Here is a 144179-nt window from a genome sequence, read left to right on the forward strand (position 1 = left end):
CGAATACTTGTCGCTGGCATTTGATTATTGGTCAGACCCTAATCTTGAGGTTTCTATTTTCGTTAAAGCTGCCAAAGTTGATGGGATCGTAACCGATTTTCCAGCTACTGCATACAGATATATGAGTAAGTAAATTCCAATATGTTTAGCCTTCTTAATCAATCCAAGCAACTATTTTTCGAAAGCAAAAGTTGAAACCCTATGTACCGTCTTAAAATTTTGCAGGAAGCCCGTGTAGCGATCTTCAGACGCGTATCCCCATAGAACCAAAGATTGGTGATCTGGTGAATACAGTTCCAGAAGATCTGAAACCAGTAGCAGAACCTCCAGCACCTCTACAGGTTGCAAATGTTGTTGATCCACCTCTTCCTGAAGTGGTTAACCTGACAAAACCTGAGCCTGCAGCTGCAACTCCTCCACCTGCTTCAGGCGCAAGTACATTTGTTGTCAACTCTGGTAGCACATTAGTTGCAGTTTTGGTGGTTGCAATGCTTTATGCTGGTTATTGATTTCATTAAATTGGGGCATTGTTACCATCTTGGATAGTACATTTTTCTGTGAATATGTTATTGCATTTGGTTATATATCTCAATTTGTACTATAGAATGCATGTGGCACAAGTTCTACTAACACAACTATTATTCGGAAGAAACAATTAATATAACTGAGATTTGAGAGATAGTGAAATACTCATTAACAACAATTGATATCACCAAATCCAGACAAGGTTTAAGGTTGGGCAAGAATTTCTATTCTATTGTTAGAAGACAAAGAAATCCAGAATCTGAACAAAATACTTGATTGAGATACAATATCCAGTTATTTTGCAGATAAAATAAACATTTTCAATTAATATTAATATTTTATTTATACAATAGATACAATTGTACATGAGAAGAAATAAAAAACCATTGTTCATAAACAATTCAACATTCATCGGCATAATCATATCTTAACAACAATGTATACATTAAATGTAGAAATTTAACTATAAGCCATGCAACAGAACAAATTTTATGATAACATATCCTTGACAACTTGAATCTTCAACCTCACAATAGTTTCCCAAAATCACAATTTCCAAGTTGGGCACGCATGCAACTCCTTCATAGCCAAATGAAACTGAAAGCAGATTTAACAAAACAAAACAAGGTAATCATATCATAATCTGAGTATATTAAATTCTAAGCCAAAAACAAAATTAAGAAAAAAATTTGTATTAGATAAAATCAAACCATGGAGATTAAAATCCCTAATTACTGTTAGTAAAGAATCAAACCATGGTGGTTAAAACCCTAATTTCTGTTAATAAGGAAAATGAATCAAGAAATAACAGTTAACACTAAGTTGGTTAGATGATATATGGAATGAGAGAGTGAAAATTCAATGAACAGAATCAGAACATGAATTCACATCTTTCACTCCATACAACTCTACCTAACTTCACGTTAAGATAAATCTAATTAATCTTAGGGTTTGATCTAATTTGAGGCTCAGTTTTGGTACAAAGATGAGATCGGCCACCGGAGAGAAGCGCCGCCATGTATGGCTGCAATTAATCGGGAAAATGACAAAATAGTCAATTTCACGGAATGCCAAGCCACCGGCAAGCATACTTCTCCGGTAACCGATCCATCGAGAGCCACACTCCAAAACGATCGTCACTGCCTCATGAGGATGTAAGAGGATCTGAGAAACAAGGTTAGGGTGTGTGGAATATGGTAAAGAAAAAGAACATAGCGGTCGAAAGAGAGAGAGAGAGAGAGAGAGAGAGAGAGAGAGAGTAGTAGTAGTATTATGATTATTATTATTTTGGGGACAAATGAGATTGGGAAATCTGCGGAAGCATCAATGAGAAATGAATTTCGTTCTGTAAATGGAGTGTGGCTGCAGAAACCCTAATCTACTCTTCAATTTCTCTTATGTTCAAATTTATACAAACTTTCTTTTTTTTCTTATTTTCCAATTTTACCCTTTGAGCATTTTCATCACAATAGTCACGAGCAGAAGTTTTACTACTTTGAGAATTTTACGATAACCAAACTTTTGTCAAACCAGTGGTAAACGGTCTCTTAGGAACGAATGTTTGGTAATATCAAATAATTTTAAAATATCGAGTAATTTAAATTAAGAGAGATAATGAGTGTAATATTTAATGGGTTTAATGGTGATGCACTGACAGTGTAAAAAAGTTTTACACTGTCATCCAATGAGAATATAACATTCTTCCATGTTATCTCAGTAATTTAAAAATAACAGTATGACTTGGTAGGATACATGGTCGTGATTGGTTGACAGTATAAAACTTTTTTACACTGTCAGTGCATCACCCTTTTTTTATATTTAATTGTCATTTAATTAGTAAATTTTGAAAAATGAACGTCGCATGTCATGTTGTAATAGAAAATAAGAATGAAAAAAAAGTAAACATTAGAAATTGTGTTGAAAGGATAATTTAGGGAATTTATGCAATTGATTTTTATAGATAGATAGTAAATTTATGTTTTTCATACTTTTTTTTAAATAAATGATTGGATATAAAAGAGTACAAAAGATACTCAATCCATATATATACAAAGGCGGAAGAGTAGAGAAAATTACAAAAAATTAACAAGAATCCAAGCAATAGGGTCCCTGAGCCAATTTTGTAAAGTACAACTCAACTCTATTTTAGGCCTAGAACCAAACCATTCCTAAGTAACTATCTTCGAAACTCCCTTGAAAAGAATGTCATTTTTAACAATTGAGACCAAAACAACAACGAGTTTGTTAAATTCAACTAGGGAATTGTTCTTCCTATTCTATGGATTACTCTCTAACCCTATTAAAAAAATCAAAATTATTTCTAAAATCTTCGAAATTGTTCTTCAACGGTGTCATATGATTATGTCCTTTAATCCTCTCTGCATGGCTTTAAATAAGTCAGGGGATATCACATTCGCAATCAACACCTGTCTGACTTATTTTCCCTAAGTTGAGGCAGAACTTCCTTTGTCGATGAAACTTCCGGCATTAGTGTTAATCACGAGGCTTAGATCTTTCTTTTTTTGGCTTAATTGCAACTTTGGTTCCTCCATTTTTTCTTTTTTTCGATTTTGGTCCCTCCATTTTTAAAACCACGATTTCGGTCCCCTTTCTGAATTTTCTGTTGAAAAAGAGACAAAAATAGGAACTAATTTTGCAGAAAAAAATAAAATAGGGGGACGAAAATTGCAAAGAAAATTTAAAAATGAGATTAAAATAGTGGTTTTTAAAATAAAAGGATCAAAATCAAGAAAAAGACAAAATAAGGGAACTAAAGTTGCAATTAAATTTTTTTTTTTTTTTTACCATTTTTAAAAGAAAGTGATGAAAATGGTGGTGATAATGGAATGTGTGATCCATGTCAGTGTTACTTGCTAAAAAATGTACAAGCGCATAACACCCCTATGCTGGAAGGAATGGCTAGAGACGTTTAGAATTTTCGATGGTTTAGGACATGCTCGCGTTAGTGAAAGGCCCTATTTTTGGGTGATTTCAGTGAGGTGAGATCAAGCTCACGTAAAATGAAAAACTTTGTATTTCAGGGATATTTTATGCATTTAAAATATCTTTCTTAATCTAAGAACAAGATATTTATAAAGGCCTATGAGCTTACATTTAAAGTTTTTCGAGAATAACAATTGTCCACCTAGTTATGGTAGCAAATAGTTGAATCCTTATTTTTAGGAAGACATTACTTAGTCTCTTCCCTTGACTCCATTTTCATGATTCTCCTTATTTTTAGGAAGACATTACTTAGTCTCTTCCCTTGACTCCATTTTCATGATTCTCTCTGACCAAGACATGTCATATTTCTATGTTTTCTTATATTGGGCGAATACGCGTCCTAATTAGGCCCTTCACAAGTATCACTACACAAATAAATACTTACTTTTCATAGATTTAATCTCCATTAAATTAGTTGCTACCTGCCAGATATCATACTTACTTTTCATAGATTTAATCTCCTCCATTAAATTTATTTGCTACCTGCCAGTTATCAGCGGGAATCGGATAAATCGACAAATATATAACTTGAGCGGACCCACACTCGTCTTGGATTGGATAGTCCACTTTTCTTCCAATATGTTTTCGCATTTGGTTATATCTCAATTAGAACTAGTAGAATGACTAATGCTTATGTGTTTGGTTTATAATAATAACCGAGATTTGTGAAATAATGAATTATTAACCACACTAATTCCTATCACCAAATCCAGCAAATTAGAATCTCTATTCTATTTAGTCCAGTATAAGAGATAACATAATTTTACAAGACATAAGAAATCCAGAATTTAATTCAAGTGAACCCAACAAAATACTTAATTGTGTAACCTTATCCCGTTATTTTGCAGATTAAACAAACCTTTCCAATTACTATGCCTAATAGTAGAATGTACAGGATAAAAACTAGTACTAAAAAACATTGTGCATAAACAATTCAACACTCAACAGCATAATCTGATATTGACATCAACTTATAGATTAAAAATAGACATTAGACAACAATCCAGGAAACAGAGCAAATTGCCATATCCTTGTTGAAATTGCTCGCAGCATGAAAACTTGAATCTGCACTCATGCAACTCCTTCATAGTCAAATGAACCTGAAAGCACATATAACAACTATACAAAGCACATATAACAACTATACACGGTAATGTCATAACCTGAGTATATAAAATTCTGAGTCAGAAAATAAATTTAAAAAAATTGTATACATACATCAGCATACATAAAATCAAAACATGTGTTTAAAAACCCAAATTATTTCTGTTAATATGCAAATGAATAAAGAAAAAAATAGTTTAACACTAAGTTGGTTAGATGATATATGGAATGAAAGAGTGAAAATTCAAAGAACAAATCAAAACATGAATTCACATCTTTCACTCCATACATCTCTACCTAACTCCACGTTAAGATAAATCCAATAAATCAAATCATGAATTCAGTTCATGTTAGGGAGATTTCATCTAATTTGAGGCTCAGTTTTGGTACGAAATGAGATCGGCCATCGGAGAGAAGCGCCGCCATGCATGGCTGCAATTAGTCGGGAAAAGGACAAAATAGTCAATTTCACCGGATACCACGCCACCGGCGAGCATACTTTCTCCCCGATGATGGATCCATCGAGATCCACACTCCAAAACGATCGTCACCGCCTCATGAGAATGATAGAGAGAGAAAGAGAATCTGTGAAACAAGGAAGGGGTGGAAAGAGAAAAAGCAATTTCATTATTATTATTATTATTATTAATATTTTGGGGACGAATGAGATTGGGAAAACTGCAGAAGCATCAATGAGAAAAGAATCTCATTCGGTAAATAATGGAGTGTGGCTGCAGAAACCCTAATCTACTCTTCAATTTCTCTATCTTCATATTTATACAGACTTTCTTTCTTTCCTATTTTCCAATTCTACCCTTTGCACATTCTCGTTGCACTCTTACATGGGGCTTTTCTTCTTTTGGGTTACGTGAATTCTCTCACGGGTTCCAGTTTTACCACTTTTAGAATTTTATTTATGCTTTTCATACCCCCTTATTTGTTTTTAATATTGGTGAGAAATGAGTTAAATTTGGTGAATTCGACAAAAATAGATGCAAATTCTTTTTATAATTTCTTTTAGGCGAGTTGGGTTCTAGAGACTCACCAAAGTCTAGGCATACTTCAAGGTTCAAAGAGAATTTATAGAGATATTTAACGATTAATCATCCATTAAAAGAATCTTCACATTAACAAAAATTTAACGTAAACAACTTGATTTATTTAAATTATGATAATTTCAATAGCAAACATTAAATATGAAGTTAATAAACATCTTGATTTAAATCACTAACTCAAGTCATGTAATTTCAATTTATTTTATTTATTATTTAAATTTATATTAAGTGACCAACACATAAAGGTCACTTGGTTGCAGCTAGGGGATGGAAACAATTTGTATTTTCATGCCATGGTTAAAGGGAAAAATAAGCAGATTGGGATCCAGCATTTGGAGGATAGTAAGGGGCATCTTCTCACTGAACACAAAGAGATAGAAGCTGAGATTTTGAACTTTTACCAGGGTTTTGTAGGCACTGCTGTCATAAACTTAAAACGTGTAGATATTGTGGCTCTCAAAAATGGGAAACAATTGGATGAGGAGTTTAGACAGGATCTTGTCAAAAAGGTTACTGACAAGGAGATATGGGAAGCTCTGAAAGGAGTGGGTGATAATAAGGCTCCTGGATGTGATGGTTACTCTGCCAAATTCTTCAAGGCAACTTGGGATACCACTAAGTTTGATGTGTGTGTTGCTGTTAGGGGTTTCTTTGAGCATAAGAGTCTGCATCCTGCAATTGTGCCCTGGTAACACTAATTCCCAAATCCCCTGAAGCTAAGAATATGAAGAATTTGAGGCCTATAGCCTGTTGTACCACAGTGTACAATATCATTTCAAAGATCCTTACCAAAAGGCTCAGTCAATGCATTGGAACTGTTATTCATGATAGTCAGTCAGCCTTCATTCCAGGTAAAGTTATTCATGACAACATTATTCTTGCTCATGAGTTACTTAGAGGATATGGTAGGAAATATATCTTCCCTAGGTGCACAATTCAGATGGACATCCAAAAAGCGTACGATACTGTTGAGTGGAATGCTTTAGAGGACATTATGAGAGAATTGAACTTTCCCCCTACTTTTGTTGATTGGATCATGATTTGTATCAGAACTGTTTCCTATAAGTATTTTATTAATGGAGTGCCTAGCCCTAGCTTACAAGCAAAACGAGGTTTGAGACAGGGTGATCCTATCTCACCTTTTTTGTTTGTTTTGGTGATGGAATATTTACATAGGAGCTTACAGAAGTTGCAGCAAATACCAGCCTTCAAGTTTCATCCCAAATGCAAGAAGATGGGAATTACGAATATTTGTTTTGCTGATGACCTTATGTTGTTTACCCGTGGTGATATAACTTTTGTGCAAATTATGATGAATGAGTTTCAACAGTTTTATGAAGCTACAGGATTGCGTGCTAGCCTACCCAAGTGTAAGGTGTATTATGGTGGGATCCCTAAACATATACAACAGCAAATCCTGAGTGTCACTGGTTTCTCTGCTGGTACTATCCCTTTCAAATACTTGGGTGTACCCTTGTCCAGCAGAAAACTAACAACCCATCATTGTAGACCTCTTGTGGATCGGATTCTGAGTAAAATAAGGCATTGGACAACAAAACTTCTAAGCTATGCTGGTAGGAGTCAGTTGATCAAAAGTGTTTAATTTAGTGTCACGTCTTACTGTATGAATGTCTTCCCAATGCCAAAAGCAGTTATGAAACATATTGAAGCCATTTGCAGAGTTTATCTGTGGAAGGGTACAGCTGATGTTAAGTGCCAAAATGTAGTTATTTTGTATATATGTTTTGTTGCACTTATCGATACTTTTTGTTAATACCGTTTGAATAATACCCTGTTTTGTGTATAAATACGTATACTTTGTGAATAGATATATTTTCATATACTTTTATACTTTTTGATAGTTTTCTATTCATTTTGTAGGTATTGAGGTGTATTTGGAGCATGAGCAAGAACGTGTCGAAGACACGGCTTCAAACGCGCTTCTTTGAGCATCGAAACCAACTCGTCAACGAATAAAGCTCAAAACAAAAGAATAATAAATTACCAATTTGGTTGATATGTTGTCATTGTTAGATAGGAAATTGAATAAGCTTTCCAACGCTTCGAACCGGGAGCAAATCGGAGTTACGGTTCTCAAGTTGCGTCATTTTTACTGAAAGTTGTTTTTTCAATTCAGCAGGTTAGGCGCGATGTGCGCTGTACCAGATCCAAAATTGTATAAATAGGCGAAAATCATATTTTTTTAGGTTATGTTTTGGGTATTTTTGAACCCCAACTCATCTTAGGTCATTTTTGGGTAGATTTAGCTTGGAAACACCATTGGAGCTTGCAATCGGATGATCCGGAGTCGAAGCTTCTTTGCTCGTGATTGACACCGCGAAAGATTTGGTTTTCTTCTTCTTCTCTTCTCTTTGTATTTCTCTTTTGGTGAGTTTTTATGTAAATACTCTAAACCCATGGATGTTTGTTACTCTTTCTACTAGTTGTATAAAGTTTGCTTTACAAATCTTAATCGGTGTTTCCTTGATCTTTTTGCTTAAATGTTTTGATTTGTGTTGTTGTAGAAATAGACATCACAAATCTTGATTAGGGGGATATCTGTTAGCTTTTGATTCTAGACATAGGATTGGGGTTAACATCCACTTAATATCTGAGTTTAATGCTTCTGTGTTGTTCGATCGGTTTAGACATCGTCGAAAGAGCAATATAGTTGAACTCTATCGGTGTTGCAGACATGGACATTGATGCGAGGGATATGTGGTGATTCTGACGAGTATTGTAGATTGAGTACGGCGGAGTGATAAATTTAAGTTTGTGAGGAGTAGTTTAGATTCAAATCAGATAAGCTATTCTCTATCAAGAATGAATTTATTTTTTGTTCATATGTTATATTTTTCCTTTTTACTTATAACTCATTTAATCCAAACTCAAGAACTAAGAATCCGTCGAACGGAAATTCAGTAGCACCAATCTCTGTGGACACGATAAATTCCTGGATAAATATTTCCAAAACTTTTGTTGCTTGCCGCTTTACCGCTCCAACAAAATGGCGCTGTTGCCGGGGATTGGTGTTTTTATTGAATTCGCATTGCGATAGTTTCTTTGTTTTTGAGTTTTGTGAATATCGTATATTTGTGAATTTCCTTATACTTGTATACTTTTGTATAGTGGATTGTATAGATACTTGTTCTAAATTTTGTTTGGTGGGCTTATTAAACAAGTTGAACTCAGATAGTTCTTTAATTTCAAATCTTCACTTTTCAACTTGTTTAGTTAATTTCACCAAACTTTTGTAAAAATTGTGTTTTTACTTATCGTTATGTGTTTGTTAATACGTGTTGTTTACGTATTGTTGTATATTCTCTTGTTTCGTAATGTTTGTTCGTGTGTGGTTAGGATACTTTTTTTTAGGTTGCGTTTGAGGCAAAAGCATTGGCTTACCGCGAGGAAGTTACTTACCATTCGCGAAACAATAAAAGGCGTCGAGCTAACGACGTAAAACAAGCGCTTGTTGGGAGGCACCCCAACGGTTTTATTTTTCTATTTTCTGTAAATGAGTTATGTAGGTGATAAGTGGAGGCCGCATTGGAAATTCTGGTCTTTTTAGACTGATTCTGTTTTTCTGGTGTAGCGCGCGCCGCGCGCATTATGGGCGCGTCGCGCGGCCTGGGAGCTGAAGAGCTTGGGTTGGCAGAACTTTGCGCGCGTCGCGCGGTCTTGAGGGCGCGTCGCGCGCCCTGTAACGTTTGGCCAGTGAATTATTTTTAATGATTCACTTGGCTAGCCTTTTTCCCACTTACACCAAGGTTGTATATTATTGTATTTTATAGTTGTAATTGTAATTCTTTTGTTGTTGTTTAGACTCAAATTTTGGCCCGATTACTTGGAGTCACATTTGGTAATTCTCCGATTGTGATAGATTCAACATGCCGGTTGTGCGGTAATGATTGTTCAAATTTGTACGTCGCAAGGTACTCGTTTATCGCTTTCTATAGCATAACATGTTTTTGAGACTTTTCATTTGTACAAATTTCATATTACTCATTCTTTTTGCATAACTTGCTCATGACTTGAATCACAATTAGTTTTCCCTTTTTACCATAAATGTGAGGTGTCTTTCCATTGTATGTATATGCGAGAGACCGACAATTCTTGTTTTAACTGGATATTATTATGTTTAATCTTTCGTTTGTATTGTTTTTGTGAATGCATGAAAGTGATCAAGGCACTTGTTTGATTTTGAGCACAACTACCATAGCCAAATATCAATTCACCTTGTGAGTGTGTGACCATTAGTAACCCCTTTTGAGCCTTTTTGTCAATATCCATATTGTTTTTGCTTAATGCTTGTCTATGAGCATTTGGTTTTCATTTGTGTATGGATGTTTAATTCTTTGTTTTCTTGACCTTCACCTATGATGTTTGGTTGGATTTTTACCTTGCCTTAGAAAGTAGGGAGTATTCACTTGATATTGTGGTTAAATTCAAGTTGGGGAGAGGATGTTTGCCTCTTTATGATGTGATTGGTATGAGGTTATGAAAAGAAAAAGAAAAAAAAAGGATGTGAGAAAGAAAGAAAAGAAAAAGAAAGAAAAAAGAGAAAAATTTGAAGAAAAAAAATGTCAAAAAGAGTTTGGAATAAGATTTGTGTTAATAAGTATTGTGTTTGGTGTGAAACATGTGATGAAGAAGAAGTTTGATTGAAATTTCATAGTTTGAAACTTTGTGGAAGTAATTACTCCCTTAGGTTTAGGCAAGTTTTTGTTTCGATTAGCTTTAGGACTTATCACTTGTTTGTTAACCGAGCCACATTACAACCTTGAAAGCCCTTGTGATTCGTGCCGTTGCATTTACAATACTATTTTTGGATGAATGCATAATTTTGTCTATTGTTTGCAAGATTGTTGGAAGAGTGTTCAAAGTCCTCACCTTTCGGTGTTTTTCATCTACCGATGAGTTTTTGCTAGGCGTGATTCGTGATTGAGCTTGTTTTGTTTTAGAATGTTTTGTATGATTTTTGTACTTAGAATTCGTTTCATTTTCATGTTGTCGTTGTAGGATTGTGGTAAGTGTTCACTTTGTTCGCACGTTTTTGTTTGAACCGTACAATTGTTTCGTTTTTATAAATCTTGTTGATTCTTGATTCTTTGGATTTTTCCTTTTGATTCTTTGAGTGTTTGGCCTTGTTTGAGGACAAACAAATTCAAGTTGGGGAGAGTTGTTAAGTGCCAAAATGTAGTTATTTTGTATATATGTTTTGTTGCACTTATCGATACTTTTTGTTAATACCGTTTGAATAATACCCCGTTTTGTGTATAAATACGTATACTTTGTGAATAGATATATTTTCATATACTTTTATACTTTTTGATAGTTTTCTATTCATTTTGTAGGTATTGAGGTGTATTTGGAGCATGAGCAATAACGTGTCGAAGACACAGCTTCAAACGCGCTTCTTTGAGCATCGAAACCAACTCGTCAACGAATAAAGCTCAAAACCGAAGAATAATAAATTACCAATTTGGTGGATATGTTGTCATTGTTAGATAGGAAATTGAATAAGCTTTCCAACGCTTCGAACCGAGCGCAAATCGGAGTTACAGTTCTCAAGTTGCGTCATTTTTACTAAAAGCTATTTTTTCAATTCAGCAGGTTGGGCGCGATGCGCGCTCCTGCGCGCGACGCGCGCTGTACCAGATCAAAAATTGCATAAATAGGCGAAAATCAGATTTTTTAGGTTATGTTTTGGTTATTTTTGAACCCCAACTCATCTTAGGTCATTTTTGGGTAGATTTAGCTTGGAAACACCATTGGAGCTTGCAATCGGATGATCCGGAGTCGAAGCTTCTTTGCTCGTGATTGACACTGCGAAAGATTTGGTTTTCTTCTTCTTCTCTTCTCTTTTTATTTCTCTTTTGGTGAGTTTGTATGTAAATACTCTAAACCCATGGATGTTTGTTACTCTTTCTACTAGTTGTATAAAGTTTGCTTTACAAATCTTAATCGGTGTTTCCTTGATCTTTTTGCTTAAATGTTTTGATTTGTGTTGTTGTAGAAATAGACATCACAAATCTTGATCAGGGGGATATCTGTTCGCTTTTGATTCTAGACATAGGATTGGGGTTAACATCCACTTAATATCTGAGTTTAATGCTTCTATGTTGTTCGATTGGTTGAGACATCGTCGAAAGAGCAATATAGTTGAACTCTATCGGTGTTGCAGACATGGACATTGATGCGAGGGATATGTGGTGATTCTGACGAGTATTGTAGATTGAGTACGGCGGAGTGATAAATTTAAGTTTGTGAGGAGTAGTTTAGATTCAAATCAGATAAGCTATTCTCTATCAAGAATGAATTTATTTTTTGTTCATATGTTATATTTTTCCTTTTTACTTATAACTCATTTAATCCAAACTCAAGAACTAAGAATCCGTCGAACGACAATTCAGTAGCACCAATCTCTGTGGACACGATAAATTCCCGGATAAATATTTCCAAAACTTTTGTTGCTTGCCGCTTTACCGCTCCAACAGCTGACATGAGTAGGAAATCTCTGGTGGCCTGGGATTTTGTATGCAATTCTAAGGAGACTGGAGGTTTAAGTATCACATCCCTGCGAGAGTGGAACACTGCAACCATGGGTAAACTGTTCTGGAACATTCAAGCCAAGGAAGAAAAATTATGGGTTAAGTGGTTGCATATGTACTACCTGAAAAGGCATAGTGCGATGGATTGGCAATATAAGAATTGCTCCTAGATTATTGCTAACATCTTTAAGTGCAGGGACAGAGTGATGAATACAGTAGCATGGACAGATGCAATTCATGCTAGAAGGTACAAGACTGCTGCAATGTACCATGAGTTGCGTGGTGATCGAGCCCAGGTGGAGTGGCATCATATTCTGGCCAGGAACTTTGCATGACCTCGTTCCAAATTTGTTATGTGGCTCAGCTTGTTAGGGAGGCTAAGTACAAAGGATAGGTTGCTTAAGTTTGGTACTGTTATTGATCCAAGGTGTGTTTTTTGTAGTGGAAATGAGGATATGCACCATCTTTTCTTCGAATGCAAGATATCTAACTATATTTGGAGAATGATTTTGCTGAGGATGGGATATGATAGAAAGCTGCGGGAATGGACACTTGAGAAAAGTTGGATTATGGGGGAAACCAAGCGAAAAGGTTGGCGTAGAGAGCTATTAAAAATTGCTGCTGTTGAATGTGTGTATGGCATTTGGAAACATCGGAATGATGTGATCTTCAATCATGCTCCCATTGATCCTCAAATTTGGAATCCGGTTCTTTATGATATTTTGGTTAGGGGTGGTTTAAGTAGGAGAATTAGTATTCACATTGATATAGATACTTTGTATATATCTTCTTAAGGACTGAGGATTCATAGTGCATCACCTGGATCTTCGGATCGGTTGTGTTAACTGTTTTTAGTAATAATAATATCTTTATTCCAAAAAAAATGCACCATTTTCATGAAATCATTCTTCATACTTTCAAAGACGGTTTATTTTTATGTTTGTTTGGATGACTAGTTTTTTTTCTAAACTCTGTAGGTTTTCTTTCTACATATGTCTTTGACTGATTTCGTCTGTATGTTAGTGGTCCTACTAGGTCCCTTTTTGTAATCACTTGAAGAGATTTGGAAAGCTGAGAATGATGAAATATTTCAATCTAATATGAATCATACTTGATTGATGGTTAATTGTATTTCTAACTCTCATAACCATTATTTTGCAGGTTTTGAAGATTTTTCGTAGAATATTCGAAAAGTCACATGACTTCCACCTTTGGATCCTAGTCAAAAGTTAAATATCGATGGTAGCTCTTTTGGGAATCTAACTCGTGCTTGCTTTGGTGGTCTCATTCATAATGATGTTAGTGGTTGGATTTATGGTTTCTCAGGATCGTGTGGTCGTGCCTCTAACCTTATCGCGAAGTTTTATGCTATCCTTAAACGTCTTCAATTAACTTGGGATCTAGGTCATCACATTTTTATTTTAGAATCAAATTCCAATTTCACTATTGATCTTATTCATGAAGGGAACACCACTTATCATCCTTATGTAGTTGTGCTGATCCAAATGCTGTTAAGACACGAAATTAGTCTTTGAATTTTATTCATACTTTCTTTCTTTGTAATTAAAAAAAACAAATTCAATTTTCACTTTAATTTTATATAATCAAATCTCAAATTTCAAATTAAATTTTACAAGGATAAAACGATATATAATAATTGTTTAATATTTTTATAAAATATTTAAAAATATTAAGTAAATAAGAGTTTTTAAAATATGTTAAAAATTTGTCATGTCTGCTTACTAGTTGCAAGTTCTGCCTCTCCCCCAGCAGGCTATGAAGTGCATTGAGTCAGTTTGTCGGAGTTTCCTTTGGAGCGGTTCTAAGGTGGTTAACACGAAAGCTCTGATTGCGTGGGATTAGGTTTGTAAGCCGAAATCTACAGGTGGATTGAATATTATTAACTTGCATCGTTGGAATCAAGCTACTTTAGATAAACTTCTTTGGAACATTCATATGATAGCGGATCGTCTTTGGATCAGATGGCTTGACACATTATATTTCAAGGGCGTGAAATTCTGAGTTGGCAGACACCAAATTCGAGCTTGTGGATTTTGAAGAAAATTATAAAGAACAAAGATTTGATGAGTAGTAACGATTATTGGGGTGAAGTCGTGGCTGCTGGTAGATATAAAACAAGAGCGATGTACAAAGCTATTAGTGGGAACTTTGATCAAGTAAGCTGGAGGAAAATCTTGTTTAATAATCATGCTAGACCCAAAGCTTTCACTCTGTGGATGACTTTGTTGAAACGACTGCCCACGAAAGAAAGATTATTGCGTTTTGGTATCATAGATGATCATCTTTGTTGTTACTGTAGTTGTGAGGAAAATATGCAACATCTCTTCTTTGGCTGCAATCATACCAAGTAAACTTGGCAAGGAATTTTGAGTTGGCTGAAGGAAATCCATAATCCACTTGAATGGGAGCAGGAAGTCATATGGATCACAAACAGGGCAAAAAGTAAAAGTCTCCATCTTGATATTTTGAAGATGGCTCGCTGAAACTATTCATGAAATTTGGCTGGCTAGAAATAATTCCATTTTTAATGGGAAACAAGAGCATGGAAACATTATAGATAGAATAAAGTATACAGTTAAGACTAGACGAATAGCCATAGAAAGTTAAGTAAGCATATCGAAATGTATACTTAAGTGTAGTATGTGTAGTATCCTGGATCTTTGGATCAGATTGTTTTCCTCGATTTTTGGTAATACAAGCAATACTTTATTTCCAAAAAAAAAATGTTAAAATATGTAAGATTCATTTTAATGAAACAATAAAATATTACAATTAAATCAATTTAAAAATTTATTTTCATTTGAGACTAAGGCTCAGTGCAATTTACTCAAATCATATCATTATGTATGTCAAAAGACCTAATAGATGGAGTGACAAATTCATCTAAAAACTTCAAAGTAATTTTTCAAAATGTTGTACTTGATCATGGCCGATACTTTTCATCGGATTAGACAACTACCGTTTGACTTATATGTTGCAATTTCAAAAGTCATTACAAAAGAACGATTAAAAATATTGATAGTTGATGAAAATAGTAAAGATATTAATATGACTTCAAAATTAATTTATAGAGAAATTTTTAAAAATTTATAATAACTAATTTTCATGTATAATTTTTTATAGCCTTCATTTATTAATTTTCTTGTTTCTATTATATTATATTATATGTAATAATAATGATTATGTTGATTTATAATAATTATTTATTTAATTTACAAATATTAAGTCGGATCCCTGTTTACCAAGGTCGAAGATGTATTTGATATACTCTATTAACAAAAAGATCTTTAACAATATTTATTATTGTTTTTTTTATCATGTAATAAAAAAACTCAAATAAAATTACAAATTCTAAAATTTAATAAAAATACAAAAAAGAAATGATAAAGTTAAAAAAAAAAAACAATTCTCAACAGGTTTGATAAAACTTAATGGTGAGCAACCATAATGCAAGAATAAATAACCATTACCATATAAATTATTTTTTTTTAATCAGAAGGTGGACTCGCCACCACAAAATATATTAAAGGAAAAAGAAGGTTACAAAGAAAGAAATAAAGGGGGGACCAAACCAAAACCCTTAGGCTATGTTTGGGAGTTTGGAGGGGAGGGGAAGGCTTCCAAAAACAAAATTTTAAAAAAAATATAGGAAAATATTTGACATTTTTGAAAAATTGATTTTGTTTAGAATGATAAAAGAGTCATTATCATTACTAAATTTTTAATTTTCAAAATACTATAACAACCTAAAAGATATTTGGAAAATTTATGTAAGCCCTTCAAAACCCTCCAAAACCCTCCTTCAATAAAATTTTTGAGTTCCCCCATTTTATGGGGTTTTTGGTGTTATGAATAAACTCAAACCCTCCAAAACCCTCCTACCCAAAATCCTTTTATCCTTTTCACCCAATTCTTCCTATTTTTCAAAGCCCTCCCCTCCCTTCCCCTCCAAACTCTCAAACATAGCCTTAGTGAGTAACTCTATAAAAAGGAAGATCAATAGAGTTTTTAGCAAACTCCATTAGAATGTCTCTATGAACAACTTCCCATCAAGTAAAATCATTAATATGTAATCCTAAGTTAGCGAGTCTATCCGCACAATGATTCCCTTCCCTAAAAATATGAGTTACCAAAAAATTAGTATTTCTAGTATGATGAAGGACATTTTCCCATCTGTTCCAAAGAGCCCAAGGGACAATTAAAGGTTTGGAGAAAGCTAACACCACCAGCTTAGAGTCAGTTTCAAGCCATAAATTGGTCCAATTTTTCTACTTCGCGATCTCAATAGCCAAGATGGCTCCAACAAGCTTAGCCATAAACGCATTCCCAGGCCCAATGCAATTGGAAAAGCTCCCAAGATGCTTACCCATGTGATATCTGAAGATACCACCGCAAGCCGCATTCTGAGGTACCCCTGCCGATGTTCCATCTGTATTACATTTAATCCAGTGAAGAACAGGAGGATGCCACGAGAATTCCTTAACTATAAGAGCTTTGGGAGGATTCAACTTAATGTTAAAACTCTTAAGCAGCTGAAAATCCAAGACTGAGTTCGAACCGGCTTTCGGAGTAGCATTACCCGTGAACGCAACCTCAACCTTGACCAAGTTCTAAACAGATATCCAAGTGATGTTTTTGTCTTCAAACCGTCTCAGGTTACGAGCTTTCCAAATAGTATTTACTATGCTAATACTTACAGCCAGAAGAACCAACTCACTCTGATCAGAATTAAGCTTTCTGTAAGCAGTCCAAACATCCGTAATAGATGAAAAAGTATGCGACATTATCGAGGATAAAAAATTCTAGATTCTGCCTGCAAAAGGGCATGAGAAGAACAAATGTTCCGCTGATTCACAAGTAGTGTTGTAGAGATTGCAAATTGAAGGAAGCTGAATTCCTCGAATAATCAAATTATCGTTCGTTGGAACTTTATTATGCAGAAGCCTCCAGAAAAAGCAAGGATTGCGATGCTGGAATATGTGCATTCCAAATAAGCTTCCCCCAATCGACATCGTTGTAATTGAAAGACTTGAATTCATATGCAGTTTTCAAGGAAAGAATTTCGTCAGCTGTTGGAGTCCAAATATAGAGGTCTTCTTTTTCTAACATAGATAGATGTACATTAGACAGTAAGTTAGCAAGGGTGGGAAACAATACTTGGATTGCATTAGGGAGCTTCCACTGGCGATTTTGAATATAAGTGTCAACTTTGTCTTTTACAAAAGGATGTGAACCGTCAGTTACGTTAAGAGAGTCAAGCATATTTGAACTGTTCCAACTGTCGGACCAGAAATTAAACTTTTTTCCATTACCTATGAGCCAGCCAGAATTGCTTCTAACCTCTGCCCAAGAAGCTCTCATACCGCTCTACAAAGAAGATAAAATATGGTACGAAATCGGTTGATTGTCTCGCAAAACTCTAACACGAAGTAAGCAAGCCCACTGGTCCTGAGAGCTTACTAAATCCCAACACTGTTTCAAATTTGCAGCCTCATTTAAAGTAACCAGTGATCTAATCCCCAGGCCTCCCTCCTCATAAGGTCGACAGCATTTATCCCAGGCCACCGTAACAAGCTTGGGAGTATCACTTTCCCCACTCCAAATGAAATTTCTCGCCCATTTATGAATGTTATTTAAGACCGAAGAAGGCCAAGAGTAAATTAGCATTGTGTGTATTATCATGCTCTGAGTCATCGACTTAACAAGAACCAGTCTTCCTGCCATATATAATAAGCTAGTTTTCCAAGCCGACAATTTATTCCTAGTTCTGTCCGCAATCCCTTGAAAGTGAACAGGTTTAGGCCTTCCCCGGAAAATAGGAGCTCCCAAGTATGTGAACGGTGCCTGCCCCGTGTTGAAGCCAAGGCAAGAGGTAATGTGCATATTCCTTTGATTGGATATCGATCCTGCATAAATGGTAGATTTTGAGGGATTAACCTGTTGACCCGACGCAGTAGCATACCTTCGAAAAAGAGTTGTTAGTGCCTCAATAGTACCCTTGTCGCCTTTACAAAACACCATAATATCGTCCGCGTAAAGAACATGAGAAGGCACAAACGAGTTTCGGGATGCCTTAATCAACCTCACCTGTTTGTTCTCCACCAGCTTAGTCAGCCCTCTACTTAAAACATCTTCTGCCAAGCAAAAAAGAAGAGGCGATAACTGATCGCCTTGACGCACCCCACTCATGCAAGAGAAAAAACTAGCCTGTGTTCCATTTATCGAAACAGAAATTACAGTTGAGTGCAGGATAACATTAATCCAATTGCAGAATTTTTCATCAAAACCAAAAGCTTTGAGGACTTTAATCAAGAATTCCCAGTTAAGCGTATCAAAAGCCTTTGAAATATCAACTTTGATTGCGAGATTCCCTTGCTTGCATTTGCTTGGGAGGAGGTTGATTGCTTCGGAAGTGACACAAACACAGTCCTTGATATTCCGACCTCTGATAAAAGCGCGTTGTTCGGCAGAAATGATGGAAGGCATGAACGAGGCTAACCTATCCGTTAGAATCTTGGTAATTATTTTGTGTTTGAAGTTTGCAAGGGCAATCGGTCTGAACTACTCGATTGACTCCGCATTAGGAACCTTAGGAATCAGGACCAGGGTGTTGCTGTTGTAGTTAGGTGTAATCCAAAGTTCTTTGAAAAACTGTAAAGTAGCATCTAGTACATCTTCTTCTATAATTTTCCAGTATTTTTGATAAAAGAAACCGCTAAAACAGTTCGGGCCCGGGGCACTCTCCTTATCCAAGCTCATGACAGCATTGTAAACCTCCTCCATAGATGGTAGTTTAGTAAGCTCTATGTTGTTCTCATGAGTCATCAATCGAGGGATAACATCATCAGTTAAACTTTCATCCTGCAAAACAGAGAGATTGTTAAAGAGGTTAGTGTAATACAAAACCACATGTTCTGCAATCCGACCCCTTTCAGTAATAAGGTTCCCATCCACTCTCAGGCAAGAGATTTTCTTGGTACTTTGTTTAATTTTAGCGATCCTGTGAAAAAACCGCGTGTTCCTGTCTCCATCAACCTTCCACTTTACATGAGCCTTTTCCTTCCAAAATATTTCTTCTCTTTGAAGGGCAAGATCAAGATGTGACTGGGCTTCTCTTTCAAGATATTCAAGAGAGTCCGAAGGGCCTTTCTCCATGATCCTGACTTGAATCAAAATTAGGCCATCTTCTGCTTTTTTCACATTGTCATGTACATTACCAAAAGTTGATTTATTCCAAACTTTGAGTCTAGACTTTAGAATCTGAAGCTTTCTTTGAAGGATAAACATAGGGCAGCCCACCACTCTAATTTTCTAAGCATCCGAAATAACATCTTCACATTGAGGGTCAGATGCCCAGGTTTGCAGGAATTTAAAGTTGGAGGCAGCTTTGTCTTCCCCCAATAAAAACTCAAACAGAATCGGATAGTGGTCTGACTTATTCCTGGGTAAGGTTTTGCACGAATTGTTAGACCAAAAAGCAAGCCAGCTATGGTTACAAATGGTTCTATCTAAGCGTCTTTCTATGTGAAGATTTCCTTTCCTTCCATTCTTCCAAGTGAAGAAAGCACCAGCCGTAGGAAGGTGCACAAAAGAGTTTTAATCCATCCAATTATTGAAATCATCAATGGGAGGTCTAACTGGAGTCCTAGAACCCCAGTATTCATGAGCTCTATTCATGAGCTCCCATAATACAATTAAAATCTCCAATGACAGCCCAAAGGATTTTGAATTGATTTTGTAGATGAGATAGGTTTTAAGACAAAAAATTATTTTACACATTCACAAAAGAAATCTTTTTACATAGAAAGATTGGACTGAAGAAGGATATAGAAGGTTAAACATAAATAAGAATATATATGAGAGAATTTTATTTGAAATAGCTAGACACGTATTAAAATTAGACAAAATTTTGCAGGTACTTTAGTGTTGGCAACATATAGGAATAGTGAACATCAATTTAATGCATCAAAATTGTTTTATAGTATTATATGAAAATATTGCATTATTTTTCTTGCGGTGACTAAATAAAATCTTTTTAATGAATGGTCTTTTTTCTAGACAAAATTACACGGAATTATTATGAAAACAGGTTACATTTATCGATATATTTTTTTAAATGACAGAACCAATTTTCTTAAAAATTACATTTATTATCTTAAAAAATATAAAATTATTATACAAAAACTTTTATAACTTTCTATATAAAAGATCAACTGTTTTTTATACTAAAAAATCAAAAATATCAAAACCAAAAAATATAAAAACATATTGATTGGCAGAAATCATATTTTTATTATAAATCAAATTATTTTATTTATCTATTTAATATCTATTTTTAAGAGATAAACAAATATCAAATTAGAATAAATAGATGATATATAAATAGAGAAAATTTGAATTCTTCCCATTACACCCTAAATTTTATTTTTGAAGATTTTAATTTTTTTTTTTTGGTAACGAAAGATTTAAAATTAAAAGATATTAATTTTATATAAATAAAAAACACATTAAAATTATGGGAGATATGAAAAGATATATTTGTCCATAAACATAAAAAGGAAGATTTGTTTATTAAGAATCATAATCAATTAGTGGATCCAATATAAGTTGAAAATGGAAAGTTAATATTTGATACACATTTGAATAACCGTAATAATAAATTAATAAAAATAAGGTCGGTGGCTCTAATTTATTATTAAGATAATTTGTAGCTCTAATTATGCTTATATTAGCCAATCTCACTCTTTATATATATCTCATTCTCCCTAAGCAAAAAGTTTATATAATCTACTAAAACAGTAACGATCTTCCTGTAAGTAAGTTTTTCACTTTTTTATTTTGTTTATACATTATTTTCTCATACATTTTTATTCAATTAGAGAAATTTGAAAGTTGATTTTAGATGCATAAAAGGTTGCTCAGAAGATATCACCAACGTGTTGAAACAAATGTTTGGTGTTTTTCTATATAATCTTTTTTCTTAGTAGCTGATTTTATTTTTTTATGGGTTAGAATATAACATTTAATTTCATTGAAGTGTGAATTTTTTGAAATCAGGAGTGAAATCTATTTCCATTGATCCAAATCAAGGGAAGGTGATAGTTGTTGGTACTGTGAATTCTATGAAACTAATTAAACTTCTTCAGAAGCTGGGAAAAAAGGCACAACTTTGGTTTTTTGACAAAGAACCAAAAAATAAGAAAGAATGTTCTCATGCCAAAGATAAGCATCATTCTCGTGGTTGTCATGAGAGCAGTGACACTGAGGATGTTTCTCAAGCTGATCATGGTAATAAACTTAGGACACATCAACATAAAAAAAACAAGAAAATTCATGACAAACATAAGCATCATTCTACTGATTGTCATGAGAGTAGTGACACTGAGAATGTTTCTCAAACTGATCATGGTCATAATAAACATAGGGCACATCAACATCAAAAAAACATGAAGATGCATGGCAAACATAAGCATCATTCTAGTGGCTGTCATGAGAGGAGCGACACTGAGGATGTTTCTCAAACTGATCATGGTCATAAATATAAGACACATCAAAAGAACAAGAAAATGCATGACAAACATAATAACATGGTTGGTTTTGGTAATCAACATAGACCACCGCGGCCGCTGCCACCATCCAACTACCAACCATTCCCAGGATATCACAACTATCCCCCAACAATGCATAGGTACCAACCTCAACATGGAGCATATGCAATGCCGCCGCCGCCTTTGATGTATCCGGGACCAAGGCCTCCGTATCCGGGACCATACCATGCACCGGGTCAGCCATGGGGAACTTATGGACCTTATGGCTCAATGTTTCCAAATTACAATCCCATGGTGCACTACAACAGTTATGAAGACAATTATCGATATCCTATATAGATAATAGCTGAAATGTAACAAATTTGCTTTTTTAAGATTTATATTTTTGGTTACTGTCATTTAATTATTTTGATATTATCCGATTATGTTTCCACCAATTCCATTTACTAGCATGCTTCTGATGTATATGAATTACTACAAAGTACTACAATTAGATATTGACTTACAAGTTATAAAAACCTACAGGATATTTGTCATCTGAAATATTTAACCAACAATGAAATATTGAAAACGGTATTTGCATTTCAGTTTGTCTTTTTTTCAAGTGTAGACAACAATTTTTCATTATTATAGCCATAAAGTGAGAGCCATAAACACATAAGTATACTGCATTATAAATACAGTAGTGTTTGACATATGATGTTTAACATGATCAATCGCAATAGAAAACACAAGCAAAACATAGCATGTTGGTGAACAAATCTACATGTTAAGTGATTATATACATGAACTCAGGTGATCTCAAGTAGAAAATATGTGTGCAGCATAGTATCAAATCCATCACAAGTCCCCGTGCAAAAGGTGGATGAAACAAACACTTCGATTATTTTCATTCAATTCAGCAGATACACATTTATCTTATTCGTAGCAGAATACAATACAAGCATGACCAGTTTATTTTCATTCAATTCAGCAGATACACATTTATCTTTTTCGTAGCAGAATACAATACAAGCATGACCAGTAAGACAGTGCTTCAAAAAGACTGTATTTCAAAGACTGTCTTGATGTAAAATATGAATAAATATTAAAATATGAATAAATATAAGAATTAACTAATATCCAAGCGGCCAAGCATATCTGTATGTGACATCCTCCTTGGAAACCTTGGTGGCAGCCTCAAGACCATGGAATCTTCTATCTCAATGGGTAAATGAGTCGCCACAATCACGATTCCTCCCTGTTTCCTGTGTTCGGCAATAATGTACTCTAGTAACTTTACACCTTCATCATCTAATGCAACTGAAGGCTCGTCTAGCAACCAAATGGGGCGATCAATTGCGAGCAGTCTGGCAAGTTGCAATCTTCTCTGCTGGCCACTTGAAAGCATCTTTGGCTTTTCCTTAGCCAATTTTCCTAGTCCCATCAACTCAAGTGCAGGCATGGCTTTCCCTTGCTTGCCTTCAAGAAGTTCAAACCACTGAATGTTTTCTAGAACGGTGAACTTTTCTTTAATTGCGTTCTTGAGGGAGACCCAGTTAAGCTGAAGCTTATACTGTTGGAAGATCAAAGATTTTTGAATATCATGGCCATTCCAAAGGATTTCGCCTGCAGAAGGACGGGAAAACCCAGCTAGCATGCGCATAAAAGTTGTCTTTCCTGAGCCATTTGCACCTGTTAGGACAAGTGCCCCTCCATCATGAAGAGACACATTCACATGAGACAGAATTTGTTGGGCGTTTCTCATGCAAGAGACATTGTTAAGGAGGAGTCGAGGGAATGGGGGTTTTCTAATAGACATCAAGTTTATCAATTGAAAAAAACACTGCCAATATCAGCAAATTCAGATTAATGCTTTCTGATCCTTAAATTATAGTTGATGATGCAATAAGTGCAAGTCCCAGAGCATCTCCAGCACAAGTTTTACTGTAAAAAAAAATTAAAATTATAAGCAAAAATTTATGATTTCTTGAAAAGTGACTCGACATCACACAACAAATATGACATTGTGCCACAAACTTTTAAACACTACATTAATGTAGAACGTATAAATTACCCCACATGTTCAAGCATTTTCATGAGTCCCAAATAAACGCGGGCTTTGAGTGAAATGGCATGATAAATTTGGGATTTATGGTCACCCCAGAACAAAAGAGCACTCACGTTAACAAACTTGAGTAACAAATACGGTTGCTCTTTGGATTATACGAGCAGAGCCCAAAAATCCGATGTTAAAAGTAATACTTAAAAGAAAAATGGATTAAAACTGACAAAATGAACCCCCCCCCCCCCCCCCCCCCCCCCCCCCCCCCCCCAATCCTTAAAATTTATTCCAGACAAGGATAGCAATTTCAATATACAAACATGAAAATAAGTGTTTAGACCTTAATCTGAAGATACTTAGAAGAGGTACAGTAAGACTTAAAAGATGCCAATGGAAGTGTAAAACTAGGTGGTGGTTTGGCTTCAAAGAGGGTAGGAGCATGCATTTGTTTTCATGAGAGAAGTAATTGGAGGCTTGGTGTGTGATGATGCAGGAAGTAATTTATATTATATGATGTTTCTACAAGGGATCAACTGGAAAATGGGAGGCTGACTAAGGGTGTTCTGTGGACATGATTCTAGGCTTCAATTGAACATTGCTAACCACTAAATATACTGCAAGCATGAATAATATCAAAATCTGAAGCCTTTAAAATATTATAACCAAAAGATAACTAAATAAAAACAAAAAACTACAATTAAGGATCAAAACAAAGAATGAAATATATAATAAATAAAAACAGGAAGAAAAGCTAGAAAGCACAGTCACTTAGATCTTCAATAATGTCTGCAATCATACCCACAAATAATTACTGATCTATAGATTCGTCATAGTTAAAACCAGCAAAACTTCATTTACTCAATTGTCACAAAAATGCAAACTCGTCAATTAAAAAAGAAACCTCAAGAGTAATATATAATTTAGTTGTTCTTGCAAAAACCAAAAAGAGGGTTGAGGGAGCGAATTGAAAGAAAGACACGTTGCTATTGCTTCAAGGGAACGAGTCGAGTGGGAATTGAATTAATGCATCGACCAGATAGAGAAGCCTACTAATTACGCATTGAAAAACCATATAAAAGCTAAGAACAAGATTGTAATAATGACTCACGAGAATTGAATTAATGTACAATTGAAGCCAATTCATTATTGTGAAATTAAAGAAGAGTTTGATCCCTAACCAAAAATAATACTAAATTAGTTTCTAACATTTTCATATGGGGGACAAATTGGTCCCTTTGTTATTATGAGTCAAAATTATAGAGGGACTAATTTGTCCCCGCAGAAAAATGTTAGACACTAATTTGGGGTATTACTTTTCATAAGTGATTGAATTGGACTGCGAGTAAATTGGGTCTTTAGTCATTACAGAATTGATGTTTGAGAATTTAGATCTCAACTTTAAAAAAAACTATAAATTTAGGTATATGCACAAAAGACATTTTAAAAAACGATAGAAGAAAGCCTAAACAGAAGCTCTTTTTGAGTTGAGCCCAAAAATCCAATGTTGCAACAAAGACATCAAAAGAGAAAAAATGGATTAAAACTGAAAAAAAGAACTTCAAACTCTTTTATGTATTTTTTCCCCTTGAAAGATAGAACAGCCTATATCAAAATGTTTTATGCATAAATCAATTTGTGCCCCCCTTTGTTTCCTTAAGAATTCTTCTAGACATCAGTAGCAACTTCTATATAAGAACAAGGAATTGTTTAGCCTTTTAACAGTAAAACCTGAAGATATTTATTGTGTTTGGTAGCACGGTAGCAGACCGCTACCTCGCATTTTGAAGCCTTTTCACCGTAATTTTCCGAAGCTCCAAATGTTAGCTTCAGCATAACGTGCGGCTGTACCGTGGTATTTTAAAATACCAAACACAGCTTAGAACTAGAAGACATATAGTAAGACTTAAAAGATTAAAAGGATATTGAAAAAATACATCCAGCTCAAATTGGTATATCATATTCCCCACATTTAAAGAGCCAAATTCACCATTTAATTTTACTGTTAATGACACTTTTGAGTCTCTTTCAAAAACAGAATGCGTAGTAACTCTAATGATTTTAGGTCATGCAGTTTGACTAAAACTTGGAGCATAACAACTAGACATACTTACACTACGCCCCTCTTTCATTTCACATTCACTCGTTTCTTTTATTACACGAAATCCCATTAGAAAAAAAAATGTTAAAACAGCCATGAACAATACCATTCTGTAAAAAACCATAATCGAGCACTCACACATCTTCAATGATAAACCACAATTGGTACCATTAAAACTGAAGGATTTTTTATTGAAAATTCAATAGCAGCTGAAATTTGAAGAATATTAAAGAGACAACAAGGAAAGCATAACTTACTAAGCGGTAGCAGGCTTGGTCCACGATTTGGAGGCGGTATGATTTTAATTCCAGTGGCACTGTTCTCTGCAAAGGTAAAGGAAGGAGATGAGTGGGAATTCAGGCTGAGAACGGAGATAGGGGACGTGTGATCAGTGCAATCCAATTCTAGGCTTCAATTGAACATTGCCAAACACAATACTAGGGGATTTAATATTATACAATGTTTCTGTAAGAGACCAACTGGAAAATGGGAGGCCGAGTAACAGTTTTTTGTGGACACAATTCTAGGCTTCAATTCAACATTGCATTAAAAAATCATGGATAATATCAAAATTTGAAGCCTTTAAAACATTATAACCAAAAGATAACAAACAAACAAAAAAAAAAAAACTAGTACTAAAAATCCAAGCAAAAAGTGAAATAATAAAATTAAAAAAAACTGGAAGAAGACCTAGGTAACTCGACCTCCTTAGATGTTCAATAATGTCTGCAATCATTCCCACAAACACCAGTTAAAACCAGCAAAACCCTATGTATTCAATTTATTCAATTTCAAAAGGGATATAAGGATTGCTGGCTGGGGAGGAGAGTTAGCGAGTGGAGTGATAAGGAGGTAAAAGACTCGATCCCCACCCTAAGCAAAAATTAACACTACCAACATTTGTAGCTTCAAAAAATAAATCAACTGACAAAAATGCAAACCCATCAATAAAAAATAAACTTTGAGAGGAATCTATAATGTAGTTGTTCTTGCATTTTCCAAAACTAGAAAAGGGATTGATGGAGTGAATTGAAAGAACAACACATTTCTATTGCTTCAAGGGAACGAATCGAGTGGGAATGGACTTAATCCGCATCGACCAGATAGAGAAGCCTGCTACATTAGCAATTGAAAAATTAAACAAGTGCTAAGAATACGATTGGAAGAATGAGTTGAGTGGGAATTGAATTAATGTTCAACTGAAGGCTTGAAGCCAATTCTTTATTGCAACATAAATAATTGATGTTTGAGAATTTAATCTCAACTTATAAATTATTTTCAATAAATTTGGGGATATACACACCAAACAAATATCCCTAAAAAAGAAGCACTCCTGAGTTTAGCCCAAAAATCCAATGTAGCCACCAAAATCATAAAAGGATAAAAAAATGGATTAAACAAAACGAAATTTTTAACACTTACAATGTTTTTCCCCGTGAAACCTATAACAACCTTATATCAAAATATATTATATCAAAATTATCTTCCTTAAGAATACTTCCAGACATCAGTATACATTTCTATATAAAAACATGAAAGGAAGTTTCTAGCCTCCTAAGAAGTATATATAGACTTAAAATATGCAAGTGTAAAAAGGATTTTGAAGAAATTGGTATCTCATATTCCCCCACATTGAAAGAAGTAAATCCGGCACATAAATTAACTGTAAATGAGCCTCCGAGTCTCTTTCAAAGACATAATGTTAAGTAATTCTAATGATTTTAAGTGAAACATTTTGTCAAACACATGGAGCACAACAACTAGATATATTTACACTAAGCTCTTCTTTCATCTCACATTTGCCCATTTTTTACATCAAATCCTATAAGTAAAAAAAAAACTAAGTACTCTTGTAATTACAAGATCAGTCGGTAAATGAACAATAATTGTTTCCAAACCCCTATTGAAATTGAACAATAAAATCACAATACTCAAAATTGAAATTAACCAAGTGAAGTTGAAATTAACTCAATGATAACAGTCCCTAAATTCATACTACACAGTTACTAGAAAATTGAAATCCACGTAAATGAAAGGAAAAAAAAAAACTTACTCAACAACAAAACAATGCCAATGTAATGGAAGAGAGGGGACGATGATCCAGTGCAATGAAAGTGGTCGGTCTGAAGAACAAAGGCAGCCGGCCGTGGGCCTGCAGCGACGGTGGTACTGAGATGAGAGACACTGATGAACACAGAGTTTTCAAAAATGGTGAAAATGGTTATGAAAGTGAAAACAGAGAAGAAAAATTAATATTAATAGTATAATAATAAATTGATTAATTATATTACTATTAATATTAATTTTTTCCCCACTTATTAAAATATGAGAAAAGGGGTGATGCACTGAGAGTGTAAAATATTTTTACACTGTCAACCGATCACCACCCATGTATTCAATTAAATCATTTTTTTATTTAAAAAAAGAGAAAAGGGGTCATGCACTGACAGTGTAAAAAAGTTTTACACTGTCAACCAATCACGACCATGTATCCTACCAAGTCATACTGTTATTTTTAAATTACTGAGATGACATGGCAGAATGATATATTTTCATTGGATGACAGTGTAAAACTTTTTTACACTGTCAGTGCATCACCTTTAAACCCTTAAAAAAAACTTAATGACATGACACATTTATGATTTTCTATTGGATGACGGTGTAAAACTATTTTACACTGTCACTGCACTACCTTTTAACTCTTAAAATATTTATGATTGAAGAATTCCACACAAAATTAAGATATCCTATTGTATTGTATATCTTTTTATTTTATAAATTATTTGATTTGATATTATTAAAGAAAAATATATTTGTTTTTTGTAGCTACCGCTACCATGTTTATTTAATTTATTTATCGGTTTATATATTTAACTTTTTTCATTCCTAATTACATGCCAATTATCTTGACATTACCCACTGACACATTATTTTAATTTTTTTAAATAAAAATTAATATATCCACTTCTTTATATAATAATGAATATGTAATTTTAAGGTTTTGATTTTCATATTTTAAAAAATAAATAAATTAAAATTTATAATTTCTCTCTCAAATTTTGATTCTTAGTTATGAATTGTTTTTCTTTTATTTTAATTTTACAAGTCTAATTATTTTTTATTTCAATTATTAATTTGAATAAATGATTTATTTTATTTATTTATTAATTTAAAAAAATTTATTTATTTATTTTTTATTACAAAGAGGGCCGAAGCCCGAAGCGAGAAAAAAAACTAAACAAAAATAAACCTCAGAAAGATCTCGACAAATCTTGATTAACTAATTGAACAATACTAGGAGGAACAATATCACTGAACTCCAGATCAAACAAACAACCACTTCCATCTCTAGCGAGCGCATTGGCGCATTGATTAGCTTCTCGGTAAATATGAGTTACACGCACTTCATCTTCATCATGAGCATCCATCAGCTTATAAATTTGGAGGAATAGACCATGGCTATCTACTTCCAAGTATTTCCGAGCATTCAAACAATTCGCGATAGAGCTTGAGTCAACATTAAGCTCCACCTTCCGGCATCCTAGTTTCTTCGTAAGATTTAAACCTTCTAGGATCCCCCAAAGTTCTGCACGGGAAGCATTACACCGACCAATATTTTTCGAAAATCCTCCCACAACTCTACTGAGATGATCACGAATAATCCCGCCGCAACCTGCTATACCGTTATTCTTACTAGCCCCGTCCGTATTCAATTTGACCCAGCTTTCCTCCGGCGGAATCCACTTGAGTTGCACCGCTTCCTTCGTCCTTCCATCCACAACTTGATACATAATGACAGCTTTTGCATACTCTTCAACTCTCGCATTAATGTAACTAATAGGAAACAAGGGCCTAGTGTAATCCACTTCATGCATTTCCTTATTCCTCCCTAACCACAAACTATGACAAGCTACTGCCCAATACTTGCTCCACTCCTCACTAAAATTTATATTGATATCTAGCCAATCCTCCATCTCAAGAGAAAAGAAGTCTCTCTTAATCACTGCTGGAACAATATCCTTCCAAGCTGCCATAGCTTTCTTGCAATCCCGCACCATGTGTAAAATTGTTTCATTTGTATTTCCACAAAGATCACAAACTGCTGAACCCAAGCCTCGCCTACTTTTCTGATTGTTCGTCCACAATCTACCATGAGCCATAAGCCATAAAAAAGTCTTCACTCTTTCTTGAACTCTCAACTTCCAAATACGCTTCCAATTCGGATTCTGCTCCTCCTCGTTATAACGCATGAGATCTTCATAAGTGTCTTTCACTGAAAAAGTTGTCTTGCTAGCTCCTGCAGGATAAAACACATCTCCCCCCATGTCGGAACTGGGAGGCAGGATTGCTTTGATTTTAAGTAAAGCTATAAAATATAAAAAAATTACTCACTTGTATTTTAAATTAGAGACACAATTAAAATAAAACTATTCATATCAATATATTTTAAATTATTATAATTGTCAATGATATTTAAATAACACATATTCGTGCATCGCATTAAACCCTTTTAATTTATATTTATAATTTAAAATATATATTTTTAATTTTTGAGATTGTTTTATTTTAATATTTATAATGTAATTTGATTTTATAATACGATGAATATTGGCGAACATTGACGAATTTATGTTGAAATGACTATGAGTGTAGGTGAATGGATTGGATGGTAGAGAGAGAGGAAAGAATTGGAAGAGAGAAATGAAATGCGAAAGAATGAGATAGGATATAAATGAATCAGAGTTTAATTGTGAAAGCGTAAAAGGATAAGATTGAAATCTCAGAAGACCAATGTAGAGGTGACACAATATTTATTGATGATGTTGATGGATGCAGCGATATGAAATAGAAAAAAAGGAACAATGTTGAACACAAAAAGATAAAGAAAAAAAAGGAAGATTTTATACAAAAGAATATGAAGTAATGGTGTATTGTGTCTATGAGATATACCAGAGTTGTTTATGAATATTGGACAAAATGGGTCTAAACTTATGCAATTTATTATTGTTTCTAATACAATTCATCATTATTTTTTTAATATTATTATTTTTGGTACAACATACAATGCCATGGACCGGGTGAGCCAACTTATGAACCTCATGGCTCAATGTTTCCAAGTTACAATGTTGCACTACAACAGTTATGAAGACAATTATCGCTAATACTATATAGATACTAGTATGCTTCTGATGTAAATACTATAATTCTTCTACACACCTTTACTGCATACATCATTTCCTTACAAGTGAGTAACCAAAATATATGAAAAAAACAAAGAAAATGGAATAGAAATGAATAGATAATTTTTGGTATATATTGCGATACCGGTTTCCTGTCTCACCATAATTCAGATTCTTCCCACCAATACTTTCTTAATCTAGTCTGCACTAAGGGTTATGACCCTGGTTCGCACTTCCTGCCCCACCTCCAGCATCTCCACCATCTCTGCTTCGCTCGCTTCCCTGCACAGACGCACCATCAGGTCCAGTCACCCGAACAGCCCTGGGTTTTCCGTCGGAACCAAATTCAACCTGATACTCAACAGATTCACCCGAACAGCCCTGGGTTTTCCGTCGGAACCAAATTCAACCTGATACTCAACAGATTCACCCGGAGCAAGGCTCTGGAAACCATCAGTCACTATGAGATTGGTGAACGAAAATCTCCTCGGTACCATCATCAGGGGTAATGAATCCAAACCCCTTCATATCGTTGAACCACTTCACCTTCCCAGATGACCTACTAGAACTCAATGATAAAAGATGTGGCGATAGATGGGTCGCATTTATTTATGACTTCAACTGGTTGATAGGAATGTGAATCACGTAACATGCAATGTCCCACATCTCTTTCCTTTTTGCCTGTTGCAATCAAAACCACCGACACTTGAACCATACTTTGCAAACATGACTTCTAGAGCACCATTTGTAAGAACGAGTTACACAGGACATAAATCAATTGATTGGAATTTGGACATACTAAAAGTAATTATCAAGGTCCAAAAAATGCGGGATCAGCTTCAAGGTGGGGGGTGGGGTGGGGTGGTCTGCGAGCTGCTGTCAACAATAGCAGTTGTAATTCCGCAAATTCTTTTTCTTAAACTATTGTCTTTCTTATAAGGGTATATATTCCAATCCAAACTCTTTGAAGAGTGATGCTATGTTCTTTTAGTACATTTCTTGTTTATTCTTTCTCTCTCGTTAAGTTTTATTACTCTATACTGTATATTCTTTAACTATTGAGTATGATGATCTCTTTGCAATAGTAGGATATAGCATTTTAGGGGGTCGGTGTTATGCAAATCTTTCTTTCTGAGTTTGGTTACTATCAGATGAGTCAAAATTGTTTTTGCATTAAAACCTAAACTTAACTAAAAATGATGAAAAGTTGCTTTTATGATAGATTGAAAATTTTCCACTAAACTTTGCAGCAAAAACACTTTTAAAGTAAACAAACTTCAAAGCATAAATTAAAATCACTACGCTACAAATTCAACATTACCTATATCCGTTTCACATGACATGATCAAGTTCATTCAAAATCACATTAAGTCCAAACACAAATTATATAACACAAGCCCTAGATTATGAGCAACATGTCTAACGAACCCTAAATACTCAACACATAAAATAAATTCAAACTAACAGCGAAAGAGAAACATACTCAGAGTAGCTATCAAGCAATCTTTGAATATCATCATCGCCAGCAGGAACATCAGAATCTCCCAAGTTGGCTTCCTCTAGTTTCTCAATCTCCTTAGTCCAAAGTCCAGCATGCAACTTCTGTTTCTTCAACCTATAAAGCGCGCCGTTTTCTTCCCTTTTCTCATTATCCTCCTTCAAACCTTTTCTCCTTTTGTTCCAATTCTTGTTCATCTCTTCAACGAATGCATTCGTTTCCGCGTCCGCTTCTGTTGTGAAGTTCACGTCACCCTCCCATGGAATTTGTTAAGGTTGAGTGGCAAATATGTAATTTTTATTTTAAGTGGTATTTTAGTTTTTTTAATCTTATGTTATATTATGGCATAATTATCAAAGATTTAGGGGTTGTAAGTTTGAAAAAGCTTAACAGAAGTGGCAAAAGTATTTTTCAAGGGATTCTGATTTATAAATAGACTTTGCATTATAATTATAATTAATCATTTTTTCCTTTCATTATATTTTCCATACTGTTTGTAAACTTGAAAAGCTGGTATTTGTAGGCATTGTTAGAAGCTTGTTTGTTCATTATTTTGGTTTGGTTTGGTTTTAATAGCAACCATTTACCCACATTTTCTATTTCATGTGATTTAGTGAACAAAATCTTATACTTAAGAATGGAAGTAGTATATAACAAAGTCCAACTATACGTTAAAGTTGTTCTCTAAAGAAACAAGAAATTATGGAATTAATGATTCCAAACTGAAATTGATAGCCTGTTTTCAAACAGATGCCTAAATTTGACTAAACTTGTTGCATCAGTTGAAACAGCTTCAAAATTATAGATTCAAAACTAAAACATGGCCTTCAAAGCAAGTTAACCATGTGAGGCACAGCCCAAAACTTAGGCATTTGGAAGTTTTAGTAGTAAGAAGAAGAGATCATTAAAAACACATCGAACTTTACAAGATACCCTCAGCATGAGGAGGTTGATGGTTTATGACCAATGGAGGACGAAGAGCTCGGTGATTTTCCTCCTTCTGTTTGCGGCCTTTGTACATTTCCTCTGTCTCGACAACGACTAATCTCTTGACCTATAACAATTACAAAGTTTACCAGTGTTAGTATACAAGAACATAGATCATTTCATGATGGAGTTGATAGAGCTTGTGTTGAAACCTGTTGGATCATTCCCCTAACAGTAGGTGTGTTCCATCGCATGACAGTTCGGTTGCATTTGCCCAAACGTAATGCTTCCAAAGTTCGCCTGTGTTGCTTCCTGGTCCCCGGAATACCCCTCACCAGAGTAATGTATAGATTGGGGCTATAAGCAATTGGGACACACGCCTTGTATGCTTTGAACGCATTCATGTCTTCAACTTAAAATTTGAACACCATTAAGTACAAATCAAGTTAATATAATTTTTTATATTTTCTTGCTAGTTCGCAATTAGATTTGTATGATCTATCTACAATAATGATAAAGATAAATTTAACTAAAATTGGAAGGCAGACATTTATAGGTTGGTTCGTGCCCGGTTAAAATTCTTTTGAAAAGGAAAAGAACTAATTTTTATCATAACAGAAAGTAGACTCAGGCACAAGAAGAACCAAGTCTGCAACAAGTACACATAGCTAATTTTGAATCATAACTTAAGACCATTAGCTTGTTCTGAAATATTTAAAAAAAAAAAACTGAGAAGAGCATGCTTAGATGTTCAAAATGTCTCCAATCATTCCCACAAACACTAGTCAAAACCAGCAAAATCCCATGTACTCAATTGATTCAATTTCAAAAGGAGACATAAGGATTGGTGGCTAGGGGTGGAGAGTTGGCGAGTGGAGTAATAAGGAGGTCAAGGATTCAATCCCCACCCTAAGCAAAAATAAACACTACCAACATTCGCCGCTTCAAAAAAATAAATCAATTGACAAAAATGCAAACCCATCAATAAAAAAAGAAACTTTGAGAGGAATTTATAATGTAGTTGTTCCCGCATTCTCCAAAAACCAGAAAGGCATCAATGGAGTAAACTGAAAGAGGAACCCATATTGATATTGCTTCAAGGGAACGAATCGAGTGGGAATGAACTTAATCCGCATCGACCAGATAGAGAAGCCTACTACATTAGTAATTGAAAAATTAAACAAATGCTAATGATACAATTGGAAGAATGTGTTGAGATGGAATTGAATTAATGTTCAATTGAAGGCTTGAAGCCAATTCTTTTTATAAATTAAATAATTGATGTTTGAGAATTTAAATCTCAGCTTATAAATTATTTTCAATAAATTTAGGGATATACACACCAAATACATACTTACAAAAACAATAACCGAAAGGATAAAAACAGACAAAACAAAGTTTGAACTCTTACAAAAAAATTTCCCCAATGAAAAGCTATAACAACCTTATAGCAAAATATCTTATGCATAACCAATCTGCGTCTCCCTATTTACCTTAAGAATACTCCTAGAAATCAGTATCCATTTCTATATAAACACATGAAAGAAAAATTTATAGCCTCCAAAGAAGTATATTCAGACATAAAAGGTGCTAGTGTAAAAAAAGATTATGAGTCAAGCATTTCATCAAACACATGGAGCACAACAACTAAATACATTTACACAACCATTTCTTACATCAAATCCTATAAGGAACTTATTTTCAAAATCCAATAACAGTTTGAAATTTACAGAACAGAAACAACAACGAAAATATAAAACTTACCGAACGAGATTGCCGAATAATAAGGTGTAGTCCGCAACTGAATGATGAAAAATCGTGTAACTGAATTGTTAAAGTTGAGTGGCAGGTTTGTAATTTTATAATTCAACTAGGGGTATTTTGGTATTTTTAACACAGAGCACATGCATATGAACTATGCGTTGATTCTGTTAGTGCGTTGATTCTGTTAGTGTTGTTGATGCATGCATGTCTCTTCCAAAGATATTTCCTTCCCAACAACACCGTCAACTCTTAACAGAACTCTTCAACTGCACTCACAACAAAGACATCCTCAAAGGTCGAACCCTCCACGCACGCATCCTCAAAAACGGTTCCCTCTCTTCCATTTACATCGCCAACACTCTCTTCAATTTCTACGCCAAATCCAATCACTTATCACACGCTCTCACTCTCTTCAACTCCATCGACGACACCCACAAAGACGTCGTTTCATGGAACTCCCTCATCAACGCTTTCTCCCAACACCATTCCCCTTCATCTTATTCATTCGCTATAAGCCTCTTTCGTCGAATGATGCGAACCAACAACAACGTCGTCACTCCTAATGCACACACTCTCGCCGGAGTTTTCTCCGCTGCTTCTAATCTTTATGATGTAACTGCTGGCAGACAAGCTCATTCGGTCGCGGTTAAAACCGCTTGCTTGGATGATGTTTATGTTGGGAGTTCTCTGCTTAATATGTATTGTAAAACGGGTTTTGTTTTTGATGCTCGGAAACTGTTTGATGGAATGCCTGAAAGAAATACTGTTTCGTGGGCTACTATGATTTCTGGGTATGCTTCTGTTGGACTTGCTGATAAGGCGATTGAGGTTTTTGAACTTATGCGAGGTGAGGAAGAGGTTGAGAATGAGTTTGCTGTTACTAGTGTTCTTAGCGCGTTGACGAGTTGTGAGTTTGTGGGGACGGGTAGGCAGGTTCATTCGCTTGCGGTTAAAAACGGGTTGATTTGTATTGTATCTGTTGCGAATGCTCTTGTGACGATGTATGCTAAGTGTGATAGTCTTGATGATGCGGTTAGGACTTTTGAATTTTCGGGGGATAAGAATTCTATTACTTGGTCGGCTATGGTTACTGGTTATGCTCAGAGTGGGGATTCTGATAAAGCGTTGATGCTTTTTAATAGAATGCATTCTTCTGGAATGTTGCCTTCTGAGTTTACTTTAGTTGGGGTGGTTAATGCTTGTAGTGATCTTTGTGCTGTTGTGGAAGGGAAACAGATGCATGGTTTTGCCTTCAAGCTGGGATTTGGATTGCAGTTATATGTTTTGTCGGCTTTGGTGGATATGTATGCAAAATGTGGTAACTTAGCGGATGCTCGTAAGGGTTTTGAGTGTATACAGCAACCTGATGTTGTTCTTTGGACTTCTATCATAACGGGGTATGTGCAAAATGGGGATTACGAAGGGGGTCTTAATCTGTATGGGAAAATGCAGATGGAGAGAGTTATCCCTAATGAACTAACGATGGCAAGTGTCCTAAGAGCTTGTTCCAGCCTAGCTGCTTTAGACCAGGGAAAGCAAATGCATGCCCGGATCATTAAATATGGTTTCAAATTGGAAGTTCCGGTTGGAAGTGCTCTTTCTGCTATGTATGCAAAGTGTGGAAGTCTAGATGATGGGTACCTTATTTTTTGGAGGATGCCTGCCAGAGATGTAATTTCGTGGAATGCAATGATATCTGGACTTTCTCAAAACGGTCATGGTAATAAAGCCTTGGAACTGTTTGAGAAGATGTTATTGGAGGGAATAGAGCCTGATCCAGTCACGTTTGTAAATCTTCTATCTGCTTGTAGTCATATGGGACTGGTGGACAAAGGCTGGGATTATTTCAAGATGATGTTTGATGAGTTTAACATTGCTCCAACGGTAGAGCATTACGCTTGCATGGTTGACATCTTGAGCCGTGCTGGTAAGCTCAATGAAGCTAAAGAGTTCATTGAATCTGCAAAGGTTGATCACGGTTTGTGTTTGTGGCGCATATTATTAGGAGCTTGTAAGAACCATCGTAACTATGAAATTGGTATTTATGCTGGAGAGAAACTAATGGAGCTAGGGTCACCGGAGTCATCTGCTTATGTATTGTTATCAAGTATATATACAGCCTTAGGGGAGTGGGAAGACGTGGAACGTGTCAGGAGAATGATGAAAGCCAGAGGGGTGAATAAAGAACCTGGCTGTAGCTGGATTGAGTTAAAGAGTTTGGTTCATGTGTTTGTTGTTGGAGATAATATGCACCCACAGATTGATGAAATACGGTCAGAATTAAGGTTGTTAACCAAATTGATGAAAGACGAAGGATATGAACCTCTTTCGGATTCATTGTCTGAAACCGTTTTAGATAATTTGACAGGTATTATTTGATAGGTGTCCCAATCTTTACCTATCAACACAATTCATAGCTTGGCTTTATTTTGTTGGGTTGTACAAATGGTGTGTGATTTAATCACTGCCATTAAAAAAAGAATCACACTAACTTCTTGCTGAGATGATTTATAATTATAAAGCGAATCTTGACCAATATGATCATCATGTCTTCAAACTTATTTTATCGACTTGCTTGCATTTTCTTTATGATATGAATACCTATAAATACGGAGAGTTATATATTGGTTTTTAATTGAAACAGATTCAGATTTAATTCTATTCTTTAACTTCTTTTCCTTTATTTCCATTTTATTTTATCCATGAAGATCAAGAAGGAAAGCAGGAGATACAACTTAGTGTTTGCGGTGGCTTGTAGCAATACTGGGGAGGTGACCTACTACATATGCTCAATGTAAGATTATCTTGTTAATTCAATTTAAAAAACTCTACGCTGATTGAGATTTTCTTGAGAAGACTAACTTATACTTTTACATTTTCAAGAAATTTAGTGTCATTTAGTTTCCATTTCCATTTTCAGTTTTAATTAAAAAAATGTCACATTGTCTTTTCTATTTTTAAAGCTTTATACAAGAAACAATAAAGCAATAGAAAGTTGTTTTTGCTTTTCTATTTTTAAAGCTTTATACAAGAAACAATGAAGCAATAAAAAGTTGTTTTTGATTTTTACCCTGATAAACCCTTATCCTTTTCCATCAGAATTTTTTGCATTTGATCACTGTATTTGTAGGTTTTGAAATAAGTTTTTTTTTTTTTTTTTTTACGTTAAAGCATGGATGTGACCCATATCATTGCTTCCTCCAATGGAAAATCCTGAAAGCTGTTACTTCCAAATTCTTGTTTTCTATTGATTGGAAACAATGTATTCTTTTCTCCTTTTATTAATAATTCAATTTCTTAGTGGTATATTCGCTTACAGGATGATGATTCACTGCTGAGTGCTGCAATTAGTGCATTTGCGTTGTTGTCCCGTGTCTTTTGCTTTTTGGTTAATGAGAGTATTGTCACCCACCCACAAGGAAGGTTATTGACAAGCCAATGGCCGAAATTAAAGCCAGCAACCAAAAATTTCAAACATGTGACAAACATCCAATATAGTTTGTTAGTCATGCTGCTTGCGGGGTGGCGGAAGGAATATTGGCAAGTATCGGGATTTGTTACTCATGCTGCTTACAGAGAGTACTCAGTTGTCACTTGATCTACTTCGGTCAATCCGAAGGAAACCTTAAGACGAGCTGGATAGACAAGCTGCTAACGAAGTATACTTTCTTGAATTCCTATTATGTGATGCCTTGGGTTATATATACTTCAGGCAACTAAGTGTTGGCAATATCTTAAGGTGTTCTTTTGGATTGGTTAAGCTAAGCTCATCAATAGAAGAATTGCTGCAAGCACAAAATTGCAACTCTTGGAGGACATAGAGTGGTTGAGCTTCATATACTATGTCATAAGATGAAAAGCCTAGGCAAGCTTATGGAAATTTATTGTGTGGACAGAATACTAGAAGTACACACATTCATTAGACACTGCTAAAATTTTGTCCTTGCTGTTGAAATTGCTTGACTTAGTGTTCAATAATCACAAGTTATCCGCGTTGAAGATGCTCTTTAAAACTAAACAAAGAGAAGTTTGTTTTGCTATAAGTTCTGCTTCGTTGTTGGAATCCTTGAATCATTATTTTCTTCAAATCTTCCCTTTTTTTGCCTCATTGTAATTTTGATCTTCCCTTGTGATAATTATGTTGCAGTGATAAATTCTGCCTCTGTGGATGATATACTTATTATTGGTTGCTTCGATGATGACCATGATACTATTCTTAAACTCAACAATAACACATAACTTGAAGAACCCTTTCTGTCATTAAAATCTTGAGCATGATCAATGTCCGTGTAAGTAACAAGCTAATCATCTCTTCCTGTTCTATAAAAAATTTCAAAATTGTTCCAAGCGCAGACTTATTTGTAATAAGTCTTGGCCGCCTTAACTCCACCTTCATTTTTCATGGGCTTGAAGCCGGGACAATTGGATTATGAACAAAATTGTTGCTATCCATTCCAAACCGTTTCAGAACCTCCAATGCATACTTCTTCTAACTAATAAAAATACTAGGGCTGGACATACGGTCGGGTAGGGTCGGATTCGGGCCCAAATCATCAATCCGGCCCAACCCTCGGGTGACAAAGTGTGGCCCATTTCGATCCAACCTTGTAATGGGTATTTTCGGGTTCGGGTATGTTCGGGTTCGGGTAACAGGACCGGGTTACTTCGGATATCAATTATTGTTGGCCCAATTCAAAATCTAGCCCAAATAACAAAATTCAATGTTTTTTTTCTAATTTTTTTTATTCAGATTAAAAATCCATCTGTTAAATTGGGCCTTATTTTTTTCTCTTATCTATTTTTAAATTTTAAGATGAACATGGGCCTTATCTTTACAATAATTTACTTTAAAGAATTGCCATAAACATTTAAATTCAGATTTAACATATTGATTAAATTCAAATTCACCATACTTTAAAACTGATGCATCAAGTTCAAGCATCACACTCATCAATAGGTGGTTAGATAGGTTAAAATGCTGTAACATCAAGTTCATTACAATTTTATAAATAAGCTTAACAAGCCACCTAATAACACAATCAACATAACTTTCAATTCATGTCCATCATCATAACTTCCAGGTCCAACAACAAATTCTTTCCTCTTTCCCTTTAAGACAAGCTCCATCTTCTAGTTCCAAAACCTCCATTTTTTGCTGCTGTATTCATTTGAACAAATAAGCATTGAATCATAAATATGGTTGCAGTGCTGTAAGTATCAATCAGAAAAAGGATCTAAAACCAAATTGACATGCTTAAGGTTTCTCTATAGATTTAATCAACACAAAACATATATAGAAATTGAAAAATTTTAAGAGAAGCTAATTCTAAAATCACAGCCACTAATAGTATCCACAATTGTTGTGATTCTGTGGGATTCAGCTTGGACCTACATAATACCCTGGCTGCAAATAAGAGAATAAAATAATGATAAAGATTTGATGACATAGAAGGTAGTGGATTATGTGTTTAATCTTTACCAGGAACTCCTTTCATTTGTTTAATCATGTTTGTATGCTGCTCTATTGCGGAATTTACGATCTCTAATGGATCGTCCATCTCCCACTGCCAACTTTTTGCTACTGGATTTGTGTGATGCCTCCAGCAAAAAACACATTTATTTGCACATGCCAAGCTAGGGGTTGCCTCCATGCACCTGTTTCACTCATACAAAAGTTTAAACAGTGAATATGACAGCTGACGTATGATTGCCATTTGCCAATATATAAAATAGAAGAGTAATTTGCATTTAACAGCGGTCAAAACCCATGATCAGGATCAAAAGCTAACATTATGTGTAACAGAAAGTATAACTCCATAACAATTATGTAGTGAATTTCATAAGGTCCTAAATTTACTAGCTTAATACATTTTAAGAGAAGCTAATTCTAAAATCACAAATATACACAGCTTAAAAACCATATATGGTTTGTATTTCATACTCCAGTCACATATTAAAAGAAGAGAACCTAACCACCACCTGCTTATCTAATATAGTAGTTTCTAAATGAAGCCAAAAATTTCAAGAATTACCTTGACAAGAACTCTGTAAATCTTCAAGAACTCCAACAATTCTGCACTGTGACCACAGGAACTCCAACAAATTCATATATGTTATTGAAAAGCTCATTTTCCCTTCACTCCAGTGGGATTAATATTTTAATTCCAGGGACATCACGGGCTGATATCAAGACATGGAATGTTATTTGAAATCTAACCAAACATGTGATGATATTAAACAGAACAGATAAAGCTTATCACCTTTGACATGGAAAGTCTTGTAACATATCAGAACAGATAAAGCTCAGCAGAATGAGAACTTGTTCCATTGGTAAGAATCTAAGATGGAACCTGTTCCAGCAATGAATGAGAATCTACATAGGGAGTTTATCAAAAGCAATAGAAAAAATAGAAGAGAGTATGAGTTCAGCAGTAGAAAAAATGGAACCTGTTCTACCTGTGTTCCCCAGTTATGGTAGTTCTAAGGTGACCAACATGCATTTCCTTTGCTATATTAGTTGCAAACTGAATGTTCCATCGGCAGTATGAGTTCAGCAGCCCCATTCTTGTTAAAATGAATGAAAAAGACAGTAAATATGTTAAAATGAAGCACCATATCAGAAGTACATAACCACTGAATGAAAAATACATAGTAATTCATACACAACCTTTTTTCATACAAAGTGGCAGTGAGCAGCAACGAGTCATCCATGATTGCAAAAAGTGTTGGTTGTGTTAATGTCGGCTTCAAAAAGTGTTGGTTGTGTTAATGTCGGCTTCAAAAAACGAGTCATCCATGACTCCAAAAAAAGTAGCTGCAAATATTATAGAAAGCATTAGAAATAATACATACATTCTTATAACAAAGTAAGATGATCAAAAAATTCAACCTCAAAAAGTGCTTACGCACAGCCAGAAGGCTGTGTCTGAGATGAAGACGATGCTCCACTTCCGAGTGAAAGTTCAGCAAATCCTATAAAGAAGCAGTATTTGAAGAGCAGTTAGCAAAATATTACCAAACAAAATTAAAATTAACACTTAAGACAAATAGAAACAATATACCTTTTAAAGCATCTTCAGAAATCTCATAATCTTCAGTAAATTCCAAGTCTTTGAACTGATCTAATGAAGGCCTCAACCAATTTTGTGCACAAATAAGAGCCTCGGCCATTTCAGGTTTGAGAGAGCTTCTATATACCTCTAAAACCCTCCCACCGGTGCTAAAAGCACTCTCAGAAGCCACCGTTGAAACTGGTGTAGCCATTATATCTCTAACAATTTGGGACAGAACTGGGTATTCTCTAACATTATGTTTCCACCAACTTAGAATGTCAAACTTATCTTTATCCTTTTCATTAAACCTTATGCATTTTTCTTTTAAATAGCTCTGAAGCTCAGTTACTTCTTCAACCGAATCCATAGACTTCAAATGTTGCTGAAAAGCATTCTGTCTAGCTACATGTGCCGGTACTTCGACGTTGGCAGCAGTTTCACCATTAGAAACGGTGGCTGCCATAGCTGGGACAGGTCCTTCGACATTGTCATAGGCTTGTTTGTAAACCATGAAGATTTTTGAAAGATTGTTATTGATCTCTTCTAACAAAGATTTCTTAGTTTCTGAAAGTGGTCCATACATATCACTAAAGCACCAGTCCACAAATCGTAACTTATACCGGGGATCAAAAATAACACCCAAATAGAGGAGTTGGTTCATCTTAGTGATATCAATCCAATATTTCTTAAATTTATCCAACATTTCCTTAGCAACACTAGCAAACAGTCCATTTAGGTCCAAGTTTAATGACTTAAGCTCAACGTAAATTCCAGCCAAGAAAGGGAAGGCTGTATGCAAACTTGCTTTTGTTGAAACAGAAAAAACAGTTGTCGCTTCATAATAATTCTTCAAAAACTTAATAAATACCCTAACATTCTCCCAATCTTCACTACTAGGGGGGGAATCACCTTCAAAGAAATCCCTATAATCCTCAACCTCATCTTCTAGCTTATCAAAAGCTGTTTCATACTTCTCAGCTGCATCTAACATCAAATACGTCGAGTTCCAACGAGTTGAAACATCAAGACATACCGACTTCTTGCATGTAATATTGGCATAACCCACACATTCATTGAACTTTAATGCTCTATGGGGTGAAGATCTCACATACCTTATCGCATTTCGAACACTTGAAATTGAGGTGCTGGCTACTTTTAATCCATCTCTCACGACCAAATTCAGTATATGTGCGCAGCACCTCATGTGAAACCCAAATCCATCCATAAAAAGTCCATTCATGTTTCTTATCTTCTGCTCTAAATACTTAACAGCAACATCATTTGATGCTGCGTTATCTACCGTGATAGTTGAAACGTTTCTCAGCCCCCACTCCTTCAGCACATCCTCAACCTTCTTACCAACTGTTTTACCTCGGTGATTTGGGATAATCGCAAAGCTGATTATCCTTTTTTGGTATTGCCAATCCCTATCTATAAAATGAGCAGTGAGGGTCAGGTAGTTTAGATTTTGAACGGAAGTCCAACAATCTGTTGTAATTGCCACCCTACTACAATCAGAACTAAATAATGCTCTCAACCTCACTTTCTCATCAAGATATATCTGAAAACAATCCCTAGCTATGGTTCTTCTTGATGGTATTGTAAATTGGGGTTGCATTTGGTAACAAAAGTACTTGACTCCCTCTCCTTCAACTGTTCTAAAGGGCTTCTCATCTAAAATAATAAAGTAAGCCAACCCCTTTCTACAACCTACAGGATCAAACCTAGAAGATGTTGGAACCAACCCAACTCCCGGAATTGTTGAATATGTCAATACGGTTTGGGTAGGGTCGGTTGAAAGGTTCAACGGATATTTAGGACATGTTTTCATGTGACTCTTTAAATTTGACGTTCCGTGTTTCTTAGAGTCACACATATACTTTTGATGGCAGTACTTACATGCCGCAGTAGCGGGATCACTATCAGGAATAAGGTTAAAATGGTCCCATACCTCAGACCTCTTTCTAATAGCATTTGCATTAGCTCTTCTTCTCTTCCGGCCAATAGGAGGCTGATTTGTGCAGACCTCAATGGGTGTTGTTGCTGCTGCTGTGGTTGCTGCTGGAGGTTCTTGTTCCATAACTGAAACAAAATACATAATAAGTTCAAACTGAATAGATAACAAGTTCAGAATTAGATAACAAAATACATGTTATATCAAAACAAATAAATTAATAAAGGAGAAAGGGGTAGTCAAGTTATGCTGAATAGATTAATAAGTTCAAACTGAATAGATACTGCTGTTAAAACTTCTATGAAAAAAGTGAGTAAAAAGAGGTAGTCAAGTTATGCCTAATTACAAATCCAACAATTCACTGCTAAAAAAACCAACCTGAAACGCACTGCTAAAAAAACCAACCTGGAACTTATACTGCCAAACAGCACTGTTAAAGTGCCAATAGAATTTCGTTATTCTAATTTACTTAATTACTGTTTTGATATAAACATTAGATATGTGTTAGTAGTTTTAGTGCTTTTTAAATATTTGGATGATACTCTTTTAAATAGTGTTAGACAATCTAAGACAAGCTAATACTTTTTTAAATATTTAAATAATCCAAGACAAGCTAATATTTGGATTAACGTGAGGCACTGGGAGTATTTTTCTTTCTTTATGCTTACTGAAGACTTCTATATGACTTTTAAAGTAAAAGATTTCTATATGACTTTTAAAGACTCTATCAAAGAGTGACTTAGATTTTTCCTATAAAAATCAAGTAAATATAGTTAAATTATTATGGATGGTGGGTGATATGGAATCTACGAGTGGTTAGTAATACTCTAATATCCTAATACTCTAATATTCTTAGAATCTTAATTGTAGTCTCTAAAGACCGATACTCTTTCAACACCAGAAATGTCACAACAGAGTGAATAATTAGAAAATATCAAAGAGATGAAATTAAGTGAGAAGCGATAATATATCTAAAATAGATGCACCATACAGATAAGCAAAGCAGAATAAAGAGGAAGAAAGTATAAAAGGAAGGCAGAAAAAACAGGAACATTGACCTGACAGTATAAACTACTTGCCCTTAAATGGCAAACTGAAACTGAGGATAAACAATTAATATATATATACATGTATGTGCTTAAGCTAGCTGCATGCCATGATTACAGTGACTCTCTCATATTCAATTATTAGACTTTTTTGTTGCAATTAATCTCATAATATCTACATGTGGACTTGCTGTTTTCAAGTATTTAAGAAATATTATCCTAAGAGTATATAGTAGACACATAATACCCCAACGATAAGGTTATAAACATTGTTTCATGAGTTCCAATATAAGAGGTATATATGATTATGGATGGGTATTCAACAACACTTATAGCTAAGGTTAGAGCATATGACAATACATACTCAAATACACACAAAACTAAACCAAAACATACTCAATACATAACTCAAATTTTCACAACTAACATTCATGTATAAAATTTGACTGAATATGCTCAAACAGAAGAAAAATTACCGTTACTTTGCACATTTCCAGCTCCTGTTGCTCCTCCAACCCTTTGCATATCTCCAACTTCTTGCATAACTCAATAAACTTGCAGAAAACGGAATAGATATAAGAAGAAAAATATAAGAACAACCAAACACTGAACTTAAGCAAATGTAAGAGATAAAGTGAAAAGAAACTACCTCTTAAATCTGTGAAGTTAATCTCAGCTGACAATAACTCTTAAGCTACATTACTACCAACCTTTTAACATGTAAAACAAGGAACAAAATCAGTAAACTTCTATAAGAGACGAAATCGTGAAGAAGATAAAAAGCAACTGAGAGAGAGGAGAAAGAAGGATACTTAGCATAGAAGAGATGATGGATGACGACAGTGGTTGCTTGAATCTTCGATTGGGATGACGATGAGGAATTGAGGATGGTGGCGGTGAGGAATCTTCGAGCAGCAGCAAACCCTAGATGTGGCCGAGATTCAGTGAAGAGGAAATTGAAAATGAGAAGTTAGTAGTAAGTAGTAACCCTAGTTTTCAGACCTTAACAATTTTCTGGGCCAATTGCATTTTAAGCCCAGCCCAATGAATATGAAACAACGATATTCTAAGAGAATCGGTCGGTTACGGGTTCCGACGGTTCCAATATCCAACACCGAAACCGACCATTCATGCCCAATGACATCCATACTTAAGCTCTGTTCATACCCGAAGTCCGAACTTACCCGACCCGTAGACCCAAAACCCTTTCGGTTCGGTCGGGTTTAGACGGGTGGTCACCGTCTGTCCAGCCCTAAAAAATACCATTAGATCTTTTCAAGACTTCAAGACCAAGGAAGTACCTCATCATATCAAGATTGTTAAGTTGTAACCACCACTATCATATCAAGATTGTTAAGTTGTAACCACCACTATTTTTAGTAAGTATTATGAGAGAATTATAATCATCACATTATAATTACTGTATTTATTTAGATTTATGATAGAGTTGTATCATTAAGATTGAGAAAACCAAAGAGTCATCATCTTGATTACCAACTTATTGTATTCTTTATAAACCAAAGAGTCATCATCTTGATTACCAACTTATTGTATTCTTTATCAGTTTCCTTCAAGCCTATATAAAGGCTTTGTAATGCTAAGTTGAAGACAAAAAGCGTGTGATGAATTCAATAAAATCACAGTATTTCAATGTTTATCCACAGTAGAAATATAATGTAAAAAATGACTAAAAATAGTTTTTTCACTCTTTTTCTACCCGTGAAAAAACTATTTTGTAAATAAAATATTGACTTTATTAGTAATAAATTAAACTCACTTGATGACATGGATACATCAGAATCATGTCAGCTCATTAAAACAAATGACACATCAGCTAAAATGGATATGGGACCATATAAATTAAGAGTCATACTAAATTAAAGGACATCAGCTAAAATGGATGTGGGATCATATAAATTAAGAGTCATACTAAATTAAAGGACAAGATTAGCTGGAAGACGTTTTTTTTTAAAAGTCCAAATTAGAGGAACCAAAAATATATTTAAGCCAAATCTTTATTCTCATTAATACTACCTCCGTTTTTTATTATAAGTTGTTTTGGAAAAAATATTTTGTATTTTAATATAAGTCGCTTTACAATTCCAATGAATAATTAATGCTATTTTTCCTATTATATCCTTAAATATTTATTATTCTCTCTCATTTTAATTATATAAATTTATCTTCCACATGTCATTAATGAAGGATAATATTGTAAAAACCTTCGTAATTTCTCATTTTCATACAACAATTATTATTTTTCTTAATCTGTGTGAAAAGTCTAAAACGACTTATAATAAAAAAACAGATGGAGTAATATTTTCAATATGGTAATAAATGTGGTATGTATAGTCAATATCTACTTAATATAAATGTAAAGTTGTCATGATGACAACTTTGACAAAAACCCTAATATTTACTTATGTGTCATGTTATCATAGTCTCGTGCTTATGTGTCATCATCACAAAATTCTACCATAAAAAATATATCAATTAAATATAATAACAATAAGAATTATATTTAATTTTTACATTAACTCAAATTCTTCCAAATTACTCATGTAATGATAATAATAATAATATTTTATTATTTAATATTTTGTAACTCAAATATATTTCAATTACAAAGTATAAAAATATTAGATAATTATATTTATTATTATTAATTTTATGTATCATAACTAAGTAATGAATTGTGACTAATACATAATAAAGCAAAATGAGTTTTTGGGCAATTTTGACAAGTGTCATGCTCTCATCAATTCTCATTTTTGCAAACTTTCTAAAAAAGGAAATATTCTATTTAAAATATAATTACCTTTTTATTAATTATTTACATTAAGTATTAATTATTTGTATTCCGTATTAAATATTTTTTTATACATTTTTAGGTTTTCCAATATCTGTATTCAATATCCAATATAGTTTTCTCATAAATAACCACACAAATAAGGACTGAAAACGCTTCATATGGAATTTCATACGCTTCCCATTCCAATAAATTGATTTGGCACCGCTTCAACCATAACATCTTGAAATCTACCCTTTGAATTCAATTCTCACTTCTTCCCATCCATACTCTGTTGCAAATTTCTTCTCTTTTTCCAATCCCATTTCTCTTTTCCCGTCCCTATTCATCTACAAATGGGTTTCTCTATGCAAATCCTTCAACTCTAATTTATCTTCTCCCAATATCTAATCAATTCATCATCAATGTCAATTCTTCAATTTTTTAGATAATTTATTTCGATTTTTGTTGATTACTGGTTAGTTTACCTATATAAATATGATCAATTTCTTCTCCCAATTCACACCTTTTTAGACTACATCAGACTTTTGCAATGGCTGCTTGAAGCCGCGACTTAGTTGTATTATGGGATTACCAAATAAAAATATCTAAACCCAAACCACTTCTTAGGCCTATCATCAGAAAGAATAGAGTCTCTCCAACAACTTGGACTCTTATATTGATTCCACTATTCAATATGTGTTTGTTGTCTTAGTGCTGATGAAATGAAGAGGGTAAGTAATTCGAATTTCCTTTTCATTTTATTTCTCATTTTTTGATGATTTAAATGTATTATGGTTGTGCAAGTGGTAATTTTGCTCTCTATTGATTGATTTGTAGGCATGCTAAAGTGAGTCTTATACCTAACAGACAGCATGCTAATGAAGCACTTTCTTCATATAAGATGGAGGAGCCTCTAGAGAAAGATAATTATAAAGTGAAGATAATAAATAAAAATTCTGTAAGTGTTTAATGATAGTATCACGTGAAGCTCATAAGGCAAAGCAACAATTGAATTTGAGATGTCCTCTGGCTATGAATTTAATATTGCAGTACATGTTAGTTGTATGTAAAAATTGAATGTCTAAACTATGTCAAGTTTTATTTGTGTAGAAAATCACCAAAGAATTACTTGTGCTTTAAAAGTATAGTGATCATTATCCTGATATTGGACATGGAGATAGGGAACTAATCTTGATTTCATGTCTATTTGCAAGGTTTGGTTTCTACTTCTAAATATTTTAGTTATCTTCTAATCAGCCTTTTATTTTTTGTTTACTGAACAGGAATAGGAGGATATGAACAGGAATGGGAGGCTATTGCAGTCAAGCAAGATCGATCTAATGAGAACCAATCGAGGATGAAAATATCAATTCCATTAATGCATTCTCTATATATAATCTCATTTCTATTTAGAGCGTGTGAAGAAGTTCGCTGAGTTTGATGTTATGTACTTGATAAGAAGATTTTCCATAAACTTGCATAAAGATTATTTGAAAAGATAGATTTTTTATGGATGTGTTAGTCCATTTGATCTTTAAGTCCCCACCAATGTAGTTGTGTTTTATCCCCACCCTTTCCTTTTGGTTACAGTTATTTTCTAGAAAATGAATTATCAGTGTATAAAATGGAGTAAATTATGGAGGGGATTAAACTGTAAAATTAATAGAACACAAAAAACACTATAATGAAAAGTGATCTAAATGCAGTTATGGTCCCTTAATCATTACGATTTTTCTTTCTGTTACCCTATTGTTCTTTCTGTTACCCTATTGTTGTTATCTTACTTTACGTGGTTTTGTCCCATTCAATTGGATCTTAAGTTAAGAATATATAGGATGGAAATAATTTTTAATATTTTATCAATTTCGGGTAGGAAGTATAGTTGATATTCTTGGGATAGCCATTGTCAAATTTTATATCTACTCTAGAATTGTAACATGTGATGCAGGGATTTCAAAGTAATTGAGATAATCGTGAAAGTAAGATAATCCTGTTTGCAAGGCGATATTGTTCCCTCTTATTAAGATCAATCTAAATGAGCGATTAAAATAATAGAATTGTCTATTTAATACTTTGGGTTAAAAAAAGAGTGTGCGTTGACCCTTATTCTCACTTTGATATTATATCTCCTATTCATATATTATTCTATTGGGAATCACCAATATATAAGAGTATGGTTAAAAAAAAAATATTTAATGCTTTTTTTATATTCTATTTACTGACAGTGCAAAATAATTTTATATTTTTCAATAATAAATCAATAATCTATCATGTCATTTAAATAATTTTTAAATGAGATTTGATAATATACACGGCATTTATTGGTTGACGGTGTAATTTTTTCTTATTATATTTTAGTAACTTTTGTAACTTCTCAAATCAAACAAATAAATATTATTCATGATTTTTTCTAATTAGACTCTTATTTTTCCAACCACTTTGTTTTTTTCTCTTTCCAACAAATATTATTAAATAATTAATTAATATTAATTTTTTTTCTGTATTCCAACCGTTCATTTAATTAAAATGCCATCAAAATTTCTCTCACTCTTAAACCTTCTTTGTATTTAACGCTTCACTTCCTATTCTATTTCTTTATTTTCAAAACTATAATTTTCTAAGTTATCAATTAATTCTACAAATTTCAATTGCACTAATTGAATGTTTAGACTTTACTATAAATTTTGTGTTTTGGACCAATTTTTTATTTAATGTAATTATTTTAAAATTATTTTCCACTAATTTTAGGTAAATGATTTTTAACTACTACTAAAAAGAATTGGTTAAACACAAATAATTACTAAATCTAAATGAGTTAAAAGGTAGTGCACTGACAGTGTAAAATAACAGTGTAAAAATATTTTAAACGGTCAGTGTATAATCCCTTTCCTCAATTTAAATAAGGTTGATAACATTTCCGCACTCATATTGTAAAGAACCAGACATGATATTGTAAACAGGATAAACTTTTTAAACAAATAATAAACTTTATAGGTTTTTGCCAACAATAAATTGATATAATAAGTGGTAACAATTTTAAACTATAATTAGAGATTTTTTTTTTTTTTTTTTTTTTTTTTTTTGCTTTATAGCACCGGTTTAGTCCGGTTCGGGGGCGAGTTCTGGCATCAAGTGGTTAACTATAATTAGAGATTTGATCTATAACTAGAGAACTCATTTTATGTGGCTATAGAAGTTTTCATTAAAAAGTAATAAAGAGCTAAATAAAACGGCTTTTCACTGATATGTTAGTAATTCTTTTATTCTTTAAATAAATAAATAAACACTCTTCCAAAAATAAAGAAAAGAAAAAAAAAATCAAAAATAAATGTGATCTATTTTATTGTCTCTCCACATGTGCCTAATTAATTAATGGCTATAATTGTAATTATATTTTCTCCTTAATAATTGTTCTCATTAACCATTGAACCCACGCACCTACAGTGATTTTTTTGAGAATTAATCTGTGCATTTCCTTTATAAAAATCACTATAATTAATGATCAAGTAAATTTTAGATGCAATAATAAAGATATTTTTTTTCTAAATCAAAAGTCTAATATTGATTTTTCTAACTCAAAAGGTTAGCGTATTAAACTTCGCATATAACATTACATATTTAATTTATACAAATACATAATTTTTGTATATAAACTGGTATTTTAAGTCATAAAAATTAAATATTATTATTCAAAAGTACTCTCTCCATTTTACAATATCAATAAATTATTTATTATATATGTTTATTATACTCTCAAAATTATTTATTATTTAATATTTTAATAAATTGTCAATGTAAAAAATATTTAAATTTAATATTTTATAATTTTTTATAATACTTCTTTTTTTAAATATTATTTTATTTAAAAGTTATATTGTCAAAAGATGGACTTTTAAACGAACAATTTGCATTTGGAAAAATTATGTTTCACTAATTTAATTAATTAATTTTAACTTCTTTATATTTTCTCAATAAAAATTTTGTTATTTTTATATTCATATTTTTTCTGTTATAGAGATGTAATATCTATTTTAATTTTTCCAGTGCATCGCACGGGTAAAAATACTAGTAAATTTTAAACTTAAAACAAACACCCCTCCTTAGGGTTTACAAACTTGGGTATGGGCCCCTAATAGAAAAGGGAAGTGTCCGGAACCCGTATCCATTGATCTCGGGGGCCCAAAACAGAACACTCACTTCGTTTCAGTTGTGTGATTCACGTGATTGCGAAACGAGGGTTTTAAGGTTTTTTTTCTTCACTTCTTTCAGTTTGTCACGACCATTGTGTTACGTTGGCGGTTTCTCTTCCTTCTTCCCTGCCTCTGGTAACACTTCTTCTTCAAACGACCTTTACTTCACTCTCGTATGTTTTTTTTGTTGAAAATATAAACTTAGTTGTAAGAGTTTCATAAATTCTCTATATCCATTGTTTGATTCAACATTTTAAATCAATTTCTATAGTTCCCTTTTATTTAATAACTAGGATGAGATTGAGATTGGTTAGACGAATTCATTAAGAGTTTATTCATGAAAGAAACTGAATCTGTAGTTCTATGTATAACTAGAATGTTGTGAGAGAATCTGTACTGTAGTATAGCTTAGGATCTGTTTTTATTTGTATTAATCTATCAAACTGTCGTTTAGGTTTCTCGCATTGGATTCTTATCGCTTATAAATAATGGAAAACTCAGATAAAACTCCGATAAGTTCGAGTTCATCTCCGCGGCCGTCTGCGGAAGAGCCAGAGCCCAAGAAGGTGAAGATGTCTACCACTACTTCTGATGATGAACAACAATGCACAACTGGTGAAGGAACTAAGATAAGATACAAGCGTCGTAAGGTAGCTATTTTCTTTGCTTACTGCGGTGTTGGTTATCAGGGTATGCAGAAAAATCCTGGTGCAAAGACTATTGAAGGTGAACTAGAAGAAGCATTGTATGTGTCTGGAGCTGTACCTGAACAGGATCGTGGACTTTCTAAACGATATGACTGGGCTCGGTCCGCTAGGACTGATAAAGGAGTTAGTGCTGTTGGACAGGTTGTCTCGGGTAGGTTTTATATTGATCCGCCTGGATTTGTTGAGCGTCTTAATTCGAACCTTCCGTCGCAGATACGGATCTTTGGTTTTAAGCGGGTGACAGCTTCTTTTAGTTCTAAGAAGTTCTGTGATCGGAGGAGGTATGTTTATCTCATCCCTGTGTTTGCTCTTGATCCGTGCTGTCATCGTGATAGAGAGACTGTTTTGGCTAGTTTAGGGTCTGAAAATGAGCTTGTTAAGTGTTTGGAGTGTTCTGAGAGAGGTCGAAAGGTGGAAGGTTTGGTTGGTAATAGTAAGCGCAATCTTGAGCTTGAAGCTGTGATTGGTGATACCAATGGTTTGTCGGACAGAAATGTTGTGGTTAACTCTGGAGTTACAGAGAATGTAGATGTTTCTTTGAGGAACGAGGGTGAAAATGGTTTAAATAAAGAATCCATTAACGACGACAAGGGTAAGGTTTTACTTGAAGAAGCAAACTCTAAAACTGATCTTGAGACTGTGGTTTCTGCTCAGGATGTGGCTGCTCCTTTAAATGGTGGATCTCAGAGTAATTCAGGTGCTCTCGAGGAAGAAAAAGTGAACGGAGAGGATACACCTGTCAAAAAAAGTGTGTTTACTTATGGTGAGAAGGAGAGGGAGAGATTTAACAAGATTTTGAACTATTATGTTGGGACTCATAATTTCCATAACTTCACGACCAGAATAAAACCTGAGGATCCTTCTGCTCACCGTTTCATTATTTCCTTTGACGCAAGCACCACGGTTGTAGTTGATGGCATGGAATTTGTGAAGTGTGAGATCGTAGGCCAGAGCTTCATGCTTCATCAGATACGGAAGATGATGGGGCTTGCCGTGGCTATCATGAGAAATGTTGCACCAGAGTCACTTATCGATAAAGCTTTGCAAAAGTGAGTACCGTTAATGTTAAATAGTTTATCTCCAACTTTGTTTTTGAAATAGCGTGACAATCATCTTATGTTGTTTTTATTTTGATTTTTTCCTCTGAAATGCAGGGAAGTTAGCATGACCGTGCCTACTGCGCCAGAGGTTGGATTATATTTGGATGAGTGTTTCTTTACTTCGTACAACCAGAAGTGGAAAGATACACATGAAGAGGTGTCAATGAAAGCATATGAGAAAGAAGCCGAGGAATTCAAAATGAAGTACATATATTCTCATATTGCTTCCACAGAACATAAGGAAGGAACTGTTGGCCTATGGTTGCATTCTTTGAACCATAGAAACTATGCAGATCTGCGCATCCTTGACGAGGAAGGTGTCACGACTGACAAGGAATCTGAAATTGAAGTTGTGACTGGTGTTACGAATGACAAGAAATCTGAAATTGAAGTTGTGACTAGTGTTGCGAATGACAAGAAATCTGAAATTGAAGCTGTGACTGGTGTCGCGAATGAAAAGAAATCTGAAATTGAAGTTGTGACTGAGTGAACTGCTTTTCCGGATGGTCATTGTAGAACTCATTATGTCATATTAATTTATATCTTCTTTGACTGTTTATTTCAGACTTGTTACATTGAGCCTATTGATACTGCTACACCTCACATACAGTTTATGCCCAAGACAACCTTTTCTGTGTCTGTTATTTGTGAGGGACATTAGGGAAAGGGTAATGGAAGAGTATTTTTATCACCTTGTTGTGTTATTCTTGTATGATGTGGTATATTTGAGTTGCATTATTTATTAAATTTTAGATACTTGAGTTCAACTTTACAAAGCATGGAGAAGGAGAGGTTCAGTCAACATTATTTAAATCTTTATTAGATTTTTGTGTACGAAATAAAAGAGTTAGGAACTCCTCGTGAGATATAAGGGTCATATGAAACAGACAGATGCTGGACATCGCAATTTCCTCGTCAAAAATCTTAGAATGGTAATGGACATCGCGATTTCCTCGTCAAAAATCTTAGAATGGTAATTCTTATAGCTCCATACCTAGTTCTCTAACCTCCTCAAAAATCTTAGAATGGTAATTCTTATAGCTCCATACCTAGTTCTCTAACCCTCAGCTTTCAAATATGTCATTCAACGCCAAGAATGGGAGAGGCCGCACTTCAACCTCCAGTCTTTAGTTGGAAGTGCCAAATTCAAGATTGACAAAAACACTTTAATCTCGAGTCAAGTTGGAAGTGCCAAATGCAAGATTGACAAAAACATAAGTTGCACTTTTGCAGCTGCAATGAAACTGTATGAACACTTTGGCCTCTTTCTCACTTAACCATCATGAAGGTTTTCGTCTACAGTGATTAGGAACATATAAGGTGTGAACTAGCAAAAAAAAGCAATTAAAAGTTGCTAACCCTTTCATTCGTTCAAAAGTGTAAACACTAGAATTAAAAGTTGGAAATAGCAAGTGAAACATGATTTGCGCTGTTGAGGGAAAGTTATTGATATTTTGATGTAATAACAAGAGATTGAGAAGAAAAAGGTTAAGAAAACAAGTGTGTTGTACTCCTTTCAAATTTGTATAATGCCATGACCTAGGACAATTTGCTGACCATTTAAAAACCATGATTTCTATTTGATTAATTGGCAGAACTGTTTAAGGTGCCAGTGAGTTAAATGTCCTGTAGTTGTGAACAAACAAGTAAATCATTCTAATAAATTTCATATTCTACCACTCATCGTCGTCATTGTTCAAAGAGTCGTCACTATAATATCTTCCCTCTTACAAAGAAAAATAACTCAATTTATATGTATTTTTACACTGTCAATGGTTTAGCTATGATTGTACAAAGAATCACTATACTATTATCTCCATCCACAATATAAGTCATCTTATCAAAGAAAAATTAACTCATTATACTTAGATTTATAATGCCAATAAAGAGTGACCAGAAAAAACACAAATAAATAGCATCACCTGCATTGAGTATTCACTACCTAGAGATATATCTTGGGAGTTATAATCAATGATGTAAGAAAGCAAATGGAGCATTATTACTACTACAACTATAACTATATGCGACAGTCAAGAAGCCAGTTTATATTTTGTAGACAACATAAAGCATATATATAGCTGAAGATGAAAATATGTTCAGGTTAAATGACATTCTTCAATCTGTAAAGCAAAAGATTGGGTAGTAGTACCCTAACACGACTAAATGACATTCTTCAACATGTAAAGCAAGATTGGGTAGTAGTACACTAGCGCCAGTTCTATGGATACCAAAAACCTGTAACTAACCCAAATATACCAGACTCAACCAATCAACCCTTAATTAAGATGACATGGCTCACAGATATATATGACACGATGTTATGGAGAAGATGGACCATAACACACATCATCATTAGCAAACAAGCTCTGCTTTTTGTTTCCTCAAAAACACACCACAGTCCAAAAGAGAATGGATAACCAACCAAATAATACAAAGTATATTAAGTCGAATACACAATAACATAGTTTGTACTTTGAAGAGTTAATTTAAAAGAGACAATGATTACAATAACTAATTCAATATTAACAAAACCCGTAAAGTAAGATAGATTAATGATACAATCTGTCATGAATGAAACCAGCAAGTCAGCAACCATATCATTAGAGGAAAGCTATAATAACAAACTAAATTTGAATACATTCAATTCAACATGAATAAACCAGTACAAACTTGTATAAATACACAACAGTTAGTTCCTACCAAGAGGCAGAGACCTGCAAGAGTATGTTTCTTTAAAATCAGACTTCCTAGAAGAAGTAAAAATAGAGGCATAGACCTCAGTAGCATTTGCCGGAGCAATATCAGTCGCCTTAAACCGCTTAGCCACCACTGCCCCACCATTAACACTTTTGTTACCATTAGCAACCTTCCCATTTCTATCCACCTTAGCTGAAGCCTTCTCCGCATCCATACCATGCTTACTACCACTCAATTTCGACACTTCCAAACCCAAACCATTCAAACCCTCACTATCACCATTCTTCACCTTCTTCGTTTTCTTCTCCCTAACTTTGGCCTTCTCCTCCTCCATCCTCTCCCTCAAAACCTCCACTTCCTCTTCATTCCCATTTATCACAATCTTATCACCCTCACCAAACTCCTCGTGACAAACCAAACAAGCCGAAGACTTAACCTCCTTCAAAGCCTTCGAACTCAAAACATGCCCACAATTCCTCAAAGCAAAAAACCTATACTTTCCATTAAACTCCAACCCCGCAACCGGACACCGAAACTTAGCCCCATCATCTTCCCCCGGAATGGACGAAAGCTTAATTTTTATCATATCCTTCAAACCCTTAATATACCCAAACTCCTTAGGAAGCTTCTTCCCCAACAAAGCCTCCACCAACGCTTCCTTGTTGAAAATATTCCCAAGCTTATCAATCACACAAGGCTCCCTCAACGGTTCATTCGATAACGCACAATTCTGCCATTTCGACAGCCTCTGCTCATTGGGATCCACTTTATCCGGCTTCTTCTCAGCGTACATTTTAAGGTAGCAGTCGCGCGACTCAGCGCCGGTAGCGCCGCCATCTCCTCCGCCTCCGAGGAGGCGTGATTGGAGGACGAGAGTAGAAAGAGGCGCGATTTTGGATTGGGAGAAAGTTGAATCGTCGGGGATAGGTTTTCCATGGAGGGTGAAGTAGAAGGATGATGAATTGGGGAAGAGAGAACGTTTTAGGTCAGAGAGGGTTTGATCGCCGGTGACGGATTTAGGGCAAATCTGATGGTCTGGCGATTGAACAAGGATTTGGAATGATTTGGGATGCATTTTGCTTGACGTTAGGGTTTGTGAGGTGAATTGAGAATCAAAAATCGGAGATTGAAGAATTTGGATTGATTTGAAATTGGAAACTTGAGTTATTCGATTGAGTTTTGATCGAAACCGACTTTGAATGACTGGGCCTGGCGATGAATTTTGGATCGTAAAGATATGGGCTGAGTTAGCTTTTATAAGAGGTTTTATCTTTACAACCCCACTTATACTTTGGCACTCCCACATGTGACTGTTGTTACTTTTATGCCCTTACTAAATATTTTCATTTCTAGTAAATATTTTGTAACACCCCCACGTAACACTATTTAAAATTGCATTATGTAAAGCGTTAAAATTTTGATACTGAAACAAACATTATCTAATTGAACTCCCAAATGTATTACATCAAATCACATACATAGAACATGAAAATAATACATAAATGTTCGGAAGAACTAAATATATTAATACAACGGAAAGATAACCATCAAATATTCAGATCTTCAACCTTTAAATCTACTTGCTAAATCTTCAGCTCCTATAACTTACCAGAAAATCAAAACTTGATTGGGGTGAGATTACTAAATCTCAACGAGTTCCACTATTTTATAGGTCCTCTCGGTCCTACATGGTGGACTACCCGTATCCCCTACATTATCACTATGTCCTCACGTAATTGGGCTACCTAGCGATGGAAGCTTTATGGCTTCATAATTGTAACATGGTTAAATAAACCTCTATGTATTGCCCTCAAGGAAATGAGTACAGAGTAATTGATTGCGACTTAGTATGTTTACATGATTCGTGGCTGCAAGTGCACAGTCGTATCGCGTAGTTTTAAAAGATTATCGAAGCCAAAGGACCAAAAATCAATCTATCGTTATCTAATGTTACTATGTAAATCTAAGGTTAATGATTCTAGTTGTTGTTTGAAGAATCAAGTGATAAATTCGAACGGGAAATAAGTTTTAATAATTCAAAAACGGGATACCGGTATGTAATTTATCATACTTCAGGGAACCGGTAAATTATTGGCGCGAAATAAACTAAAATAGTTTCCAACAGAAAATAACGATTTAAAGGATTTTGCCTCACACTATCGTGTCATTGACTCTAACCATATTTTAAACTGAAATGCTTTGTTGTTTCTCACTCACTTTGATTCAAAGATACTTTTTGAAAACCATTAAGTTCTGATTAATCATGAAGTGCTCTCGCTATATTTAGAATTAATGCCTAATTTCTATTTTCCAATTAAAATCTCAAACTGCCGCTCTGTTGACCTTAACCTATGTTGGCCTTTTTACTTTCATACCAAAACCTTTTTAATTTAAGAGTTAGAAATTATAACTTATAAAATAATTTTATAAAACTAAACGCTAACTATTATCCATTCCCGTCCGTAGACGATTTCACATACCAATATCAGATAAATTAGCCAGACATTGATTTAAATATAAACATGCAATTACGGGTATTGATCATAAACGAACACATGATTTTAAATATAAACATGCAATTACGGGTATTGATCATAAACGAACACATGATTTTAAATATAAAGTTGATTCAAATATTCAAATCTAAAAAAAAAAACACAGAGTAACACCGAACTATAACATTAACATGCAGACAGACATAAACCAAATAAAAGCAAATAATTGGATCCTAAAAGTATACTGAACTGAATAACTAGAATATCTTTTAGTACTGAAACTTTAAAACAACAATCCTCCACAGATGTCGGTAGGATTCGCTTGAAAAATATTGACTGAATAAAAAAAACTATGCCTAATACTAAAGTTGCAATAATTCCCCGATATGGAAAACTATTGCTATTTCAGGTGATATTTCTACTTAAAAACTAAGAAGGAAAACTCTCGTTAGCAAAATTTGGAGCCCTCTGCAAATGATACGTCCTTCTATTTATAGTGTCTCTTTTTCCCTAAAAATCTGGTATTTTACAGTATGATAAATACGAGTTATGCAGTGAAGAGGTAGAAACTGTAGACCATCTTCTATTCTCATGCAGAATTACTAAAGTGATTTGGAGTTTGGAATTAGGTTGGACGGAACTTAATCATCAACCCCAACAGTGGAAAGATGAGGTCTTATGGATCAAGAATCAAACTAGAGGCAAAGGGTGTAAAGCTGGTATCCTGAAATCCACGATAGCTGAAACAATTTATGGTGTGTGGCTTTATAGAATTGCCATTATTTTTGAAACTCATATTGATGATACAAAGATAGCTAGGAACATTATAGATACAATATTGTATAGAGGGTGGATTCACCTTAAATATAGAAGGAACCTTGCAATGCTTATGATGTAAGCTTAGAGTAGATGGACTTCAGTCGCTTGATGTATATCGCTCTTTTTGAAATATATATAATCTTTTCTTACAAAATAAATTATAATTGTTTTTATTAATATTTTTAGATGCCTTTCGTGGAATCTGAGCCATTGGTGCTCTCGGTCGAATGTGAGCCCCCTTCTACGATACTTGGTACTACTCATCATGAAAAACCGAACCTCGGTCCAAATCCACCTTCATTGAGGGCACGACCATCTCAAACAAGTTGGAGACCATGTTCCATATTTGAAATCGGCCCTTAATCAAAATAAACACAAATCGTATTTTATCAATTTATTTAAATGTTTACAAACAAGGATTATACAAACACTACTAGAAAACTATGTTTTAACTGCCTTGATTTTGCGTCGGCCCCCGACATCGATGCTAATTCGTCAATCTAGCTTCGGTCAGACCGCCGCTACACTGAAGCTACATGTCATCCTATTATTTTCTATTTGATATTTGTTTTAGTGTCATCTAGATCGACCCTATGTTTTATTAATTAATAATTAAATAATTTATTTATTAATATTTTCCATCTTCTTTTTAAGTTTGGCATTACGGTCATTCTATTTTTTTAGTAGTGACGGCCTAAATGACGCTACTTTTTGTTGTTTGAGTTTTTAAATAATTTTATTATTTATTAAATTGAAGCTGAAGTTCAGTATTATTTTATTATTTATTATTTATTATTTATTATTATAAATAATTCCAATCTCCCTCTGGATCCTACTTCTTCTCAAGCCTCTTCATCAACCTTTATGAAGTTCTTCTCACAGGAAGAGCTTCAGCTGATGTGGATGCTTCTGCACCTAAGGAGACAAAAGTCTTTGAAGCCTACTTCTCTTTATATTTTTGTTCTCTTGTTTGTTTCTTCATCAGATTAGTTGTCTCCTTATAGAAATCTCTTTCCAAGCCTTAAACTGCTTTGTTTTTCCCATTCGTTTGTTTGAAAAAGGGTGAGATGAGAATGTTCACAGAAAATGTATGTGTTTATAGAAGAAATGTTGAGTAATGTTCAAATTTGCATTAAAAATTTTCTTGGGAAGTTTCTCTTGTAAAAATTTGACATATCTATCTTGTAACATTTGAAAATAGTGATAGCCTTTCCACCACTACAACGAAACTACGTGCCATCCTATTATTTTTTTTTTGATATTATGTATTATTAATTAATAATTAAAATATTTATTTTTTTCCCTCTTCCTTTTCAGTTTGGCGCTACTTATTTATTTTTTGAGTTCTTATATAATTTTATTATTTATTAAAATAAGAAAATTGAAATTGAATTAGAATTATAATGGTGTTTAACATTATGTTTAATCTTATATTTTAATTTTGATCATAACATATAATTAAATATGTAATTAAATCTTATGGTTTTATTTTTTATTTGGTTATGAAATAAAAGTTGGTATATTATTGGTTTTAATAATTTTAATGTTTAATACATGATTAAATATATTATATGTTTAATGTATAACTCCCATATTTTAATTCTAATTAAATTAGAATTATAGTACCACTCATATGATTAAATCATAATGGTTTTATTATATTTAAATAAGTGATTAAAACATGATAATAATTTTAATAAGATGATTAAAATTTGCATTCCATACAGGTTAGATATTATGCATGCGGTGACTAGTATGACTCAAACTTGGATAGAAGGTACGATCTAAGTAAGTTCAAGGAAGATGATCCAACCTTACAAATATCCATGAAGATCAAGGATGGAGATCGATCCATGATGGATCAAGATGAGGCATAAAGAATAGTATTTAGGGTCATGAGTCATCTAGGATCACATTTTATTTTTTGACTTTAATTTTTTTTAATGCTTACTAAATTTTTCATGTGGTTTATTTATGCTTTTAGTTCACTAGTATCTAAACCCACATAGTAATCAATTTGGTCCTTAAAATAACATTGAGTCTATGCTTTTCCAAAACGACACCTATTAAGAACTTGATCGTTAGTAATAGATTATGCCAAAGCAAGATGTTACTTTCTATATTGAGATAAGTAAAGCAAATTTCCGAGATTTGCATGTTTAGTTTGGTTGGACTCAACAAAATCATCAAATAGTTTTGGGTTTTGAGGCAAAGGGATGAGTTTGGATAAAAGGTTATCACCCATCAATTAACAATTACAAGAGTTGTAATTAGTAAAGGAGTTTACTCACCTTTTAACTTATTTTTGAGGAGCGACCAAAGTCCACTTAGAAACATGTTTGTTAGGGTCTTAGAATCACTTGGTTCATAAGGGACAAACTTAAAAGTGGATTAAGTGTGTTACTTTTAATTTTAAATCGTTTAAAATTTGTTAGCATCTATTTTGATAAACGTAATAATGTTACATATCTTATATAGTAGATATCATGTCTGGTAACAACAATAATTCACCGTTCAACTTGCGTTCAATCCTTGAGAAAGATAAGTTGAATGTTAAGAGCTTCCTTGATTGGGAAAGGAATATGAGAATTGTTCTTAGATCCGAAGGTAGGGAGAATGCTCTTGAAACCCCAATTCCAATTGTAACCTCTACCTCTACTAATGAGGAAAAGGTCGCTCGTAAGATCGTTGAGGATAGGTCAGTAATTGTTACTTGCCTAATACCCACATTCATGAAGCCAAGCTTGCAAAATAGTTTTGCAAGCATGGATGCCTACAACATCATCTGAAAACTAAAACTATGTTTCAGCAACAAGCTCGGATAGAGAGGTACGAGACTCATAACGCAATCCTTGAGTGCAAGTTAGAGAAAGGGAAGTCGGACGCCACTCATATCTTTGAAGTGATTAGATATTTTGAGGCCATGGAGAGATTGGGCTTTCCCTATAACTAAAAATTTGCTACTGACATTATAATCCACTCCCTTCATGGAGGGTTCAACCAATTTAGGTTGAAATTCAACATGCACGGGGTATCAAAGACCCTCGATGAGTTACACGAGATTCTTATGACTGCTAAGCAAAATATCTGTATTGCACATAAGAAGGATGTTATTATGGTGCGCAAAGGGAAAGAGTTTAAAAAGGATGGGGCTGGCAAGAAGAAGCAAGATAGAGACAAGCAATTCTTCTAGAAATGCTGACGTGCCAAAGGCTAAGCCAAAGGTGGCGCCCGTAGTCAAATGCTTCTACTATGACGAGATAGGTCACTGAAAGTGGAACTTTGACTAAGGGAGAGGTAGAATATTATTTCTCACATTAATCTTTTTTTATTGACAAAGACTTTTTCAAATATTATTTTTTAATCTCATCTCTATCACTTAGATGATAATCTGACATATTTTTGGTCCTATTCTAGAATCATTAAAAAAAATTCAATTCAAATTCTAAAAATCTTTTTGTCATTAGTGAGAGATAGATGAATACATATGTGATTTGTTTGTATTTTGAAAGAGTAAAAAAGAGTGAATATTGTAATATGAATAAGGGAAAGGAAGTGATTTTTTTTATTAAAATAATTTATTCCATTTATTATATGGAACCAAACATTTTTCAAATAAAAAATCAAAATAACAGTTAACTTTTAAATGCAGTGAGATATTGAGTGTGCACAACTATAATAGTGAATTTATACCCTAAAGTTGGTTGGTAAGAGAAGATAAGATCAAAACATATATGTCATGATAGTAGGCCATGCAATTTTATTTTGAAACAAAGTAATGTGACATTTTATTTTTGTGGTCCATCTACATATTATTTCCCTAGAAAATTTGTAAGGTTAAAATGTGATAATTAGATGGAAGTGGTCCTCAACCACAAATCAGCAAACAAATGGAGTTAGACATGCTATCAACAACCCTGCACACTTTATATCATGCAATATGTATTATCAACTACCACATTCCCCCAACGACCCCTTTCCTTTATTGTCATGTTGTGTATGGTATTCAATTAAATCACATCTAGATTAAGAGACCAATCTAAGCTTGGAAATAATTGATCAATGTTTCACTTTGCTTCAATTGATTTGAGTAAGGAATTAGTTAGCTCTACCTATGCATCCAAAATTACGAATATTTTCTAGATCTAGCATGGGTATGATGAGTAAGGAACCAATTAAATATTAAATCGATGGTTTATTCAATACTAAACTTACCTTAATGAATAAAGACTAGGGAACCAATTAAAGATTAAATCGATGGTGTATTCAACACTAATCTTACCTTAATGAATAATAAAGAAACATCAATTATCTGGATTAGATTGATAATTTATTAAATACATAATCTTATCTTAATTATGTTCCCTAACATTGATTTTCTTAAACTAAACATAATTTACTTGGTCTTAAGTGACTTAAGTGCACTTAGTTCCCTGTAGTCTAATAATTTTTTTAGCAAAAGTTCATTTATTAAAATCACATAAAATTGTCTCACTAAGGCTTTGTTTGGATTGATGGAATTGGATGGAGCGGAGCGGAATGGAATGAAATAAAATGATATTCCGTTGTTTGGATAATTTAAAAACGGATGGAGCGGAGCGGAAAGGAGTGGTATGGATTCCATTCCATTCCATTCCATTCCATTCCATCACTTACCACCATATTCCTTCCCCTCCGATTTGGGCGGAATGAATAATTTGTCTTATTCCGTTCTAAAATTTCCAAACAATGGAATGGTACATTCGTTCCGCTCCGTTCCACTCCGCTCCATCACACTTCACTCCATTCCATTCCGCTCCGTTCATTTCGTGATATCCAAACACACCCTAAAGCAACTTTATTAATAGTTGTGTAAAGACATTAGATATAGAGGTGCAAGTTTAAATCAACAACACTTCACTTGTTTATTTTATATTTTAACGGGTGAATTTCAATTACTAAATTAATTTTAAAAAAAAACATAAAATGATTTCTAATCATTTAAAATTTCACTCATCTATATAACAAACTATTAAAAAAGATTTTATAATTTAATCTTTAATCTTTTATGTGCTTGCTCATATATTTTAGAAATATTTGACCGAGATAGGATAGGAGAGGAGAGAATGAAAGATTTTAAGAAAAAATTATTTCATAAATAGATGTGATTGCTTTTGGACTAATTTTTTATGGAAGAATAAAATTGGAGGATTCTTCTTTATAATTATGAAAAACTTCACACTTACCTTTGATTTTATTTTTCAATTTCTATCACGGATGAATGAGAGATGCAGTGTTTTTATTACGTAAAATTTAAGAATAAAGTTTGAATGATGACATTATACCTAGGGTGTTATAGGATCTTCGGAACCGAGAACCGGACCGGTAGACCTGGACCAATGGACCGACCGAAATAAGCATTGGATCAGTACTAGATAAAAATTTATCTGTTGCCCGAAACAAGAATCGGACCGTTTATCCAACGTGTACCCGGTAGCTTCTCCTATATAAAGTTATTTTCATTCATTTTGTCAAATTTTTTCTCTCACTCCCTTTCAGTCACTCTCTACACTCTCTCGTCTCTCTCCCTCTCTCCCACTTCCTCATCCATCTGTCTCCTTTCATAAACCTATCTGATTTTATGTAGTTGTTAGTTATTACTTAGTGTTTCTTTGTTAGAAACTTTGATTCCTAGGTTGAATCGTTGAACTTGAACCCATTCTTGTAATGTATTCTAAAATTCCTTCCTTTTTATTTCTGTATTTGTATGTATATTTATTTTACTTGCATGTTTCTATCTTACTGAGATTATATGTTTGCTTGCATGTTTGATACACAAATTTTGACCTAAATGGAAGAGTTCAGTGAGTTTGACCTAGATTTTGCCATAATTTTTGTTGCGATAACAATAATTCTTTTGTTGCAATTTGAGATTGTTCTGTGTTGCGGAGGGTTTTAATTTTGACCTAGGGTTTTTGAGTAATTGATTTTGAACATGATTTTGATTTGATTTAATTATTCTTATCGAAAAGGCTGTATACTTGAACGTGATTTTGATTTGATTCTTAGTAAATACTTTGATTATTTTATGTTGCTGAGGTTGTCTTTGACCTGTTATTAATTTTGTTGCTGAGATTGTTGTATTGTTTGATTGATATTTTTTTTCTATGCCATGTCTTTTCAAGATTCTTCACTGACTCCTCCTCAAACCATGGATGATCTTATTGATGTTAATATGTTGCTTCATTTGGATGGGGAAGAGGAGACCATGGACGGAGGAAATTTAGAGGTTAGAGAGATGATTGACATGATGAAACATCCAGTTCCTATTCCAACTGACAACACTACCAATACTCAAAGCACAACTACTACTCAAAATACAACTACAACTGATGGGGCAACCCCTCCAGTTGACCCAGAACAAAATTCTCAGAGTCATTTAAATTATGTTGGTAAGGCCCCTCATCCCAAGAAATCTGTTTTTCATACTGAAATGGCTCTTGTTGAAATGCCAGATGGTGTCAATAAGTGGAAAAGCAAATGGTGTGGCAAGCTGTACACCTATGATGCGAGATGGAAAAGCACTTCTAATGGTAAATATTGGTCCGAGTCTAACACATTGATTTCTATTGGTGTTGTTCTAGATCCAAGGTATGATGATTTCAACCTTGATTTATGATGCCTGCCTCTGCCTCTGATGAATTTTGAGGCAATTAGGTTGCTTAATTATGTTGTTTATTTATGTTGCCTAATTAGGTTGCAACTTTATGTGATGATTTAGTTTCTTTATATTGCCTAATTAGGACAATTTTGTGTGAGTGAATTGTTGCTGATTCATTTCTGATGCCTGTTTGCTTGTGATGATTTCTGAGGCAAATTTTGTGTGACTGAATTGTTTCTGATTCAATTATTTTTCCTGTCTGCCTGTGATGATTTATGAGGCCAATTTTGTGTGACCGAATAGTGTCTGATTCAATTCTGATGCCTGTCTGCCTGTGATGATTTCTGAGGCCAATTTGTTGTGACTCAATTGTATCTTGATTCAATTATGTTGCCTGTCTACCTGTGATGATTTCTGAGGCAAATTTTGTGTGACTGAATTGTTTCTAATTCAATTATGTTGCCTGTCTGCCTGTGATGATTTTTTAGGCCAATTTGCTTTGACTGAATTGTATCTTGATTCAATTTTGTTGCCTGTTTGCCTGTGATGATTTCTGAGGCCAATTTTCCTATGATGAATATAATTTCTGAGGCAAAAAATGTTTAAAACTCTACTTGTTCAAATAGGTATAGATGAATTTAAGTTAGTTGACAACTCTACTTGTTCAATTAGGTATAAAATGATCTTCATCAAATGAGTATATCCCTTATTGTATCCAAATCCTACTCAAGCCACTGAATATGAACAAGAGTTGGCAACTAACTTGAATTCTCTCTTCAAATTGTATCAAGATACCTATGGAATAACAGATGATATATCCCCTGTATCTGGAACCCTAGAAGTAGGTTCTAGTTCTGGGTTGGGAAGGAGAAATTTTGAGATGTTTTTAGAAACTATTGTGAGTAGTAATTCAAAATCTGATCTTGAATTGTATCTTGAGGAGCCTCAATTGAAAGTTTCACAAAAATCAAAGTTTGATGTATTAACTTGGTGGATGGGGAATGAAGACAAGTATCTTGTTCTTAGTAAATTGGCAAAGGATATCCTAACTGTTCCAGTGACCACTGTTACTTCTGAAGCAACTTTTAGTGCTGGTAAGAGGATTATTGATCCTAAACGATCTTCGATGAAAACTAAGACGGTTGAAATGGTTGTTTGTGGGGGTGATTGGGTGAAAGAGATGTATGGAATCAAAAAGGGTTGCACTGCTAGTGTTCTTGAAGAACCATAGGATGAACCTTTATCGTATTATTTTGGTGAGGATCCGAATGTCGCTGCTTCTACAACTGCAGCTTGAAAATATTTGATGTCAATGATGAGATTATTCTGAGGCAAGAAAAAGTGTAATCTTATTTTGTAGTTCTTTTAAAACAATGCTTGAAGAATATTTGTGGCAAATGTTATTTTGAAATTTGAACAATGTTATGTAATTCTTTTTTGAACATCTTATTTTGAAGTGTAATGTTAATCTTATTTTGAAGTGTAATGTTAATATGTTATGTTATGTTATTTGGTATCTATTCGGTATTTTTTTTTGCAACATTATTATATTAAAAGGGAATATAATTTAAGAAAAATTGGAGTTCTGAAAATATTTAAAAAAATTCAATTATTTCGGATGGACCGGATATCCATCCGATTAAAATCGGTCCGATCTCGGTTCCACATGACTTTCACCTAATAATTCAGTCCGGTTTCGGTTTACCCGAACGATCCGGACCGGCTTCGGTTCTTTTTTTGAACCATCACTGTTATGGTCCGGTTCCAGTTTACCCGATAAGGACCTGGGTCCGACTCTCGGGACCCTTGATATCTGAACCGGTCCGAACTGCCTTAGTTATACCTAATAACATGGATTAACAAAAGTTACTTAGGTTAAATGCACAAGAAATTAAAAATGTTATTTTATTTTTTAGAGCTTTAATTTATAGGGAAGAAAATGGAATTGAGGCAATAACATAATATTCTTGATATGTTTCATACGTGTAAAATAAATGTATTAAAAAGATACACTTCCCATCCTATGTGCAAATAATTTTAAGAAAATTTTCTTTACCTAAAATTAGTAAACATCCTAGTTTATCTCCTAGATTTCAGTTTCCTATACTAAACCTTGTAACAGAAATGAATCAAATAATGAATAACCCTCACTAAAACATATTTCTAGTTTTCCATCTTATTAACATGTTATCCTCATGGTCACCATGCATCAGCTTCACAAACACGAGTAATAGTTTAGCTCTCAATATTAACCTACCAACCAAAAAGAGAATTAAATTTCTTCAACAATTCACTTTTCTTCCATCTCAATATATCAAATGTATGCGATGTTCGTTGGTAGCTGAAGTTTCTGCAGTAAAAGGTGTCTTTTAGGTTTGCATTTTTCACTATTTACAGTTATGAAAAATTTTACACTTACCTTTGATTTTATTTTTCAATTTCTATCACGGATGAATGAGAGATGCAGTGTTTTTATTACGTAAAATTTATACGACCGTAAAATTTTAGGTTAAAGTTTGGATAATGACGTTATAACGAATAATATAGATTACAGTTTGATCCTCTACAACTGCTATTGGAAGAGGTTGGAACCACTTGATACCAGAACTGACCCCGAACCGGACTACACCGGTGATGATAAAAAAAAATGGATTAACCTAAGTTACTTAGGTTAAATGCACAAGAAATTAAAAATGTTATTTTATTTCTTAGAGCTTTATAGGAAAGAAAATCGAATTAAGACCTAGTTGTTGATTGATGTAGTCAATTTATGGATCCAACTTATTTGGTTTCCCTCTTTTGATGGTATACTAGAAACTAAAATATAAATTTGTCATATATTATGTAATGACTCAACAAACAACAGAATAAACTAATAACACAATATATGGAAAAGGAAGGGAAACTTGTATTATTAGGTAAACTGATTAACTTCCAGTGTATGAAATAGAAGAAAATTAGATAGAAGCTACAAGAATTGATAAATGATAAGGAGAGAAATCTCAGTGTAAGGAGGGAGAGAAGAAAATTCTCATGATCATTCACACCCACAGTCTCAATCCTCATTCTATAAATACTAGGGTTAGCAATAGAAATCCTGCAGCTTGCAAGAAGGACGACGCGTCCTCCTCCCTCGTTCCACTTCCTGAATTTGCGGTTCCACCACAAGAGAATTTGTCTTATTCTCTTCCTCTGACTCATTTGCCACCTGTCTCTTCTGCTGACGTGGCTCTTTCATTACAATACCATTCCCTTTAAAATCAACCTTGTCCTCAAGGTTGAAGTTAGGATAATTGGCAGCTATGTCTTCAAGATCTTCCCATGTAGACTCCTCAATAGTCAAGTTTTCCCAATGGATTAACACTTGTGGAATGTCCTGCTCATTTCGCCGAATAATTCTATGCTGCAACACTGCGATAGGCTGTAAAATCGGTCCCAATTCGTGTGTCGTCAACGGTAAAGGAAGGTAAGGATCTGCAGCAGTGCCTCTAAAGAGTTTCAATTGAGATATGTGAAACACGGGATGTATGCGGGCTTCAGAGGGCAACTGTAATTTGTAAGCCACTGGACCAATTTTCTCGCTGATTGTGAAAGGACCAAAGTATCGCATTCCCAATTTTTGATTCTTACGCAGGGCCACAGAATTTTGCCGGTAAGGTTGCAACTTGACCAGAACCTGGTCCCCAACTGCAAATGTGACATCTCTGCGGTGTTTATCAGCTTGAGCCTTCATAACCTGCTGCGCACGTGTCAAATTATTTTTCAACTGAGTTAGCAACTCATCTCTTTCCATCAGTTGTTGTTGCACAGTAGGAGTATCGTTTGGTGAATGGATATATCGATTTATGGTCGGTGGTGGTCTGCCATATAAAGCTTGGAAGGGAGTCATACCCAAACTAGTGTGAAAAGCAGTGTTGTACCAATATTCTGTCCAATCCAACACCTTGAACCATGTCTTCGGCTTTTGAAATGTGAGGCATCTTAGATACATCTCCACACATTTATTAAGAGCCTCTGATTGTCCATCAGTTTGAGGATGGTAAGCGGATGACATAGCCAAAGTGGTACCTTGCAATTGAAAAAGATCCCTCCAAAATTTGCTCATAAACACCTTATCTCTGTCTGACACAATAGATTTAGGTATACCATGTAATTTCACCACAGATTTCATAAAAGATTCAGCTACAGTCCTGCTATTGTAATCAGCTCTGAGAGGGCTAAAATGACTATATTTAGTCAATCTGTCAATTACTACCATGATCACCGTGTACCCATATGAAGGAGGCAACCCTGTGATAAAGTCCATGGCCACGTCCTCCCAAACTTGCACCGGAATAGGCAAGGGTTGCAGTAAGCCAGCAGGAGCTCTAGTGTCATGTTTGGCTTGTTGGCATATGATGCAATTCTGGACAAACTCTTTGATATCTTTGTGCATATTTTGCCAAAAGAATTGAGCAGACACGCGAGCCAAAGTTCTTGCAATCCCTGCATGTCCTCCCACCGGTGAGGAATGGAATTCTTGTAACAGTTTGGATTTCAATTGTTGGTCATCTGGAACAACAATTCTGTCTTGCCAGTAGACCAACCCTTCCTTTAGCAGCAATTTCTGGTCTTGTGCATTGTTAGAAGCAACCAGCTGAGCTTGTAATTGAAAATCCTGTGCCGTACTTTTCCGTAAGTCTGTAAGCAATTCCACTTCGGGTGCAGACCAAGCCATCAAGCAAACCCGCGATAAAGCATCCGCTGCCACATTGTCTTTACCCGGCTTATATTCTACTGTAAAGTCATAGCCAATGAATTTATGTAACCATGCCTGCTGCTCCGGTGTTTGCAATGATTGATCCATTAAGCTCTTCAAGCTCTTTTGGTCAGTTCGGATAATGAATTTGTGTCCCAAGAGATAGTGTCTAAACTTGGCAATGGCTTCAGTTATAGCAAATAACTCTCTAGTATAAGCGGACTGTTTTTGCATTCTTGGAACCATCTTTTTTGAGAAAAAAGCAATGGGGTGACCCAATTGACTCAACACAGCACCTACTCCCGTGCCCGATGCATCTGTTTCAATTGTGAACGGCAGGGAAAATTGGGGAAGAGCCAGAACAGGTGCAGTAGTAATCGCAATTTTGAGCTTGTCAAAAGCTTGTGTAGCTGTAGGGGTCCATATGAACCCTTCCTTTTTTAAGAGGTCAGTGAGAGGGGCGGCGATAGTTGCGTAGCTTTTCACGAATCGTCTGTAGTATCCAGTCAGTCCCAGAAAACCTCTAAGTTGTTTGACATTGCTTGGTTGAGGCCACTTCAAAACAGATTGTATTTTCTCCTTGTCCATAGCCACACCCGTTCCAGAAACTGTGTGGCCGAGATAATCCACTTCCTCCATTCCAAAAGAACACTTGGATAATTTAACAAACAAGACATGAGTTTTCAAAATCCGTAACACTGTCTCCAATTGTTGTAAATGCTCTGCAAATGAAGGACTATAAACAAGTATGTCGTCGAAAAATACTAGCACATACTTTCGCAAAAACGGTTGAAAAATGTGATTCATCAGGCCTTGGAAGGATGCTGGGGCATTGGTTAACCCAAAGGGCATAACTAGCCATTCATAGTGTCCCTGATGTGTGCGGAATGCTGTCTTGAATCTATCATTAGGTTCCACCAATATTTGATGATAACCAGACCTCAGGTCCAACTTTGAAAAATACTTAGCTCCAAACAACTCATCCAAAAGTTCGTCTACAGTAGGCATGGGGAAAGAATCTTTCACAGTAATGGCGTTTAAGGCTCTATAATCCGTGCAAAATCTCCAAGTTCCATCCTTCTCTTTGACCAAAACAATTGGGGATGAGAAGGGACTGCTACTCGGTTGAATGATACCCTCTTGGAGCATTTCCTGAATCATGGTCTCAATTTGTTCCTTCTGGCTTTGTGGGTAGCGATAAGGCCTCACCTTAACCGGACCTTTCCCTTGGATCAAAGGGATCGTGTGATTCTGCAAGCGTGGAGGTGGTAATCCTGTTGGCCTTTGAAAGACTTCTTTGAACTTATTCAGTACACACACCAGTTTGGGATCCATGGTGGTAGGTAAGTCCAGCCAACCGCCTGCTTCAAGTGAATCATCTGTTCTGTGGATGGCAAAACAAGAGTCAATAGCATCTGTTTGATACAATCTTCGCAAGTGATGTAACTGAGCCTGTTGTGGAGTCTGGCTTTTGTCCCCTTGAAGTGTCACAAACTTATCTTTATCAAAGAATTTAATGGATAAAGACTGGTAGTCAGCTACATAATATATGGAATGAGTTCAACTCTCAATGAAAGCACCAATGTAATGACTCAACAAACAACAGAATACAGAATAAACTAATAACACAATATATGGAAAAGGAAGGGAAACTTGTATTATTAGGTAAACTGATTAACTTCCAGTGTATGAAATAGAAGAAAATCAGATAGAAGCTACAAGAATTGATAAATGATAAGGAGAGAAATCTCAGTGTAAGGAGGAAGAGAAGAAAATTCTCATGATCATTCACACCCACAGTCTTAATCCTCATTCTATAAATACTAGGGTTAGCAATAGAAATCCTGCAGCTTGCAAGAAGGACGACGCGTCCTCCTCCCTCGTTCCACTTCCTGAATTTGCGGTTCCACCACAAGAGAATTTGTCTTATTCTCTTCCTCTGACTCATTTGCCACCTGTCTCTTCTGCTGACGTGGCTCTTTCATTACATATTATAGTAGTATACAAATTTGACTAGGACAAAATCTACCAAGGTTTATTAGGAAATTTTAGCTACTGAGTTTGGTTGAGTCAAAATGAATAATGTTGCAACCTCATTCCACTACCTTTAACACTACATAAATAATTTAACACTACATCAATCTATTACGATTTTGTTTGGTATTCTAGTTTTGTTGATTACTAATATTTTTAGAATAATTTATTTAAACTAGACATAAAGAATCAGTTTGTTTTACTTTTTCCTTTTAAAAGTGCAAAAATGTAAAATTTATATATTTTTTTAAATATTAAATAAAAAAATTATTTTAAATAACTTCTTATAAAAAATATTTTAAACATTTATTTTTTAGGATATTAAATTTTTAAAAAAAATTAAAAACTATTTAGAATAGCTTTTCATAAAAATAATTTATATTGTTAAAAAAATATATATGATCATCCTGAAGGTCTTACTTTAAATATTTTTTAATATCAAAATTTTATATATAATTTATACATTTGTTTAAATGTTTTTTTTAAACGTCAAATAAAAAAATAGTTTAAGTAACTTCTTCTAAAAATTTATTTTAAACATTTATATTTTAGATATCAAAAATTTTAAAAATTATTTTAAATGACTTTTCATAAAAATAATTTTTTTAAATATATTTTTAAAAAAATTAACTGATCATCTTGATGCTTTGGTCCATGTTACTCATGGGACAAGGGATGTGAAAGTCACTAGATGGATATTGTAAATCATCTATAACATACTCAATTTGTGTTGGGTAGCTCTTGATAATATAATTTGTGTCATAAGGGAGTTCATATTGAGGATAAAGATAATTTGTCAAAGTTATGTCTTTGCAAGATTGTAGATGGCTACATCATGATGGCTATGAAAGTGTCATCTTGTAAAATGTATATAAAATAAAGATTTTTGAGGCTAAACACCCGTACAAACCACATCCCTACATGTCGACCACCTTGTTCTTTATAGCTCATATCGTGGTTAAAGTTGATACTATTTTTAAGTACATTAAATTATTTCTCAAAATAATATTATGTGGTAGAGATGGTTTGCTAGCACAATATATATATTAGAGCATTGTGTGGAGAAAGTCCTTCTGTTTATAGAGATCTTTTATGTAGAATCACTCTAGTTACTGACGTATGACTAAGAGGGATATGTTTGATGAGTTTGGCATAATTTGTAGCCTCCGTACCTTCGGGTGGAATACAATCAATTATTGTGGGTTCTATTTAGAAGCGATTGATATCCAAGGTTTATATGAAAGGGATCAATAAAAATGTGACACGATATATCAATGACTTATTGTTTGGAGTCAGAGTATCGAGTGATGTTGAAGCCATTTTTCATAATGTCAACAAGTGTTGAGCAAGCGACATGGAGATATTTATTTGGCTTTGCTCACGGTAGATTTCACTATTGCTTTCAATATGGAAGATTAACCTTCCATACTGCGCGAGGTGAGGGTGAGATGTCCATCTATTTCTTTGCGAATTGAGTTTCTTTATGGTCAGCCAACAATGTTATACCTTGGGGAGAGATATATTATGTCATCTGTTGGAGTGCAACAAGGTGATTCGTTAGGGCCTCTCCTTTTTGCTCTTGTGTTGCACCAAAATATTCATCAGATCATAGACAATTGTAAACGTCTAAAAAGAGGTGGCCAAAGCCTTTGACATCATTCATGAGACGGTCCATGATTAGCTCTCAAATTAAATACTTGTAAGATTGAGATTTTTTTTAGCCTTCAGATGATTTAATAAACCTTGTGGGAAGTTGTTCCCTTAAGACATTAGGAGGCCGATGTTGTGGATGAAGTTTCTTAGAGATGATATTAGTTGAGATTGAGGCTTTATCGAGAAGGGTTGTCCATGAAGAGAGCGACCAATATTGTTGAGTTAATGCATCTTCTAGCACAATTAAGGGATCCTCTTAGTGAACCTCTTCTACTTCAATCCTGCATAGGTATCACCAAAAAATATTTTGGCCTAAGAACGTGACAACCTAATCATATGGAGGAAGCAACTATATGGTTTGATTTAGAGTTGTGAAAAGCAGTTAAAGACATCGTGGTTGGTAGATGTCGTTTCTTCTGGGATCTTTAAATGAAGGGTAGCTTCTTTTCTTATTAGAGTTCAGGGGTTGAGTTTGAACTCAGCAGTAGAGGTTGTTTCACATGCTTTTGTGACTTATATGGCCCAATCTTGGGTGTACATGATCATATATTGAGAGACATAAGGATATATGATATGTTATGAACTTTGATTATGACAAAGTTATGGATTGTCTTAGTGATGTGATTCTAGATTTTGACCTTGGCATTTCTATTTATAAGAACACCGTCCCTCCTAAAGCACAACATATTTTTGTGAGTGCCCTTTTTAGTAAAATTTAGGACATGGACGTGAAGTTTGACATGACCCCAAGACAAAACACAGATTTCAGTTGTTCGCAAGCATCACATGCTTAGGATTTTCTCCTAACTATTCCTATTGATGGACTAGACCAGTATATGTCACCGGTAGAGTATCGTACTATCCTTATATATATCAGCTTATGATTCCCATATTTTCTTTTGAAGAGATTTTTCTTGTTTTCTGCGAGGCGTGTTTGGATACATTTGGGGAACACATGATTCATTGTAGGGAGCTTCTAGACTTCAAATACTGATATGACATTGTTAGGGATATCTTGTTTGAAATATTTAGGTGGGTCGAAGTATTGATGAAGAAAGAGATGCATGTGGATTTGTTGACTGACCCATAGAAAAGGAAATCAACACTTAGACCAACAGATAGTCTAGTGCACATGTGGGTAGGAGAGAAACAGAAACATGTATATGTAAACTTGACTAAGGTCTCCCCACTAATTAATGGGACTAAGCACTAAATGTTTTATCGTGGGACATGACGCACTCAAAATCGTTTTAAGTAAAGTGGTCAAACATAAGGATCGTACTCTAACATCAGTAAATTTTCATATCATTTGTCTTTGACATTTTTAGTTTACTATACAAGAGGTGGTGAGTCATTTACAAACAATCCAATGAATCATTTCAAAAAAATATTAAATTTTAGTAATAAATATTTTAATTATTGGATGTCAAAATTACTCTTTTAATTTATAAAAGTAAGTTTTTATTTTTTTAAAATATTTTTATAACACAATTTCAAGAAAGTATAACAAACTGCTCTAGAAACTACCAACCACACAGATTCCTATTCGGTTACAAATAGCATCCTACTTTAACAAAACTGATTAAATTATTGACCTTGCTTTCTCATGAATAAAAAAATGTGAACACATAAATGAATCAATTTACACACTCATAAATTTCTAAGCAAGTTACTGAGTTTCTCTTCAAAACATTTTCTAAATGTATTTTATCAGTTAGTAAATCACTCTTTTCCTAAAGAAAAATAACTAAAATTCATTTTTTACCATTTTTGTAACCAAATATCTTAGTAGCATCGACCCTTCTCATCGAATACGAGTTTAAGGCACTAAATATCTACATAGTATCGACACTTCTCATCGAATTCGAGTCTAACACTGACATATACAAGTATATTCAACTATGTATGCGTTAGTGCTAATATCATATCCGTACATGTGTCTGTGTCCGTGTCCGTGTATGTGTATATTATGATCGTAACTAAATGGCACCTCATCTTTCCAACTGCTACATATTATGAAAATTTTCAAATGAGATAAGATATTAAAGCTTGATCACTTGGCAATCTCAGAACCACCAATACAATTCTACTTTGTCCATAGTCCCATGTACAAAAAAAATCTGTGGTTCACCTTCTCTTTACACTAAATGTTGTCACTCACCAAACAATCAACAAGAAACCCAAATCAACTATATCACACCAGACACTTCTCCTACTCTCTTCTTATATATCTACATTCCAAGACTTGAGAGCTTTCATCTCACTACATTTTATCTCCTAACATGGCTGCTACTGGAGTTCTTGCAGATATCATAGATGGAGATGTATACAAATATTATGCAGATGGAGAATGGAAGAAATCCACTTCTGGTAAAAGTGTTGCCATCATCAACCCTACTACTAGAAAACCTCAATACAAAGTTCAAGGTAATTTTCACTTTCTCGTGTTTTTTTCAAGTCCTTTTATTTTAGTTATTTTCTGTAATCTCTGTAGCACCGATTCCTCTGGAAAAAAGTGTGTTTGTTCCAGTGTCAGTGTCTGAAACCAACAAAAACACTTGTGATTTATGATTATGTTGAATTTATTATTGTTTTCAAATTATTACTGATGCTGACGAACACGGTGTCGGTATATATGTGGATGTGATAATGTGATTAGCAATTATCATGCAGCTTGTTCACAAGAAGAGGTTAATAAGGTTATGGATTCAGCAAAATCGGCACAAAAGTCGTGGGCGAAAACTCCACTTTGGAAAAGAGCTGAACTTCTTCACAAGGCTGCAGCAATTCTCAAAGAACACAAAGCTGCAATTGCAGAATGCTTAGTCAAAGAAATAGCAAAGCCTGCTAAAGATGCAGTCACTGAGGTTGTAAGATCTGGTGATTTGGTTTCTTACTGTGCTGAAGAAGGAGTGAGGATTCTTGGAGAGGGAAAGTTTTTGGTTTCAGATAGCTTTCCTGGAAATGAAAGGACCAAATATTGTCTCACTTCTAAGGTATATCTATCTATCTTCACTATATAAGCCACTTTTTTACTCATAATTAAGTGATTATTGTTTTGTTTTTTGGTTAGTTGAGGAATTGGTCTAAGAAAGTTGAAATTGATTTTTCAGATTCCATTAGGAGTGATTTTAGCCATTCCGCCTTTTAACTATCCTGTCAATCTTGCTGTCTCGAAAATTGCTCCTGCATTGATTGCTGGAAATTCTATTGTGCTTAAGCCTCCAACTCAGGTATGTGATGATACTTTTCAAAAGCACTTATATCAGTTATATGACACAAGCACTTATTTATCATAATTGATTCTGCATAAGGTGTTTCTTTTAAAATGTTATCATAAGGTATTTCTGAGAGGTTATGTTAGAAAGAATATTTTTGTTGTTTAGGGAGCTGTTGCTGCTTTGCACATGGTTCATTGCTTTCACTTGGCTGGTTTTCCCAAAGGCCTAATCAGCTGTGTTACTGGAAAAGGCTCAGAAATCGGCGACTTTCTTACAATGCATCCTGGAGTGAACTGTATAAGGTGATTGATTATATATGATATAATGCGACCCGTCTTAGGTTTTTGGAGGCTCTGTGTAGGTTAATTATAGTTTAAGTGTGACAAATCAAACAGGGTTCTATTTTGTCATTGTATATATATTTTATGAGACACTTTTTAGCTATGTTTAAACGTGTCAAATTTTGAGAAATGTGCGGTAGCCTGACTTGCACGCCTTCAAAGACGGTCTTATTAGTAATTTTTTTACCTCAACTGACTTGTAACCTTGCTGTGTGTCAGCTTCACTGGTGGAGATACTGGCATTGCAATTTCAAAGAAGTCCGGCATGATTCCTCTACAAATGGAATTGGGAGGAAAAGATGCTTGCATTGTACTTGAAGATGCTGATCTTGATTTGGTTGCTGCAAACATCATAAAAGGAGGTTTTTCATACAGGTGAATGTCTTTTTTACGCATCGACTTCATCATAAAAGTGTAATACCATGCCACTAACTAGAACATTTTTTGTTCTCATGAAAAGTGGTCAGAGGTGTACTGCTGTGAAGGTTGTTCTGGTAATAGAATCAGTTGCTGATGCTTTAGTCGAGAAAGTGAAGGCTAAGGTAGCGAAACTAAGTGTTGGACCACCCGAGGACGACTCTGATATCACTCCAGTTGTATCAGAATCATCGGCCAATTTCATCGAAGGCTTGGTGAATGATGCGAAAAAGAAAGGTGCAACATTCTGTCAGGAATACAAGAGAGAAGGGAATCTCATTTGGCCTTTGTTACTTGACAATGTTAGGCCAGACATGAGAATTGCATGGGAAGAGCCATTTGGACCGGTTTTGCCCGTTATTAGGATCAATTCTGTCGAAGAAGGTATTCATCATTGTAACGCTAGCAACTTCGGACTTCAGGTAAAATCACAAGAGTTCGACGATTATGATTGATTGACAGTATACAAAATCTCTATACTAACGCGTTGAACTTGTTCAGGGATGTGTATTCACGAAGGATATCAATAAAGCAATAATGATTAGCGATGCAATGGAGTCCGGAACGGTTCAGATAAACTCTGCACCAGCTCGTGGACCGGATCATTTTCCCTTTCAGGTGAACCATTTTAAAAACCTATCAAAATCCGTTAATAATCAGGTGTCAAACTTAACGTATTTACAATTCTAAACATGTTTGAATGATATTGACAGGGTATAAAGGACAGTGGAATTGGATCACAGGGAATAACCAACAGCATAAACATGATGACAAAAGTGAAAACTACTGTGATAAACTTGCCAAGTCCTTCTTATACCATGGGCTAATAATAAGACTATTTTCATATATATGTCATTGTGATGAGAGATGAATAAGTGTTGTTGTGACTGTGATATTTGTGTCACATAATTACTTCATGTATCATTTTAATCTTTAGTATTATGTGATGAATAAATGAATCTGAAATATCTTTGAACCTTGTCAACAAGTTATGAATATGATTTTGTTCCAGTTAAGTTGAATGTGAAATCAATGAAATTAGCAGAGTTATTATTGAATACTCCTCCAATGAAAACCAAAATGGATTGTTTAGTTCATTGTAGGATTTAGGGGTAAGGCTTAAGTGACCTACATATAATCTCTCATCTAATTATATAGCCGGAATCACTAAAATTACAAGATTTTAAAGTCACTCAAGCCTCACTCATTGGGGCATGATGAAATAGATGACATTTTGACATTGACTGTGTCATACGACACGCTCTAAACTATGGAAAATAATCCTCCCCTGCCTCAATATATTGCCACAATCACACAATAAAAAATTTCATAAGAGTTTGGTCTTAATCACACAGTTCCTAAAAATTAGTTTGTTTTTTATTTTATAATTTAAGTTTAAATTAGAACCACAGCCACTAGTTCATTATCATATATGGTTAGAGATGATTGACTGACCGCATGGTTTATTGACCGTAGCAAATCACAGTCCTTAAATTATGTACCACTAACACTTTAGAAATAAAGACATTTAAGACTATATTTGCTAGTGATTCGAAAATTGATTTTTTTTAAAGATATAGAAATATTTTTAACATTTAAAAAAAAAAAATTGTTTAAAATGATAAAATAATGTTTATCATTAATGTATATTTACTTTTTAAAATACTATAACAACAAAAATTATATTTGAATATTTTGTCTAAACCTTCCAAAACCATCTTTTAATATAAATTTTGAGTTCTTTCAAATTAAGGGATTTTTGGTGTTACGAAGATAATCAAATCTTCCAAAATCCTCCAAACTAAAATCTTTCTGTTTTTTTCTCTCAGTCCTTCCTATTTTTCAAATCTCTCCCCTATCTTCCCCACCAAAAACTCTCAAACATATCCTAAGTGTTCGTGTCATTAACACCAACACGGCCATAGACAGACCTACTTTTAAGCTTACTATGACTATAATGACACCAAAATCCTAAGTATTTTTTTTTTTGTAGACAACAGGGCTGGCCCTGTGGGGGTGCAAGAAGCGCCACCGCACAGGGCCTCAAATGTTTTGGGGCCTCAAAATTATATTTGGGCCCAACTAAAAATATACTCATGTATATATTAAATATACAACATTTAGTTAAACTTTGGAAAATGGAGAGAAGTCCAGCGGTAGAGAAAGCAATTTCTTGTTGGATGTAGGGGGAATTAAAGTGTTTAGTTCGATTATGGCACACACAGATTTTTGCTATTTAACTCTTTTTAGTTCTAATACAAAGGTTGCCCAATATCCCTATTTCAAAACAACAAATTAACCTATAAAACAATTTAAGGTTTAAAATTATGTTTTAGAAATATGTGAAACTATAATAACTAAAGTATAAGTCTATTTTATTTTTTAAAATATTACTTTAAGTATTTTATTATTCATTTTAATTTCTTAAATTTTAAAATATCACCTACATTTTATGTTATTTTAAACAGATTTTTCTAAAGAAAAGTTATTTTTGAGTTATATTGTTTTAAAAATTAATGTGATTTTGATTATATTAAAATTTTAATAGTAAAATTTTAAATAAATAGATGTCAATATTATTCTATTTAATTTATAAAATATAATTGAAAATGAAAATAACTTATAATATTTTTTTTTAAAAAAAGTTTTGTCCGTACACTTTTAATTTGAGTTTAATTTCTTTTTTAATGACCTTTTAACAAAATATTATTATTAAATATTTTATGATATTTTATTTGACTTATTATGCTAGTTTTTTTATTAAAAAAATATATTATTCATTTTTCTTGATAATATGTTAAAAAAAATAACAAGTATATTATTATTTATATAAAAAATCATATTTTTAAAATTAGAACAGGGCCTCTGAAATGTTCGGGCCGGCCCTGGTAGACAATAGCAATAACTCTTTATATGAGCTGAGAGAATATTAATTATATATTACATTGTTGAACCATTTTGTTTTATTTAAAATTTATTATTCTCAAAATTAATGATGGAGATGGCCATATATATATATATATATATATATATATATATATATATATATATATATATATATATACACACCAGAAATGTTATACAGCGGAAGCAGGATCGGAATTTTATGTATTTTAGTGAGAGGGGTAGATAGAGGACAGAGCATATAAAACTTTTTTTTATTATTAAAATTGCGTGCTTACAAAAGAAAAGAAATTTCCTTTATATAGGGATACAAAGGCTTATTAGTTAAGCCGGTAAGAGCTGCCTATGATAGCTGGTTACAACAAACAAAGATGAATTATTAGTGTCGGATACACATTGGGCCCCATCATCACAATAATAATTCACAATAGTACAAACTTTCTTACAAAAAAACAGAAAAATATTTTTTCACTATTCCAAGAAAAGATGCTTGCATGAGCCTTCTTCCAAGATAAGATTCTTTCTTATCTTTGCTTTTGTCTTTGACATTGTTTTTTCCAATAAGATAATATTCTTGTCTTTTGGATTTTTTTTTAAATGGTAGACAATATAAGATTATCTCTTGTCCATTTCTCTTTGTCTTGAGATTCTATTATCTCTTTGCTTTGTCTTTTGCTTTCTGAGCCATAGATTGAATCATTGCATCCAAAAAATCTTTAGCATTAGGGTCCTCTGCTTGGGCTTCTCCTGCTAAACAATCAAAGTTGTTGGAATCCATTGATCCCATAGAAGAGCTAGTCCTCATAGATGAATTTTCATCTTTTGATGTTTTAGTTGGAAAAGTGGAGAAGAATTGGTTCTTCATATGATCCAAAGTTCTCACCATAATTTCTTCTTCCGATTCATTTGGATATTTTCTCTGGAAGAAGTTCTTCAAATTTCCCATAGACATTTGTTGGGAGCTTTGCCCTTTGACTTTATTATTTTGATCTTCAACTATAGCTGCTTGAATCAGAATAATTTTATTATGGATTTCTTCAGAACTCATCTTGTTCCACCATTTATAGAAGACATTTCTTTCTAAAATAGGTATGTTGAATTTATCTTGAGATATGTTGATAGACCATCTCCATATCCAAGGAATCTGAAATTTGGTAAAGAACCAAAATGGACATTGTCATGTGATTAAATTATCAGATAAAATATTTACAATAAGTGGACTATTATCACACAAAGGATTGTACAAATCAAGTAATTCGACCAATTTGGAACGGGTTTATTAATAATTTCTAGATTAATAGAGAAAAACCAAGAATGCTTGTTCTTAGGATTTTGATAATAAAACGCTTGAGTAAAAGCTTGGACATAGTCCCAGTAATTAAAGTAGATATACTTTCCTTCAGCAATTCTTATTGCCTTTTCACCATTTGGGTTAATACCCCATTCTCTTAGTAACAAGATTTTATTAATATGAAATTTAATGAAGTTTATAAAACTTTCAGGATTATTATTCTGGTAATGGTGAGTAATTGTTACCGATTCGGTAGCAGTCAAAAGAATCTCTAGGTGAGGCCTAAATTTTCCACGAAGACCTAGATATCCTCGTGATTCGAGGTATCTCGTTTTGATAGACCATCCATCATTTGGATTTATCTTAATATCTTCTTCATCAACATACATGATTTTTTCAGTTACTGGATTTTCAAAATAATCCATTTGTTCTTGAGATGGATTATTAACCACAACTTCCTTGTAGGATGTATTTTTATTAAAAGAGGAAGCAATATCTTCCTTTTTTGATGAAGATACAGGTAATTGTTGCATTTTTCTCCCTTTGTAAACTAATCCCCTATTAGAGGAATGTTTGATTCGGGTTGGGGTAACATATTGTTACTCCCTCTTCCACCACGACCATAATCGCGGCCTCTTCCCCTATATGGGGTCATCATTTTTTCCCTGCAAAAATTCACGAGTTAGGTAGTCAGCAAGTGAATTATTTTCACCTTTAATGTGTTGAATATTAAATTCAAACATAGATGATTGAGATTGCCAGCTAGCAAAAATTTGCTTAGCAACAAGATTTTTAACATCTTTTTCAATAATATATTGATTTAGTTGAGCTGCAATCAATTTTTAATAAGATTTTCTTATTAAGAAGATCATCTTGAAATTTTGAAATTCATTTTATAATAGAAAGCATTTCTTTCTTGATAGTAGAATATTTAGATTGAGTAGGATTCCATTTTCCATAAGTAAATCTAACTAAAACTTCTTTTGATGTATCAGGTATAACCTGTTTAAGGATTCCTCCATAGCATAAGTTTGAAGCATCAGTTTCAACAATTTTGAAATACTTAGGGTTAGCAAGAGATAAACAAGGCAAACATTTAACCTTATTTTTAAATCTTTGGACTGCCTGAGAATGTTCATTAGTTCAAGGGCCAGGATTTTTTTCTAAGCCTAGCATGTAATATGGCAGTATCTTTAGCAAGATTTTCATAATAATCTGCTATGTAATTAAGACTACCAAGAAATATTTGTAATTGTTTTTTATCTGTAATAATATTAGGGAATTTTGAAGCAAATTCAATACTTCTTTGTATAGGAATTATAGTTCCTTGGTCAATTTCACGACCTAAAAATCTAACTTTTGTTTGAAAAAGTTTTATTTTAGGAGCAGATATAACTAACCCATTATGTTTAATTAATCCTTTAAATATTTTCAAATGTTTAACATGTTGATCTATAGTTTTAGAAAAAACTAAGACATCATCAATATAAACAATTATAAATTCTGTATAAGGATTAAAAATATCATTCATAATATTTTGAAATTCAGAAGGAACATTTTTAAGGACAAAAGGAAGAATATTCCATTCATAATGTCCAAAAGGTACAGTAAAGGTTGTTTTATACTTATCAGATTCATTAATCTGAATTTGCCAATAACCAGATTTCATATCAAACTTAGAGAAAATTAAAGCATTGTTTAATCTATCTAAAAGGTCTTTTTTATTAGGAATAGGATACCCAATCCATCTTAACACCTTATTAAGAGGCTTGTAGTCAATAACAAGTCTAGGGACGCCACGTTCCTTTTCAGCAGCATTATTGACATAAAAAGTTGTGCAACTCCAAGGAGATTTGAATTTTCTTATTAATTTTTTTTCTAAAAGAGATTCTATATCTTTTTTGCATAGCTCCAAATACTCATGGTTCATTTGAGCTGACCTAGCTTTGGTGGGAATCTGACTTTCATTAAAGTCATCAAGATAAGGTAAAGAAATAACATGTTTCTTTCTATCCCAAAAAGCATTTGGTAAATCATTGCACACTTCTTTTCTAAATTGTTGCTCAATCAATTTGATTTGTTTTTTATTTCATTTTTATTAAGTTGTTCATTAATATTTAATAAACTAACTTCCTCTTTAAGAAAACCTAATTGTTTTTCTTTATTTAAGAGAATACATTTAACTTCATTAAGCATTTTAATATGAGGGACAATAATAAGTTCAAAAGTAACCGTTTTACCATTAATCATGGTAGTGATGCCTTTAGTGTCAACATTAATTAAAGGCATGATGCTATTTAAAAAAGGAGTTCCAAGAATAACTCTATGAGTCATGTTTTTAACTAAGATGAAATGGGTGGGTAAACAAATATCTTGATTACAGACATATGTATTAGGTAATTTATAATTAGCCGTTAATTTGTCACCACTAGCCTGAGCAAGGGTTTGAGTGGTTTTGGTATAATACTTGGTAGGAACAATTCCTTCCTGTAGACAATTAAGGTCAGCGCCGCTATCAATAAGGGAAACTTCATTTTATTAAATAAATATTTTATTAATAACTAAAGTTATTTTAACAAACCATTTTTGAGAAATTACTCTATCAATAAGAGTAAGAAACCTATCATTAGTAGAAGGATTGCTAGTAGAAGATATTTCTTCAACTTTAAGGTTACCTGTTTCAAGTAAAGAGACCCTTTGAGATAATTTTTTTATTATCTTTATTTATCTGAGTAATTTTAGATTTCAAAAGATTGATTTCTCTATGTAAATCAGTAAGAGAAACAGGAGTTTCACGAATATTGGATTGTTGAAATCTGGATAAAACCTCACTTAATTGGTAAGGGGCTTCAATAATAATAGGAGATTCTTTTTTAGAATTTTCTTGAATTAAAACTTCAAGCATTTTTCTTTTAAGCTTATTATCTGAGATAGACTCAATAGCCTTTATGGCTTCATCTTGTTCTGTAGTAAGAACATTAAGACCATTCATGTCAACAATAGACTTCCAGTAATCAATTTGATTACATTGACAATTATTATTGTCAGAGTTATCAGAGGAATAATCTGATGAGGATTCATAGATCATGTCAATATCTTCATTAGAAAAATTAGTCTCTGAGTCAGACTTAAGTAAACAAACTTTCTCAAGTTGAGAGTGTAACTGTTTATCCTCAATTTCATTGAGAGCTTTTTTGGTCCAACATCGGTTTGCATAATGACCAATTTTACCACATTTGTGGCAAGATACATCAAACATTTTAGCTTTTCTTTTGCCTTTATAATTAAAAGGCTTATCTTTTGGTCTACTTTTATTAAAGTGACTCCTTTTCTTATTCTTTCTATGCAAATGAAAAGTGAATGGATGTTTAATTCATTGTAGGAGTAGGGGTAAGGCTTAAGTGACTTTGAAGCACCAAATTCAATCTGACTTGTGTGTTTCTCTCACCTACATATAATCTCTCATCTAATTATATAACTGAAGTCACTAAAATTACAAGATTTCAAAGTCACTCAAGCCTCACCCGTAGGGATATGATGAAATGTGTCATACGACACGCTCTAAACTATGGAAATTAATCCCCTGCCTCAATATTTTACCACAATCACACAATAAAAAAAATTCATAAGAGTTTGGTCTTAATCACACAGTTCATAAAAATTAGTTTGCTTTTTATTTTATAATTCAAGTTTAAATTAGAACCACTAGTTCATTATCATATGGTTGGAGATGATTGACTGAATGCATGATTTATTGACAAATTAAAGACCTTAAATTACGTATCACTGACACTTTAGGAAAAAACATTTAAATGTTCGTGTCAGTGTCAGACACTAACACCAACACGACCATAGACGGACCCACGTTTAGGCTTACTATAACTATAGTCACACCAAAATTGTAGGTATTTTTTTCTAGACAATGGCAATTACTCTTCTATTATGAGCTGAGAGAATATTAATTATATACTACATTGTAGAACCATTTGTTTTATTTAAAATTTATTTATTCTCAAAATTAATGATGGAGATGGCCCTATCTATCTATATATATATATATATATATATATGGGACGTATCAAATGAGAACTTTGGCTATAATGAGAAATGAGAACATTTAATAATAATCATTAGATTTGAATTAATGGTTCAGATTTACCTCATATTTTAAAATATTTAATTAATGTTTAAGTTAACAAGATATTTATTATCTTATGCAATATGTATTTAACATATGAGTAAATCTAAGCCATTAATTCAAATTCAAGGGTTATTATTAAAAGTTCTCAGTTCTCATTATAGCCAAAGTTCTCATTTGATACGTCCCCATATATATATATATATATATATATATATATATATATATATATATATATATATATATATATATATATATGAGGAAGGTTATATTGACTCCAAGAGTAAGTTATTTCTTGACCATTATTTCTTTTCAATCTAATGGTTAAAAATAATAAGTCATTAAATGTGGAAAGAGAAAACTATTCCTTATTATTTTTAACCATTAGATTGAATAGAATTAATGGTCAAGATGTGGAGTAAGTTATTATAACTTACTCTTGGAGTCAATATAACCCTCCTATATATATATATATATATATATATATATATATATATATATATATATATATATATATATATATATATATATATATATATATATATATATATATATATATATATATATATATATATATGATATTTTAAAGTGTAAAAGAGTTACTTCAAATCTTAACCATTGATTTTTATAAATTTAAATATTTTAATTAATTTTTTAAATAAAAAATATTTTAAAAAATAATTATATTAAATGATCTATTAAAGCTGTTAGATTAATAGAAATCAATGGTTAAAATTTGGAATAATTCTTCTACACTTACTCTTGGAGTAAGAATAGTCATCCTTGTATTTAAATTCAATCCTAACCCTACATCATACACAACAAAATAATACAAAATCAAAATAAATTTTGAATAAAGTCTAATTAAAAAATATATTAAATAAAAAAATAAGTGAAGTGTCTAATAAATTTAATTTTAAAAAGAAAAAGTTATTCTAAATAAATTATCAAAACGACGTTATTTTATCTGAGAAAAAACCATTTAATCCGTCGATTTTTTAAAATCGTCAGTTTATTGATTTTTATTAGTTTTGGTCGGTATTAGTCAACTCTCACTGGTTTAATAATTTATCCGAACATTGTCACATATTTGTTAATTCCTCATATTTATGAAACGATTTTCATTATAAATATATTGTTGTAAATAATATTATTTATTATTTTCAATATAATTTAACATGTAATTTTTTATATATTTAACCACATCAATATATATTGTCTGGATCCGCTCTTGAACACGACACCGACACTTTTAATTACATTTAATGTATTTTTTTTTAAAAATTATTGATGTCAATGTTAGCGTTTATGCTTAGTTGTTTGTGATAGTCATAGTTTTCTGAGCACATCGGTTGAGAACGATGATAAGATGTGATTTGTTAGGAAAAAAACACAATAATTAACGTAAGAACAAAGGACTTCTAGAGATGATGATAATAAGCTTTTTATCTTTTGGTGACTTTAATTATTGAGAGAGAGAGAGAGAGAGAGAGAGAGAGAGAGAGAGAGAGAGAGAGAGAGAGAGAGAGAGAGAGAGAGAGAGAGAGAGAGAGAGAGAGAGAGGAAAAAAAATGTGCTATAAGAGAAAGATAGTGAAAGAAATCCACATAAAGAGAGTTTCAAATCTAAAATATAAAGTAGACTTAAAAGAAAACACAATATATTTTAAAATTGTCTAATGCGCTTAATAATTTTAAGGTGGATATTAACATTGACATTAACATTGATTTTATCCATCAGGTGAGAATATGTTAGAAATTTTACTTAAATAAGTAGAATTTAAAATACATAGAAAATGTAAAACAGTTTTATATCATTATTGAATCATAATCATTAAATTTTTGTAGATATTTGACTTTTTTTAATTATATATGAAATATTATTTGTAAATAATTGTGATGCACTGACAGTGTAAAATATTTTACCATAACAATTATTCTCAAATAGTTAAAAAATAACTAGTAGAGCAGCGATTAACGAGCGATGAGGCAGACTCGTGGCCGACCGAGGAAACAGGCGGTGACGAAACCACTGGCAAGTGTGAGAGTGTTCTCACCTTAACCAGAACTCAGTTGAATGGAATCAATGCTTACCTTACAAGATCAATTGCTAAAACGGACACAAAACTTGAACCCATAATTGAAGAAGACACATAGGAATCTGATGAGACAAAGGTGAAGGAAAATCAACCATGGGTCGATGTCATTCGAGGTAATAGACTCTTTACTAATGGACTTGATATAGAATACACAGCCCCGTCCACTGTGGATGGGGAGATGGAAGTTATAATAGAGGAACAGAACATCGCATCTGAATTGAAATTCAGGGAAAAGTCATTAATCATGTATGTCATGGGGGGAGGACTTATCTATGAACGCTGTCAATAACTTTATGTTGAATTCATGAAACTTTGTTTCACTCCCAGAATTATTCTATAATGAGGAATGATATTTTATCATCAAATTGAAATCAAAGATTGATAAGGAAGAAATTCTCAGAAGATGACTTTATATCATCTATCGGAAACCTATGTTTCTTCACGAGTGGAAACCAAACTTCACACTCAAGGAAGATGCTATTAGGGTGATGCCAATTTGAGTTAATTTTCACTAACTACCTTTGATTTACTAGGGAGAACGAAGCATTGGGAAAATTACTAGCGCAATTGGCAAACCTATAATGATAGATGAATGCACGACAAAGAAGCTTATAGTATCTTATGCAAGAGTGCTTATTGAGGTGGATATCAACAACAGAGTTGAAAGACTCCATTGCTATTAGAGATCCACAGGGCAATAAACTCTTTCAACTAGTTGAATACGAGTGGAAACCTCCCTTTGGCAAGGTCTGCAATAGGGTGGGACATAACTGTGAAAGGAAATTGGTCAAGAAGGAAAAAAACTTAAGTCAAGCAGTATTGGATAACAAGGCAGAACCCACAAAAGGATAAGAAGGAACCTGAAATAACTATACCAAAAACCACAATACATGAGCAGGATGAAAATAAGGCAGAATGGATAGTGGTAGGTTCATCCAACTGAAATAAAGGTAAAGGGCACATGGCAGAGGAAACATAATTGGACAGCCTGAGAGACACCGTGATTGGATATAAGAATGGCTTTGAAATCCTTGGGGACGAGGAGGGTCCATCAGGAATTTCCATGATTCTCTCGTGGAATGTAAATGGCTTGAATAAGAAAGCAAGGCACATTGAGATAGCAGGCCATCTCAAGGCTCTTCAAGTGTCATGTGTGATTCTTCTAGAAACCAAAGTTAAGAGGAATAATGCTTCTAAAGTGAGACAAGCTTTAGGACATGAACGTAAATATATTGATAACTATGACCACCACCTTAATGGTAGAATATGGGTGCTTTGGAAGGAAAATATTTTGGAAATAAAGATTAGAGCTAGCGCTGACCAATTTATTCACTATGAAGCTTTTGATATTGCAGGCCAAAAAATATGGTTGATGACTGCAATTTATGCACATAACCAACCTGCCAATAGAAAACTACTTTGGATGGATCTTAAACAGTTAGCGAGGAATATATAAGAGCCATGGATGATTCTTGGAGATTTTAAAAATGTGCTTAATGTTGCTAACATAATTGGTGAAAATCGTGTGCAAATGATAGAGTTTGAAGATCTAGAGACCATGATGATAGATGCCAACCTTTTTTAGCATGAGACTAGAGGTACACATTTTACTTTGTCTAATAAGCATGCATCTGGAACTATTTACTCTAGGGTTGATAGGGCTATTTGTAATAGGGCTTGTTTTTGAATTATCATGGTTGTGATATAGAAGTGTTGACTGCCCATATATCTAATTACTCTCCTCTTAAAGTGAAGCCTTTGGGACACCCAACAATTCAGGCAGAAAATAATTAAAGTTCAAGTTCCTTAATAGTGTGGTTGATCAAGATGACTTCAAGGATGTGGTGAGAAATAGTTGGACCAATGAGGAAAATGGTAGTCCTATGTATGTTCTATGGAGAAAGCTAAAGACGTTGCAACCTATCTTGATGGATTTGAATAGAAGAATAACCAATGGAGTGTAGAAAATTCAGGAGTATAGAGTAAACCTTGACCAAGTTCAGCAGAAACTAGCAGGTGATCCATTCAATACTGATTATATGCAGGAGAGTAATCATTGAACTGAGATGCTTATTCATGGCATAGAGGAAAAGGAAAAAATTCTCATGCAAAGAGATAAAATTAATTGGTTGAAACTTGGTGATGGAAACAATGCTTTTTTCCATGCCATTATGAGGGGGAAGAATAAGCAAAATGGGATTCATAAACTTGTTGATAGTAATGGCATCACCCTCACTGAGTTCAAATACATAGAAGGTGAAATTTTGAGATTTTATAAAAATTTGGTGGGAACATCTATAAGGAGGTTGTTACATGTGGATATAGTGGCCTTTCGCAATGGTACTCAGTTAAAAGAAACTAGCAAAGAAAGTCTTATCCAATCTATAATTGAAAATAAAGTTTGGAATATCCTCAAGATAATTGGAGAGACAAAATCCCTTGGCGTAGATGGATTCAATTCCAAGTTCTTCAAGTCTACTTGGGATATTATCAAAGTGGACATGATGACTGCTATACAAGACTTATTTTAGCATAAAAAAAATTATGCTGCTGTAAATTATGCTTTTGTTACTCTGATTCCTAAAAACTCTAAGGCAAAATCCATAAAGGATATGAGGCAAATAGCATGTTGTACTACAATTTACAAAATTATTTCCAAGATTCTCACAACAAGGCTTAGTAAGGTGATCAATGAAGTTGTTGATGTCATCCAATTTGCGTTCATACCTGGTAGAGTAATTCATGACAACATTCTTATGGCTCATGAATTACTGAGAGGGTATAATTGTAAACACATATCTCCTAGATGTGTCATTCAAATGGACATCCAAAAAGCATACGATATGGTGGAATGGCTTGCTCTGAATTATATAATGCATGAAATGAATTTCCCAAGAAAATTCATTAATTGGATCATGTTGTGTGTCTGTTCTGTTTCCTACAGGTACTTAATCAATGGGCAAGTCGCATGACTATTGAAAGCGAGGAGAGGGCTAAGGCAGGGGGACCCTATATCCCCCACTGCTCTTTGTCGTTATTATGGAATATTTACACCGCTTCTTGAAGAATTTGAAACTTATCCCAAATTTTAACTTCCACCCTCGCTAGCTGTGAGAAATTACAAATTGTGAATACTAGTTTTATGAACGATCTAATGTTGTTCATTAGAGGGGACAGGCTGTCTGTGCATATTATGATGGAGGAATTCATGAAGGTTTCGTAGGCTACAAGCCTCAAAGCCTATCCAACTAAATGTAAGCTCTATTTTGGTGGTGTACAAGTAAGGGATAGACAGGATATTGTGGAAGCCACGGGTTTCTCAGAGGGAGAACTCCTTTTCAAGTACTTTGGGAGTGCCATTGGCTAGTAGAAATCTCACAGCCCATATGCGGGGAGATATCAGCTGATCAAAAGTGTCCTTTTTGTTGTCACGGGGTATTGGATGCAAGTTTTTCCTCTTCCTCAAAAATTCATGAAACAAATTGAATCGATTTGTATAAGCTACTTGTGGAGTGGTTCATATGAGATTACCAGGAAAGCTCCAATTGCTTGGGAAAAATTGTGTGACACGAGGAATGATGGTGGCTTGAACATCACTTCGTTACAGATTTGGAACAAGGCTACAATTGGTAAGCTTCTCTGGAACATTCATATAAAATCTGATAAATTATGGATACGTTCGCTGGACACATATTATTTCAAAGGGCATGACATTATGAGTTGGTAGTTAACGACAAATAGTTCATGGATTTTGAGGAAAATTGTTAAAGTGAGAGATCAAATGAGGACCAATGCGTAATGTGCTGAAGCTGTGCACAACAAGAGTTATAAAACAAATGATACGTACAGAGAGTTGCAAGGTGACAGATCCCATGTAGAATTGAAGAGGATCCTGTTCAACAATTATGCGAGACCTAGGGCCACTTTTATCCTTTGGATGGCACTCATGGGGAGGCTGCCCACAAAGATAGATTGGCAAAATTTGGTACTACATTGGAGAGGAAATATTGTTTTTGTGATCATGATGAAACCATAACACATCTCTTCTTTGAATGTGAGAAAACTCAATGTATTTGGAAATACATTCTAATGTGGCTGAACATAGGGGGTTCAAATCTAAACCAATCCAAATAAAAATCGCAAACTGATCCAAAAAAAAATGGAAAATCACATAAAACTAAAATTTATTGGACGTGTTTGGATGTCATTTGGTAAAAACTGCTCGGTTCGAATCGGGTTTCAGATTGCTTTTTCAAAATCGACCCAAACTGTACCAAACCGCACATATATATTTTTATATTTATTTAATTTTAATTAGTATGATATGTTACATTAGTTTATTATTCGATGCTAATTATTATTATTATTATTTTTTTGGAAAGATGGAGCGTCAAAGCCCAAGTAAAAAGAAAGCAACTATACAACAACTAATATAGAAGTATGACTACCAAAACGATCCTATCAGAGATACGAATTTAAGAACTCAGGAGCCTCCTCGGAGTACTTGAGGCCACTCTTAGACTTCCTCCCTAACTTTGCAAGATAGTCTGCAATGCTGTTTGTTTCTCAAACGGCGTGCACAATCTCCACAAACTCATGTTTAGCAATTAACAGGCGAATTTGCCGGATTAAAGCCAACTCGGGGCGATTGTTCTGAGCTTTATGATTGATGACATCACAACTCGCTTGGAGTCAATAACAACCTTCATGAATCCTCTAGACGACGAAAGCTTTAGACCTTTGAAAACTCCCCAACTTGATAATTACTTTTTTAATACTATGTATTAGTTTAGTTAAATCTATTTATTTTTATTATTTCAACCATAATCGTCCATTCTCATTTTGTAATATTAACTTTTAACATATTATATGTTATATATTATAACAAACTTATGATTTATTACTTTTTCTATAATATTAATAAAAATATAATTTTTAATTTAGATATTCAAAAAACCGATCCAAATTAAACCGTATTAACTCGGATCGGATTTTTTTGACATATCATCCAAGACCGAACCAAACCGCGAGTTAATTTATCTTTGGATCGGATAGATTTTTGTCTCAAAACTGATCTAAATCGAACCACGAACACCCCTAGCTGAACATCCAAAGAAGACCAGGTGATTGGTCTGAAGAAGTTAAATGGCTCATTAAAGAAACAAAGAAAAAAGGTTGGCCTTGACAAATCTTGAAGATAGCCCCGGCGGAAACAATGTATGAAGTTTGGAGAGGTAGAAATGAGATGATCTTCTCCCAAAAAAGAATAGCCCTGATCGCTCTCTTCATGGACAACTCATCGATAAAACCTTTATCTCAACTAACCGCCCCTCCAAGGAACTTCATCCCCAACATCGGCCTCCCAATATCAGAAGGAAACAACTTCCCACAAAGTTTAATATCATTACACGAAGGCCAAAAGATCTCAGTTTTATGAATATTCAACTGACCTAATCCTAGATCAGTCTCCTGAATGATACCAATCTTTAACCCCTCCTTTGAATATCTTATGAATGATCTCATCATCAAGATATCAGGCATGAAAAAAAAGCATATAATTGTCACTGAGTGTAACACAAGGGCAAAAAAGAACGACCATAACAGACCATCTTATTGTACTCCAGTGGCTAACATAATATATTTATCCCTAAAGTATAACCTTACTTTTCGACCATAAAAAAAACTCAACCCATAAAAAAATAGATGAGTACCTCACCCTAACCTCTTTCATAATGACTTAAAACAAATTAATTACCAATTCTAATTCTAAGCAATACTATAATATTTAATGCAACTTTACTTTCACTTGTATTCAATGTTTTACTAACTTATTCATACATATTTACGATAGTGTTTTCACTATCAAATGATTTAATTTCTATTTATTTAAAAAAATTATAGTGAGTAAAATAATGTTTATACCTCAATAGTATATACTATTATTTAAATAGTTATATTTACTACTAGAAGTTGATTTTAATTTTCTATAAATCATTTTATATTTATAACAATGAAATAGTATATGTGAAAACGCATTGCTCTGTTGCAACTAACTCTCTCTCTCTCTCTACTGCGCCACAACTCTTCCATTAATTTTTCTCTCTCTTTCAACTTATTAAATAATCTTTCATTCATTTCAATTTTCAACCCTCCCACTTCCTCATTTCTCTCTTCTCTAACTTCCACACTTTCCTTCCTTCATGCAACCTTGCAGCAGAGAAATGCAATCCCTCAACTCCCTTTTCAACTCTTCTTCTCCTCCTCCTCAAATCCCCATTCCTCTCCAAAACCACCCACAGATCCAAATCAACAACAACGACAACACATTCCAACAACAAGACGATTTCCTCAAACAAATGCTCTCCAATCTCCCCCCTTCCTCTCCCTGGAACAACAACCCTAAACCCTTATGGGACCCTAACTCCGACGAAACTCTCACTTTCCCTTACGACGAACAAACCAACCTCTCCTCCAAGTTTCGTAACCACCAGATCACTGATAAAACCACCGCCGCCGCTCTCATGCTTCTCATGCCGAACGCCGCCGATTCCGGACTCCTACACTTGCCCGCTGACTTTGACTCCTCTCAAAACGACGTCGTGAACGCTTCTTCCGTGAGCATAAAATAAAGCTATTTTCTCACACTGTTTATTATTAATAATTAACGACTTTTTTATTTTTTTTACTGAGTATTTTATTGTTAGCTTTTACAGGCTGGTGACGGTTCCGTTCAAGCTCTCTATAACGGTTTCTCCGGATCTCTCCATGGTGTCAACAATCAAACTCACCATTTTCAACCACCTCAGGTTCTATTCTTTTCTTTTTCTTAATTTTATAAATTTTATAAATTTTATAAATTTTAGAAATTTTAGAAATTAATATTTGCTATGATTTTTCTCTATGAAGTATTGATTTGATTTAATTTTTTGGAATTTTCAATGATAGGTGCAAACTTTTGGAGGTGGTTCGGTAAGTGCGACAAACCAGGCTCCGGTGAGTGGTGCTCCTGCTCAGCCAAGGCAGAAGGTTAGGGCTAGGAGAGGTCAGGCTACTGATCCACACAGTATTGCCGAAAGGGTATGTTTTTCACTATGGCGTGCTTGGTTGTTCAAATATTGTGCAAAAATAGTTTCATTTCAGTTGTCATTTTTCAGTGTGGCAATTAATATAGTTCTGAAAACGTTAAAATGTTAGTACATGTTATTCAGAGAAAATGGTTTTGTCAGTGGTTAACAAACAGAATTTCAGCCTTATTAGTTAGGGCCTACTATCATTTTGTTTTGATTTTAAAATAGCTTTGTTTTGTTTCTATTAGGTTTAGCTAATGTCTTAAAAGAATGTATAAATTAAAGATAATCACATCCGTAAGATGGGAACACGAAAACAGTTATGACAAAACGGTATTAACATGTGCCGATATTAATACCAGTATCACCGTTTTTATGTTAAAGATTAAAATGTAGTTAATGCTATAGAGATGTCAAACCCTCTATATGTTTTTGTTTAGAGATGTCAATGCTATAGAAGTGATTTTGATTTAGCAAGAAAAATAATTTCAGTTTAAGTATCATGTTTTATTTTGATGTATTATGGCAGTTAAGGAGGGAAAGAATTGCTGAAAGAATGAAAGCATTGCAGGAACTTGTTCCTAATGCCAATAAGGTAACACAAGACTCAACTCAATCCTCAATTATTATTCTTTTCTTGATTAGTAGTAGTAGGAGTGATATTCAATTTCAATCATCATGTGATATTTTAATCAAACTTTCAATAGTCATGGTTCATTACTCTTAAGCACACCTTTACATTCCCCATTATTTTAGTCAACAAAGAATTTATTTAATCATAGTTTAACAGACAATAATTTTCTAAGAAACGTGCTAACTCAATTAAAAAAATATTATAAACATAATGTAATGGGTCTATCCATCCTTGTTGAAATTTAATACTTTGTCTGGTCTGTGGAGTGACAGACAGATAAGGCCTCCATGCTAGATGAGATCATCGATTATGTCAAATTCCTACAAGTTCAAGTCAAGGTGAGATGAGATTCCCCTCTTTTTCTTCAATTTTTTCTCTCATGTTTTCTATGTGATTCAAAACATAATTGAATTAAATGTAGAAATAAATACTCTTTTAATTTCAATTCTTTTATTAATTACATAATTGAAATATTTACAGGTTTTGAGTATGAGTAGATTAGGCGGAGCAGCCGCTGTCGCTCCCCTTGTTGCTGATATGTCCTCCGAGGTAATTTCTTTGTTTCATGTCAACTGTATATTTATCTGATGTCTATGCACAATTATCAACTGAATTCGTTGATATAATACTTCAAAGCATATGTATATGATGATTCAAGTCAAATGAACATGTATTTGTATTTGATATCTCTGTAAAGCTATATGATGAGTTGGCTAATTTAATGCTTCACAATATAGGAATGATTTATTTTAATCATTCATTCCCTACCCAAAAAATTGAGAGAGAAAGTAAGATAGCATGTTAGAATTTCCATAAGAAGAAATACTCAGCATCCATGAAATGATGTCGGAGTGATGAGTCTTCTCACACGATCAAACACAATACACACCTACTTTCTTTTTTGTAGGCTTTGTTTGGCTCATACTTTAATCAATCAATTCAGAAATTCTCAATCACCACAAAACGACAAAATCAAAAGTATCACGCGTGGCTACTTTCTCAGATTCCACTCTTTCCCTTAACAGTGACACATACTATTTTTTGTTTTCAGGGTGTCAGTGACTGCGTCCAAGCTAACGGAAACGGTGGGGTCCACCCAAGAAACCCTAAAACGTCGTCGTCCAACGAGTCTCTCACAATGACAGAGCATCAGGTGGCGAAGCTCATGGAGGAAGACATGGGATCCGCCATGCAATACTTACAAGGCAAAGGTCTCTGCCTCATGCCTATTTCTCTTGCTACCGCAATCTCAACTGCCACGTGTCACAACAGGAACCCTTTGATTAACGCTCCCAACAACAATATCAACGCTATCCCCGCATCCAACGGTGATGGGCCATCCTCACCCGGAATGTCCGTCAATAGCACCGTTAAAGATGCTAATTCCGCTTCTAAATCGTAGACGCCGTTTGGTTGACTTTTTGTGACAAAAACAAAAAGGCATCTGAGATGAGATAAAAACAAAATGACGAGGAATTTCTGAAGTCTAGGAAAATAAAACGTCACTCACACGTCTTGGACATACGACGTCGTATTTACCTAGACTTAAGCGGAGCTAACTTTTGTATTTATTTCTGCATTTTGATCACAACCTCATCAATTTTCTAGGTTTTTATTTTTGTTGCTGTAATTTTCTTCTTTTTTTTTTTTGGCAATGTTTTTTTTTTTTTTTACATTGGTACAATCTTGAGTGTTAATTTTGGAGAAAGGTTAACAGGTGCTCTAAAATGTATTTGTTGAGAAATAAAAAAAAAAATTGCATGAGAAAGTTGTCTATTTTGTTATATGAGAGTTGCTATTTTCTCTTGTAAGAGTAATTTTTCTCTGATAAAAATTACCAATAATATAACAAGAAAAAATATATGGTTTTGTTTTTTCATCATATTTTAATTATTATTTTTTCTATTTTCTTGATACAAACAAATACATATATTTTAAATGTTTTAAGATATGACACTAGGTTATATTTTCTTCGTTTACTAATTTTTTACTGAGTTTTTAATTAAGAACTAACGTCATTTACTTATTTGACATCAAATCAAATTTGTGAACTAAAGCCTTTGGTTCTCCTTATTAAAAAAAAATTGTGTATATGTTTAATTTTTTTTTACTTTTTACATCACTTTTCATATTTATTAATAGGGTTAAATACGTTTTTAATCTCTAAATATGCGACCCTGCATTTTTAGTTCCTATAAACTTTGTTCCTATAAACTTTTCGTTCAATGAATGGTCCTTATAAAATTATTATGCACCTAGTTTTAGTCTCTATTGTCAAACTAATGTGTATTTTAGAATGATTATTTTTCAGACATGTTCATAATGTTTTAAAAAGTTTCTGGAAAAAAAGAAACTCAAAATTTAATTTTTAAGTTGAGATTTTCATTACTTTTATCATTATTTTTTGAAATTTAAAAAATTCATATTTAATTCTTCTCGTTTTAAAAAATTTTAAAACTTGGTAAATAAATATTTTATAGTATTCTAAACATATATAAAAAAAATTATTCAAAAATTTAAAAATTAAAGGGTAATTAAACCGTTTTTAAAATTTTAGAAAATAGCAGGGACTGAAATTGCATGCATAAAAATTTTAGAATGACCATTTATCGAAGAAAAATTTTATAGGAACTAAAAATGTGTTTAACCCTTATTAATATTTTATTTGACTTATATTAAATACTGTGCTAATTAACTTGTCCCAAAGACATCTATTAAGAAACTCAAATAAAAAAATTTGTTTTAAAAAATAAAATATTCAATTCTAATATTTTCATTAAGTTAATGTATAATTTTCAACTCTATTTTTTTTATTGAGGAGGGATCAAATTACACTCTAATTGTTACATCATGAGTTACACTCGCTCAAAAACTTCACATCAGATGATTATTTTTTAAAATCAACCGTTGGAAATATATTATCATATAGATCATTCGTATAAAGTTTGAGATTAATCTATAATAATTTACTATCTCATCGAATTACATCAAAATTAACGTTTTATGAAAGTCTATTTTGACGTTAATTTTGATGTAATTCGATGACATAGTAAATCATTATAGATTAATATCAAACTTTATACGCATGATCTACATGATAATATGTTTCAATCTAACGGTTAATTTTAAAAAATAATCATCCGATGTGAAGTTTTTGAGCGAGTGTAACTCATAGTGTAATTATTCGAGTGTAATTTGATCTCTCCTCTTTTTTATTTAGGTGTTAACTTGTGCTCGAACATAAATTTTTAACTCATAACTTTCAAAATTTAGTTCACGGTCCTACAATTATACTTAAATCTACATTTTTTAAAAGAAATATCAAGTTTATCTTTTTGTTTATATAAGTTTGCCTGTTTTTAATCATTTAGCTAATATACTCATTATTCTTCGCCCTGGTTTTCAATTTTTTCAATTAGGAAATATTGCACTCCCACATAAGTATTTTGATAAATATAATTTATCGAAACACTCAAATGCAAGTAATTCAGTACGTAAATTTATCTCAGATTATTTTTTTTATGTTCTGAATTAACACATAATCTGGTATGCATTTAATTATTTATTTTAAAAGTAAATTAATTTTTCTTATTGTGTTTTAGAGATATGGATCTCTGATATATGATAAGAATCAATGTTGTAAGGACACTACTAATGTATTCTTTACTACACATAAGTTTGATACATGAGAATATGTAGTAATATGGTCTAGGGAGGTTGGAATAAAAGATAAAATAGCAGTCATCATTACAAGAATGATTGGGAGAAGTTTAAAATTAATATTGAATTGTGATAGAGGTAGAAAGGGAGAAGTTTAAAATTAATATTGAATTGTGATAGAGGTAGAAAGTACAAGAAAAACTAAAGCTCAACACAAAGTGATACTAAGAATGTGGTTGTCTATTAAAAATTACGTCAACATGTTGTCTAAAGATGGTCCATGATGGAAAGTTGATGTAAAATAAAGACTTCACAATCACGATTTGTCTGATAGATTAGAAGGTCATGTGTTTGTTAACCAAGTGACTCCAAACACAATAGATGAGTGATGAATTATGATAATTAAAATTCGTGATTAATTTTTAAAATAGTTTTACTTTTTGAAAATTTTAATGTTAAAGGTTTAGAATAAGATAGAAGAACAAAGGAGATGAAGAGAGAAACACACTGGAAATAAAATAATTAACATAATTTAAAGAGAGGAGAGTTTAGATATAGTGCACCAGAGATTTATACATGTTTTTCTAACCACTAACCTACTCATGTATTCAAAATTTATCTCTAAAGAGTTTAGCTAAGATAATATTTGAGCTTTTACATGATCATACCATAAACTTTCAACAATCAAACAAGACTTTTAACACAGGTTGAGCTCAAGCACCTTCACCCAGACTTTTTTCAGATTTAGCTTGCAACCTTTAAGTCTTTTACAAATAAAATTCACAAAAGAATCACACTCTTGCATAAAGTAAATAAAGTACAACAACTAATACAATAAAACTCTCACAAGGGTTTTTCGGTCTTTTAATACTAAGGAAATTCTCGTGAAAAGTAAATATGAAAACAGAGAGAATAGAAGAAAGATAGACGGATCTATATTCAGAATTTCAGTGTGAAATGAAATGAGAAAAAAAATCTTCATTATTGTCAACAAAAAAAATCTTCATTATATAGGAAAAAATTTGGCTTAAAATGGAAAAGATCCCTGGACCATTTTAATGACCTAATTGATTAACCCTAGATAGAAAATGATTAATAGCTTTCAAAATATGACAACTGTAATCCAAAAAAAGGAAATCCTAAAATAGATATATGATTTAATCGATTAAAGATTTTCTACTTGATTAAGAGGTCATTTACGTTACTCTAATCTTCTGGACCAAGTCCTTAATCGATTAGCAAATGTAAAAACTTTCCCAATTGATTAGAAATACTTCTTAATCAATTCCATACAGACCTTGATATGTTTCCAAGAAGTGTTATGAAATAAGAGAGTTTGAAAAGCTTTTTATGTGTGTGATTGCCTCTGGACTTCAAGACTTACTCTTAAATTTTTACATTTTAAATGGCTAGTCTAAGACACTAAGCGTAAGATCAGGAAAGCTTTAACATTTTCACTCTTTCAGACTTCAAGATCATCTGCTTGATTCAACAACATGAATAACACTTCAAATGGATTATTGAATTGTCAGACTGATAAGGCTTAAGATATACTCTTGACCAGGATCCATCATCAGAAGCTTTACTTGACATTTGAAATCAACTCCCCATATCGCAGAGAACTGTCAACATCCAAAAGTTGTTTGACTTTTGGAGTTTCACCTTCAAAACTGCTTCATCAGTTGTCAACGTTAAAACTAATTGATGGTTAATACTTGCAAGCACATAGATCTATATTTTTCCCCTTTTTGATGATGACAACATATCTCTCAAAGAGGTTGTTAACAAATAAAATGGCATAAAATATTTGGAGTGATTAGACTCCCCCTTATAAATAAAGAGAATGTACTATACTCCCCTTGAGAGTATACTTCTCCCCCTTGACATAATCAATAAGACAAGAAAAACATAAGCACATAGATCATATAAAACAAATGGAGAAAGGAAATAAGAATAAAAATAATAATCATTTAGCAGAATAATCCATGCATGATTGATTTAAGATTCCTAACTTATTTCTTATGAAAAATAAATTTTCTTTATAAGAGGTTTGTAAAAACATCTACCAGTTGATTAGATCAGGATACAAACTCAATTACATAATCCTCTTTTTCGACATGATCCATAATAAAATGGAAAATAACCTCTATGTGTTTAATCCAAAAGTACCATATTTTTTTGAGGTTTAAGGAGTTAGTGTTGTCTCAATTCATCCAAATAAATTGCACACAACAACTACCCACAACAATGTATTTTGATTTATTCGTGGATAATGCAACACTTTCTTGTTTCTAGCGATGCCATGAGACAAGCGAATTTTCAAGAAAATGACATGTATTGATGATACTTTTCCTATCCAATATGCACCCAACAAAATTAGAATCAGAGTAATCAACTACAGTATAATTCTTCTCTTTGGGGTACCATAAACCTTTAAGCAATGTGCTAGTGTAGTAAGGTATATTTTTTAGGGTTTGCTTGTAAACATGCACGGAAATAGACATCAAACATGATTATAACAAGATTCAATAAGATAAAGAGCATATGCTATCATACCTTGATATTTGTTCTCGTATGCTGCTTTTCCATTTTCGTCATTGTCTAAACTGCATGACATTCTCATCGGGATTGAGATTGGCTTTGCTTTATCTATGTTGAATCCCTTTAGCAACTCTTTGCAGTATTTTTCTTGATTGACGAAGGTACCTTCCTTTGATTGATGAATGTACAATCCAAGAAACTACCATAACTCCCCCGTCATAGACATTTCAAATTTATTTTGCATCACATAAGAAAATCCTTGCATAAGGATCCGTTAGTAGCACTGGAGAAGATATCATCGACATAGACCTTCACAAATAAAATGCCATGCTCGATGTTAGTAAAAAATAAATTTCTATCAACCTCTATCTTTGAAATTTATTTTCAAGAAGAACCTTGTTTAAGCGTTCATACCAAGCTCGAGGGGCTTGCTTTAAACTGTGGAAAGCCTTTGTTATGATATGTTTAGAGCTCACAATATTTTGATAGTTATACCATGGTGAAAAATTAGTAAAAGATGTTTAGGTTAAGTTTAGAACTAATAACTTTATACATATATTTTTCATTATTCATATATAATATGTATTTTAGGGCTTGTTTATATATATTATGCAATTATCTTCATCAAATTACATAAACCGTGTTTTGCAAATGTTTAACATGGGTAATGTTAAGTCGGTTCACACACCTTTGACAAGTCATTTTTGTTGGACATGTAACTCCATAACAAGAGAGGGGTGAATTGTGGAGGTTTGAAAAACTTTGATTTAAAAAAATCATTTATAAAAATAGAGTTTGAAAACATTTTGAGTAAATACGCAGCAGAAAACCAAAGGAAAAATAAAAGAGTGAAGGGAAAAGAATTAACACTATAGAATTACAGGTTTGGACAAGAAGACCTAATCATGTCCCCAAGAATTATTCTTGAGAGTATCCACTAAACTTTAGAGCTTTTAGAAGGTTGTACCCACAGATCTATTTATACAAGCAAAATATGTTTCAGGCTAACTTCTAACCAAACAACAAATAAGACTTACAGTGGTTAGTTTCTAAACCAAACAAAGATTTTACACAGGTTAGTCTCCAACCAAGACGGAGTTTTGAGTTCACTATCCTCTAAATTGAATCGGGGTTTTACATAGGCTAACCACAAACCGAACTGAGATTTTTAATCGCGCTGATGTCAAACCTACTGAGTTTTACACCAAACTAAACTCAGAAACCAAGAGATTTTTTAATTAGGTTGATCTCAAACTGATAAAGCTTTTAACGAGGTTGGGCTCAAGAACCGTTGTGGAGATTTTCACTAGTTGTTCTTCACAAACCAAAAGACAATTTTTTCTTCAAGCCGGAGCTCACGAACTAAATGGAGACTTCCTAAGACAATCCACCTAATACAAACAAGATCTTTTAAATGATTTGGCTCACAACCAAAAGTATCAACTTCTCATGGAATAATTGTTTACACAAGAGAAAGTACACTCTTGATAAATTTATAACTTTTTCTCCCCCAGAACAAATATCCTCACTGAAGAAAACTATCAAAGCACTATGGCTAAAATATATGAGAAAATATGAGAGATTTAGAGAGGTGATCAGAAAAATGAAAAATGAAAATATGAGAGATTTAGAGATGTGAAAAAGTTATAGAGAAGCTCTAAATTACATGCCAAGGCATGGTGTAAATTCGAAAACAATATGTAGGCTTATTCAATGTCATAATCGATTAGGCAACCTAAACAATCGTTTGCCAATGTTATAAATGGAAGGTTTTACTATAGAGTCGTTACCAATCATTAAGAGACTTTCCCTCGATTTTACACTTAACCAAGCATGATCTTAACAATTAAGCTTATGGTTTAACCGATTAAACAGTTTGAAAAAGTCACCCAATCAATTTGACACTAATCAACTGGTTAGGACTCAAAAATATTTTTGGTGATTTAAATTAAAAATTGGGAGACTTCTCAAGAGTTTTGTGTGTGTGTGTGTGTGTGTGTGTGAATTAGTCATAATGTCTTTAGCTTGATTCAGGAGGATAGATTGATCAACCATCTCTTAGATGTTTGACCATTTAAGTTGTCTTTAGTCTTTTCCTGACTTCAAGTGTTTTCATCAACAAAATTAAACAGTTATTAATTGACTTGCATCTTGGATATCCATAAGCTTTATCATATTGGATCACTTTTTGATTATATCCGCAAACACATAGATCTACAATTTTAGTTAATCTAAGGATATGTCACCCAAGACGAGAGAAGAAAGAGAATGCATGCTAAGATTTTGTATACTTCAATATTGGAAGTTTGTACCCAATGGTCTTTATATCGAATCCAAGTAAGGCTCGCTTAGAAACATCTAAATGGAATTTGAAATCTATACGAAGCACCACTAAAAAATGTTTGTATTTATGCAAAGGATAAATAAAAGTAGGAGACTACATTGATGTTGACTTTGTTGGTGGTGTTGATCACCAAAGAATTATGACCCTATATATATATATATATATATATATATATATATATATATATATATATATATATATATATACTTTTGGTAATGGAGTAGTTAGTTGGATACACATATACAAAAGAGTGTTTCTTTATTCATTACATGGGTTAAGTATGTAGCAATCGCATAAGTCCGTAAAGAGTTGATATGGCTTTAGGAATTATTAATAGAGTTGAGTTTCACATACGAGAAAATTTTTCTTGACAATTATAGTCAAAGTGCATTACATCTGACAAAGAACTTTACATTTCATTTGAGAATAAATCACATTGATCTTTGTTATCACTTCATCAAATCTCTACTTAAGAATGATGTGCTAACAATAATTAAAGTTCAATAAAATGAGAACCTCACAATTGTTGTGAATTTTTTTCCCACAAAATTAATACATAGCAGATACTTTATTTTGTTCATAACACACAGGCGTGCCCTAGCGTACGAAATGACAGCGATAGCAAAATCTTTTTCACCATCCTCTTCAAATATCATTTCTGGAAGTGAAATCTTCATCATCCTCTTCGAATATCATTTCTAGTGTGTCACCATTCTCTCTCTCTCTCTCTCTCTCTCTCTCTCTCTATCTCTCTCTCTCTCTTTCTCTCTCTCTGAAACTTATGAATGTTTAGGATTACCACATTTGTTTATATTCTTATAAATGTGTATTGTTCATGTTTTAAATTTTGTGACATTCACATTTCCTTTATTTTCGTTTTGTTACAACTATGTTTTGGTTTTACTCAAATTTTGTAGCATATAACCATAGGATGAAAGCTTAAGAATCTTTAGGGTTATTGAATCTATTTATGTTCTTATGAATGTGTATTATTCATATTTTAGATTTTGTGACATTCACATTTCCTTTATTTTTGTTGTGTTGCAATTGTGTTTTGGTTTTATTCAGATTTTATAGCATAACCGTAGGATGGAAGCTGATAGATTATTATGTATGAGAAAGGAGTTCTTGAATTCCTTGAAACCATAGGATGAAAGCCCTATATTAGTGTGTATGTCAAAATAAGTTGTTGGATTAGTTCTAACCTTAAGCTAACAGATAAGAAACGTTTATAGAATTCCTTGAATACAACTTTCATTAAATAAACCTTAAGCTGAAAACTTACAAAAATGTAAGTCATTTATTTTTATTAATCATATCCAAATGCTTTGGCTGAGAGAAATTTTGACCAAGTATAATCTGCTTCATCATCATCAGAATTGATGATGACTGGCTTTTTCACCCTTCTTCTTCTTGATCTCTTCTTCCTGAGAGCTCTCATTGGTCTCAAAAGTTCGGTACAGCTACAACATCCTTCAACGACATGGATCTCTTCTTGATTCTAAGGAGGGTTTTGCACAAGAGCTCTGGCCTCTACAGCCATAACAACTTCAGTTCTCTCATCATTATTGAAAGTTTTCGTAAAAGTACTCACTTTGATTCTTACTCTTCTCTGATTCCTTTGGATGAAGTTCTTTTTGTGTTTTGGTTTAAAGAGGAATTCCACTTTTATATTGGTTCTTTTGATTCTTCCTTTTCTCTGAACTTTGAAAGTCTAAAAGCCAAATGATTTCACGCATGTCAAGTTTTCTCATTATTGCTTCTTTAATTCTCTACGTTTTCTTCTCTTGGAAGTTGAAAACCTCTATCTGTTGAGTGATTACATCTTTGTCTTTTCAAATTTCTTTTTCCCTTCTTTAAAAGTTTTGATATTCCTTCTTACGCATAATGAGTGTATTGTTGTTTCTTCTCTGATCTTTGTTGGTTGTTTGGTTCCTAATAGAATTGTGTCATTGATGTAATACAAGTTTCAAATCAAAAATGGGTGTATTGTTGTTTCTGGTATGATATGATTGAGAATTATTTAGAAATAATATTACAATGGTTGTTATTTCAACCGTTATTATAAGCAGAATAATAAAATCCAAAAATGGTGTTGTAGGAGTCAAAACCATAATCTTTCTATTATAACTCAAGATGTTGTGTTAATAAATCGTAGTTATAAGTAGCGCGCTATCTAATTTATAACAACAGTCACACGTCTGTTGTGATAGCCAACATACATACGGTCACACGCTAAATAACAACGGACGTGTTACCGTCATTATATGTGTTTCGCAACCGTCATTGTTAGTGTTTTCCGTAGTAATAGTGATTATTAAAAAATTAAATTGTAACCATTCCTTTGTTTATTTTTATTGACTATAAAGTCAATGATGTTTTTCATTTGTAATAACAAACACCCTGCAAAACTGATCCATAAGAGAAATAGGAAAAGGAATTTCAATAGAAAAAAAAAGTGAGAAATAGTGCTTTGATTATAATTAATTTGCGAGTTTTGTGAAAGAGACACTTATTATTAATTTTAATATGATATTATTTTGGCCCTCATATAAATCTTACCATGCATATTTTCCTAACAAATCATATGTTTAGATGAGTACATTTTATTGTTGATTCGGATGGTATAAGGATATTTAAAAAAGGTATAATGCTCTTTAACTAGATACATATAAGGATTTGCGAAAGAAAAAACAATAGCCAATAGATGCAATGTAAACATGTTAGTACTGAACTGCGATAGTGGGAAGCAACTAAAGAACCTGGTCGTGCGGAAACACTTATTAATAAGATGGCATATCATTGTTTAAGAATCTCTCTCTCCCACGTTACTCATTCCCAAGTCTTGGAACAGCAAGATCAGAATACGATATTTAATTTGATTCATTTAATTTGATAATGAGGTTTTAATTTATTAAAATCGACGATGAATATATTTTGTGCTGTCAAAATATAAATGAAATAGAATAACACGTTTGAGAGAGAAAGAGCATCGAATATTACCTCGCGGATTTAAATTGAGTCATTGATTTGTGTTTACAGTGCATCTATAACACTAAGTTGGGAAAGCTTTGCCTCGTTAACAATGTGTTTGGTTTATAAAGGAAAATGAGAGGATGAAAATTAAGAATAAAGAAAGTGAGATGAAAGGATGCTAGTAAAAATATTAAGGGTGTATTGAATTTGATTTTCAAAGAGACTATTTTGATTAAAAACTTGATGGGTTTTAAGGTGAGTTTTTTCGTATTAAGTTAAATAAGTGTGAGAGATATCACATATTTATTCAAAATCACTCGTATATTTGTATTGTTGTTGATATTCTTACGAGATTCTCAGTGGCGGATCTAGAATTTTTCTTTGATGGGGGCTTAAAAAAAAGTCTATATTTTGACTATACAATTTATGAATTTTATAAAATATATAATAAAAGTAAATAAAAAAATTAAATAATAGTTGAGTGAATCCACAAGTAAATACAAAATAAATAATATTGAATAAAAAAAAATTAATCTTAAATAGTAGAAAAACAATAACAATAAGAAGAGATCAAAATGGTTGTTGATATTAATGTTGGAAGGAAAGTATGGTTTAGAGTCAAAAAGAATAAAGTTAAGATTCGATAGAAAAAATTAAATTGGAAAAAGGAAAAGTTAGAAAATGTTAAAATAAAATTAATGTGAAGGTGTGTGGTGAGTGGAATAAGTATAGTTTGATATGGCTAGTAAATCTTTGGGGGCTAAAACAAAATATAACATTGATACAAAGGAAACTTTGGTTTTCTTGTGGGGGCTTGAGCCCCCAATCTGCTTCAAGTGCATGCGCCCCTGGAGATTCTAGACACTTCAACATGACATCTCGTCTAACCAACATCTTGTTAGGAAGGAAGACTTTTTCGATACAAAGAGTCGATCTTTTAGTTGAATAATTGACTATGATACCATGATGAGTCATAAAGAAAGTACTCACATCGACTCTGATATTATATATTTACCTAAAACTTTAAAGTGTTAAATTTATAAGTCCTCTCACTTACTTAGACCATTTACAATGGGGGTGTTGAAAAAATTATTCAATAGTTGAATGTCTACAATGGTTTGTTGAATGAGGTGTTTAATGTGATGTGGATTAATTGGTGTTGAAAAGATTCAACATGTTGAATGAGAAAAAAGTGGGGCCACATGCAACACTTTACACAATTTTATTGGTTGTTGTGATTATTTAGATTTTATTTTCTTTTAATCATTTAAAATTAATTATTTCATAGTAAATAAATTTTTTATTTATTTTTATTTTTATCAAAATTCATTATTTTTTTTCCTCTATAAATAGAGACTTGGTTCATTTGATTTGGACTCATAAAAAAAATTCACTTTTAATTGATAATAGATATTAATATATAATCATAAAAACAAAACTTTAAAAGAAAATAAGAATATGATGTGGGGTAGGTGTTGAATTTTATTAAACAAAACCATTGTAGTGAAAAAAAATTGAATAGATGTTGAATTATTAGGTGGAAGAGAGAGAAGATGATGTGGAAGATAAAAAGTGAAAAAGTAGGGTGTTGAATAATGTAACCATTGTACATAGTCTTATAGATTGTTCATTCTTTCACTTTCTCAATCAATGAGACACTTCTAACTCACACTATATTGATTTCTTTTAAATTATTTTAAAAAATTGTTTTCAATGAGGATTCTTAAGATTGGGTTTCAACATATTACAGATCTTTAAGATTTCAACATATTTTATAGAAAATAAATTCTAAAATCAATACAAATGTGAAATAAATATTTTAATAAAAAAATGGTTATTGTTTAAAAAATAGCTAATTAATTTTAACATTAAGAAACATTTCTCTCCATATTTAAAGATATATTAATCCCTTATAAATTAACAAAAGTTTGAACAATATATATTTATAAATAAAGTTTTATTATTGATTTTATCAACAAAAAAAACAATTTTATTATTGATAATTGAACTTAACTTAAGATGATGGACCATGGAAGAGGGCCCTAAGATCGGACTAAAAATTTGGAGGATGAGTAATATTTGCAAAATAGGATTCCTATTGTGTTTCACTGCTTAAAGCAAAGAAATCGATTATTTTATCATCATCCAACTATTGACGGCTATGAAGGAAGCAGGATTTGCTCCTTTCCTGTTTGCTCGGAAGCCTGCCCGCCCTATCACTAAAAGCCGGAACATGATTGCTTCGGGGAAAGACTTTCTTTCATCTGCTTTACCCCCAGGTATGAAATGCCAGCAAGGTAAAGATATGGGTATGTACCCGACTCCTCTGCGACTTAGACAGGAACAGGCTCGATCTCGTAGCAACGTCCTTTATTAACGATCAAGGCTGATAAGTCCATCGATCCACACAATTGTCCATGTACTAGTGGAACACTTAACACTTCAATTTGCTTCCAATATCCTTTTAAACAAATTACTATTTATAAAAATAAATAAATAATGCAATGTCACTTCGATGCAAACAACAAATTTTGCAGTTGAACTAGTTTTAAGGTTCATTTGTTTCAGCTTTAAAAGCTTATTTATTTATTTTTTTGTATTTTTTAAAATAGATTTTATAGAATTATTTTTCAAAATATTATAAGTTTTTTTATATTCGTTTTTTCTAAAATGAAACACTAAAATGAAACACTAATGTTGATATCCTATAACTTAAACATATATTATTGAATTGAAGATCAAATCGTAATCAAAATTACAATTTTTTCAAAAATGATTTTTATGAATATTTATTTAAAATAATTTCAAAATTGAATGATTTTTGGAAATTTTGATTTTAAAAAAATAAAATATCTAAAATAACATTCTAATAGCTATTCAAAACATATTTTTATTTGAATCAACATTTTTATACAACTTTTATAAAAGTTCTTTTATAAAATTTTTTTACACAAGTATATAACATAACATTATAAAAAACATTTAAAAAAAACTCAAACAAACGAGTCCATAATGAAACATACATTTAGAATCAACATTTTATTCAAAAAAAAAAAATCAACTCTCCCCCAAATTGATGTTTTAGTTAAGACCCGACAAACTCATAACTAAAAACTTCTATAAAATTATTGATTTTTACATTGATGCATCTATTCAACAATTCTCAAATTTTGTCAATATTATAAAAAAATAAAAAAATCTTGAGTTACTTTTCTAATAAAAAAGAAATTAGTATTATTAATATTTTGTTGAAATTTTTAACCGAGGCATTCCAACCCTAAAAAATTATTAAGAGGATAAAATTTAAAAATATATTTTTTAAAATAATAGATAATTTCATCTCCTAAAATATTGGAATTATTTTTTTAATCAAATAAAATTATTGATAGTAATATTGCCTTAAACAAAAGACTCCTTAATATCTTGAAAAAATTTTGTTTGTTGCTTACAAATCTGAACCTAAATCCAAATAACAGCAAAACTTAAACAAAGCAATATCAGACTTCCATAAACCATGTATTTTTTTATTTCAACCAAGTTCGGAGTTGTCCGTGATACAATCTCCCTATACACTAGAGGCAGGAAGTGAATCAATATTGTCTAAGGACTAGTGTTATCGATTGCGGATGACAGACCATGGCAAAAAGCAAAAAAATACACTATTTCGATTCAACATAAAATTCAATTGTGCCAGCCGCTGTTGTCAATGGCGCCACGCCGCCATGGGCAAACATTTAACAACAATGAGGAAGTAAGTTCAAGACAACCTTCGAAAGCATTCAGCATTTACAAAATCGTTCGAGGTGTGGGATAAACAAGGTTTGGAATTGAAAGAGAGAGGCGGGACAAGTGACTGAAGCTGGTGATATTTCCAAGATGTAATCTCAAACAATATGCTTCAATCATTTTTCCATACAGTTTAGAGTTGTATATTGCTTAAAAGATTTCAAACACGATATGCGTTGTTCACACTATTTTCTCATGACTAATACAAGCAAATGAAGCTATAAATATGGAAGTCTTTACATTTTGAATACAAGTTATCAGGTATACAAACTAATCACTATAAATCTAATAACACCGTGACAGTAAATCCATGTTCAACAATCGAATATGCTGCAAGCAAAGCATGATAACCATTCTACAGCTTCAGTTTGCAACAGATTCAGACAAATGCTCCACTTCCACCCATAGTATAAAGACAAAGAAGTGATGCACATCTCCGTTGGATAAGGGCCAATATGATTTTAAATTTTACGCCCCTGCCAACATTAAACTAAACCTAATGAGGTTACGCTTCACTCATAACCACTCTACACTACAAACGGAATCTTCTAAAACAACAAAACCTTATCCCACTAAATGAAGTCGGCTACATAGTTCAACTTTTGCCATAATATTCTATTCAGAAAACTGAATCTCCCATAGAGATACATATTTTTATTGCAACTAGAATTTTTGAAAAAATATTGTGATTCATGCTAACATACATTTTGCAACTAGAATTTTTGAAAAAACATTGTGATTAATGCTAAGAAATATTTTTCAACTAGAAACTAACACACACAACCCTGAGCACCAGGATTCGAACTCTAGTGATGGCGTCCAACCTAGCACTATCAGTTACAACTGCCAGTAATGCTAACTAAACATATATTTGTAACAGAAAGAAACAGTTATCACAACATATACATACTCCAACCAAAGATTCATGCATAAGCTATACCAGTGAATCCGAATTACTACCAATTATCTACTACTAATAGTACTACTATTGCTAAATGAATGAATGGTTCATGAAAATCAAGGAGTGGATTTCAAACGGTAAGGATGTGGAAGCAACAACGGACCTCTCCTAGCACCTTTATCATCCAAAAGCCTCTGATCCCTTTTGTTCCTGCAATATTGTCTATCAAAATGCTTCACCTGCCACATGATTAATCAAAACATACCCAGTTAAGAAAAGCTTCAATTTTTACAATCGCAACATCAAAACAGAAAAAGGGTTGAAAGGGGATTAGGTTAGGGTTTCCCTTACCCAAGAAGATCGACATTGATTCACGAATAGGTCTCTGGATTTCTTGCATTCAATGGGATAAAGCAAACCTACAGACGCAATTTCGGTTGGTTTCTTGTCACATTCCTTTTCAAGGCACGAGTAGAAAGCATCACGAGCCTGGTTCAATGCAAAGAAAATGATAAAGCGTAAATTGTAGAAACCAGTGTATTGATGTGGAATGGAGAGAAGAGGAAGAGAGATACCTTGTAGCATGATTCTCTGGCTTTGGAGAGGACATCGGATTGGATTTTGTCGTCATTTTCTGCTGCTGCAGCGTAAGCTTTCATCGCCATTGTTGATCGATAAACCTATAAAACTGGATGTGTGGAATTGAAATGTAATTTTTCAGATGGGCTCAATTTTTTCTTTTGATATGGGCTGAAGTGTTCAACAAGTTATGAGTTACCGATGAGAATTTGTCTTGCCGCCCCCAAATTATCCCTGGCACCCTCCAAAATGGTTGAAAAGATCAAAATGTCCAATAAAAATGATTTACCATATTTTTTAAAATCTGTGTGGATAACCGAAAATTTCGCAGAAATAAGTAAGTTTCCGATATTTTTATAAAATTTTCCGTATTTTTTACTTGAAAATGTGAAATTTTCGGTATTTTGTACCGGAAATTTTAAATTTACGGTATTTTGAAATGTTTGGTATCTTTAAAAAATTTTAAAAATACTGTCAATTTTGAAATTTACGATATTTTCTCCATTACCGGAAATTTTGAAATTTTCTATATTTTTATTTTTTTTTAAATGCTATTTTTCTTATATTTTTAATTATTTTCAGTGAGGACTAGAGGCAGGGATGGTACTGTTGCGGGTCGGGCCATCGATAGATCCAATGCTCGTGCTTGGGTTGAGGCTGGTACGTCAGTCTTACATGCTGGACGCGTTCCTCCTACCGGTTCTAACCGAAAACAGAGGGCTAAGCAAGCGGGTAGGGGGTTATGTGCACCTCAGTGCCGAGGTGGTAGAGTTTTCACTACTGTGGACGGGCAGGTCCATCAGGATGAGGTTGCAGAGGTTGTGTCGGAGGTTGTTGTTCAGGAGTCGGTGGCTATTGCTGGGGAGGGGGTTGTTGATGAGGGGGTGCCTAAAGTTGAGGAGCAGGTACCTATTACTGATGAGGAGGTGGCTAGAGTTGAGGAGCGGGTGACTGTGGCTGATGAGAGGGTTGATGAAGAGCGGGTGGTGCATGATACGGACACCACAACAGGTGCATCTATATAGCCATCAGTACACACTGATGAGGCTTTTCCAGGAGGACCTTCTGACAGGTCCGTTTTGACAGGATACGCTGACCATGTCGCTTTTAGGATATGGCAGGGCAAGGTATGTAACATTGCTTAATTTTTATTATGCAATTTAACTTATACTACTGTGTTTTAATTGTATTTTTTTAATTGTATTTTTTTGTTATAAGAGCGTTCAGTGCTGAAGGTCACTTCTCACGAGTCGGAGTTGAAGAATTTCGCCGAGAGACCGATGCCCGGGGAGATGGCGAGGATAGTTCGGGAGTTCCATTTGTTGGATGCTCGCTGACGATGCTGAACGCCCCTCTATTATCAACTTTTGTAGAGAGATGGCACCCGGAGACATCATCCTTCCATCTTCCATTCGGGGAGATGACGATGACTCTGGATGATGTTCATTCCTTGTTTCACCTTCCGATAGCTGGTACCTTTTATACACCAGTTTACAAAGACTAGGCGACGGCGGTGCACATGGTGATGGATGCGTTAGAGGTTGATGAGCTGGATGTGCTCAAGGAGTTTGGTGACACTCGGGGCTTTCACCTCAGGATGTCTTGGTTGAGGAAGGTTTATCAGCAGCTTGTCAATGCAGAGAGGTACCAGGCTGCCGCTAGGGCACACATGCTACATCTAGTGGCATGTACTCTCTTTGCAGACAAGTCTGGAGTTTATGTAGATGTCTACTATCTTACTCTCTTTGCAAGTGCTTGTTTGCATCTTCATTAACCTTTCCGGTGAAAGGCTTTCTTTCGAGCTGAGTGATGGTGCTTGGATGCAATTGAAAATTAGGAACATTCACCGGTTGGTTGACAATTGTTAGTCTCCCACCCGGTGTGTTCGCAACACCATAGTCTCCGAGAAGTCTCTCAGGTGGAGGTGGATTCTCGCCCATAACTTCCTCTTCACTTTCAGAATCTGAATGAACTGTCACAACTTCTTCTTCAGATTCCAGTTTCTCTTGACGAGCTTGTCTACGCCTTGCGTGCAAGGTTCTTTCAATTTCTGCGTCAAAAAGAAATTCAGCTGAGGCCTTACCTCGCATGCACAACTTAGACAAATATTAGAATTAGAAAAAAATAATAATAAAAAGTGCAGAAAATAAAATTTTAGTCGCAGAGCAACAAAATTCTAATTGAACTCAACTTAAACTCAATATTATGGCAGTCCCCGGCAACAACGCCAAAAACTTGATCGGTAAAATAGCAAGTGTACTATTTTGCCTCTGTAGTAATAATAGGGAAATTCCCCGAATGTCGATCTCAAGGACTGCACGTTAATATCGAGTTTCAATAGTGGTTCAATTAAACAAAAACTATATTTGGAGTTTTGATTTGCAATTCTAAATTAAAAATAAATAAAAATGACAGAAAATTGACTAAGTGGTTTTAACAAATATGAGAGCATGCTAGGGTAAAGTGTATGATTTGCACTGTAATAACCTTGAATTTTGATTTCTTCAACAAGTTCATAACCTTTAATTACCGCCCTTTAGATTATTTTCCCCTAAGTCCTTAGTGGGAAAACCTTTGAACATTCATCCTAAATCCTAAGTCCTTAGAGAATTATGATGAAATCAAGCCTTTATATTATCAAGAGTTAATCGGTAACTATAGGGTATCCCTAGTCCTAGGTGATATCTACTATAGTCTAATCGTACAAAAACCTTAACAACCGTTGTCCAGCTGGTTGTTAACCGTAAATCAATCTTGTTGGTCCGACAAAGAAAGCATAAAAACCTTGTACAATTAAATTAAATAAGAAAATAAATCTATTGATGAACTCAGGAATTCAAAATCATTACATAATCAAATCAGGGACACCCCCTAGCATTAGGGTTTAGTTACTCATATTGTTCAAAGAAAACAAAATATAAAATAGAGACATTACAAGAATTGAGATGAAAGTTGATCTTCAATCGCTTCCGTTCATGAAACCTTCTTCTCTCCCAAACCCTTGTTTTCTCCAATCTTCAATTGTGTCTTCTCTTGGCCAAAAAGTGAAGTTTATGTCCGCATCCATCTACACGGGCTGTGTTGATTAACACGGGTGCCCGTGTTGATTCACTGACTGACGTAATTTTGAAAATCTGCCCACACCTATCAACACGGGTGGCCGTGTTGATTAACACGGTCCGTGTAAGCCCTTAACTTCAGAATTTGGCTTTGTGTTCTTCATCAAAGTTGTAGCCCTTTCCGTTAGCGAAAATTTGCCACCGGAACCGCGTCATTCCGAGTTACGAAGCTCTAGTTATGATCAAAATACTACACGCATATCACGATGAGAAACATGCTGAAAATTTCCAGATCTCACACTTGCTAACACGAGCCGTATCAGCCCCCTGACTTTCATCTCTGTTGCATTTTCTTGGACACGCTTCATCCTAACACGGCCAGTTTCAAGTGACACAGGTGGTCGTGTCTGACCTCATGTAGCTTGACTTTTCACTTCCTTCGAAACTCCCCTTTTTGTACTTTTTGGCATTGATTTGTCTCGATTTATTCCTTTAAGCCTGCAAACAGTAAAATACACAACCAAAGCATAAAATGACGAATAAAGAAATAAAACACTCAATAACATAACTTAAACAAACAGTCAAATACACAACTAAAGCATAAAATGACGAATAAAGAAATAAAACACTCAATAACATAACTTAAACATACTTAAAAACAACGGTAAATATATGTGTGAAAACCACTGATCAAACTCCCCCAAACTTAAACCGTTGCTTGACCTCAAGCGACAATTACAAAAGTTAATGACCCTCAAAGCACACGGTCTTCATACGTGAGATATCCGTCTGTATTGATCAAAAAACAGTTGGTTCGGCATTCACATGACGCGACGAGTTTTGTTACCACATTAAACCTCAAGCTCCCGTTTCGGATACCTCTCCAACTATGCTTTGCACTTAAGTCTCTTTCCGATTTTCCTCCTCTTTCATTCGGACAATCATATTAAGGCACTGCATCTCTTATAATACTCATCACCTGCATGAGACGAATCACGGCTTCTTATTTTCTTTTCGTGGCATCAAACTAGCAGCATTGACTACTTTTTATTACCGATGAAATTTTCAAACTTTGCAGTTATATATTGTCCTTTTGGACGACGTTTGGGGATCAATCTCCTTTGGGCTGAATAACCGGGTGAGAGTTACCCAACTTAGCGAGCCGATTGCCTTTTACCGCCTTTTCATCATTTGGTGCCAACTTTATATCTCTTTTTTTTTCTCAACCAGTCACCATGCAAGTGAATCTGAATATGCCAGACTGTATCAATAAACTACTCGAGAAGTACTTCTCAGGAGACAAGTACTATGGTGCAAATCTACACGTTAGACTCGTATTTCTTTTAGGGAACCAAGGGTGTTTAAGCAAACCTCTTCTTGTCACATTATTCCGCACTTCCTGTCCTCAAACAAACCTCGCTTCATCTCTATATACTATTCCCGATCGCTCTTTAGGATCAAAACTTCTTCAACAAAAATTAAAATTTCGGTCAAAATTTGGGCAGAATTCACTTTATGGTTTCACATCATACCAATAACATAAAATAAAATGCAAAGAGAAAAACCTCCCCCAAACTTGAACTAAACATTGGCCTCAATGTTTCAGAACGAGCCTGAGAGAGGTGACTCACAGAGGGTAATGCACTCTAATGATCACTTCCAAGCTTTCACCAGAGACGTCCTCTTTTATTTCCTGAAAATAAAATAAACAAACAGAGAAATTAATTATTAAAAGTGTGGGTTGCCTCCCACAAAGCGCTTCGTTTAACGTCGCATGGCTCGACGGTCCAATACCCTTTATTAAGGAGGGTACTTCCTCCTCCAAACTTGGTTGCTTGTCACTTCCGCAACCACAAACTTATGAAGCCGAGAAGTAGGGATCACTTTTCTCTTCAAGTTACTACCCACTTTCATCTTCTCACCTTTACTTTCCACTGTTTTCTTCTTCTTGATTTCTTGAATTACCGCAGGAATTTTTATAGGTGTATGAGCTGAGGCCACCTTAGAGATGATACTTGAAATTTTTTCAGGATGATGTGGACTTTTGTTGGCTCCCTCACTTCTGATCATACCAACTTTAGATTGATTATTCCCACCAGCAGCTTGTTTTTTGACTTCTAACACCTTCAGTGTTACCTCCTCATCAAATGATTTAACTACGAGTTCCCCTTTTTCAATATCCAAATTGCAGCGACTAGTAAGCAGAAATGGTCGCCCAAGAAGGATTGGAGTCTCTTCATCCTCAGGAATGTCCAGGATGTGGAAATCAACTGGGAAGACAAACTTATCAATCTCTACCAATACATCTTCAGCTATCCCATATGACTGCTTAATGGTATGATCAGCGAATTTCAACTTTGTCTCACTCTCGCTTATCTTTCCAATGTCAAGCTTTTTGAAAATAGACAATGGCATTAAACTTACACTAGAACCAGAATCAATTAACACCTTCTTGAACGATCTGTCATTGATAGTGCAAGGAATTGCCACTGCTCCAGGGTCTTTCTTCTTGATTGGGATCCTCCTTTCTGGTGAGACTCTACCACACTTTTCAGTTACCACTTCAGGTTCCCCTCCTACAGGTCTCTTTTTAGAAATCACTTCTTTCATGAATTTCTTGTACAAAGGCATATTCTCCAATGCTTAAAAGAATGGTAAGTTAATCTCTAACTTTTTGAACATTGCAGCAAACTTCTCAAAATCCTTCTCTTTCGAATCCTTCTTGGCTACTCTAGAGGGGAATGGTAATTTAATCACCGGTTTAGCCTCCTTTTTATTTTTCTCTTCAAGTGGCTTAACCGGTAGTACCACTACTTCGGGTTCTTTCACATTCTCTCTTATTTCAAGATCTACCTCTATTACCAAGTTGTCATCTATTTCCTTTTTTTCTTCAGACTCTGGTATTTTATGACTTCTTGTTGTGACAGCATTGATATTCTCTTGGTTTTTTGGATTTTTCACAGTTGAGCTCGGAAAGGTACCTTGTGCCTGTAGAGTGAGATGTTGTGCTATCTGACCCGCTTGAACTTCCAGATTTTTGATTGAAGCTGTGGTGTTCCTATGGTTGCTTCTCGTCTCTTCTTGAAACAGAGAACATTGTTTGGCCAGTCTCTCAATAGCTACTTCCCATTTTGCCTTCTGAGGCACTTGTTGTTGCTGATATTTCCAAGAGAAGTTTGGGTGATTCTTCCACCCCAGATTATAGGTGTTAGAATAAGGATTCTTCTGCTTCAAGAACTTGATCTCTTCAATTTGTTGAGGAGTTGCAAAACAATACACAGTTTGGTGAGGGCCGCTACAAATCTCACAGCTGACAGTTTGAGTCGGTTGAACTTGAGCGACAGTTTGAGTCTCAATAGTCATCTTCTTTAGTCTTCTCTCAACTTCAGCTGCAATTTGGTCTTCCATTTTTATAACTTGATTAGCCAACTTCAAATCAATTATCCCTTCAGGATGGCTTACACTACGGTCATATAATTCCAAATGCTCATTCGCAGCAATAGCTTCAATGATTTTCTTGATACCAGTGGCTGTTGAGAAATTAGTTGAGCCACCGGCTGCCGTATCGATCAACTGCTTTGTCTTTATTTTAAGCCCATTAACAAATACTTGCATCTGTTCAGTATGATCCATGTTATGAGTTGGGCATGCTACGAGGATCCTCTTGAATCTTTTGTAGGCATCTCCCAACGGTTCACCCTCTTTCTGCTTAAAGTTCAGAATTTCATACCTTTTTCTTAGAAAGACTGACGCTGGAAAATACTCATTCAGGAGGGCCTTTTCCATCTCTTCCCACGATGTGATACTGCCCGCTGGGAGGGAATAGAACCACTCTTCTGCCTCTTCGGCTAAAGTGAAAGGAAACATCCTTAGCTTCTTGGCTTCTTCAGTATGACCATCAATTTTCAGAGTGGTGCTCATGGTCAAAAATCTTTGCAAGTGCTTGTTTGCATCTTCATTAACCTTTCCGGTGAAAGGCTTTCTTTCGAGCTGAGTGATGGTGCTTGGATGCAATTGAAAATTAGGAACATTCACCGGTTGGTTGACAATTGTTAGTCTCCCACCCGGTGTGTTCGCAACACCATAGTCTCCGAGAAGTCTCTCAGGTGGAGGTGGATTCTCGCCCATAACTTCCTCTTCACTTTCAGAATCTAAATGAACTGTCACAACTTCTTCTTCAGATTCCAGTTTCTCTTGACGAGCTTGTCTACGCCTTGCGTGCAAGGTTCTTTCAATTTCTGCGTCAAAAAGAAATTCAGCTGAGGCCTTACCTCGCATGCACAACTTAGACAAATATTAGAATTAGAAAAAAATAATAATAAAAAGTGCAGAAAATAAAATTTTAGTCGCAGAGCAACAAAATTCTAATTGAACTCAACTTAAACTCAATATTATGGCAGTCCCCGGCAACAACGCCAAAAACTTGATCGGTAAAATAGCAAGTGTATTATTTTGCCTCTGTAGTAATAATAGGGAAATTCCCCGAATGTCGATCTCAAGGACTGCACGTTAATATCGAGTTTCAATAGTGGTTCAATTAAACAAAAACTATATTTGGAGTTTTGATTTGCAATTATAAACTAAAAATAAATAAAAATGACAGAAAATTGACTAAGTGGTTTTAACAAATATGAGAGCATGCTAGGGTAAAGTGTATGATTTGCACTGTAATAACCTTGAATTTTGATTTCTTCAACAAGTTCATAACCTTTAATTACCGCCCTTTAGATTATTTTCCCCTAAGTCCTTAGTGGGAAAACCTTTGAATATTCATCCTAAATCCTAAGTCCTTAGAGAATTATGATGAAATCAAGCCTTTGTATTATCAAGAGTTAATCGGTAACTATAGGGTATCCCTAGTACTAGGTGATATCTACTATAGTCTAATCGTACAAAAACCTTAACAACCGCTGTCCAGCTGGTTGTTAACCGTAAATCAATCTTGTTGGTCCGACAAAGAAAGCATAAAAACCTTGTACAATTAAATTAAATAAGAAAATAAATCTATTGATGAACTCAGGAATTCAAAATCATTACATAATCAAATCAGGGACACCCCCTAGCATTAGGGTTTAGTTACTCATATTGTTCAAAGAAAACAAAATATAAAATAGAGACATTACAAGAATTGAGATGAAAGTTGATCTTCAATCGCTTCCGTTCATGAAACCTTCTTCTCTCCCAAACCCTTGTTTTCTCCAATCTTCAATCGTGTCTTCTCTTGGCCAAAAAGTGAAGTTTCTGTCCGCATCCATCTACATGGGCCGTGTTGATTAACACGGGTGCCCGTGTTGATTCACTGACTGACGTAATTTTGAAAATCTGCCCAGACCTATCAACACGGGTGGCCGTGTTGATTAACACGGTCCGTGTAAGCCCTTAACTTTAGAATTTGGCTTTGTGTTCTTCATCAAAGTTGTAGCCCTTTCCGTTAGCAAAATTTTGCCACCGGAACCGCGTCATTCCGAGTTACGAAGCTCTAGTTATGATCAAAATACTACACGCATATCACGATGAGAAACATGCTGAAAATTTCCAGATCTCACACTTGCTAACACGAGCCGTATCAGCCCCCTGACTTTCATCTTTGTTGCATTTTCTTGGACAAGCTTCATCCTAACACGGCCATTTTCAGGTGACACAGGTGGTCGTGTCTGAGCTCATGTAGCTTGACTTTTCACTTCCTTCGAAACTCCCCATTTTGTACTTTTTGGCATTGATTTGTCTCGATTTATTCCTTTAAGCCTGCAAACAGTAAAATACACAACCAAAGCATAAAATGACGAATAAATAAATAAAACACTCAATAACATTACTTAAACATACTTAAAAACAACGGTAAATATATGTGTGAAAACCACTGATCAAACTCCCCTAAACTTAAACCGTTGCTTGACCTCAAGCGACAATTACAAAAGTTAATGACCCTCAAAGCACACGGTGTTCATACGTGAGATATCCGTCTGTATTGATCAAGAAACAGTTGGTTCGGCATTCACATGACGCGACGAGTTTTGTTACCACATTAAACCTCAAGCTCCCGTTTCGGATACCTCTCCAACTATGCTTTGCACTTAAGTGTCTTTCTGATTTTCCTCCTCTTTCATTCGGACAATCATATTAAGGCACTGCATCTCTTATAATACTCATCACCTGCATGAGACGAATCAAGGCTTCTTATTTTCTTTTCGTGGCACCAAACTAGCAGCATTGGCTACTTTTTATTACCGATGAAATTTTCAAACTTTGCAGTTATATATTGTCCTTTTGGACGACGTTTGGGGATCAATCTCCTTTGGGCTGAATAACCGGGTGAGGGTTACCCAACTTAGCGAGCCGATTGCCTGTGGGCTTAAGATTTCGTTGGTATCACAAATTTATAGGCCCATTAGTGTAAAAACTCAAAATTGCTCAATGTGTCCTCTGTGCATCTCCTAAAAATCATCCGCCTTGCACCATTCATAACTTCTTCATTTTTTATTATATGGAAGTATTCTTGAGCTTTGTACCTTGATTTGAATTTGAATAGGAGCAATAGCATGGGCAAATTTTGGGGTATGACAGCTGCCCCTGTTCAATTGTCTTAAACCTGAAGATGTAGAGTGGTTTGTACGCCAATCGGTATCTGAAGGTGAAAGATGATTGAACACTAGAATACCAAGAAATTTGCCCTAGCTGAAGTAGGGACTTTTGTCGAAGATGTCCTTGAAGATGCCATCCAGGTGTTTGGAAAAGATGTATGATTGAGATGGGCTTAAAGATGCCATCCAACTTGATAGACTTGAGAGTCAGAATACGTCGTACGTTAGATCGTATCTGAAGGATGTACTTAGGATGAGTCGTACGTTAGACTGAATCTGTGGTGTCAGAATTAAGTTGTTGGCTAGATTGCCCAGAACTTCAGGATCATATAGGTGAATTGATTGTTGTGACTCTATTGTTGTAAATCCCTCGTCGTGACTTCATTGTCATGATTGTTTCTGAATTGAATACCTGGAATAGATATGTGACTCAATCGTCGTGACTCCATTATTGTGATGCCATTACCGTGACTCTGTTGTCGTGATTCTATTATTGTGACTCAATTGTCTTGATTCCATTATCGTGACTCAGTTGTCGTGATTCCATTATCGTGACTCAGTTGTCGTGATTCCATCATCGTGACTCAGTTGTCGTGATTCCATTATCGTGACTCAGTTGTCGTGATTCCATTATCGTGACTCAGTTGTCGTGATTCCATTATCGTGACTCAGTTGTCGTGATTCCATTATCGTGACTCAGTTGTCGTAATTCCATTATCGTGACTCAGTTGTCGTGATTCCATTATCGTGACTCAGTTGTCGTAATTCCATTATCGTGACTCGGTTGTCGTGAGTCTGTCTCTTTCTTTGATTGTGTCAGCACCGTTCGCGGTGGCCAAATTAGATCTTGGAGAGATGATCGTGTCAGTACCGTTCGTAGTAACTGAATTAGATCAGAGATATTGTTCATCTGCTGGTACTTGTATCCTGAAAAAGTAAAGTTAGTCTTTATGCAATGTTATGATGCATGTATTATGTGACGAGTCTCTCAAAATAAATGAGAAACTTGCGTGTTATGTATGAATTCATTATGAGGTAATGTATGCAATGTATGAATATGTTATGACATATGATTTGTGAATATGATTTATGTTGTCTTGATTGAGAAAATAGATCTCTATATCATTGTGATTTTGATGTTTGATCCTGTCTTGAAGATGCTCAGCTGGGGATTTATGAGTTTTGCTTGGGGATGACCAGTAACTTGAAGTACCCTGAATGGGGATTTAATAAACCATGTTTGGAGAAGAGAAGAAGGTCGGGGAAACGACGATGTCAAAGATGTGAACTCTGTTAAGGAGCTATGTCTTTTGTTGGACGAGTACGTTTAAAGATATATTCTTTGAGGATTACTCTGTGGGGATATGATCCTGTGAAGTCGACTCTGTGGGGAGGCATGGATGCCTTGAACATTGCCCCCAGTATTATAGTAACCGCCATTCCTGGACTTGTATTGATTGGAACACAACGATGAGTATTGATCGAAGCGTTGAACATGCCTTACATAGTTTTGCCCCAGCTATTAGGGAAATTGAAGAAATTCGCCTCGCGAGGACCTTATGAGATGTGTATTATGGGTGAGATGCCCCTAGTAGCCATAGGCCCAGGACAATGTCCATGCTGATTGGGCGGTAGCTTCAGATCTTCTTGGATGCATGCCCCTGGTTGTTTTGGCATCCTTGAGAGATTCTCGGAATCTTGACTTGATTGCCCCAGATTGATCGGGAAATAGTTTAAAATCCATTTGGGATGTATGCCTTTGACTGTTTGGCATTTGAGAGATTCTTCGAATCTTGACTTGATTGCCCCAGATTGATTGGACAAAACGTGTCATGCCCCTTGTATACGTAAGAGACATGGCTTCTTGGAGTAATATTGTCTGTCGGGATAACTTTCAGTCATTAGTTGTACCCTGTGCAAATTCTTTCTATTGCTAACATTTGAAATTATGTAGCAAAATTTGTTTAATAATGAATTCATGAGATGCAATGCATACGTTTGTCTTGAGTTTTTGAAAAACATTAAAACAAGAGATGTAAAAGCGTGATATTTGTAAAAACATGCTATTTTTGTAGAAGCGAAATATCGACTCAGCATTTTAGTAAACCTTAAGGAGTCGGGATACCTTTTTGGTGACAGTATGCTTTCGAACTAATCATGCTTCAATTAGGAATTTAAAGGGTTGTAACGTGGCTTGGTTCACGGTTTAAGAAACAAAGGATAAAGGCTCAAAGTTTATTTGTACCCACCCCTCTTCGTGATGATCTTCAGTCCTAAGCTCAGTTAATTCAACTTATGCATTCAGGTTCCAAGAGACTTTTGGATTTGCACCTTTGATAATGATGATGGTTTACAAGCAAAGAGAACTTTTGAGATGGCAGTCACTTCTTCCTTTTGGTAGTCACAACATTGTGTTGTTCAGGAATTTATTGACTTCTCTTTTTTCATCTTTTTGATATCCCTCACTTTTGCCTGAATTGTCTATTTTGAGCTTACAGTCAGCGGGATGCCTTGATTTTTGCCTAAGTCTTCTTTTTGATTTTTGACTTAGCAGGCCTTTCGTTGTATATATGTTTTTTCATTTTTTTTGTTGAAAGATATTGACTGCCTTGCTTAATGATTGATGAACCATCATTGACTTTTGATTGACATCTCCAACACTTATTTGATGTGTGCGGATGAACGTTGGTGATTGAAACCTTTGTTGAAAGGTGTACTGAATGATTCTCTTAAAATAGGATGCACAGCCAAATTAACTAAGAACTACCCTGCCCCAGGTTATGATCAAGGGTTTTAATTAGTACAAGAAAGAAACTTCTACTTCTTAGGCTCAAAGGGGTTGGCGAGGGATTAACATCCTTATATCTCCACTGTTTAGGAATTGAAACAATGCCTGTACATCGTCAGCATAGTCCGTTCAAAAGCATGCTGTATGAGGTTGCTGTATCATTTTCGTCATCCTCCCTCAAAAGGCATACAGCTTTAGCAGGAGTCGAGTATCCCAAAAACATATGCAAAGTTTAAATATGATTGATAGCGAAATGATTAATTCAAGACAAACATATGCAATGTGTCATACCCCAAAATTTGCCCATCGTATTTATTCATATTTCAGTCCATCTGACTTTCAAATGCTCAAAGATACACAAGAAGGAAGCATGCAGTCACTCTCCTAAACAACAAACCTCAAACTAGGGTTTTGCCTCTCTTCAAGAAAAATCAAGTTCAGACAATTCAAGTGGAACTCATAACCTCTCATATGCCTCAAAGGATCCTCATGCCATTTGTCAAGCTCTGATTCCAAAAGGTGGCTCACCCAATGGCCCAAACGATCAATAATCGACTGGTTGACCTAAAAGTCAAACTATGGTCAAACCATAGTCAAAACTTCTGATTTTTTGGTCAACATCTTTATTATAAAGTATCATTCACCATTTGATCAAGGATTGATCATGGTTCATCAAGAAAAGATCAGAAATCAACAAATTCAAGAGTTTCTAAATTAGGGTTTTAAAGGAGAAAGTCAAACCAACTTTGACTGATCGTATCTCTCTCATACTTTCTCATAAATTCCCTAACCAAAGCTCATTCTCAATGAAATTTGATTCTCTACAATTCTCATGTTGGGTTCAAGGTCAAGAAATGCTTCATTTGAGAGATATGAGCTAATACATTACAGGTCCTTTTGAAAGTCAACAAAAAGTCATTTTTTCTCAAAGAGTGGTACATGAACATGGTGGACTCAATTGAGATGAAACCAAAAGGAGGTTTTATAGGACATCTTGAGCTTTCCAAAAAGTCCTAGAACATCTTCATATGACATAAATTGAGAGAGATACGCATCGTTGAAGTTGAGCCATTTCTAGAAAATGCATGAAGCCAACATGGAGCAATTTTGTATTTCTTTTAAATGGGCCTTAATGTTTAAGCTACCCACGAGATTTCAAGCCTATAAGGAGCCCATTGTTCATATAAATTTTATTTCATGATTTTATTTAGTTGATATTTGATTTTATTCATTTAATTTCAAAATAAATCAAATAAAATCATATTTAAATGCTATAAGATTCTATGATTCAATCACCAAATATTGGATCAGCCTAAAGTCAATATCCAATGGCCATATCACGTGAGAAAAATCTTGAAAATAGAATGGTTCAAAAATAGAAGGTTTTGGTGCAAAATCTTATCAAATTCTTTTGCCAATCAATTATGGATTCATTCCTTAAAGATCCTAACCCTAATCCCTTCATTATATATATCCTGGTCATTCAGTAAGAGAAAAGAACGAAACCCTTGCCTTAAGAAAGAACTCTAAATCTCTCAAAAGCTCCCACAAAACTTGCACCTTCGGTTTCAGTTCCCAGGCCATTCTCAAGGTGCCTTGAGCATTCTATTACCTTCCTGGGGATCCCAGCAATCAATCCCATACCTTTCACGATCTCAAAGCACCCCAGATCCGGTCATCCAAGTCCAATCGGTTTGGTTAAATTTCTTAAGATCGATTTCAAATTCTATGCATATTTAACATATTTGATGCATTTTTTCAGGTTCAGGGCATGATTTAGAAAAGATCTAACGTATCACATGCGAGCTTTGAGGCGCATAGCTTGATACGCCATGGCTAGGGCAAGATGAAGCTCAACCTTCGGATTCACTTTTACAGTGCGTTTTAAGGAAAACGAATGTCATATTTGAACTCAGGGCAAGATTTTAGGTCGGATAGGGTCTTTTTTTGTTCGATTTGGTAATGTTTTGCAGGGATGGAGATGAAGGCCGCCGGAGAAGACGGTGGTTTCCACCGCGTCCGGCCAGTCTGACTGTTGCAGGGATGGTCAACAATTCAACCTCACATGCGTGGCACTGTCAAGCTCTCCCATTGGCCGGTCAAAGTCCATGTTTTCTCCCTCCAAGCGCGATTGGTCATTCAACGGATAGTGGGGCCTGTCTGATTCAGCGTTTGACTTTCTCCTCAAAACTTTCAATTTTCCTTTTTTTTATTATTTCGTTGGTTTTATTGTTAAATGATGAAGATGGCTCAGTTGGCATTGTAGGGACATGTGCTACTTCATGAACCTGGGTTCGATCCCTGGTTCCAACATGTTTTTTTCTTAAATATGTTTCTTACATATCCAGTGCTTCAGAACCACATGGGCACACGATACATCCCTGGGTACCATCCCTTGGATTTTCATCAGCCCAGATCTGAAGGATTAGGATTGCTACTCCACCATGAACCTTCAGCAGCGCATAATACATAATCCCAGCTAAGTTTCTTTTAGTTTTTATTTTATTTTATTTAAATCCCTCTTATTTATATTTCTTTTCTCTATCCTTTTTTTATATTTTTAAGAAAGTTATTTCTTTTCAGAACCACATGGGCACACGATACATCCCTGGGTACCATCCCTTGGATTTTCATCAGCCCAGATCTGAAGGATTAGGATTGCTACTCCACCATGAACCTTCAGCAGCGCATAATACATAATCCCAGCTAAGTTTCTTTTAGTTTTTATTTTATTTTATTTAAATCCCTCTTATTTATATTTCTTTTCTCTATCCTTTTTTTATCTTTTTAAGAAAGTTATTTTTAACATGTTAATTAAATAAATATTTTTTATAACTTTTTTAATTTATTTAATCGAATTTTCGATTTTCTTAAATTCTCAATGCTCACTTTTCATGTTTAATTTATTTATTCAACCCTGATTTTTTGGCTAATTTTATTAGTGTCTTTTCTCATAAAACCTCACTCCCTAGAAATCAGAGTTTGCCCTCGCTTCAAATTTTTTTTTTGTTTACCTTTTGCCTCACCTTTATTTTAATTTTTGATCTGCCACGTTATAATTGTTGAGGATTTTAATGCACTAACATTTTTCTTCTTCGTGGCTAATTTTCAGGAGTAACCAAAATCCTTCAGCCACGCGCTATCAGATCAAAAAGCTAAGTTCTAATTCCTTTTTTGTTTAAATATCATTTTATTTTATTTTTTCTGCCTTTTAATAGGGTTTGCCTTAATAGCCATCGAATCTGTAATACACTAACCTTTTATTCATTTTCTGTCTAAATTCTTAGATGATCAGAGTCAATCAAAGATTCAGAGAAGATCAAGGCAAAGAAGATGTGGAAATTAATTTTTGCCTTTTATTTTTCTGTTACCCTATAAGGGTTTTCTTTTGCCTTTTAATTTCCCCATCCCCGCAGGTGTTTATTGTAATAGCGTGGGAATTTATTTTCGGCCTTTTAATTTCTGCAATTTTAAACTGCGTGGTTAGTAATCTTAGGGAGTGCAAGCCTTTAACAAAAGTAGATAAACTAATTACAAATAAATATCTGAATTAACCACCTGATTGTGCCACACACGCACCTTTAGGGTAATCCCTCTGGTTGCCTTGTTGCCTTGCTACCTTGCTGCCTTGTTGCCTTTTTATTATTATCGTAAAATAGTCAAGTCCCTCGATTCCGAGGATACCTAAAGCAATGTTGCCTGTCGCCTTCAAAGTTATTGAAACTCCCTCGATGTTGCCTTATAAAATGATTGTCCCGAATTGCTAAGGTATCCTCGCATGATGCCTAAACAGAATAAATGACTATTATATCCTTCCCTTAGACTACCTGCCCTCTTTATGGTAGGGACAGTCTTATGGCGAACGATACTCTCGAAGACCCTTCAAACATCCAATTGAAAGACTTCCTGCCCTCTTATGGTATGGATAGATCCTTTCACTCGAAAGACTAAAAGAACAATTTTTCAAACTTAGGGTAGTTGCTATTAATTGCTTGCTCTAAAAAATCAAATTACTTTTCACACCTCTCTTTTCAAATACTTTCAAAACAAGGCTACGCTTATTTACAAGCAAAAGTCCTTAAACGAAGTTTTCCTATTCGCACACTACTTTTCAAACAATTCAAACAATTCAAACAAAGTGAGCTAAGCAATTAAGAGCCCATGGATAACCATGGATACAAAGGGTGCCTTACACCTTCCCTTTGTATAACTTACCCCCCGAACTCGAAATCTTTTTAAAAGGTCTTTTTCTGTTCTTTTAGCCTTTCCTAAATTGGATAAAATAAAAGTCGGTGGCGACTCTTGCTATCCGCACATTTCAATAAAGTCAGTTCACCGTATTACAGAACTGGCGACTCTGCTGGGGATGCTTTCGATTAAAAGAGGGGTTACCTTAGAGTTTAGGATTCACTTTAATTGTTTGATTTGTCTGCTTTATATTTCAAAGGTTGTTTTGGGTATTCACTTGAGTGAAAGATCCTAACCCGGATATGAGAACCTTAGGTAAATGGCATGAGACCAAGGAGACTGCACAGCGTATACTGATGTGGTTGATCTGGTGGCCATCGTTAGTGTGACACATTTGTTTGTCCTGGTGTTCCTTGGGATCCGACTCGAGGAAACACTTGGCTGCTGCGTGGTGTCATAAGCACTAATTTGCCCCTAGAACCCTAGTTGAACTTGACTTTGGCCTGTTAGAAAGTAGCGAGATGGCTGGCTTTGGTTCCGACTGAAGTTGGTCGATACTCAAAGCTACACTCATATGGACTGGACTTTCGGGACCTTCTCGGTTGGTGATTCGATTGCCGAACTGAGATAAGCGCCTTCGAGAAAGGTCAATGATATGAGCTCCCTAGAACCCGATCTTTATATAGGACAGGTTGAACCAACTAAACTTCAGTGGGGAGGGTACTTACCTACGAACTTCAAGCAAGCCTCTAAACCTAAGGACACTTGTGTGACTTGCTTGTGTGTGCTGCTAACCCTTTCGCTTCCCTGCAGGTTTTTCTTGTAGGACTTGTTTGTCCTTATCACCTTACATTTTGCCTGATGCATTGCATCCGCATAACATCATGACATTCATGACATCATAAGCATAACATGATCTAACTAACCCTTTCAAGGATCTTAGGGATTTAGGGCGCACAATTTCAGGTACTCTTATCAGGGACCGAATTCCTAATCAAGGGGCAAGAGGATTTATTTTCCTCTGGTCACATACCTTCCAATCCATAGACTCAGTACCTATCAAGGGGCAAGAGGATTTATTTTCCTCTAGCCACATACCTTCCAATTCAAGAAGTATCCCGAGTCAGAGGCGATGACCCACTCGATATGGTGAGCTTGATTCTCAAAGAAAGATATTCAAAGACAAAAGTCAGAATTCTTCAGACAAAGACGCGACCAAACCATTTTCTAATGTTGCTAACTAAATTCCTAAAGATCCTTGAAAAGATTGCATTTGCATTCATAACATCACATAAAACTAACTTTTCCTTTCAGGTCGACCAACTGGTCAGAAAAATACCATCAACAAATCAATCCTAATCAGATGAACATTCTGGAAGCTTGACCCCCAGACTTCTGAAACATTCCAATTAGATATACATTCCGGAAGCTCGAACCCCGGACATTCTGAAAGTTCCAATCAGATGAACATTCTGGAAGCTTGACCCCCAGACTTCTGAAACATTCCAATCAGATATACTTTCCGGAAGCTCGAACCCTGGACATTCTGAAAGTTCCAATCAGATGAACATTCTGGAAGCTTGACCCCCAGACTTCTGAAACGTTCCAATCAGATATACATTCCGGAAGCTCGAACCCCGGACATTCTGAAACATTCTTATCGGATACACATTCCGGAAGCTCGAACCCCGGATACTCTGAATCTCTACACCAGTTCCACAACAACGACGCAAGCCAGATGCACCTAAGCGTCAATTCACCAAAATCCATATGTCGTCGGCTCAAACATTACAACATCTGTTGAAGATCAGATTGATTACTCTGAGGGATGCTCCTAAGAATTCTAACACCTCTGGCTATAAACTCAATGCGAGGTGCGCGTACCATTCCAACATTCCTGGACATTACAAAAACAATTGCTGGACATTGAGGAATAAGATTCAAGATCTAATCGATAACGGGGAAATCAAATTCAACCCGAAAGTCCTGTGGTGATCACCGCTCCTATGCCTAGTCATGACAAGACTGATTGACGTCTAGACGGACGAACTTTTGGATCATTAGATCTACTTTCATTTGCAAGTTTCTTTTCTGTTTGTTTAAACATTTGACTCATGATAGACATTATCTGTTTTAATAATCATCACCGGTGCATTACATATGTTTGTCTTGAATAAATTAATTCGCTATCACTCATTTTTTAACTGCGTCTTTACTTTGCATATGTTTTGTGTTCATTCAACTCCTGCTAAGTTGTAAGCCTTTTGAGGGAGGATGATGAAAACGATACTGCAACCTCATACAGTATGCTTTTGAACAGACTAGGCTGACGATGTACAGGCATTGTTTCAATTCCTAAACAACGGAGATATAAGGATGTTAATCCCTCGTCAACCCCTTTGAGCCTAAGGTGTAGGAGTTTTATTTCTTGAACAATTTAAAACCTTTGATCATAACCTGGGGCAGGGTAGTTCTCAGTTAATTTAGCTGTGCATTCTATTTTAAGAGAATCATTCAGTACACCTTTCAACAAAGGTTTCAATCACAAGCGTTCATCCGCACGCATCAAAGAAGTGTTGGAGATGTCAATCAAAAGCCAATGATGGTTCGTCAATCATTAAGTAAGGCAGTCAATATCTTTCAAAAAAAAATTAAAAAACATATATACAAAGAAAAGCCTGCTAAGTCAAAAATCAAAAAGATGACTTAGGCAAAAATCAAGGCATCCCGCTGACTGTAAGCTCAAAATAGACAGTTCAGGCAAAAGTTAGGGATATCAAAAAGATGAAAAAAGAGAAGTCAATAAATTCCTGAACAACACAATATTGTGACTACCAAAAGGAAGAAGTGACTTCCATCTCAAAAATTCTCTTTGCTTACGAACCATCATCATTATTAAAGGTGCAAATCCAAAAGTCTTTTGAACCTGAATGCATAAATTGAATTAACTGAGCTTAGGACTGAAGAACATCACGAAGAAGGGGATGGGTATAAATAAATTTCGAGCCATTATCCTTTGTTTCTTAAACCGTGAACCAAGCCACGTTACAACCCTTGAAAGTCCTAACTGAAGCATGGTTAGTTCGAAAGTATACTGTCCTTAAAAAGGTATCTTGACTCCTTAAGGTTTACTAAAATGCTGAGTCGATATTTCGCTTCTACAAAAATAGCATGTTTTTACAAATATCACGCTTTTACATCTCCTGTTTTAAAGGTTTTCAAAAACTCAAGACAGACGTATGCATTGCATCTCATGAATTCATTATTAAACATATTCTGCTACATAATTTCAAGTGTTAGCATCAAAATGAATTTGCACAGGGTATGGCTAATGACTCAAAGTTATCCCGACCAACACAGATTACTCCGAGAAGCAATGTCTCCTACGTATACAAGGGGCATGGCACGCTTTGCCCAAATCAATCTGGGGCAATCAAGTCAAGATTCGAAGAGTCTCTCAAGGGCGCCAAAACAATCAGGGGCATGCATCCAAATAGATCTGAAGCTACCTCCCAACCAACATGGGATATTGTCTTTGGCCTATGATTACTAGGGGCATGTCGCCCATAGCGCACGTCTCATAAAGTCCTCGCGAGGCGAACCTTTTCAAAGTCTCTACTAGCGGGGGAAAATCTATGCAAGTCCAGTTTGACATCTTGATCAATACTCAGCGGTGTGTCCTAATCAAATCTAGGAATGGTAGTTACTATAATACTGGGGGCTATGTTCAAGGCATCCATGCCTTCCCACAGCTCCGAGTTCACAAGATCATATCCCCACAGAGAAATTCTCAAGAAGATGTCTTCAAACATACTCGTCCCGACAAAGACCTGACTCCCCAACAAAGTTTACATCTTCAACACTACCGGTTCTCCAACACTTTGCTCTTCTCCAACATGGTGTATTAATATCTCTAATCCCCAATCAGGGTACATCAAGTTACTGATCGTCCCCAAGCAGAAATCATAAATCCCCAGCTGAGCATCTTCAAGATAAGATCAAACATCAAAATTATAATGACATGGAGATCCACCTTCTCAATCAAGATGTGTCGAATAGCATAAATCATAGTCATACGTCATAAATCATAAACATATTCATACAATTGCATACATGTTCATACATAATACATAATGCATCGCGACAAATACGTACATAACATGCAAGGTTCTCATCCCGTCACATAAACGCATTACATGCATCATGACATGGCATAAAAAACTAACTTTGCCTTTTTCAGGTTACTGCTGCAGTCAAATAAACAACTTCAAAACCTTTCAGATCTAAGTCGATACCTTGGACGGTTCCTTAATGATCTACCTTCGGATCTAAGTCGATACCTTGGACGGTTCCTTAATGATCTACCTTCGGATCTAAGTCGATACCTTGGACGGTTCCTTAATGATCTACCTTCGGATCTAAGTCGATACCTTGGACGGTTCCTTAATGATCTACCTTTGGATCTAAGTCGATACCTTGGACGGTTCCTTAATGATCTACCTTCGGATCTAAGTCGATACCTTGGACGGTTCCTTAATGATCTACCTTTGGATCTAAGTCGATACCTTGGACGGTTCCTTAATGATCTACCTTTGGATCTAAGTCGATACCTTGGACGGTTCCTTAATGATCTACCTTCGGATCTAAGTCGATACCTCAGATGTAACACCCTATATTTTCTAATTTTAATTTAATCGAAAATTAAATTATTATTTAGAATTAATTGGTATTTGGTTGAATTATTGGAGAATTATGGATTAAGGGCCATTGGGCCGGATGGTGAGATTAGTAGTATGGGGTGCTAAGTGAGTAAGCCCATTACTAACTATTTTATGTTTCATAAAATAAAGGAAATAAGGAAAAAGATTCAGAACGTGAAAAATGAGAAGTGGAAGAGAAGAGCTGAGGAACGTAAAGAGGAACCAAAGAGGAAGAGGACCAAAGATCAAGAATTTGGCTAAGGTAAGGGGGGGACTCTTCCAATTACCATCTCTTATCGTGTTATGAATGATAGGGCATGATTAGGGATATTGTTTGGGTCAATTTGATCATATGTCAGAGTTAGGTTTTGGAATAATTTTAATAGAAGTTGAATAATTGATGAATACCTCTGTGAATTCTATATAGAATTGTATGTTAATTGATGTTTGTATTGTGGGTATTGTATCAGTTGTTGTGTTGTTGTGTTCTTCCATGAACACTGAATCTGAGTTATGGGTTTCCAATAATTGTATAGAAAGTTAGGTTTTAATGTGTAAAACTGACATAGGATAATAGATTGATGAAATTGGATGAATACCTATGTGAAAAGATGGTGTTTTAAACCTAAAATCGTAGCCTGTTATGAGTGAAAACGAGTGGAAAACAGACTAATGCGAAATTGCATATTTTTGGAGAAATACTGGTGTTTTGCGTATGGAATTCTGGCATACGCGTATGGGATGAGGCCATACGCGTATGGGTCTGTTGATACTCGTATGGGATTTTTCAGTGTAAATTTAGTTCTGCTGATTTGCGTATGGGATGACTAATACGCGTATGGGTTTGGGTGATACGCGTATGGGAGGTGCCATACGCGTATGGCTTCTGTGTGTAAAAATTATGTTTTGTGATTTTCTTCGAAAGTTCAATGATGCGTAACTTTTGATCCGTAACTCCGTTTTTAGTGCCGTTTCGAGTATGATGAACCTTATGAGATAACCTATGAGTTTAAATGATAAAATGAGGTGTAGCTTTCAATTAATTTTGAATTATGAATTTATTGCTTGATGAATGATGTATTGTACATATATATGATGAGATATGACAATACATGCTATGTTTTAAACATGATTCGTATGATGATTTTGTTTGATTGTATAATGGAACTCATGAGATATTTCATGTGATGATATGAGTATTATGTGAATACTTTGTTCGTTTGATGGATGATATATTGTTGACATATGTGATGAGAATGTGACAATATGAGACGTGTTTGAAAACATGATTATGTGATGATTGTTTAGAATTGTACAATGATGATTGACTTGTTTTGGAAGATGTGAATACATGTATATTCTTACTTTAAATGATGATGATTAGTGTAATACATGTATGTTCTGTAATGATGGTGATGATGATTGATTTGTGATGAATGATGTTAATGTATATATGAACATGCTTAATAATGATGATGATGATGATGAAATGAGTATAGATGATGCTACTCATAGAATGGTGATGATGAAAGTATGTTATATATATGTTTACATGCATTCATAAACATTGATGAGGGCTGAATCCTAGATGATGAGAGGATTCAGTGAAGGGCAGAATTCCTATTGTGTGGAATTTGTGCTGGCAGGGCCGTATCTGGATGATGATAGATCGGTCGGTGGATGATTTCCACTGGTGATGTTTGGTACCACATGCATAGAGTCAGTTGCATTCATATGCATGAATTTGATAACATGACTGAATGTATTTCATTGTTATGACTGGTATTGTGTGTTTTGTGTGATGATGGATTATCTGAATATAGATGGATTGGGTGAATAATATAACTATTGATGTGTTGTTATTTATAATGCAATAATATTTGTTAATTGCGAATGAGACTCACCCTTACACTATATTTTTCAGATTGAGGATAGCGGCTCTGACTTGGTGAGGATTAGCTCATGAGTCGATATGTTGTTTAGCGTCGGGTCATGCTCTGAAAGGTGTAACAGTGGGAGAAACGCTATTTTTGAGTTTATGATAATAACTCATTTTTGTTTAATTTATTTGAGGATTAATACATTGATGATGTGATGTAATTTGATGATGTTATTCCGCTGTGTCAACATGATATATTATGAATTATGAGTTATAATGAAATGTTCCTTAGTGAATGCATGACATATGACCGGTGTTGTTTATTTTATTTATGAATTGTGACGCCCTTGTGCATGTTACTCTGATTTATTTAATTAATTGCCGCGGGGTTTAGAAGGGTGTTACATCAGACGGTTCCTTAAGTGATCTACCTTCAGATTTAAAGTCGATACCTCAGACGGTTCCTTAAACAATATACCCTCAGATTTAAGTCGATACCTCGGACGGTTCCTTAAACAATCTACCTTCAGATTTAAGTCGATACCTCAGACGGTTCCTTAAACAATCAACTTTTCAAAATCTAAAGCGGAAACCTCGGACGGTTCCGTAATGATTAACATTTAAAATATAAAGCGGACACCTCGGACGGTTCCATAACAATCAACTTTTCAAAATCTAAAGCGGAAACCTCGGACGGTTTCGTAACGGTCAACGCTCGAAGATCTAATTCATTTACCACAAACGGTGGTAACACGATCATTTCCAAAGACCTAATTCAGCTACTACGAACGGTGCTGACACGACAAGAGATCTAATTCTATCATCACGAACGGTGTAGACACGATCATCTTTCAAAGATCTAATTCGTCTACTACGAACAGTAATGACACAATCAACGCTCAAACAACTACTTCTCAAACACTCCAAACATAATCTAATGCATGATTTACTGGATGGCATTTTTAAGCCCATCCCCATCATACACCTGGATGGCATCTTCAAGCCCATCTCCGACAAATATCTCTACTTCAGCTAGGGCAAATTCCTGGGTATTCTAGTGTTCAATCCTCTTCTACCTTCAGATTCTGACAAGCACACATGCCAATCTACATCTTCAGATATAAGAAAATTGAACAGGGGCAGCTGTCATACCCCAAAATTTGCCCATCGTATTTATTCATATTTCAGTCCATCTGACTTTCAAATGCTCAAAGATACACAAGAAGGAAGCATGCAGTCACTCTCCTAAACAACAAACCTCAAACTAGGGTTTTGCCTCTCTTCAAGAAAAATCAAGTTCAGACAATTCAAGTGGACCTCATAACCTCTCATATGCCTCAAAGGATCCTCATGCCATTTTTCAAGCTCTGATTCCAAAAGGTGGCTCACCCAATGGCCCAAACGATCAATAATCGACTGGTTGACCTAAAAGTCAAACTATGGTCAAACCACAGTCAAAACTCCTGATTTTTTTGTCAACATCTTTATTATAAAGTATCATTCACCATTTGATCAAGGATTGATCATGGTTCATCAAGAAAAGATCAGAAATCAACAATTTCAAGAGTTTCTAAATTAGGGTTTTAAAGGAGAAAGTCAAACCAACTTTGACTGATCGTATCTCTCTCATACTTTCTCATAAATTCCCTAACCAAAGCTCATTCTCAATGAAATTTGATTCACTACAATTTTCATGATGGGTTCAAGGTCAAGAAATGCTTCATTTGAGAGATATGAGCTAATACATTACAGGTCCTTTTGAAAGTCAACAAAAAGTCATTTTTTCTCAAAGAGTGGTACATGAACATGGTGGACTCAATTGAGATGAAACCAAAAGGAGGTTTTATAGGACATCTTGAGCTTTCCAAAAAGTCCTAGAACATCTTCATATGACATAAATTGAGAGAGATATGCATCGTTGAAGTTGAGCCATTTCTAGAAAATGCATGAAGCCAACATGGAGCAATTTTGTATTTCTTTTAAATGGGCCTTAATGTTTAAGCTACCCACGAGATTTCAAGCCTATAAGGAGCCCATTGTTCATATAAATTTTATTTCATGATTTTATTTAATTGATATTTGATTTTATTCATTTAAATTCAAAATAAATCAAATAAAATCATATTTAAATGCTATAAGATTCTATGATTCAATCACCAAATATTGGATCAGCCTAAAGTCAATATCCAATGGCCATATCACGTGAGAAAAAGCTTGAAAATAAAATGGTTCAAAAATAGAAGGTTTTGGTGCAAAATCTTATCAAATTCTTTTGCCAATCAATTATGGATTCATTCCTTAAAGATCCTAACCCTAATCCCTTCATTATATATATCCTAGTCATTCAGTAAGAGAAAAGAACGAAACCCTTGCCTTAAGAAAGAACTCTAAATCTCTCAAAATCTCCCACAAAACTTGCACCTTCGGTTTCAGTTCCCAGGCCATTCTCAAGGTGCCTTGAGCATTCTATTACCTTCCTGGGGATCCCAGCAATCAATCCCATACCTTTCACGATCTCAAAGCACCCCAGATCCGGTCATCCAAGTCCAATCGGTTTGGTAAAAATTCTTAAGATCGATTTCAAATTCTATGCATATTTAACATATTTGATGCATTTTTTCAGGTTCAGGGCATGATTTAGAATAGATCTAACGTATCACATGCGAGCTTTGAGGCGCATAGCTTGATACGCCATGGCTAGGGCAAGATGAAGCTCAACCTTCGGATTCACTTTTACAGTGCGTTTTAAGGAAAACGAATGTCATATTTGAACTCAGGGCAAGATTTTAGGTCGGATAGGGTCTTTTTTTGTTCGATTTGGTAATGTTTTGCAGGGATGGAGATGAAGGCCGCCGAAGAAGACGGTGGTTTCCACCGCGTCCGTCCAGTCTGACTGTTGCAGGGATGGTCAACAATTCAACCTCACATGCGTGGCACTGTCAAGCTCTCCCATTGGCCGGTCAAAGTCCATGTTTTCTCCCTCCAAGCGCGATTGGTCATTCAACGGATAGTGGGGTCTGTCTGATTCTGCGTTTGACTTTCTCCTCAAAACTTTCAATTTTCCTTTTTTTTATTATTTCGTTGGTTTGATTGTTAAATGATGAAGATGGCTCAGTTGGCATTGTAGGGACATGTGCTACTTCATGAACCTGGGTTCAATCCCTGGTTCCAACATGTTTTTTTCTTAAATATGTTTCTTACAGATCCAGTGCTTCAGAACCACATGGGCACACGATACATCCCTGGGTACCATCCCTTGGATTTTCATCAGCCCAGATCTGAAGGATTAGGATTGCTACTCCACCATGAACCTTCAGCAGCGCATAATACATAATCTCAGCTAAGTTTCTTTTAGTTTTTATTTTATTTTATTTATATCCCTCTTATTTATATTTCTTTTCTCTATCCTTTTTTTATCTTTTTAAGAAAGTTATTTTTAACATGTTAATTAAATAAATATTTTTTATAACTTTTTTAATTTATTTAATCGAATTTTCGATTTTCTTAAATTCTCAATGCTCACTTTTCATGTTTAATTTATTTAATCAACCCTGATTTTTTGGCTAATTTTATTAGTGTCTTTTCTCATAAAACCTCATTCCCTAGAAATCAGAGTTTGCCCTCGCTTCAAAAATTTTTTTTGTTTACCTTTTGCCTCACCTTTATTTTAATTTTTGATCTGCCACGTTATAATTGTTGAGGATTTTAATGCACTAACATTTTTCTTCTTCGTGGCTAATTTTCAGGAGTAACCAAAATCCTTCAGCCACGCGCCATCAGATCAAAAAGCTAAGTTCTAATTCCTTTTTTTGTTTAAATATCATTTTATTTTATTTTTTCTGCCTTTTAATAGGGTTTGCCTTAATAGCCATCGAATCTGTAATACACTAACCTTTTATTCATTTTATGTCTAAATTCTCAGATGATCAGAGTCAATCAAAGATTCAGAGAAGATCAAGGCAAAGAAGATGTGGAAATTAATTTTTACCTTTTATTTTTCTGTTACCCTATAAGGGTTTTCTTTTGCCTTTTAATTTCCCCATCCCCACAGGTGTTTATTGTAATAGCGTGGGAATTTATTTTCGGCCTTTTAATTTCTGCAATTTTAAACTGCGTGGTTAGTAATCTTAGGGAGTGCAAGCCTTTAACAAAAGTAGATAACTAATTACAAATAAATATCTGAATTAACCACCTGATTGTGCCACACACGCACCTTTAGGGTAATCCCTCTGGTTGCCTTGTTGCCTTGCTGCCTTGCTGCCTTGTTGCCTTTTTATTATTATCGTGAAATAGTCAAGTCCCTCGATTCCGAGGATACCTAAAGCAATGTTGCCTGTCGCCTTCAAAGTTATTGAAACTCCCTCGATGTTGCCTTATAAAATGATTGTCCAGAATAAATGACTATTATATCCTTCCCTTAGACTACCTGCCCTCTTTATGGTAGGGACAGTCTTATGGCGAACGATACTCTCGAAGACCCTTCAAACATCCAATTGAAAGACTTCCTGCCCTCTTATGGTATGGATAGATCCTTTCACTCGAAAGACTAAAAGAACAATTTTTCAAACTTAGGGTAGTTGCTATTAATTGCTTGCTCTAAAAAATCAAATTACTTTTCACACCTCTCTTTTCAAATACTTTCAAAACAAGGCTACGCTTATTTACAAGCTAAAGTCCTTAAACAAAGTTTTCCTATTCGCACACTACTTTTCAAACAATTCAAACAATTCAAACAAAGTGAGCTAAGCAATTAAGAGCCCATGGATAACCATGGATACAAAGGGTGCCTTACACCTTCCCTTTGTATAACTTACCCCCCGAACTCGAAATCTTTTTAAAAGGTCTTTTTCTGTTCTTTTAGCCTTTCCTAAATTAGATAAAATAAAAGTCGATGGCGACTCTTGCTATCCGCACATTTCAATAAAGTCAGTTCACCGTATTACACAATGCACTGATGATGATTATAAAAACACATAATGTCTATCATAAGTCAAATGTTTAAACAAACAGAAAAGAAACTTGCGAGTGAAAGTAGATCTAATGATCCAGAAGTTCGTCCGTCTAGACGTCAGTCAGTCTTGTCATGACTAGGCATAGGAGCGGTGATCATCCCAAGAGTTTTCAGGAGGGTTGAATTTGATTTCCCCGTCATCGATCAGATATCGATTCTTATTCATCAATGTTCAGCAATTGTTAGTGTCATGTCCAGGACTGTTGAAATGGTATGCGCATCTCGCATTGGGTTGATAGCCGGGGGTGGAGGTGTTAGAGTTCTTAGGAGCGTCCTTCAGAGTAATCAATCTGATCTTCAACAAATGTTGTAACGCTTGAGCCAGCGACATGTTGATCTTGGTGAATTGACGCTTAGGTACGTCTGGCTTTCTTCGTTGTTGTAGAACTGCTTCAACAGATAGGTTGCGTTCATTATGACCTTTCTGGTTGTACATAGCATTAGCCATATGAGGCTTCTCAGGTGAGTTGAAGTCAATGATCTTGTCGTCAATTAAGTCTTGAATCCCATGCTCCAATGGTCCACAATCTTCGGTATCATGGCTAGTAATGTTCGAATGATAAGCACATCTTGCATTGTATTTGTACCCAGGAGCAGGATTGGCAGAAACTGAATACGGAGGCAATAGAGTTATCAAGATCCGATTGAGAAATTGTTGTAGAACTTGAGACAGCGGCATGTGCCATGGAATAAACTTTGCTGCGTATGCTGATCCTTTTTCTTCTGGGTTAACAAGGTTTTTCAACTCGTCTTGCCCCTTGGCTAAGTTCAGAATCAAAACTCGGAACCGGATATTCTGAGCCTGAAGATTTTTGACTGATTGCTCGAGATCCATTTGAACTAGGATAAACAACGAGAGAAGATGAGAGACCTGTTGTAGAAACCTGTTATGCGATGTTATGGATGCAAATGCAATGTTTTCAAGGATCTTTAAGAATTTAGTTAGCAACATTTAGACATTTAATCAGTCGCAGCTTCGTCTGAGGAACCTTGGCTTTCGTCTTTAAGCGTCCTTCTTTAAGAATCAAGCTCACCATATCGAGTGGATCATCGCCTCTGATTCGGGATACCTATGAATTTGATGGTACATGGCTAGAGGAAAATAAATCCTCTTGCCCCTTGATAGGTGCTAAGCCTTTGAATCGGAAGGTATATGGCTAGAGGAAAATAAATCCTCTTGCCCCTTGATAGGTACGGTGTCTTTGATTTGGAAGACAAATGGCCAGAGGAAAGTAAATCCTCTTGCCCCTAGATAGGAATTTCGTCCTTGATAAGAGCACCTGAAATTGTGCGCCCTAAATCCCTAAGATCCTTGAAAGGGTTAGTTAATATGATAAGTTATGATGTCATGATGTCATGATGTCATGCAGATGTAATGCATTAAGTAAAGCATAAGGTAATAAGGACAAGTGTGTCCTACAATCAAAACCTGCAAGGAAACCAAAGGGTTAGTAGCACACACAAGCAAGTCACACAAGTGTCCTTAGGTTTAAAGGCTTGCTTGAAGTTCGTAGGTAAGTACCCTCCCCACTGACGTTTAGTTGGTTCAACCTGTCCTAGAATAGTAACCGGGTTCTATGGTGGTCATATCCCTGATCTTTCTCGCGGGCATTGTCTCAACATGGCACTCGATCGGCCAGCCAAAAGCATCCCTAGAGTCCAATCTCAATGAGTGTAGCATCGAGTATCAACCGGCTTCAGTCAGGATTCCAAAGCCAGCTATCTCGCTACTTCCTATAGGCCAAAGTCAAGTTCAACTAGGGTTCTAAGGGCGAATTAGTGCTTATGACACCACGCGGTAGCCAAATGTCTCCTTGATCATATTCAAGGGCCATCAGGAC

The 144179-nt window shown here is 34.4% G+C and overlaps 12 protein-coding genes, 1 long non-coding RNA gene and 1 pseudogene across 18 annotated transcripts in view; 8 read left to right on the plus strand and 6 right to left on the minus strand.

The window, feature by feature from the left end:
- The window catches only part of LOC131627251 (glycerophosphodiester phosphodiesterase GDPDL7-like), a 3471-nt gene extending 2816 nt beyond the window's left edge, over positions 1 to 655 (plus strand). Inside the window, exons 8-9 of the mRNA XM_058898092.1 lie at positions 1 to 125; positions 226 to 655. The exon at positions 1 to 125 is cut by the window's left edge and continues 496 nt beyond it. Coding sequence (XP_058754075.1) covers positions 1 to 125; positions 226 to 509 — 409 coding nt within the window. The 3' untranslated portion in view covers positions 510 to 655. The remainder of the gene's footprint in view (positions 126 to 225) is intronic.
- A 20552-nt stretch (positions 656 to 21207) lies between these two features.
- LOC131594859 (carboxypeptidase Y-like) lies at positions 21208 to 22391 on the plus strand. Its single transcript, XM_058867371.1, has 2 exons — positions 21208 to 21214; positions 21317 to 22391. The coding sequence occupies exons 1-2, from the start codon at positions 21208 to 21210 to the stop codon at positions 22144 to 22146; spliced, it is 837 nt and encodes a 278-aa protein (XP_058723354.1). The 3' UTR covers positions 22147 to 22391.
- A 217-nt stretch (positions 22392 to 22608) lies between these two features.
- On the minus strand, positions 22609 to 28193 carry LOC131627262 (ABC transporter I family member 1). Its single transcript, XM_058898102.1, has 3 exons — positions 28003 to 28193; positions 26207 to 26272; positions 22609 to 23733 (listed from the first exon to the last, which is right to left on the minus strand). Exon 3 carries the CDS (start codon positions 23606 to 23608, stop codon positions 22919 to 22921), a length of 690 nt encoding a protein of 229 aa, XP_058754085.1. The 5' UTR covers positions 23609 to 23733; positions 26207 to 26272; positions 28003 to 28193; the 3' UTR covers positions 22609 to 22918.
- A 2407-nt stretch (positions 28194 to 30600) lies between these two features.
- LOC131596368 (glycine-rich protein 2-like) lies at positions 30601 to 32824 on the minus strand (annotated as a pseudogene).
- Positions 32825 to 33278: 454 nt separating this feature from the next.
- LOC131627272 (uncharacterized) lies at positions 33279 to 35391 on the minus strand. 3 transcript variants are annotated; one of them, XM_058898122.1, is made up of 3 exons: positions 35319 to 35391; positions 33767 to 33960; positions 33279 to 33681 (listed from the first exon to the last, which is right to left on the minus strand). In XM_058898122.1, exons 2-3 carry the CDS (start codon positions 33956 to 33958, stop codon positions 33550 to 33552), a joined length of 324 nt encoding a protein of 107 aa, XP_058754105.1. In that variant the 5' UTR covers positions 33959 to 33960; positions 35319 to 35391; the 3' UTR covers positions 33279 to 33549. The 3 variants fall into 3 exon arrangements, with proteins under 3 accessions (XP_058754105.1, XP_058754102.1, XP_058754097.1); XM_058898119.1 differs by having other exon boundaries at positions 33767 to 33974; positions 35319 to 35373; XM_058898114.1 differs by having other exon boundaries at positions 33767 to 33966; positions 35319 to 35370.
- A 118-nt stretch (positions 35392 to 35509) lies between these two features.
- On the plus strand, positions 35510 to 39381 carry LOC131627287 (pentatricopeptide repeat-containing protein At2g33680). 2 transcript variants are annotated; one of them, XM_058898136.1, is made up of 3 exons: positions 35510 to 37686; positions 38027 to 38112; positions 38620 to 39381. In XM_058898136.1, the coding sequence occupies exons 1-2, from the start codon at positions 35523 to 35525 to the stop codon at positions 38074 to 38076; spliced, it is 2214 nt and encodes a 737-aa protein (XP_058754119.1). In that variant the 5' UTR covers positions 35510 to 35522; the 3' UTR covers positions 38077 to 38112; positions 38620 to 39381. The 2 variants fall into 2 exon arrangements, with proteins under 2 accessions (XP_058754119.1, XP_058754113.1); XM_058898130.1 differs by having other exon boundaries at positions 38638 to 39381.
- Positions 39382 to 42064: 2683 nt separating this feature from the next.
- LOC131597110 (zinc finger BED domain-containing protein RICESLEEPER 2-like) lies at positions 42065 to 45913 on the minus strand. The gene is made up of 6 exons (XM_058870036.1): positions 45847 to 45913; positions 45618 to 45750; positions 44703 to 44754; positions 42380 to 44480; positions 42228 to 42290; positions 42065 to 42132 (listed from the first exon to the last, which is right to left on the minus strand). Exons 1-6 carry the CDS (start codon positions 45911 to 45913, stop codon positions 42065 to 42067), a joined length of 2484 nt encoding a protein of 827 aa, XP_058726019.1.
- A 2417-nt stretch (positions 45914 to 48330) lies between these two features.
- LOC131600155 (uncharacterized) lies at positions 48331 to 50231 on the plus strand. The gene is made up of 3 exons (XR_009283041.1): positions 48331 to 48892; positions 48999 to 49119; positions 49445 to 50231. It is a non-coding gene; the product is annotated as an uncharacterized LOC131600155 (long non-coding RNA).
- Positions 50232 to 52348: 2117 nt separating this feature from the next.
- On the plus strand, positions 52349 to 54849 carry LOC131627305 (uncharacterized). The gene is made up of 3 exons (XM_058898145.1): positions 52349 to 52486; positions 52806 to 54107; positions 54213 to 54849. The coding sequence occupies exons 2-3, from the start codon at positions 52840 to 52842 to the stop codon at positions 54646 to 54648; spliced, it is 1704 nt and encodes a 567-aa protein (XP_058754128.1). The 5' UTR covers positions 52349 to 52486; positions 52806 to 52839; the 3' UTR covers positions 54649 to 54849.
- Positions 54850 to 56758: 1909 nt separating this feature from the next.
- Positions 56759 to 58010, minus strand: LOC131627312 (uncharacterized). Its single transcript, XM_058898150.1, has one exon. It carries the CDS (start codon positions 57928 to 57930, stop codon positions 56848 to 56850), a length of 1083 nt encoding a protein of 360 aa, XP_058754133.1. The 5' UTR covers positions 57931 to 58010; the 3' UTR covers positions 56759 to 56847.
- Positions 58011 to 77314: 19304 nt separating this feature from the next.
- On the plus strand, positions 77315 to 80201 carry LOC131627316 (NADP-dependent glyceraldehyde-3-phosphate dehydrogenase). Its single transcript, XM_058898157.1, has 8 exons — positions 77315 to 77661; positions 77908 to 78230; positions 78348 to 78467; positions 78621 to 78757; positions 79016 to 79171; positions 79257 to 79635; positions 79715 to 79831; positions 79927 to 80201. The coding sequence occupies exons 1-8, from the start codon at positions 77517 to 77519 to the stop codon at positions 80038 to 80040; spliced, it is 1491 nt and encodes a 496-aa protein (XP_058754140.1). The 5' UTR covers positions 77315 to 77516; the 3' UTR covers positions 80041 to 80201.
- An 11509-nt stretch (positions 80202 to 91710) lies between these two features.
- Positions 91711 to 92175, plus strand: LOC131598452 (uncharacterized). Its single transcript, XM_058871264.1, has one exon. It carries the CDS (start codon positions 91711 to 91713, stop codon positions 92173 to 92175), a length of 465 nt encoding a protein of 154 aa, XP_058727247.1.
- Positions 92176 to 95686: 3511 nt separating this feature from the next.
- On the plus strand, positions 95687 to 99088 carry LOC131627327 (bHLH transcription factor RHL1-like). 2 transcript variants are annotated; one of them, XM_058898168.1, is made up of 7 exons: positions 95687 to 96258; positions 96349 to 96450; positions 96590 to 96721; positions 97241 to 97306; positions 97618 to 97683; positions 97826 to 97894; positions 98397 to 99088. In XM_058898168.1, exons 1-7 carry the CDS (start codon positions 95845 to 95847, stop codon positions 98745 to 98747), a joined length of 1200 nt encoding a protein of 399 aa, XP_058754151.1. In that variant the 5' UTR covers positions 95687 to 95844; the 3' UTR covers positions 98748 to 99088. The 2 variants fall into 2 exon arrangements, with proteins under 2 accessions (XP_058754151.1, XP_058754157.1); XM_058898174.1 differs by having other exon boundaries at positions 96358 to 96450; positions 98397 to 99086.
- Positions 99089 to 112771: 13683 nt separating this feature from the next.
- On the minus strand, positions 112772 to 114275 carry LOC131600163 (uncharacterized). 2 transcript variants are annotated; one of them, XM_058872374.1, is made up of 4 exons: positions 114129 to 114275; positions 113905 to 114042; positions 113717 to 113792; positions 112772 to 113128 (listed from the first exon to the last, which is right to left on the minus strand). In XM_058872374.1, the coding sequence occupies exons 1-4, from the start codon at positions 114216 to 114218 to the stop codon at positions 113121 to 113123; spliced, it is 312 nt and encodes a 103-aa protein (XP_058728357.1). In that variant the 5' UTR covers positions 114219 to 114275; the 3' UTR covers positions 112772 to 113120. The 2 variants fall into 2 exon arrangements, with proteins under 2 accessions (XP_058728357.1, XP_058728350.1); XM_058872367.1 differs by lacking the exon at positions 112772 to 113128 and having other exon boundaries at positions 113164 to 113792.
- Positions 114276 to 144179: the final 29904 nt, after the last annotated feature.

The sequence above is a fragment of the Vicia villosa genome, linkage group LG1, assembly GCF_029867415.1.
Source record: "Vicia villosa cultivar HV-30 ecotype Madison, WI linkage group LG1, Vvil1.0, whole genome shotgun sequence".
NCBI lineage: Eukaryota > Viridiplantae > Streptophyta > Magnoliopsida > Fabales > Fabaceae > Vicia > Vicia villosa.

What these genes read in the sequence shown, in the direction of transcription:
- LOC131600163 (XM_058872367.1), bottom strand. Translation starts at nt 114,218, where the DNA reads ATGGCGATGAAAGCTTACGCTGCAGCAGCAGAAAATGACGACAAAATC. An exon ending in CCAGAGAATCATGCTACAAG is followed by an intron (nt 114,043 to 114,128) that starts GTATCTCTCTTC and finishes GCATTGAACCAG; the next exon opens with GCTCGTGATGCTTTCTACTC. An exon ending in ATCAATGTCGATCTTCTTGG is followed by an intron (nt 113,793 to 113,904) that starts GTAAGGGAAACC and finishes ATCATGTGGCAG; the next exon opens with GTGAAGCATTTTGATAGACA.
- LOC131597110 (XM_058870036.1), bottom strand. Translation starts at nt 45,913, where the DNA reads ATGCAAGAAGTTGGAGATATGCAAAGGGTTGGAGGAGCAACAGGAGCT. An exon ending in TTCTGAAGATGCTTTAAAAG is followed by an intron (nt 42,291 to 42,379) that starts GTATATTGTTTC and finishes GCTTCTTTATAG; the next exon opens with GATTTGCTGAACTTTCACTC. An exon ending in TCAGACACAGCCTTCTGGCT is followed by an intron (nt 42,133 to 42,227) that starts GTGCGTAAGCAC and finishes TAATATTTGCAG; the next exon opens with CTACTTTTTTTGGAGTCATG.
- LOC131627272 (XM_058898122.1), bottom strand. Translation starts at nt 33,958, where the DNA reads ATGAATGCGTTCAAAGCATACAAGGCGTGTGTCCCAATTGCTTATAGC. An exon ending in TTAGGGGAATGATCCAACAG is followed by an intron (nt 33,682 to 33,766) that starts GTTTCAACACAA and finishes TAATTGTTATAG; the next exon opens with GTCAAGAGATTAGTCGTTGT.
- LOC131627316 (XM_058898157.1), top strand. Translation starts at nt 77,517, where the DNA reads ATGGCTGCTACTGGAGTTCTTGCAGATATCATAGATGGAGATGTATAC. An exon ending in ACCTCAATACAAAGTTCAAG is followed by an intron (nt 77,662 to 77,907) that starts GTAATTTTCACT and finishes ATTATCATGCAG; the next exon opens with CTTGTTCACAAGAAGAGGTT. An exon ending in CGGATCATTTTCCCTTTCAG is followed by an intron (nt 79,832 to 79,926) that starts GTGAACCATTTT and finishes TGATATTGACAG; the next exon opens with GGTATAAAGGACAGTGGAAT.
- LOC131627312 (XM_058898150.1), bottom strand. Translation starts at nt 57,930, where the DNA reads ATGCATCCCAAATCATTCCAAATCCTTGTTCAATCGCCAGACCATCAG.
- LOC131598452 (XM_058871264.1), top strand. Translation starts at nt 91,711, where the DNA reads ATGCTTATTCATGGCATAGAGGAAAAGGAAAAAATTCTCATGCAAAGA.
- LOC131627262 (XM_058898102.1), bottom strand. Translation starts at nt 23,608, where the DNA reads ATGTCTATTAGAAAACCCCCATTCCCTCGACTCCTCCTTAACAATGTC.
- LOC131627305 (XM_058898145.1), top strand. Translation starts at nt 52,840, where the DNA reads ATGGAAAACTCAGATAAAACTCCGATAAGTTCGAGTTCATCTCCGCGG. An exon ending in ATCGATAAAGCTTTGCAAAA is followed by an intron (nt 54,108 to 54,212) that starts GTGAGTACCGTT and finishes TCTGAAATGCAG; the next exon opens with GGAAGTTAGCATGACCGTGC.
- LOC131627327 (XM_058898168.1), top strand. Translation starts at nt 95,845, where the DNA reads ATGCAACCTTGCAGCAGAGAAATGCAATCCCTCAACTCCCTTTTCAAC. An exon ending in CACACAGTATTGCCGAAAGG is followed by an intron (nt 96,722 to 97,240) that starts GTATGTTTTTCA and finishes GTATTATGGCAG; the next exon opens with TTAAGGAGGGAAAGAATTGC. An exon ending in TTGTTCCTAATGCCAATAAG is followed by an intron (nt 97,307 to 97,617) that starts GTAACACAAGAC and finishes GTGGAGTGACAG; the next exon opens with ACAGATAAGGCCTCCATGCT.
- LOC131627287 (XM_058898136.1), top strand. Translation starts at nt 35,523, where the DNA reads ATGTCTCTTCCAAAGATATTTCCTTCCCAACAACACCGTCAACTCTTA. An exon ending in CGTTTTAGATAATTTGACAG is followed by an intron (nt 37,687 to 38,026) that starts GTATTATTTGAT and finishes TTATCCATGAAG; the next exon opens with ATCAAGAAGGAAAGCAGGAG.